Genomic DNA, 121,896 nt, shown 5'->3' with positions numbered 1-121,896 from the left:
ATAACCATTATTACTTGTCATAATTTTGATTTATCTCTTCAGTCTGCATGTTTCTGGCTCCCAAATCTTTCTCTGTAAAGGCTGTCTTTGTTTTGTTTGTACATATTGTCAATAAAGTTCATTTAAAAAAAAAAAACCAAACATCTGACGGGTTTGCTGCTTCACGCTTTTATTTTGAAGTCGTCCATCGGAAGTTACATTTTGCTACTTTGATTATCATGGTGATGGTGGTGATGATGATGATGGCTGTGATTTTCACTCAGGCTCCACAGTCCGCTACAGTTTGCTCGTGAGCGGCTTGGGTCCGAACATCTGGGCCAGCTGTGACCGGATGAGGAGGAAGCAGCTTCATCATCATCCTCCTCCCCGCAGGAGTCATGGAGGATCAATCTGCGGTTCGGAAGCAGAGTTCGGAAAATAACTCTCTCAGCAGCAGCGAGTGGGACATGGCCAACGACGTGTTCGTGTCCAGCTGCGGCGGCAGTCCGCCCGGACCAGGGTTCGGTACCGGGGACCGGGATGATGCGGCGCAGGATGGACACCTGCCGCTCGGAGGCGGGGACCCGCAGCAGTTATCCCAGGACTGCTTGATGCTGGGCCTGGCTGCCTCTGCCTACCTGGACATGGACCAGGACTTCACCGACAGCGACGGCAGCTTCACGACCAAGAAGCGGATTCGATCCAACAGCTCTCGGCACCGCGGAGAGATCGTCACTGAGCTGGGCCCGGAGGAGGTCCGGTGGTTCTACAAAGAGGACAAGAGAACTTGGAAACCGTTTGTTGGACACGACTCTTTACAAATCGAGAGGGCTTACCGAAGATTTTCTGAACAAAACCCCGAGAAGGCCCACAGGCCGGTCCGACCCGCCGAGGAGGCCGTACTTGCTGAGATCCAGGAGGACAGCTGGGACGAACCGGCGGTGCAGCGGGCCAACAGTCAGCAGCGGCCGGCCATAGAGGAGAGGAAAGACCCGGGGAACGTCCAGAGCAGCGTGGAGGCGGTGTGTGTGAGAGGCGGGCTGTATGAAGTGGACATCCGGGAGAAGGAAAGCTACCCTGTTTACTGGAACCGTGAGCACGTTCAACCTACCCATCACACCCAAACCTGGTCCACCTGGGTCACCGGGTCCACAACTTCCACCTGAACCGCGCGTGCGCATGTTTATCATTCCTGATTTTATATCACAGTGGAGACTGATTTTACACAGTGCATCCATTCCCTCTCCAGGCCAGGGGTCAGCAGCTTTTACACTCCTCAGTAAAGCAAACAAACAAACAAAACAAAATAAAAAAATAAATAAATAAATAAAAAGGGTTGAACTGAATTGTAGAAATTCAGCGCAACCTTCACCCCCCCCAACAAAAAAGAAAAAATGCTAAAAGCCTTAAACTTAAAAAGCTTAGTTCTTCAGCATCTTTATTCATGTATTAAAAGCCACTGTGGAAGGTCCAGAGAGCCTGAACCGCTATCTCCACAGGATTTGTTCCAACAAACCACCCTTAGACAGGTCGAAAGTATTTTATCCCAAACCTCATATGTACTACATTCTGAACACCACCTGAACTCAGGTAGAAGGTATGGGGTCCCTGTAAATGTAATCGTTACAAACATTCATTCGTCCCTCTGTTAGTGAAACTCATTAATGAGCGGATATGTTGGGAGGAACAGCTGAACTGTAAGCCCAAATATGAAGCCAGTTCTGTAGTGGTCCTCTTTTAAATTTTTTTAAATTTTATGTATCTAATTGTTTTTAATGGTTAATATTAAGTGATATGAGTGTGTATGCGTTTATGTTATAGGTGCAGCAACATCCTCTGTTCAAAACAAATTTCTCCCAATGGAGTATAATAAAGATACTCTGACTTTGAGCCACAGGCTGCAGACCCCTGGTCCAGACCCATAAGTAGTAGTTAATAACAGCTGAAGTCCTGATGGTTCTGATGGTTGAGATGTTCGGATGGTACAGCTCCTCTTCCAGTCTGGTGAAGAGGAGCTATTCGGAGGCGTTTGGTGTTCCTCCTGAGCTGACGATTTGGGTCCATGTTCAGTAGATTTCACCAGCTGTAAGTCAGCAGGATCTTTGTTCACTTAATCAGTGTATGAAGCAGTCTCAACAAAACTTTACAGATTTTAAAGAATTTTATAGAAATATGAACTTTAAAAAAGAGCGTACTGATTTTACAAAGACAAAAAGTTCTTTATCATACAGAGGAAATAAACATGCTCATATTGTAGAATTAAACACCAGAAAGACCAAAGATTAACCAGTAAAGACAAGTTTAGCTGTTCCTCCAACTGCAGGTTTTATTGGCTGAATATTGGATGTGTTTTTAAGGCAAACAGAGGGTTACCCACCAAACCCTTAAACCCCTGCATCCGCCCAGATTTCACACACTGGTTTATCCATATAACATCAGCCATCCATGTAACATCCTACACACATCTGGGATATTTATTGTCACCTTCTGTCTTTAATTCAGAATACACAGATTTATATTTTATATTTCATTTAAACAGCACTTTATGAAATATGTGAGAACTTCCCAAAGTGTTCTTCAGAACAGAAAACAGAAGGGAAACAACACTTAAAAGAATTAAAACAATGAAGATAAAACACTTATACGTATAAAAGTTGCCCGTTGTTCATGTTACATCCATGTAGAAAACTGAAGGTAGTAAATAAAGATGATGTTTCCCTTAGAACAAGAGCGTATTCCTGTGATGAGGGGCCAGTGGTTCATCGATGGAACATGGCTCCCCCTGGAGGAGGATGAGAGTGACCTCATAGAACAGGAGCATCTTTCCCGTTTCCGAGGGCAACAGATGAGGGACACATATGAGCTGGAGGCAGTGACCACCACAGTGGACAGCAAGGACGGTGAGAAATGAAAAAGGCTGTAAAGCAGACCTGAATAATGTGTGTGTGGAGGGAAAATGAGTGTCTCTCAGAGAAAAGCCAGAGTTCAGGTGATGTTACGTCAGTTGATTGAACCAACAGGACATCCACACACTTTCTGTACACCCTCAGGGGGATTGAAGTATTAATTAAGCTCAGGAAATGTGTCAGCTTGTCTTAATCACAGTGTGATTGTCTCCCAGCCATCTACAGTCTGAAGCTGAGCAGGAATCACGTGGACTGGCACAGTGTGGACGAGGTGTACCTGTACAGCGATGCCACCACCTCCAAGATCGCTCGCACCGTCACTCAGAAACTAGGCTTCTCTAAAGGTAAAACTCATCCAGGAGTTAACAATGTGAGCAGAATCCAGATGGTAGGAATAAATATTTGTGGTGCTCAGAACACTGAAGAAGAGAAACAGAGTCGTGGCATCAGTTTCTCATTCACTGTAAAGTATATGATCAGTCAGGATAAATAGACACACTGTGTAAAATGTAAATAAAAACAGTGATTCCCAAATCTCATATTTTATTCCCAGTATTAGATAAACAAAGCATCAGATGATGAAACTGAGACGTTTCACCATGTGATGAAAATATGAGCTGATAGTGAATCTGATGCAGCAACACGTCTGTAAAAAGTTGGAACAGGAGCAACAAAAGGCTGGAAAGTAAGTGACACGAACAACTGGAGGAACTTTTGAAATCTAATCAGATTAGTTGGTAACAGGTCAGTAACATGACTGGGAAGAAAAGGAGCATTTCAGAGAGGCAGAGTCTCTCAGATGGAAAGATGGACAGAGGTTCACCAATCTGAGACAAACTGGATCTAAAAATTGTGGAACAATTTCAGAAAAATGTTCCTCAACGTAAAATTGTGAAGACTTTGAAGATCTCACCATCTACAGTGTTTAATATCATCTAAAGATTCAGAGAATCAGGAGGAATCTCTGTATGCATGGGACAAGGCCAAAGGCCCATTTATGCTTGATGCAGAAGATGGACACACAGATGGATGGACAGGTTTGTTCGCCTTGTTTGCGTTCTGTTCTGTTTTCAGGGAGCTTAGCCATCCATCGCTTTGACACAGAAGACAGAGCAACACCACCGGAAATCATGGGGGCAGTGCTGAGCAGAGTACCTGACATGCAGCCAACGAAAGAAACGAACCAGAGAACAAGACGATGGAAGGGAAAGACTGTATATGAGTGTTTAAGGGGTTTTTGGGTGGTTGGAAACACCTTGATAGCGACGCATTTCAGCTGCCAAACGGTGTCTGAAACTGATGTCGGCTCGCAGGAGTGAACTAGCACTACCCACTAGTGGAGGAATTGGCTTAATAACCATGGCAATACAAAACACGCATGGAAATATGAAGAAAATGACAACCTTTGAAACGGACGTCCCTATTTATGTACAAAAGTCAGCATAAATGGGCCTTAAAGGTCAAACTGGATGCTGGGGATCTTCAGCATTAAAAGCCGACATGATTCTCGACTAGAAACCACTGCATGCAGCTGGCGGCTGGTTAGCTCAGTTGGTAGGGCATCTGTCTCCAATGTGGGAGACCGGAGTTTAAATCCCACAACCTTCCAGTTGGGTTAGGCAGTTAACGCTACAGTCTAACACTGTAAGTCGCTTTGGATAAAAGCGTCTGATAAATGCCTGTAATGACTCAGGAAGACTTTCAGAAACCACTGTCTGTGAACACAGTTCACCCTGAAACCCACAAATGCAGGTTAAAGCTCCATCATGCAGAGTGTGAACTAGTTTGTGGAAAGCATGGACGGTGTGTCCTGCAGACTAAAGAGGAGAGGGAGCATCCAGCTTGTTATCAGTGGACAGGTGAAAAGCTGCATCTCTGATGGGATGGGGCTGCATTAGTGCCTATGTCGTGGGCAGCTTCCACATCTGTGAAGCTCCATCAATGCTGAAAAGTACATGGAGGTTTTAGAGCAACATCTGCTCCCATCCAGACAACGTCTCTTTCAGGGAAGGCCTTGCAGATTTCAGCAAGACGATGCTGAACCACATCCTGCATCCATCACAGCAGCTTCACAGGAGAAGAGTCCGGCTGCTGAACTGGCCTGCCTGCAGTCCAGACCTTTCACCAGTACACAACATCTGGTTAGATAGATAGATAGATAGATAGATAGATTAATTAATAAGTTCTCATAACTCAGCGTTGGATACTTGGGTATAAACATTTCCTCCAGGCTCTCAGAATTAACGAAGTTAAATCACATTCAACTTTTAATTTAAATGATGAAGTCCCGCCCTGTTTGATTTCTTGCTTGTGTTGTTCTTACTCTCAGATGTAAGTATTGACTGTTTTGTTTGGTTAAAGAATGAAATAAATAAATAAAAGAATGACCCATCAAATGATGAGGAAGCATGATTGGTGTCACAGAAAACTAAAGTGATTATTTTTAACTGATTTTATGGTTTCAGTAGTCATGTGTCCAACATGTCCACAGCCTCAAGCAGTGGGACGCGTCTCCATCGGGGATATGTAGAGGAAGCAGCGCCTGAGGACACGCCACCGGAGACCACTCACATCGTCTTCGTGGTGCATGGGATCGGCCAGAAGATGGACCAGGGGCGCATCATCAGGAACACCAGCATGTTAGAGGGAATCAGTGTGTCTGAATAATCCTGAAGTAATCTGAGTAATCTGAAGTAACTGTTTTTTCCTGGCTGGTTGGCAGGATGAGAGATGCTGCCAGAAAGATGGAGGAAAGACATTTCTCTGATCGCACCGCTGAGCATGTAGAGTTCCTTCCTGTGGAATGGAGATCAAAACTTTGCCTGGATGGAGGTAAGCCACCGCTTGGCTGACATTTCTAACCTAAACTTTCCACCCACGATAATCAGCTTCATCTCTAATGTGTCATGTAGCATGTAGATCAGCTGACATCTGTAACCCAAACTGTCCAGAGAGGAAACTCTCCTGAACATCATCTCTGGACAGTATGGGTAAGAAATGTCACAGACGGGGATCTGATGTTGGTAAACTGAACAAGGAAACTTCTCATGAATCAACATTATAATAAACTGGAGTCATGATTATAATCATCATTTTATTGGGTTATAACTGGATCACAGAGAATGACGGGGAATAGCACCTATGTTTGGTTAGAACTGGACGGAAGTTTTAGATAATTTGAGGTGACCAAACACACTGAACTGAATGTATTTTCACTTGGCAGTGTGATAAAATGACACGTTTCAAGTCAAATTTACAGCTTTGTTGGGGTGGCAGTAGCTGGTGGTAAAGCAATGACAAGAAGGTTGGCGGTTCAAATCCCACTACCCCAGTCAATCTGCCGTATCCTTGAGCAAAACACTTCACCCTCCTTGATGAATGTGGAGTCAGTGAATAATAGATTCAATGTAAAGTGTTAATCTAATCCAGTATCATTAGAGGAAAAACTCATGGATATGTAACAATGTAGTAACTCCAGAAGTTTCCTGAACAGATGTCGGTGTTAACGTGTTGAAGAGAACAGTTAAGATGTAGGAAGGGAAGAAGTTTTTGGATAATCTGTATTTTAAGTCTCATATACAATGACTTCAGACTTGACTTGGATTCACAGTTTAAGAATCCTGAAAAATCTTTATTTATAATATTTTCTTCTTAGGATGATTATTTAAAAAAAAAGGAAAAAGAAGGGGAGTGGTGGCTGGGTGGTTACAGAGGTGGGTTTGGGTCCTGAGAACCTGGGTTCAAGTCCTCAGGCTGGCCACTAAAGTAAAAACCACTGTGGGTCCCTGAGCAAGGCCCTTAATCCCCAACTGTTACCCGGGCGCTGGAATCTGGCAACCCACTGCTCCTAGCAACCAGGACGAGTTAAATGTGGGACGAATAAAGAATAAAGGTCGATTATTACTGATCTTTTCTAAAAATCTAGGATGCTAGATCCACCTTCATCCACCTTAAAATTAACCTGGGGCCTCATTTCTAAAGCTGGCACTTGCACCTGCTCCTGCAGGACTTCCTCTGAGGACATGGCTGTGGTACTGGGTGGAGTTTCTGGCCTCACCCTCTCCAACCACAGCTGGAGCCCCGCCCACCCAGCTGGAACACCCAGGAACTAGAAAGACATATTATTTACCACTAAATAAACTGCTACCAGTCTCTGATGTATCTAATATATTTATTTTATACATTAAAATCAAAAACTACATTACCGGCATCATTACTGTCATTTAGCAGATGCTTTTCTGCAGAATGATTTATTGTGGGCTGCAGCGTCTGGAAGGTGCTACTGTTCACCCCTGTAGGAATCGAACTTCGATCTCCCGCATGGCAGACGGTTGTTCTACCAACTGAGATATCCAGCTGTACGTTCTGAAACCTCTGGCGTGTCTTCTCTTTTGACACTGTGATGACAGCATCTCCACCTGCTGCCACTATGCTGCCTTTCTGACACCAGTAATGCCCACGCCGTGCCACCAATTAAACATTTTTACGTTTGTCAACGTGGTCCATCAGGATCTCTGTCTCACACCCTGAAAAAATCCACTTCTTCCCTCTTTTTCCTTCCCGAGCCATCATGCAAATGATGTGATGAATATTTATTCCAGGCGTTCACCTGAACTTTTATAGCCACCATGTGGGTGAGGGAAGGCGTTCCGCCGCATTTCCTTTTTGCCCCACAGACGCCACCTGTGGTTTGCTTTGCTACACACAGTTTTATAAATGAGGCCCCTGGAGAGATTAGTCACTGTAATATAAAAGCTAATGTTTGCATCTATTTTAATAACAAGCTTAGTGCCACAGTGGCGTAAACGTTAGCTTGTTACTACCTTAGCACTAAAATAATGTAATAATGTTTACTTCATTAGATCCATCCTGGATAACATTAAACTGGGACCAGTAAACCATCAAACCCTCCCCAGTTAAACTGGGACCCCAGACCCACTAGAAACAACTGGTTTTACTGGGTCTGGTTATTAGAAAAACAGGTTCCAGCTGCTGATGTCTTGATCTGAGGGTTTTTGTGCTTGTTCTTCATTCATTCATTCTCTGTACCGCTTGTTCATTACGGGTCGCGGGTAAGCTGGAGCCTATCCCAGCATTAACAGGTGAGAGGCAGGTACACCCTGGACAGGTCACCAGTCCGTCGCAGGGCCACATATGTCCCGATATGTGTAACACATATAGGCACAAACAACCATTCACACACACATTCCCTCCTAGGGAGAATTTAAAGTGACCAATTAACCTAGCATCATGTCTCTGGACGGTGGGAGGAAGCCAGAGAGCCCGGAGAGAACCCACGTATACACGGGGAGAACATGCAAACTCCACATAGAAAGGAGTTCAACGCTCGCCCCCAGCCGAGGCTCGAACCAGCGACCTTGCTGTGAGGCTGTGGTGCTAACCACCACACCACCGTGCAGCCATTGCGCTTGTTCTGTTTCCTGATTTATTCAGTAGAGTTCTGCTTTACCTCCTGTTCCCTGTTTCCAGCTGTTAGTTGTCACATCTACTTCATGACAGCTGCTGCTTTAGTAATATTGTACTTATTGAGCCTGGAAGTATTGGATGTAAATACATTAAAGTATTACATTTTTGAATAAAATTTTAGTTCAATATTCATATTTTTTGTACTTGTCTCAGACAGTCATTTCAGGCTTTTTAAATTTTTTAAATGTTTTTTAACATTGTGAACATCTTTCTATGTTCTATGTTCCTCATACAGACACGGTGGACTCCATCACACCTGACAAAGTCCGAGGTCTCAGAGACATGCTGAACAGCAGCGCCATGGACATCATGTACTACACCAGTCCTCTGTACAGAGACGAGGTGAGTCTGGTTCAGCTCTCCGCTTCCTCCGAAGAACATCATGAAACATGACCAGACCTGAACCTTCATCTCTTCTTTAGTTAAAGCAGAATATCTTGTGTAAACAGATCACCAGGGGTTTGACTCGGGAACTGAACCACCTATATTCACTCTTCTGCTCGCGGAATCCAAACTTTGAGAAAAATGGGAAGGTGTCCATCGTGTCCCACTCGCTGGGCTGCGTCATCACCTTCGATATCATGACAGGCTGGGACCCCGTGCGCTTTCACCACCAGGAAATGTTAGACCCAGAGGAGATAAAGGTCCGCTGGCCCAGTGAGGAAGAGCGTCACCTTCAGGAGCAGCTGAGACTGATGCGTCTCAGGTAAGATCCACGAATTACAGGGGGCTAAATGTAGCGAGACGTCCGTAAGAGATCATTTTTTACTCGAATCCTTCTCTCTTCATTAATTTATGTTTTTATTGACAGAGAGACATTAGGGCCATTGGAGAGTTATTTATTGATTGAGTTATTGACCAGTTTAAAGTAAGTGATTTTAAAGAAGGTACATGTTAGACAGACATGTCACATGTCTGTCATTCTGTCGTTAGTCTCTCTGTTGTTATGTCTTTGGTCTATCCGTCTCTGTTTCTCTGATTTTCCACTCTTGGTAGTAAAATTGTCTGGAAAAGATTCAGCTTGTACTAGGATCATTAATGGAATGATCTCCTGTCCAGTTTGAGGGACCTGGAAGACCAGTTCCAGGGTCTGCAGACCTCATCTTGTGTTGCAGTGCCAGCTTTAAAGTTCAAGGTAAGCTTCAGCTGTCACGTTATTTGGTCATGTGACTATAAAGGTCACATGATCTGTGAGCGGAACTGAACGTCACAGATTTAACGGTTTCGTGCGTGGTTAAAACATTCCTCAGCTACAGTTTTTCTCACTGATATAAAAATCTTCTGCTCCAACGACCTTCCAGAGAAACACCTGGTCATGGTCTTACCTCATGTCTGTGCTGCAGGTAGAAAATTTCTTCTGCATGGGTTCACCTCTGGCCGTGTTCTTGGCGCTGCGAGGGATCCGACCTGGAACCAACAGCGTGCAGGACCACATCCTCCCAACATCCATCTGCAAGCGTCTCTTTAACATCTTCCATCCTACAGATCCTGTGGTGAATGTCACAGTGAAACATGCAGGACCAGTTCTCTTACAAATCCTCTTAGACTCAAACATCTCTTTGGTTTTTAATCCAGGCCTACAGGCTGGAGCCTCTCATCCTGAAGCACTACAGTAATGTTGCTCCAGTTCAGATCGACTGGTAAGACTAGTCAGGTTGTATCACACAATTACTGAACTTATCAAAACGATAGACGTTCTGATCAATATATCACATAAAGGTTGTATTTTCTACCAGATACACCTGCCTACATGCTGGTAAACAGAAGGAACTGTGAATGAATAGTGTTTTCATCTGTTCTGACTTCTTGAATTTAATTTTCATCTTAGAAATTAAAGAAATGAATGAAACTCCCAGCTGAATGTGGGATGAGCTGGTTCTCACCTTATCTGGAAAGCTGACTGGGAGTCCAAAAGTTTTACTGGTACTGCTTGTAAAAGTTATAGTTTAGTTAGATCCCAGGTAAGTTAGATGGCAGTTTTATAGATCCCAGATCTGTAGATCTCAGATCTGTTAGGTCCAAGATCTGTTTGATTCCAGATCTGTTTGATTCCAGATCTGTAGATCCCAGATCTGTTTGATTCCAGATCTGTTTGATTCCAGATCTGTTTGATTCCAGATCTGTTAGGTCCAAGATCTGTTTGATTCCAGATCTGTAGATCCCAGATCAGTGGAATCACAGTTCAGTTAGATCCCACGTTAGTTGATCCCAGATTAGTTTGATCTCAGTTCAGTTAGATCCTGATTCAGTTATATTCCAGACCCCATATTTGTTAGATCCCAGATTAGTTAGATCTGGGATGAGGGAAGAAGGAGGACTTCATGTTTCAAGTGCAGAAAGGTGATGTTGGCGTGATTTGCAGGTACAACACCACCAGCCCAACTCCATACGACCAGATCCGGCCCCTGCTGCTGAACCCCCTGAAGGAGGCCAGTTTTGTCTCCGATTCAGAGAACATCCCAAGCCCCTGCATCTCCCCGCCCCAAACCAGACGGCACTATGGAGAATCCATCACCAGCCTGGGCAAGGCCAGCATCATGGGTGAGCTCTCGGGAAGGAAGGCTATGGCTGCTTTCACGGTGAAGATAATATATGAGCTTGTTTGTGGTTAGATTATTTTAGTGTAAGAAAAAAGAACCCGAAAGTGAGGAGAAACCAACTGATCATCAGCCCATTCAGTCAGAGGTTTCTTCAGTTTCTGTAGCTGATGTGTTCAGAGAGCAGCTCCCACTGCTGATGATGAAATCAGATCAACAGACATGAGATCCTAATTTCTACCAGGAAACTAATGACCGACATCATCTTCCTGACACAGCTGGCTCCAACCAGTCTTTCTCTGTCTTGAGAGAATGAAGGGTTTGAAATAAAGGACAAGGAAACCTGTTTTCAGAAGAGTCAGAATGGACTGTAAGAACACATGTTTATGATTTCATCTCACTTCCTGTTAGGCGCCGCCAGTATCGGAAAAGGAATCGGAGGAATCCTGTTTTCCCGCTTTTCCCGTTCCAGTGGTCAGGTGGGTGGAGTTGATGAAGAGCCCTCTGACTCTGAGGGGGTTCCTTGTGAAGTGGAAAACTTGGCATCTGGAGATGAAGGAATGATGATGACAGAGAGCGAGGAAAAGGACAAAGAAAGAGAGGATGACAGAGAGGAAGAGGAGTCAACCCCAGCTCTGATGGACAGCACTTCCTGTAAGTAAGAAGAAGCTGTCTGATCTCTGTACTGCAACTTTATTTATACAGCACATTTAAAGCAACACAAGTGTCAAAGTCAATCAAAATGATGAGCTGACATAAAGGTTATGAAATAAACAAATAAAAAAACAAATGGGAAAGCGAGATGAAGGTCATCTCAGAAGTCTAACGGAGGTATAGATGTTCAGAGGTATGTAAGTCATAGAGGAGGAAGAACAAATAGGCCTCGTGATGAAGCGGTTAATGAATGTCTCAGTTTGTCAGATTAAACTTGATGATGTTTTCTGCTGCAGTGGAGCTGGAGCGACGCATTGACTTCGAGCTGAGAGAGGGTTTGGTGGAGAACCGTTACTGGTCAGCAGTCACCTCCCATACCGCCTACTGGTGCTCTTACGATGTGGCTCTGTTTCTTCTCACCTTCATGTATGGACCCCAGGAACCGGCCGAACCTGCAGATGAGAACCAGGATGCCTCATAGCGTCCAGTCAGCCTGAGCTCTTCAGTTTCCATCCTCATGGACATCCATCAACATCTACATTATCAACCAACAGACAATATTTTTAGTGATTTAAACTAATTTCCAAAATGAAAGAAAAAAAAAACCACCCTAGAAGTATGTTTAATGTGTAGATAAAAATAAAATCAATGAAAACTATTTAAAGCTTAAATTAAAAAAAGACATGAAATGTTTCCATGGAGAAGTGTTTTCCACCACAATGACTCAGAGATAAAACTGTGAAAATCAACCGACCTCAATAAACTTAGGTTTGTTCCTCCATCAGGTGTTCACATCAAACCTGTCTCCTCTTCCTGTCCTCCACAGTGTCCAGCTGGATCAGTGGTGTCCTCTCTGGCCCCAATAATGTCTCAGTCATGGTGAAGATTCAAGAGGATTTTCTCTGATTTTATGAACTGGACAGAGAATCAGAATCTTTTAGTCAGATTTCTGACTAAAAGAGGCATCTTCAGAATTTAATAACACATCTCTGAATGGCTCACTTTCATCATCTCCCTCTACCTCTGCTTTAAGATTCTGATTCTCTCAGTGATGAACTTGCATGTGACACAAAGTCCACCCAATGTGATGCTGAAGTCTGGCCATCATTTCTAATGATACACTTACCACCCGGATGCAGCCTGAAGGATCCTGAAGAAGTGTAAAGGACCCATGCCACCCTGGATTTATGTATTAGTTTTCTAAAGTTGACCTCTGTTTTTCTCTACACATATTCTCCTTTTCTCTACCTATTCTCTTTTTTTCTACATATTCTGTTTTTCTCTACATATTCCCCGTTTTTCTCTACATTTTCCTGTTTTCTCTACATATTCTCTGTTTTCTCTACATATTCTGTTTTTCTCTACATATTCTCTGTTTTCTCTACATATTCTGTTTTTCTCTACATATTCTCTGTTTTCTCTACATATTTTCTGTTTTCTCTACATATTCTGCGTTTTTCTCTGCATATTCTCTGTTTTCCTCTACATATTCTGTTTTTCACTACATATTCTCTTTTTTCTACATATTCTGTTTTTCTCTACATATTCTCTTTTTTTCTACATATTCTGTTTTCTCTACATATTCTCTGTTTTCTCTACATATTCTGTTTTTCACTACATATTCTCTTTTTTCTACATATTCTGTTTTTCTCTACATATTCTCTTTTTTTCTACATATTCTGTTTTTCTCTACATATTCCGCGTTTTTCTCTACATATTCTCTGTTTTCCTCTACATATTCTGTTTTCTCTACATATTCTCTTTTTTCTCTACATATTCTGTTTTTCTCTACATATTCTGTTTTTTCTACATATTCTGTTTTCTCTACATATTTTCTGTTTTCTCTACATATTCTCTGTTTTCTCTACATATTTTCTGTTTTCTCTACATATTCTCTTTTTTCTCTACATATTTTCTGTTTTCTCTACATATTCCGCGTTTTTCTCTGCATATTCTCTCTTTTTCTCTACATATTCTGTTTTTCTCTACATATTCTCTTTTTTTCTACATATTCTGTTTTTCTCTACATATTCTGTTTTCTCTACATATTCTGTTTTTCTCTACATATTCTCTTTTTTTCTACATATTCTGTTTTTCTCTACATATTCTCTTTTTTTCTACATATTCTGTTTTTCTCTACATATTCTGTTTTTTTCTACATATTCTGTTTTCTCTACATATTTTCTGTTTTCTCTACATATTCTCTTTTTTTCTACATATTCTGTTTTTCTCTACATATTCTCTGTTTTCTCTACATATTCCCAGTTTTTCTGTACATATTCTCTGTTTTTCTCTACATATTCTGTTTTTCTCTACATATTCTGTTTTTTTCTACATATTCTGTTTTCTCTACATATTTTCTGTTTTCTCTACATATTGTCTGTTTTCTCTACATATTCTGTTTTCTCTACATATTCCCCGTTTTTCTGTACATATTCTCTGTTTTTCTCTGCATATTCTGTTTTTCTCTACATATTCTGTTTTTTTCTACATATTCTGTTTTCTCTACATATTCTGTTTTTCTCTACATATTCTCTTTTTTTCTACATATTCTCTTTTTTTCTACATATTCTGTTTTCTCTACATATTGTCTGTTTTCTCTACATATTCTCTGTTTTCTCTACATATTCCCCGTTTTTCTGTACATATTCTCTGTTTTTCTCTGCATATTCTGTTTTTCTCTACATATTCTGTTTTTTTCTACATATTCTGTTTTCTCTACATATTTTCTGTTTTTTCTACATATTCTGTTTTTCTCTACATATTCTGCTTTTCTCTACATATTCTCTTTTTTTCTACATATTCTGTTTTCTCTACATATTGTCTGTTTTCTCTACATATTCTCTGTTTTCTCTACATATTCCCCGTTTTTCTCTACATATTCTCTGTTTTTCTCTACATATTCTGTTTTTCTCTACATATTCTGTTTTTTTCTACATATTCTGTTTTTCTCTATATATTCTCTGTTTTTCTCTACATATTCTCTTTTTTTCTCTACATATTCTCTGTTTTCTCTACATATTTTCTGTTTTCTCTACATATTCCCCGTTTGTCTCTGCATATTCTCTGTTTTTCTCTACATATTCTGTTTTTCTCTACATATTCTCTGTTTTTCTCTACATATTCTGTTTTTCTCTACATATTCTGTTTTTCTCTACATATTCTGTTTTTCTCTACATATTCTCTGTTTTCTCTACATATTCCCAGTTTTTCTCTACATATTCTCTGTTTTTCTCTACATATTCTGTTTTTCTCTACATATTCTGTTTTTTTCTACATATTCTGTTTTCTCTACATATTTTCTGTTTTCTCTACATATTCTCTGTTTTCTCTACATATTCTGTTTTTCTCTACATATTCTCTTTTTTTCTACATATTGTGTTTTCTCTACATATTCCCCGTTTTTCTCTACATATTTTCTGTTTTCTCTACATATTCTGTTTTTTCTCTACATATTCTGTTTTTTCTACATATTTTCTGTTTTTTTCTACATATTCTGTTTTTCTCTATATATTCTCTTTTTTTCTCTACATATTCTCTGTTTTCCCTACATATTTTCTGTTTTCTCTACATATTCCCTGTTTTTCTCTGCATATTCTCTGTTTTTCTCTACATATTCTGTTTTTCTCTACATATTCTGTTTTTCTCTACATATTCTGTTTTCTCTACATATTCTCTGTTTTCTCTACATATTCCCAGTTTTTCTCTACATATTCTCTGTTTTTCTCTACATATTCTGTTTTTCTCTACATATTCTGTTTTTTTCTACATATTCTGTTTTCTCTACATATTTTCTGTTTTCTCTACATATTCTGTTTTTCTCTACATATTCTCTTTTTTTCTACATATTGTGTTTTCTCTACATATTCCCCGTTTTTCTCTACATATTTTCTGTTTTCTCTACATATTCTGTTTTTCTCTACATATTCTGTTTTTTTCTACATATTTTCTGTTTTTTTCTACATATTCTGTTTTTCTCTATATATTCTCTTTTTTTCTCTACATATTCTCTGTTTTCCCTACATATTTTCTGTTTTCTCTACATATTCCCTGTTTTTCTCTGCATATTCTCTGTTTTTCTCTACATATTCTGTTTTTCTCTACATATTCTCTTTTTTCTACATATTCTGTTTTCCCTACATATTTTCTGTTTTCTCTACATATTACCCGTTTTTCTCTGCATATTCTGTTTTTCTCTACATATTCTGTTTTTCTCTACATATTCTCTTTTTTCTACATATTCTGTTTTCTCTACATATTTTCTGTTTTCTCTACATATTTTCTGTTTTCTCTACATATTCTCTTTTTTTCTCTACATATTCTCTGTTTTCTCTACATATTTTCTGTTTTCTCTACATATTCCCCGTTTGTCTCTGCATATTCTCTGTTTTTCTCTACATATTCTGTTTTTCTCTACATATTCTCTGTTTTTCTCTACATATTCTGTTTTTCTCTACATATTCTGTTTTTCTCTACATATTCTGTTTTTCTCTACATATTCTCTGTTTTCTCTACATATTCCCAGTTTTTCTCTACATATTCTCTGTTTTTCTCTACATATTCTGTTTTTCTCTACATATTCTGTTTTTTTTCTACATATTCTGTTTTCTCTACATATTTTCTGTTTTCTCTACATATTCTCTGTTTTTCTCTACATATTCTCTTTTTTTCTACATATTGTGTTTTCTCTACATATTCCCCGTTTTTCTCTACATATTTTCTGTTTTCTCTACATATTCTGTTTTTCTCTACATATTCTGTTTTTTCTACATATTTTCTGTTTTTTTCTACATATTCTGTTTTTCTCTATATATTCTCTTTTTTTCTCTACATATTCTCTGTTTTCCCTACATATTTTCTGTTTTCTCTACATATTCCCTGTTTTTCTCTGCATATTCTCTGTTTTTCTCTACATATTCTGTTTTTCTCTACATATTCTCTTTTTTTCTACATATTCTGTTTTCCCTACATATTTTCTGTTTTCTCTACATATTACCCGTTTTTCTCTGCATATTCTGTTTTTCTCTACATATTCTGTTTTTCTCTACATATTCTCTTTTTTCTACATATTCTGTTTTCTCTACATATTTTCTGTTTTCTCTACATATTTTCTGTTTTCTCTACATATTCTCTGTTTTTCTCTACATATTCTGTTTTCTCTACATATTCTCTGTTTTCTCTACATATTCCCCGTTTTTCTCTGCATATTCTCTGTTTTCTCTACATATTCTGTTTTTCTCTACATATTCTCTTTTTTCTACATATTCTGTTTTTCTCTACATATTCTCTTTTTTTCTACATATTCTGTTTTTTTCTACATATTCTGTTTTCTCTACATATTTTCTGTTTTTTCTACATATTCTGTTTTTCTCTACATATTCTGTTTTTCTCTACATATTCTCTTTTTTTCTACATATTCTGTTTTCTCTACATATTGTCTGTTTTCTCTACATATTCTCTGTTTTCTCTACATATTCCCCGTTTTTCTCTACATATTCTCTGTTTTTCTCTACATATTCTGTTTTTCTCTACATATTCTGTTTTTCTCTACATATTCTCTTTTTTCTACATATTCTGTTTTTCTCTACATATTCTCTTTTTTTCTACATATTCTGTTTTTCTCTACATATTCTCTGTTTTCCCTACATATTTTCTGTTTTCTCTACATATTCCCCGTTTTTCTCTGCATATTCTCTGTTTTTCTCTACATATTCTGTTTTTCTCTACATATTCTCTTTTTTCTACATATTCTGTTTTCTCTACATATTTTCTGTTTTCTCTACATATTCTCTGTTTTTCTCTACATATTCTGTTTTCTCTGCATATTCTCTGTTTTTCTCTACATATTCTGTTTTCTCTACATATTTGCTGTTTTCTCTACATATTTTCTGTTTTCTCTACATATTCTCTGTTTTTCTCTACATATTCTGTTTTCTCTACATATTCTCTGTTTTCTCTACATATTCCCCGTTTTTCTCTGCATATTCTCTGTTTTTCTCTACATATTCTGTTTTTCTGTACATATTCTCTTTTTTCTACATATTCTGTTTTCTCTACATATTCTCTGTTTTTCTCTACATATTCTCTTTGTTTCTACATATTCTGTTTTCTCTACATATTTTCTGTTTTCTCTACATATTCTCTGTTTTCTCCACATATTCTCTGTTTTTCTCTACATATTCTGTTTTTCTCTACATATTCTGTCACTGTTGTGATTGTTGGTGGTCATTTGTGTCTTTGCTGATGTTTAGATGCTTTCCTCTCTGGAAAACAGCTGTTTTTTTTCTGTTTTATTCTGCATATATGATGTTGGTCTGTTGCTGCTCGCAGTCAGAACGATATTTGTTGTGCCGTCTCTGATTATTGAACAATATGAAAATTGATCTGTTCAGGTTTATGTCAGTGTAGGGATCTGGCAGACTTTGGCCACTTTCACTTCCCTCCAACACAAAGTTTTTACTTGTAGGTTTGTTTCAGTTAGTGTTTTTATTTGTTTGTTTTTGGGCAGCACACAACATCCGTTTCCTTGATGTCACCTTCGGCGTGTTAACAGTGTTTGAGTTAGATCTTCAGTCATGTTCCTGTATCACTTCTCTGTTGTCAACAACAGACCACAGTTGATCTCTCTGTATTAAAAACTTAAAAAAAAAAAACAAAACAACTAAACAAAACAAAAAAAATCACTTCAGAGATGATATTTATTGTTTCAAAGGAAGGTTCTGTTTTTTTATTTTCTGCTCCTCTGTGAACACACCGGAGCCCTGAAATTTTCTACAGAAGTTCTGGTTTTATGTGAGAAAATATATCTGCAACACTGAAAGTACTTTATATAAAACTAATCTGATCTGATATTATTATTATTACTAATTATTACTAACTCCAAACCTCTACAGATTTTATATGCTAAAAAATCCTGATCATCTCTGATGTTCATGATTGAAAACGTTCTGTTCCAGATCATCTGCATGTAGGATTTCGGTTTCAGAAACATTAGGGTTTTAGTTTTTCTGTGTTAGATTATCTATTTATTTAGACCACTGATAACACTCTGGGGACCAGTAGACATCCATACACGAACTTTGGGACAAGATTGTGGTCTCCTCAGTGAGATCCAGACAGAACTATCCATGGACTTCCAGGTTTAATGATGAGGGAGTTTTTAAGGTGATATCAGAAAAGGCCTTTGTGTTAACCTGGAACATCTGGAAACATGTTTATATTTGTTTTCAGTAAAATGTTCTTCTGCGTATGAAAAAATATTACAGGTGAACATTTTCAGTTCTTTACAACCTCTTTAAGGTTTGTTAATGTGGTTTCGACCAATAAAACTCAGATTGTTCTACAACCTCATAACATTTCGATGACTAAAAATCATAACCACTGTCATTCACTTTGATTATTTAGGAGAACTGATGAGAAACAGCAGATGCAGAATCATCTCGAACAGTGTGGATCAGATTTATATCATCACATCAGCTAAAATTCAGGGTTGTAAATATTACCTCTTTCATTTTCTGTACATGTAAACATTTATTTACTTTATTGGTCTTCTGTTTTTTAAAATAAAATCAAAAACTAATTTTCTGTATTTTCATGGTGCTGATCAGAGAAAAAAGAATCCATTGTAGGTGAGCGTGACCCGAGCTGGTTCGGCCTCATCATTTCTCCAGTCTGATGCAGATCTGAAGTGTTCTGGTTTCCACAGAGCGGTGATTCAGAAACAGCTGCTGGCGGTGAAACCACGTGTCTGTCAGCCTCTTGAAATGGGAATGAGTGTGTGGATGTCACAGAGAGGCTTGCTGGTTGGTGTGCTGGGTATAAAATCGGAATCCTAGCATCCTCTGGAACATAACCAACTAAACCCAGTTTGAACTAACATGTCACCAGACTAGAGCCCATCCCAACATCCTGCGTCTGGATGGAGAAAAGAAGAAGAACAGGTAGGTTCTACTTTCTACTGCTGAATGATGAAGAGGAGAAACACCCAAATCTTCCTCAGATGTAAAACAGGTCGCTGACAGACTCGGAAAACTCATCGGAAATCTGTCAGAGTTCCTGTTTTTTTTCTTCACTCTGATTTTACAAACTTACAACCGCTGTTAGTTTAATCCTTTAAAGAAAAACCTTTTTCCTTTTTTTTTTTAAAAAAAAGAAAGTGTTTCTACTGAAGAACTTTAAAAATTCCAATTTAAGTTTTTCTTAAAGGTCAGTAGAACACTTTTACCAGGCTTTCAGGTCATTAGTGAACAAAAAAAGTTCTTCCACAGCAGCTGCTAAAAAACATTAGATTATTATTTCTCCAGTTTTCTTTTGTTAAAATCTTTTAATGAACTTCAGTCTTAAACCAAACCACCAAATATGTAATTATTTTGCTTTACTGCCAGTTTGATGACATGATGTCACTGTTTTAATAGAAGACAAAAAATGTTATTTTCCATAACAGATTTTGGGTGGCTGGGTATTTTATTTAAAGCTCGGGTTTGTTCTACACACTCAGCTCTTATGTTCTAACTTTTTTATGTGAGGTTTTAGTTCAGTTTGATCTGTGAGAAATCTGTAAAATGTAGAAAGATTTCATTTGAACACAAGAACTAAACTGTGAGAACAGTTTATGACATGACTTAAACATATTTACTACTGAATCGAACAATCAGCTGGTTACGTCTGACAGAATAAATGTTTTTATTTGACAGTCGTACCCACAGATCAGAAAATATAATCTGAACTCGGCCGGGGTTTGTGTTCAGCTCTCTGTTAGGACACCAGGTGAGGAAATAACAGACATGTACTTCCATCACCTGTACAGGCGTCACAACTACAATGAACATTCAGTCAGCCATCAACAAAGAGCTCTTTATCCCACATGATGAGCGGATGCTGGTGGTGGTGGAGGTGCAGAGGAGGAAGAGGAAGAGGATGTCCTTCCTGCTGACTCCATCCAAAGGAGATTATTCAACATTCATCTGTGTTTCAGGTGAAAACGAATTGCGTTCTGATTGTCCTTAATAACTCATCATGCTGATAGTTCTGATAAACAGCCTACTTCTCTGAAACCACCAGTGTTTTAGGTTTTAGGATCCAGGTTTAAGGATCTGATGGAGAACAGTCACACAATGGACGTCCATTATGAAGCAGCCATGTGGCACACACACATTTCCTGCTCTGAATATTCAGTTTAAAGCTGCAGGCTGTCACTAAATCAGAGGTCAATAACAAAATGAGTCATTAAAAACTGGGTTTCCATTGGTATCTCATCACTTTACTAAAATAACTGTTATATTTTTATTCTCTTAGAATGAGCCATTTATACCAACTTGTTGGTATAAATGGAAAACACGGCAGCTACCATATCTGTGCCGTCATTTTCAATAGGGTGTCTCTGAATGGAAAAACGACTCTGCAGTACCAGCTTTGTTTGACAGGAGCTGGAACACCGTTTGGAAAATTAACACCTCTAACGGACCATAGAAGAAGACAGTACAGATGTATACAATGGCCACAGTTACATGGTGCTTTTTAAATTTGGAATTAATTATTCAGAATTAAATAATTAGGAATTAAAGTATTCTCCTACGCATTTACATGGAAATAATAATTCTAAATTGAGGTTTACAGGGAAACACGTTTAATTGCCTTTTTTCCAATTCTGCTTAAGATCCAGAGGTTTGGAAGGGTTCTGACTGGACGGGGTGGACGTGGTGTATTTACATCTACCAGAAGAAAGCAAACTCCACTTCCTGCTTCTTTTTGTTTCATTTATAGCATGGAAGACCACATATTAAGAACCATTTTCACTCTGATTGTGATTCTAGTTTGAAGCAGCAGTTGGACACCATCATTCTGCTTCACTTTGGTCACCTGAGGAGGAGACGGGAGGTAGAGAACCATATCGTCATGGCGACAGGACAAGGGAATGAGGATCTGCAGAATGACTGGAATTCATTTAAAGTGGAATGATGATCAAGAAATTATTCAAAGTGGATTTAAAATCAGAATAAACCAGCCACCACTTAGGATTTAATTTTAATTTGAAATGGTCATTTTCATTAGGAATTCTGTGTTTACAATGTCATTTTAAAGCAGATTCACTTTTTATTCTGAATTAAAGAGGAATTAAATCTCTCATGCAAACGTGGCCATTGTTGAAGTAGCTACCTGTTGATCATCGCTGCACCACTAGATCCACTGAGAATAACACACCCACCTGATCGAAATGAAGCTTTGATTCGATCAGGTGGGTGATCGGATCAGAATCTTCTGTTTACATGAAACATTTTTATTCCAACCAGGGTTTTAATACTGGTGTCCATGGAAGCATGACTGAAGTGTCACCTTCCCTTAATGTTCGGTTTTATCACCTGGTAGGAGATTTCCAGGAATGTAGAAGCTGTGATTGGAACACCGAGCCAGAAATAAGCTGTCGGGCATGTGTTGGATTTTACATTAGAGCTCAGTCTGATTGGTTGAGAGGCATAGTTAGAGCTCCGATTGTCTCTCTCTCTCTCTGACAGTCAGCTGACCACAGGAGGGCGATCAGCTGCAGGAAGCTGAGCTGTGTCTTCCTGTGCAGGTGCAGATCCTATCCAGTAAGGGGCCTCTCATCAGGGCTGCTTCTTCACTTTGAGTTGGTTATAGACTCAGATTCGTGGTTGAAAGGCTTACCCTCTGCTTGAACCCAGGTTGTTGCAGCTTTGATCTTTACATATAAGCTGTTCTCAGTAATTAGACTATGCTCTGTAAAGCAAATGGGAGACAGAACGAGGCAGGCTGGAGACGCTTAAACTGTACGTGATTCAATAACCGGTTTGGTAGACAGGGAATCAGTGCAACCAGGCAGAGAGAGCCACATCGCAAGACTAAAGGCAGAAACACAAGAATGAAAACTCTGGGAATCTTCCAGGGAGAAATGAGGAACTGTGGAATGGACACAGGAAGAAGGAAGCATGCAGAATATGCCCACACATTTTCTCTCTTTTCAAAGTGACCAACAGTAGACCTAATCAGCTCCTCATCACCAAGGTGAAGCAGTTTCGTGGCTCCTCCTCCTTCACCAGGAGATCCCAGTGGTCCGTGGAGCAGCTCCGACAGGTCAATGGCATCAACCCTAACAAGGTCCGCAGCATTCAGACATGGTTCTTCTCATCTCTGGTCCAGAAAGTTAAATTGTTTTATAAGCTTTGCTTGTTCTCCTGTTCCTCCAGAACAGCCCAGAGTTTGATCTGATCTTTGATGACACGGTGGACCAGTGGGTGGCCAACTCATCTGCAGAGAAGTGTCTCTTTGTCCAGATCCTGTACCGTGCCTGCCAGAGTTACTGGAAGGGGAAAGCCGGCAGCGTGGGAACTCTGGAGAAGCTGAGCAAGGCAGGCAAGCAGCGGAGAGCAAGTCAGTACACTCCCCCCGTAGCCGGAGGTGGTCCTGGAGAGTCCCCACTAGTCCCCAAAACCCTGAAGACCAGACGGAAGAGCATCATTCCTCCCAGACAGACAGAGTTCCTCAACTGCCAGTCCAAACTCACCAGAGGTAGACTGGCATGGTTACCATGGTAACTGGGTTACTCATAACCAAGTGGATCTAATTCTAAATGTGATGTCCTTTCAGATGCTCGCAGGGTGAATCTGGTCTTCTATCGCTGTAAAGTCTTCCTCAACCGTGTCAAGAACACGATCCTCACAAACCAAAGTCCTCCACTACGTCCAGGTTTGAAGACACACTTGTTATTCTGTCCACTCTCTTTCTGTCCATCTGTCCACAGAACACAACCTTTCTGCCCATCTTCTGTCCAGAAGAGCTGGCGTCCATTCTGTTCTGTAGATGCCGAAAAACTAAAGTTCTTTACAATCTGTCTCTGAGAATTATTTATTGAACTTATTGATTCTCAAATAGAGTTTAAACCAAAGTCATGAGCCATGACCAACCCTGGTTTAGAAAGACTGCTTTTATACCAAATCCTGACACCCTGACCTGTCACCTGGTAATCTGCTGGTTGGAGAATCTTCCAGAACTATCTCACGGAATATTCTAGAAACCTTCTGTCTTTATTTAACTAGAACGTTATTGGATGTGTTGCTGCATCAGACTCTACATTAGTTTCTACTTGATCAATATAACTTTTCTCACAGCAGCATCAAGTCAGGTATTTATTTATTACTTTTAATATTTTATACCTGTTTTCAGCTTGGAGACAGAACTTAAGTGTGTGTGTGTGTGTGTGTGTGACCAAGATCATAATGAGTGTTTTTAATTTTTAGGTAATTCAGTTTTGATGTGTAAAAGCTTGTTTTGTTTTTAACATGCATGAATTAAATTGTGCTTACATTTCTTAATCTTGTAAAGCCCTTTGTATTGCCTGTGGCATAAAAAGGGCTTTATAAATAAAGTTTGATTTGATTTGAACTGGGGCAGCTGTACCTCAGAAGAAAGAGAGGCATTAAACAATTGATTCTTTCCACCAATCAGTGGACTGCAGTGTATCAAGCTCCACCATAAATGCGTCCCGACCTGTCCAGTATCAAGCCTTCTTGTACCCAACCGTCTCATGCCAAATGGTCACGTACTGAGGTGTCCCGTACCGAGTTGTCCTGTATCGAGCCGTTCTGTCCTGAGTCGTCCCGTACCAACCCATCCTGTACCGAGTCGGACCTGTACCGAGTCGGACCTGTACCAAGTCGGACCTGTACCGAGTCGGACCTGTACCGAGTCGGACCTGTACCGAGTCAGACCTGTACCGTGGCCAAGACACTGAACTGCAGTTGAATGTGACTGGTAGAAAATATGCAGTCCAGTCTGTTACACTAATGTTGTTTAATGAAACTTTGAGTCATATCTGTTAAAGGTTCAAACCAGTTAAAGAATTTAATTCCATCCAATTTTCATTGTATTTTAGAAAATGTACAAGTTGTTCTAAAAAGAGGTTTGAACTGGAATGTGCAGAGAAATACAAAAACATGACGGGTTGGCCGTGTTTTAGTCTAATATAATCCAAAATCAGAGATAAATAAGTGAAGAGTTGAAGCAGAGGAATAAGGCTAGTGTTGGTTTACATGCTTGAAGGGTAGAGTTTGGATCAGGATCGTCCCTGTCTTCTTGTCTATTGTCCTCACTGTGCTGCAGCAGAAAGGTTTCTCTGTGATGTGGCCGTCAGATGAGAGCGAACATTGTTCGGCTCTGGGAGGTCCATACAATAGCTCGTCTTTTGGTAGCGGGGAGCTTTGAGAGTGAGCGCAGGACACTATTGAACCTACTGACATGGGCAGTGTAATAGATGGGAGACATGCCAGGCTGTAGCAGGACAGAGTTCAGCAGCACTTTAACCTCAGCTGACCTGTGTTTAAATCTGATTATTCTGCTTCATCAGAGGTCACAAGAGGGTGCTTGTAATGTACTGATGAGGCAGAGATAACATTCATGGTGTTTACTGAGCTGGGCAATAACAAGAGAAACTTCCTGTTTCCGACTGTAGACCAAACATCAGTGACCAGTATTCATTAACGTCTTTATAGTGGTGAATTTGTCACATCTTTTCCCCTTTTAATGATAGAAAATCAATTGAGATACCTCCAATACTGCAACAATAACAGTGATATCTAGTCCTAAGTGCTCAGGTCCATATTTGTATACTTCTTTAAACATTCCTTGAATCTCTGAGCATGCCTCTCCAGATCACTGGTTGCTTGGTGTCCATGTGTTCAGAAAGCCAACAACAGAAACTCCTCAGATGTGGATGTGGTGGCACTGTTTGTCTTCTAAGTCCCGTAAAGGTTGCTGAGTAATTTACGACATGTAACACTTCCAGCATGTTGTACACGAGAGCACAATGACCCAGACCATGTTAAAGAGACCCCACAGTCTCTATGTAACCCCTTCCAGGATTTCCCCGGAAACTGCTGTGGGTAAAGTGCTGTGGCATTTTTGGCCCAGCTGACAGATCTCACAGTCCCAATCTGCTCCACGCCTGAGTCGTGGTTGGGCCGCCATACATACCTGCCAGCTAAGGTTTTAGAAGAGGCTTTGATGCAGGAACTTGTGTGGTGTTGAGCGGCGCTGCATGTAGATGGTCAGTCATCAGTGAGTGAAATGCAGCTGGCGTCGCTGGTCACAGGCAACGTTCACGAGGAAATTCCTTTGATGGGTGAATGAATGCTCATCCAGCACATGTCCTGAATACTCAATCTGAGTTTTACCAAACTCATACTTAGTGTGCTTCACTCAGAGTCCACATTCCTGGAGGTACAGTGGGACATCCTCTAGCTTGTGAAGCTACTCCTCCTCAGAGTGTCCCATAACAAGTTATGAGTTGTGTCCTTTGGCTCGAAAGGGAGCGAAGCTTCAGATTTTCCTCCTCTGTTTCCGTCTTGGAGGAGTGCAGTGATGCATCACTTTCCTCCACTAGATTGTGATGTTTGTTGTTCTTTGATTAATATGAGTTCCAGTGTTATTCTGTCAGATATTCAGTGACAACATTCAGGACTGTTCACTGGTTTTACTGGTGTCAGACTGGAACATTACATCTAGTTTTATATGATTGTTCTAGTAATAAATAAGTCTACTTCCACATATTTTTCTTGCTTTCTTATTTTTACTGCTTTTTTTGCTCCAACAAGATTGAATTAAATGATTTAATCCTGTAAATGTAGACATCTGCCTTTTCCTTTTATAACTCCTAGAATATATTAATTCTTCACAAATGAATTCCCACAGATGGACAGATAGAAAGACTAGAATTTGACTTCAGAATAAATATATTATGAATTACTTATTAGTTTTCATTATGACAGTGTAAATTTTGGTTTTGCTTGAAACAGATTATTTTAATAAACAAAAACCCAGCAGATATTTATAAAAAATGAATGAAGACAACACCAGTGTGGATGAGTGGAGGGTGTTGGACAGCTCCAATCTGCCTTGTCATGTTTGTTTCTTTGCTTCATCTGGTGCTCGATGTATAAAAAATGATGGTTTATTACAAAAAGTGAGATCTTAAACAGATCTGCATCTATGTGAGGTCTCCGGTGTATTTTGAGAATCCCCCTGAAAACATGTGTGAGGCATCCTTATATACCTTTCAGACATTCCTTAGTCCCAAATTGACCAATCCTGTGAAAACACATTTCTTTACACTCGTAAGTCCATTCTCTAAGGCCGCCAAGAGCCTTATATGGTAAAACCTCTGTGTGCCTTACATCAGCTTGTCTGTACATAAAGTCCAAAATACACTACTCTTAGCAAAGTGCAGTCTGCTTAAGCTGCATCCCAGAATAATCCTAATCTATGTCCTTTTAATTCATTTTAATTCATTTTAATTCATTTTAATTATGAAATGCTGGGAATAAGATACTACACCAACAGCTAACCAACAGAGTTCACCAACAGCTTTATACTGGTGAAAATGCCACAGTTCTGGGCTTTATTTAGTTGGAAAACTTTGTGGTTCAAGTGTTTAGATCCATCTGAATAATGAAAAACTCATTGCGGGCAGCACAGCTTCAACACCGTGTTTAACTCTGACAGAAACCGAAGACACCACCATGAGGACATCCACTCTCAGGTGAACCCTAGACTGGCCTCCAGTCCTTTGACAACAATGACTTTCATAGAAACATGGTTGCTTCTGAACAGGTGCAACAGTTCTCTAAAAATATCTACACATATATCCATTGAGAACTTTCTCACTGCTTCTGGAGGAAAGAAGAAAGTAGTTTAATCCTGCAAGAGGAGTGAGCTGCTCTGTTCCTGTCACATCAAACTTCTCTGATATATGTTAATGAAACAGATATTTTTTAATGAAGTTTTTATAATAACCGTGAAAAGAAGTGCTTTTTTTCTTTTTGTTGTTATGATAAAGACAATCTGATAAATCTCTTTTCTGATCTCTCTTAGCAGAAAAAGGTCTGTCTGGGCATCGTGTTGCAGAGGGAACCATAGCTAACATAATTCAGAAGATAAACGTGACTCTGGGGGAGCGTGGAGACAGACTGACTCATGCTGAGGACAAAACTGTGAAGATGATGCACAAAGCACAGCAGTTTGCTGACACAGCTCACAAGGTGACATTCACATCATTTCTATATCTTCAATAATTCCTTTTAGAAATATAAACTCAGGATTAAAACATCAGGACACTGTGTAAATATAAATAAAACTAGAAGTCAATCAACCCATAGTTTAATCTAGTAGAGCATAAACAACAGATCAGATGATGAAACTGAGACGTTTCACCATGTGATGGAAATATGAGCTGATAGTGAATCTGATGCAGCAACACGTCTGGAAAAAGTTGGAACAGTAGCAACAAAAGGCTGGAAAAGTACCTGGTACAAACCAGAAACACCTGGAGAAGCATTGGACAACTAACCAGGTTACCTGGCAACAGGTCAGTAACATGACTGGTATAAAAGGAGCATTTCAAAGAGGCAGAGTCTCTCAGATGGAAAGATGGACAGAGCTTCACCAATCTGAGACAAACTGGATCTAAAACTGTGGAACAATTTCAGAAAAACATTCCTGAACGTAAAATTGTAAAGACTTTGATAATTTAAAAAACAGGAGGAATCTCTGTGTGCCTAGGACAAGGCTGGATGGGGTGATCGTCTGCATTAAAAGCAGACATGGTTCTCTGCTGGAAACCACTGCATGGACTCAGGAAGACTTCCAGAAACCACTGTCTGTGAACACAGTTCACCCTGAAACCCACAAATGCAGGTTAAAGCTCCATCATGCAGAGAAGAAGCCAGATGTGAACAGTATCCAGAACTAGCTTCTTCCGTCTTCTCTGGACCAAAGCTCATTTAAAATGGTCTGAGGCAAAGTGGAAACCTGGATGAAGCTGTGAAGTAGTTTGTGGAAAGCATGGACGGCGTGTCCTGCAGACTAAAGAGGAGAGGGAGCATCCAGCTTGTTATCAGTGGACAGGTGAAAAGCTGCATCTCTGATGGGATGGGGCTGCATTAGTGCCTATGGCGTGGGCAGCTTCCACATCTGTGAAGCTCCATCAATGCTGAAAAGTACATGGAGGTTTTAGAGCAACATCTGCTCCCATCCAGACAACGTCTCTTTCAGGGAAGACCTTGCAGATTTCAGCAAGACGATGCTGAACCACATCCTGCATCCATCACAGCAGCATGGCTTCACAGGAGAAGAGTCCGGCTGCTGAACTGGCCTGCCTGCAGTCCAGACCTTTCACCAGTACACAACATCTGGAGCATCATGGAAGCAGAAATCCAGCAACCAAGGTCCAGGACTGTAGAGCAGCTAGAATCTTGCATCAGAGCAGAATGGGACGACATTTCTCTCCTCCAGGAACTGGTCTCCTCACTTCCCAGACGTTTCCAGACATGTTAGAAGAAGAAGAGATGCTACACCATGCTGAACACCACCCTGGAACTACTTTTTACACCGTGCTGAACATCACCCTGGAACTACTTTTTTCACCATGCTGAACATTACCCAGGAACTACTTTTTACACCGTGCTGAACATCACCCTGGAACTACTTTTTACACCATGCTGAACATCACCCTGGAACTACTTTTTACACCGTGCTGAACATCACCCTGGAACTACTTTTTACACCGTGCTGAACATCACCCTGGAACTACTTTTTACACCGTGCTGAACATCACCCTGGAACTACTTTTTCACCATGCTGAACATCACCCTGGAACTACTTTTTACACCGTGCTGAACATCACCCTGGAACAACTTTTTACACCGTGCTGAACACCACCCTGGAACTACTTTTTACACCATGCTGAACATCACCCTGGAACTACTTTTTACACCGTGCTGAAAATCACCCTGGAACTACTTTTTACACCGTGCTGAACATCACCCTGGAACTACTTTTTACACCATGCCGAACACCACCCTGGAACTACTTTTTACACCGTGCCGAACATCACCCTGGAACTACTTTTTACACCATGCTGAACATCACCCTGGAACTACTTTTTACACCGTGCAGAACATCACCCTGGAACAACTTTTTACACCGTGCAGAACATCACCCTGGAACTACTTTTTACACCGTGCCGAACATCACCCTGGAACTACTTTTTACACCATGATGAACACCACCCTGGAACTACTTTTTACACCGTGCTGAACATCACCCTGGAACTACTTTTTACACCATGCTGAACACCACCCTGGAACTACTTTTTACACCGTGCTAAACATCACCCTGGAACTACTTTTTACACCATGCCGAACACCACCCTGGAACTACTTTTTACACCGTGCCGAACATCACCCTGGAACTACTTTTTACACCATGCCGAACACCACCCTGGAACTACTTTTTACACCGTGCCAAACATCACCCTGGAACTACTTTTTACACCATGATGAACATCACCCTGGAACTACTTTTTACACCGTGCTGAACATCACCCTGGAACTACTTTTTACACCGTGCTGAACACCACCCTGGAACTACTTTTTACACCGTGCTGAACACCACCCTGGAACTACTTTTTACACCGTGCTGAACATCACCCTGGAACTACTTTTTACACCGTGCTGAACATCACCCTGGAACTACTTTTTCCAGACGTGTTGCTGCATCAGATTCACTATCAGCTCATGTTTTCCATCACATGGTGAAACGTCTCAGTTTAATCTTCTGACATGTTGTTTATCTTCTACTGGGGATGAAATATGAGTTGATTGTATTCTGGTTTTATATACATTCTCAACTGTTTTTGGACTTTGTTTTAAAAGCAATAACAAGCTCTCGTGTTTGACATAGCAATATTTATTTCTTATTCACAGCTAGCACTGAGATATTCCAAGTAGATCCTTTTGGAAGATGAGGATCAATCCTTTAGGAATAAGGTGGATACTAACGCCATCTGATGCAGCCTCAGCCCTGTAGATGAAGATGGATCTCAGGACTGTCGCTAAAACCCTTGTTTTGTAACAGAAATGCTATCTGTCTTCTGCATGACGAAGAGAAATTTAGATAAACAAAATTTTGCAACTGATTTTGGTTTGAAGAAACCAACTTATTTTTTCCTGAAATGTTTTTATCATCATCGTTTATCTTTTTAAAGATGTGAGCTGAATTCTGTCTTTATGTTTTTAATTCCTCTAATTCAGTTGAATGTGTCTCTATCTACGTTTCAGTCCTGAATGGTACATTATAATGTCCTGTCTGTCCTGTGGATGTCTGTCCTGTGGATGTCTGTCCTGTCTCTCTTGTTTGTGTGTGAAGTTTTGTGATGAAGGTTGGAGTCTGACAATGAGGAGGATGAAAGCAGAAACTCTTCATTTAACCTCTGCCCACTCAGTTTAACTGAAGGCTGATCATTGGTCGGAAATCCACTAAAGAAATCCTGATTCTAACCAAACTCAAGCTTTTTTAATCACAGTGTCTCTGGAAATAGACATCTGATCAGTTTTAACCCACTGACCGTGTCCTCTGTCGTCTCTTTGGCCAGAGTAAACATGTGAAGGTCTGCTTGTGACCGCTAGATGGAGGTAAATAAAAATAAATATAAAACTGACTCACCACTGTTGGAAGCTGTTTGTTCAGCTGTTTGGTTTTTAACAACAAAAGAGAAAACAGATGTGAGACAAAACTGTTATTTATTAACTGAATTTGTAAAACAATAAAAAAATATTAAAATTAAACTCTTTTCTCTTCCTCTGCCTTTCTTTGGTAAAGAAAAAATGATGGACATTATTAACCAAAACAAAACAAAAAAAGAAAAAGTTTTCCCTGTTTCCTCTGCATTGCAGTATCACCATAAACTGTGGGGGCAGTACCGATCCGATACTTTGTACAGAAACTTAATGTGTTTGGAAAATCACTTTCAAAGCAGCTATGCTGGTGGGGAAAGGAGGTGGAAGTTACATTTTTATAGAATACTTTTTATAGAATACTACTTTCACCAGCAAAATACTTAAATAGATATATAAATGCCACAATAATTCACATGTTTGTCACCACCTATATATTAAATGATTTAGTTAACCATCAGTCTAAACAAATGGGAGGGATTGATGGTATTGTCTTTGTATCCTATTAAATATTTTTCATTTGTATTTTTTATTTTTTAAATCTCTAAAATGGCCGTTTTACTGAATATTTAATGACAGCAGCCTCTGCAGCATCCTGACCCACTAAATCCAGGCCTGTGAGCTGATGTGAGCTGGTCTCAGGGACAAATTTCACTCCAAGCTGAACTCATACAGATATTTATTGCAGCATTTTATTCTTTCATAACCACATTTAAACCTGTCCCGCTAACTTCCTTCTCTTCCTCATCATAATTGAATTAAATTCTGAGTTATGGCTGACTCTCAGATGTTTAAGGAGCTTTGTGGCGTTGCTACAACATCTCTGTTTTCCCACACACATCTGTTGCTGTTCAGCTCCACACGTGATGCTACAGCCTGAGTCAGAGAGATGCTGCTGCCCGGCTACGCTGTGCCATTTAACCTACGACTAAGGCAGGTGGAAAAAAAAGTAGCCCCTTCCAACGGGGTAAAGGATTAATAATAATAATAATAATGATAATAAATTTTATTTCAAGGCGCCTTTCAAGACCCAAGGTCACCTCACAAAGACAATTAAAAAATTAAGAGAAAATCCAGATATTATAGTTACTTTCCACTGTATACAAGTTTGTGATATACTTCATTTTTACCCCAAATCAGTAAAATATTGATATTCTAACGTGAAAATTGATTTAAACGCTGGTATCGGTGGTATCGATATTTTGGCATTGACCTGCACATCACTAGCGAATAATCAACCACCGTCCACTGTGCTGCATCTGATGTCTCTTTCTCAGAATGAACATCATCACAATCTCCTTCAATGCCACAAGTTTGTTTTTGTCTGAAACTAATGCTGCAACTCGGAGGTGAACTCTAGACTCTGCGCTGCCCTCTGGTGGATGGATTGTCTAACAACTGCAGTAACACAAGGGGTGCATCATTCTTCACCTGTCAATCACCTGTCTGCATGCAAACTTGTAACCTGGTTAAATCAAGGCACCGATACTGAAAACAGAGAGCAGAACTAAAGAAGAAGAAAGTAGAGCCGTAAAATTAAGTCAGTTTTATGATGAAATTTTTTTTTTTTGGGGGGGGATTCTCGTCCATGACACGATGTCTTGCTGGAAAAAGTTTTGACCTCCGTTTCCTGGTCCCTTATCGTCATCCACATGAAATGATTAAATACAAGGAACTTCGAACAGTTAACTCTTCTCTGCATGTCTATTAGCTACTGTTAGCAAACTGACGTTTCTGTATCTTTCAGCCATGTTAACACTTGTTATTTTACCTTTAACTTATGCTTTTAAAGGTAAAACAGTTTAAATTATGTACAAATAATTTACACATACATAAAGGTATAATTATTATATGCAATATTGTCTTTCTATTATGAGTTTAAATTGGCAAATTCTATTAAAATTTTAAGTGGTATGTGTGAATATATGCTGTCTACATGTTAATGATTAAATCAAAATACTCTTATTTAGTTTTTATTTTGGAAAAAAAAAATTGTCAAATGTGCAAAAATTTTACTTTCACTTTATTTTATTTGACTTTACTTTGAGTATTTGTTGTGTAATTACATTAAAAATCATTCATTTCCACACTGGAAATAATTTAATAAAGTCTATTAAACCTTCATCTGTTGGTGTTTCAGTACCAGCAGCAGCAGTCGGCTCAGCAAAGGCCGGTAGATGGATCGTACCTCCGTCCATTTCATACACACGGCACATTTTATATTAAAACTTTGAGCCGAGTGATGGTGCCCAGTAGAGTCCCATGTCTAGCAACGTCCCTGACATACAACCTGTGTGGGTTCCCAACTAATATTATTCACACATTTTCAGGGTCACAAATTGTGGTCCTCTGGAATTTTTATTTACTCCGTTGACTTCCTCCAGTGTAGAGCAGCAATGACTGGATGGATGGGTCTTGATTAAAATTTTGCCACCAGAAGGCAGCATTTTCCACTAAATACGTCCTGAACTGAAGATGCATCGATGGAAGAGAAGAACAATCTTTTAACAACCTTTAGAAAATGAACTTTTAAATATAGATAACAACTATAAGGATACAAATTTTAATCTATAATGATGCAATTAATCATTTAAATAACTTGTAGTTTAACTGCTTCAGTTTGTTCCTGTTTCACTGGAGCTGACTAGAAAATATTTATCAACTGGGCTGTTGTCCAGGAGCTCTCCATCCATCTCTGATGATTTCATGTTTCATATCAGCAGCCATAAAAACAAACTTCTTTGTAAGTGGGAGACTGGAACCGCCTCCCCCTTGTCTGCACGCGTCTGTCCATCCAATTAATTCCTAACCACGACCAGACTTATCTCATGTGACACAACAGGACGGGGTCGGCCATGATGGATGTGACATTAACAGGAAATGAAGCTGGGGAGATGCAACGCCCCAGTCCAATAGTGGCATTTGTCACTGCCCGGGTCATGCAGATTGGACCAGCCTCGGCCTCTGACTAAGATTAATGATGACAGTGGTCCTGTCTTTGTCTCCATGTGTGGTTTCCTCCATCACTGCAGTCTGAAAACATTCCTGCCTCATATTATGATGCACATGCATTAACATGCACGCTGCTTCAACACCGACTCCTGTCCGTCAGAAGCTGCAGGAAGATGTTCAGATGTTGGCTTTAATGACAAAGGCTCAGCTTAGGGGAACATGAGGAGCAGATCTGGGTTTACAATTAAGAAGTAAAGAATGATGCTGAACCCACGTTTTCTCTGACAGATGAGGTAGCCATGCCCAGACGGGTAGACGACTGGACCAGCTGGATTAGATATTCAGGGATGCAGCACATCCCCCTGCTCATCCATCTTTCCTGACAAATCCACTTAAATCTGTAGCACACACATCCAGACAGATTGTGGTGTTGGATCAGCATCCCGACACTTCTTCCTTCATCTGCATCTGTGTGCTCATGTTTCTTTGACTTTTGACTTTTTATGACTGGAAATCAACATTTTGATGTGAAAGTGTGTGAAAATTCTCTGTCTTTAACCCTCAGGCTCTCCCTTAAAAAACCCTTCTTCCTCTTAAAGACATTTTTTTGGTTCCTGGGTGATCATATAATTTCTTCTCCTTTACAGGAATACAAATTTATTTACAAATTTTTATTTAAATGCCAGTTTGTTAACATAATGCGTCCGATTCTTACACTTGATGAATGCAAAGTGGGTTTATTTATTGAAGCAGTTTCAGTCTGGGATATGTCAGCGATACACTGTTTCTGATAATTATTACTTTTTCTGCTATTATAATTTTTCCCCTTTCTTTTAAGGATGAAAAATATGAATAATAAACATATTTTGGTCATTAATCCCTGTCCCCATTATACATAGTAAATTTGAATAAATTTTCATAATTCATTCATTCCTTTTTTTGTACCGCTTCATGCATTAAGGGTTGCTGGGAAGCTGGAGTCTATCCCAGCAATTACCAGGTGAGAGGCAGGGTACACCTGGACAGGTCGCCAGTCCATCACCAACATAGAGGGACAAACAACCATTCATGCTCATATTCATTCCTAGACAGAATTTAGAGCGACCAGTTAACCTAACATGCATGTCTTTGGATGGTGGGAGGAAATACCCGGAGAGAACCCACGCATACATAATTTAATTTTAGTTTTTTAATCCTGATTGAGAAATTAGGCTCTCTACCAGTGATGCCACAGATTACTTGAAAAAGTAATCTGACCACTGATTACTGATTACTTCTTTAAAAAGTAATCTAGTTACTTTACTGATTACTAAGGTTTAGAAGTAACTAAGTTAGATTACTAGTTACTTTATTAGTTAAAACCCCCCAAACAAAAAAATGACAATCGATTTTTTTTCGCATATACTTTACTGAAAGTGCATTAGTTACGAATGGTGACTTTACAATGTTTTGCAACTTGTAACTTTTAATTGTTTTTCACCTTCTATGAACATAGTCAGTCTCTTATTAACTTTGTAAATCATTCAGTGCTTCTTCCCTACCATCATAAGTAAATACATGAGTTCATGTCACGTTCTCCGATAACCGGACTTTAACGTCCACCTCAGTTCCAGAGGCAGCTTGCAAGTTTTGAAAATTACGGGGGAAAAAAAAACCAAAAAAAAAAAAAAAAAAAAAGCATAAGACAAATCTGCATTATGTTTTACGTTTACACATGAGAAAATAATGAAATAGTAACGGACTTATTAAAAAAAAAAATCAATTCGGTTTGGAATAGGTTCTGATGAGGGAAGTGGAGAGGCGGACCTCCCATCATGCACCAGGGTAATAAGTTTCTATATCATATTTTTTTCTAAAGTCATGTGCAGTGAATGATTTGTGTTTGTCGATTTAAAAAAGGTCAAGTTTCAGCGAAGAAAGGTAACTGCATGCTTACGAGTACATAAAATTTCTGTACCACCGTTAATGAGAAGGTGTGTTGAGTTAGATAAATACACTTTCGTCCACGGCGCTTGATTTCAAATCATATGTGAAAGGAGTGGGGAGTGCCGAAGTAACGCAGGACGAATATGAAGAGTAACGGTAATTTGATTACATTGTAGGACATCCTAACGCGTTAGATTATATTTTGTTAAAATATGTAGTCAGATTACTGTAACGCGTTACTTTGTAACGCGTTACTGGCATCTCTGCTCTCTACATTTACTAGACAGCAGTAAGCTGCCATATTTCAGTGCCCAGTTCCCGGGGAGCAGATGGGGGAATAAGGGCCTTGCTCAGGGGCCCACAGTGGTTCACTGCCGTTGGCACACCAGGGACTTGACCCATGTCATCCCTGGGCCCACCTCAGTCACCACCACTACGCTTATCAATGCCCCTGCCTGACCCCCTCATCAAAACTTTTCTAGGCATGCCCCTGCATTTCTAAGTATATATTTTTCTTTCACCTGTCAGCCACCTGGTATTTCACCTTTGTATTTGTATTTCAGAACCTGTTCATAATTTCCCCTTCGCCACATCCATGGTTCCTAAAAGGCTATCCAACATCTGCACAGCGCCAATGATTTGGAGAAGACATCCGCTTGTTAGATCTTGACACCCGCTAGGTATCTCAGCCTAATCCATTTGGCTGTATTATGATCAGCAGGTTTTACGGCTGCCTCACTAGCAAAGATCAGCTAATAATGAAAATAATGTAAAATAAAAGCAAACAAAAGCTATCAAACCATTTTTGTCACATCCTGCAGGTTTTCTCCTCCTCAGCACGAAAACAACAATAGAGCCAGCGCAGGGACAGAAAGCTGATCAGCTGATCACCGACAGTCCTGTCATGAGTTAAGGAGCAACAGGAGAGGGAGGAGGCAGCTGTGCAGAAAGGATTTACATGTATGGAAGTATGAGGTGAGGAAGTGCAGTATCAACCAATCAGCGGAAGGGGGCGACGTATTTAAGCAGGCGAGGAGCCAGTCTTGGACAGGGTTCGTCTGGTTGGCAGATCGCCTGACTTCTGGCTGATGTGGAGATTGTTGCTGCGCGTTGAATTGGCTATCACCTTGAGACTGCGGTGGTAGGTTAACCTCACTTTTCCTGCTGTATCTGGTTTTACTATCAGAGTAAGTGTTAACAGACTGTGCTACAGTAGGGAAACCTGTGTGTTGTGCTGCCTCTCGTGCTGGAACGGCTTCTCTGCGTGACGAGCGCTGGTCATCCGGGTAGGTCAATCCACGGTTGGTGGGCGCTTTTCCCAGCTGCATCGGATTTTCATGGCTATCTATTTTTGTTTTAGGGGAATTTATCTGACGGCATTTTTTTTACAACACAGCCACCTTCTAGACAACAGGCAGCGGTCCGCAGTGGCGTGTGGATCAAGACCTTCACAGCCATTCCCCACGCTGACAGACCGCTGCTCGGCGGATTGATGCTGCTTTGCTTATTTTAATTTTTGGATTCTTTTTAAGTTATTGGGGACGCATTTTATTTTCTGCTGCTCCACTGGAAGCCCGGGACGAGGCCCGCAACGAAGGTTGATGCTGGCGGGTGGCTTCCAGTGTGGATATTTTATATTGTAACAGTTTTATGTTTGTTTATTTATTGTCTTTTATTTTGGCGTGCCCAAACTCCACGGTTCTTGTACTAATTGTATTTAATTCTTTCTTTTAGTGGCCGGAAAGCGTAGGAGTTGGTGGTGCCTTAACGGCGTGGGTCCCTTTTCCTGGTTTGATCCTCCCCTCGTTTGCATGCTGAGCACGTCTGCCTGTGCTGTGTGGTCGAAGTGCGGTGTGAAGAGTGTTTATCTTGCATGTGTGTCTGGGGTGGTTTTAGTTTGGCTCCCTTCACTTCGTTTGGCCCACCTTCCTCCCGGTAAGCTTCCGCCATCTTTTAATGTTGGACCGTGAGTTTCTTTTTTTAGTCCTGCTTTGTTTTGTTTATTTGAACAGTAAAGATTGTTTAATTATTTGGACGCTGGTCTCACGCCTCCTTAGTAAAACGAACCTGTGTGCTTTGTTGGAGTTCCTGTTATCATTCCCCGCGGTGAAAGTCCCGGGGTGGCGTTGTCTGCAACTAATTATACGATTTACTGGCTTTTAGCCTGTATAGCATCCCGAGCTAATGTGTGTGTAACCTCTGGCTCCCCCGAGCTCGCCACAAACTTGGTGTTGTCGGCAGGATTTATTTTGTGTAGGCTGAGACTAGCCTTCCTTATTTTGTTTATGGTGTTTTTTTGTTTTTTTCCTTGGTTATGTGTTTTGTTTTTTTTTAAGAATTTGGGTTTTGTAAAAGCAAAGCAGCAGCATCATTTTATCAGGGTTTGTTTTATCGGTGTGTGTTTGGATATATCCCCCCGTGCTGACTTAATTATATTGTGTAGCCATGGAAGAGGAGCTGAGTGAGCTGCGTGATTTGGTCACGCAGCTAAAAGCAGATAATGACCGGTTACGGCAGGAACAGCCTGCCACCGGGTCGGCTTCAGGGGCATCTGCTAGCGCTCCTTCCGTTGATAGACTTGTTTTTGTCCACAGAGACAGGAATTGCCCCCGATTTAAAGGAAAAGGCGGCATGAGTTTTAATGAGTGGTTGGAGGAAGCACAGGCGTGTATTCGGGCCCGACGTTTATCCGTGTCCGGTGCAAGCGTTCTTCCTGTTTGATCATCTCGAGGGGGAGGCCTGAGAAGAAATTAAGTATCGCTCCCGGGCGGAGCGAGAGGATCCAGATAGTATAATTAGCGTTCTGGAAGAATTATATGGCTGCTCGGATTCGTACGTAGCTTTGCAGGAAGCGTTCTTCTCCCAGAAACAGCAGGAGGGGGAAACTCTACAAGAGTTTTCCCTGGCTTTGATGGGGCTGATGGAGAAGGTGAGGCTGAATTTGCCAACTGCAGTGGAGAATGCCGACATGTTGCTGAGAGATCAGTTTGTGGAGCAGGTATCCGGCGGGACTTAAAACGGTGGGTACGGGGGCACCCGAGGTCGACCATGCTCGACGTTAGAGGAGAGGCTATACGGTGGGAGCGTGAAGGTTTGCCAGGTGCAATGAGAGAACGTAGCGTTTTGATCCCCCCAGTGGTGGGATTTCAGTATGGGGTACGATGTGCCCCACAAAAGTCAGATCCCCCACCGATGTCCGAGTTGGGTGAAATGAGGGAGCTGTTGAAGTGTCAACAGCAACAGCTGGCCCAGCTCACCCAGACTCTGGCTCGTCTACAGAGCACGCACCAGCGTGGTGATCTCCCTCGTAAGCGCACGGTGATCTGTAGACATTGTGAGAAGCCCAGTCATTTTGCGCGAGAATGTGATGGGGTACGTGTCTCTCATTCCCAGCCTTCGTCCCACTCTAGTAGTCGGCCACATTCGACGGCAGAAAACTAGCACCCACCAAATTGCAGAGCCACAGTTTGGGTGGGGCCCTTGTAGGCTCACCAAAAGTTCCAGAGAGTTCTGAGGCGGCTGACAGGCTGATTTCTGCATGTCCACATTTGGAGGTAGACATGGGTGGAGTACAAGTACCGTGTCTGGTGGACACGGGGTCTATGGTATCCACCATCACGGAGCGCTTCTTCCAAAGGCATTGTAAACCATGGGGCCCGGAACGCCTCCAGGCTTTTAATTGGTTGCAACTTAAGGCAGCTAACGGGCTGTCCATTCCCTATATAGGGAATTTAGAACTTACTGTCCAGCTGTGTGGTAAGTCCATGCCTCTCTGTGGGGTATTGGTGGTGAATGACCCTCCTAATTCAACGTCTTCCCGGGTCCCGGGTGTCTTGGGGATGAACGTGATCCAGAAGTGCTACCAGGAACTCTTTGGGCAGCATGGAAGGGATTTGTTTGAATCCCGCCCAGTGAGTGAAGCCCCTTCCCCTGTGGTGCAGGCCTTACATGACTACCACCAGGCGGCTGTGCAGCCTTTACCAGAGGTCCCGGGAACGGTGAAGGTTCGAGGTAAGAGAGCCTGCCGTATCCCGGGAGGAACCTGGAAGATAGTGCCAGCTACCTGCTCTGAGCAGTTTGCAAAGGGGACTGCGTTATTTGAACCCCTGCAGTCTGGTCTACCTGCAGGACTGCTGGCTTCACCCTCATTGGTCCAGGTCCGTAGAAGCACGGCATACATCCCGGTTGTAAATGTAGGATCAACGGATGTGTTACTCTATCCCCGCACCCCGGTTGGCACCTTAGATTTGGTACACGTGGTTAGTTTACCTGCAGGAGTTACTGAGGTACCAGTGGAGGTGGCTACTGTAAATTCCCAGACGGTGGCGCCCTCGGTCCAAGATCATATTGAGGGCATGGGGTTGTCACAGTTACCTATTGAGGAACAGGCCCAGGCAAGGTCTCTTTTACAGGACTACGCCTTGGTATTTGCGGCATATGAGGGAGACTTGGGTTGCACTAATTTGATTAGCAACGATATTCCGTTGACGGATGACGTTCCGGTTAAGCAGCGCTACCGGCGCATCCCACCTTCGGAGTATGAGGTGGTCAAAGATCACATCCATCAGCTGCTGCAGGCACAAATAATACGGGAGAGTAGTAGTCCGTATGCTTCCCCTATTGTGCTGGTAAGAAAGAAGGATGGCGGCCTACGGATGTGTGTGGATTATCGCCCCCTTAATAGTAAAACCCGGAAGGACGCGTTTCCTCTGCCGCGAATTGAGGAATCTCTGGACGCGCTGACCGGTGCCTGTTGGTTTTCCACCATAGATTTGGCAAGTGGGTACAATCAGGTACCTATTACCGAGACAGACAAGCACAAAACGGCTTTTTGTACCCCCTTTGGTTTATTTGAGTGGAACCGTATGCCCTTTGGGCTCTGTAATGCCCCCAGCACCTTTCAGTGGTTGATGCAGCGCCTTTTTGGGGACCAGCAGTGTCAGTCGCTGTTACTGTATCTTGATGATATTGTGGTGTTCTCCTCTACAGTGCAACAACATTTGGAGAGACTGAAGGTGGTGCTGGGGCGGCTCAAGCAGGAGGGCCTGAAGGTGAAGCTCAGTAAGTGTTCATTCTTCCAGAAGGAGATGCAGTATTTGGGCCACGTTATCTCGGATCGAGGGATGTCTACGGATCCCAGTAAGGTGGAGGCGGTGGTCGGTTGGAAGCCCCCGGATACCGTCTCAGAGCTGCGGTCCTTCCTGGGGTTCACTAGCTATTACCGCCGTTTTGTGGTGGGGTTTGCCAAGCTTGCGGCCCCCTTGCATAGACTGGTGGCTGAGTACGGGGGTACGAAATCTCGGAGGAACGGGCGTCCGGGAGGGTTGGACAGAGGAGTGCCAGGAGTCCTTTGAGGAGTTGAAACGGAGGCTGGTTACGGCCCCAGTCCTCGCTTATGCTGATTTCTCTTTGCCCTTTATCTTGGAGGTGGACGCCAGCTATGGTGGCTTGGGAGCAGTCCTGTCTCAGGAACAGGGTGGTAAGGTGCGACCAATAGCTTATGCTAGCCGCGGGCTGAGGCCCACTGAATGCAATATGACCAATTACAGTTCCATGAAACTGGAATTTTTGGCGCTTAAGTGGACCATGGCCGAAAAATTTAGGGAATACTTGTTGGGTCATAAGTATACGGTTTACACCGATAATAATCCTCTCAGGCATTTGTCCTCTGCCAAATTGGGCGCGACTGAGCAGCGTTGGGCAGCCCAGCTTGCCTCTTTTGACTTTGACATCAAGTATCGGTCAGGAAAGAGTAACATCAATGCTGATGCTCTCTCTCGCCAGCACTCACCGGGCGCACCAGAGGTCCAGGGTATGAGACCTGGTGTTCTGGTTCCAAGCCAGCTGGAGCAGGCCGTGTATTGCGAGTCCATGGGAGCAGCTCAGAGCACGGTGACCGCGTGGTTCCAGCGCACGCTGGCTGACCTGCGTGCCCTCCAGCAGGCTGATGCAGTCATAGGAGAGGTACTACCGTTTTGGGCACAAGGGCGACGTCCCAATGCTGAGCAGCGGCGGACACTTTCCCCGCTGGCACTGACCCTGCTACAGCAATGGAGTCGTATGGTAGAGAAGGACGGTGTGTTATATCGTAGGGAGCATGGGCATCAAGGAGTGGAGAGGACATTAACCCTCTTGAGGGCACGCTGCTATTGGCCTGGTATGTCCACGGACGTGGCTCGCTGGTGTCGGGTCTGTGAGTAGCCAAGGAGACGCGTCCAGCTGCCCGAAGTCCTATGGGACATCTGCTGGCTGCACGACCGAACGAAATCCTAGCTATTGATTTCACAGTACTTTAACCAGCAGGTAATGGGGTTGAGAATGTTTTGGTATTGACAGATGTCTTTAGTAAGTATACCTTCGTTGTCCCCACTCGGGACCAACGAGCCTCGACGGTAGCACAAGTGTTAGTGCAGGAGTGGTTTTACAAGTTTGGAGTTCCGGCTCGCCTGCACTCTGATCAGGGGCGTAGCTTCGAGAGCTCCCTGATCCAGCAGCTTTGCGGGTTATACGGGGTGGAGAAGTCGCGTACTACCCCATATCACCCGGCCGGTAATGGCCAAGGAACGCTTTAATCGGACCATGCACAACTTGCTACGTACTCTCCCGGCATCCCAGAAGAGGGACTGGAACTCCTGCTTACCGCAGGTGCTCTATTGTTACAACACCACTCCGCATCAGTCGACTGGCGAGTCCCCCTTTCTCTTAATGTTTGGCCAAGAGCCTAGATTGCCGATCGACTTCCTGTTAGGTAGGGTGCAGGAACCAGTTGCGGGGACTGTCAGTGAGTGGATCCTGGAACATCAGGCCCGGTTGGCGCTGGCAGCCGAGGCAGCCAAGGAAAGGCTGAAGGCTGCTGCCGACCGGCGGAAGCGCAGTCATGACCGGTTTGTCCAGGACCCTCCCCTTGCTGAAGGCCAGTTGGTAGTTGTACGGGACTTTGGGGTACGAGGACGCCATAAAATTCAGGATCTGTGGAATCCAGTGGTGCAACGAGTGTTGAAAGCACCGAAAGAAGGTGGTCCTGTGTACACTATTGCTCCGGTAAGTGACTTGACCAAAACCAGGAATGTACATTGTTCCTTGCTAAAGGCCTGGGTGGCGGTGTCTCCGATGATTGACACCCCATTGGCTAGTCCATCACTTACTGAGGAGCAGGCTACCGACGAGAGCACCATAGGTGATTACGATCTGCTTGTAGGGCGGATCTTTCCGGGACAGGGGACGGCTCAGGGGTGCCCGCTCGTTCCTTTAACTGAGGAGCTATCATTGTCCTCAGAACCACCTACAGGTCCTACCGGGGCGCAGGCTTCGGGTCCTCCACAGACCCCTAGGAGCGAACTGCCAACGGTAGTCGTGGCTGACTCCGTTCAGCCAGCCAGTGTAGAGGACGAGGTAGTCCGGAGGTCATTAAGACCAACGGCAGGCCATCATTCAAATGTCCACCACCTTCCTAGGTCAGCAGGTGCTCACCCCTGCAGTTCGGCTTCGGTCGTTGCTTTCTTCAGGCCCTGGAGATGAGAGTATAGGGGAAGAGTACTTTATCGTCGGGGCGCCGAAAGAAAAAACGGGGTAGATTGTGGCAGTATGAGGTGAGGAAGTGCAGTATCAACCAATCAGCGGAAGGGGGCGACGTATTTAAGCAGGCGAGGAGCCAGTCTTGGACAGGGTTCGTCTGGTTGGCAGATCGCCTGACTTCTGGCTGATGTGGAGATTGTTGCTGCGCATAGAATTGGCTATCACCTTGAGACTGCGGTGGTAGGTTAACCTCACTTCTCCTGCTGTATCTGGTTTTACTATCAGAGTAAGTGTTAACAGACTGTGCTACAGTAGGGAAACCTGTGTGTTGTGCTGCCTCTCGTGCTGGAACGGCTTCTCTGCGTGACGAGCGCTGGTCATCCGGGTAGGTCAATCCACGGTTGGTGGGCGCTTTTCCCAGCTGCATCGGATTTTCATGGCTATCTATTTTTGTTTTAGGGGAATTTATCTGACGGCATTTTTTTTACGACACAGCCACCTTCTAGACAACAGGCAGCGGTCCGCGGTGGCGTGTGGATCAAGACCTTCACAGCCATTCCCCACGCTGACAGACCGCTGCTCGGCGGATTGATGCTGCTTTGCTTATTTTAACTTTTGGATTCTTTTTGAGTTATTGGGGACGCATTTTATTTTCTGCTGCTCCACTGGAAGCCCGGGACGAGGCCCTCAACGAAGGTTGATACTGGCGTGTGGCTTCCAGTGTGGATATTTTATATTGTAACAGTTTTATGTTTGTTTATTTATTGTCTTTTATTTTGGCGTGCCCAAACTCCACGGTTCTTGTACTAATTGTATTTAATTCTTTCTTTTAGTGGCCGGAAAGCGTAGGAGTTGGTGGTGCCTTAACGGCGTGGGTCCCTTTTCCTGGTTTGATCCTCCCCTCGTTTGCATGCTGAGCACGTCTGCCTGTGCTGTGTGGTCGAAGTGCGGTGTGAAGAGTGTTTATCTTGCATGTGTGTCTGGGGTGGTTTTAGTTTGGCTCCCTTCACTTCGTTTGGCCCACCTTCCTCCCGGTAAGCTTCCGCCATCTTTTAATGTTGGACCGTGAGTTTCTTTTTTTAGTCCTGCTTTGTTTTGTTTATTTGAACAGTAAAGATTGTTTAATTATTTGGATGCTGGTCTCCTTAGTAAAACGAACCTGTGTGCTTTGTTGGAGTTCCTGTTATCATTCCCCGCGATGAAAGTCCCGGGGTGGCGTTGTCTGCAACTAATTATACGATTTACTGGCTTTTAGCCTGTATAGCATCCCGAGCTAATGTGTGTGTAACCTCTGGCTCCCCCGAGCTCGCCTGTTCATAGATGCAAAGTACAAAACTTTTTTCACTTCAGAGAGCGGACAGCTTCCTGTTCTTCTGCACCACTGCGAGCTCTTAAAGGGAAGTAGATCAATTTTATAGACAGGTGATGACCAAAGTGGTTTATTAAATGAATTGTCCCAAATTGTGGACAATTTCTGTGACAAAATGAATGTGATGAAGTTTGTAACATTATCAGACAAAACTATATGATTCAGTTCAAGTGTGAAGTTGCAAAATGAATGAGATAAACTGTTGGCTCTTTCTTTTTATTTCTCTCTCTCTCTTTTTTATTTTATTTATTTTTTCTTCGGGAGCTCCCTTGACGTCTCTACCGATCGAGACACCCCTCACACAGATGGAGTGAACCTTACGTAATAACTTAAACACACACAGGAGATGTGCTGCCCCCACTCTGCTGCTGCGAAGAGGTGGCGCTGTTCTTTTTATTTAACTCTGACCGGGACGCTCAAACAACACAATGACGCACATAAGTGCAAAGATTGTCTATTAGTGACAGACATCACACTATAACAAAAACCCATGTTCAGTCTGAGACTGCAGCAGCAGTGCTTCGGACTGTCTTTCTCTCTGCAAACCACCTCTTTCTCCTCCACCCGGTCGCTCTTCCAGCTGGCCTCCATGTGCCGCTGTAGCCATTTTAACTGTGCTTGGATTCCAGGGTAGCCGCTGGTGCTTTAGTAACAGACATACTAGGTCCTTGGTCCATGTTGAAACGTTACTCCTCTTTGAGAGCCTGCAGTGATGCGGAAGAACGGGTAGCCGTCTGTTCTCTGATTGGATAGTTTGATTTGTCACCATCCAATCAGATAGAAGTGAAAAGATTTGGACAAAAATCTAACAAGCAGTTTTGTGCTTTGCAGCTGTGAACAAGGTTTTTGCAAAGAACTTCATTTTTTTCCCACAAATATAAATCTTTTTAACAACCATGCAAACCCTTTTCTACACATTTGCAAACTTGAATTTTTCAGGCAGATTGTTTTTCACAGGGTGACTATTTGATTTACAAATGCAACCTCTGAAATTATGTGCAAACATTCATTTACAACTGCAAAAAGTTCATGACTTAATATTGAGCCCATGAATCAGTCTCTGCTGGTGAGATCAGCCCCCCTCCCGGGGCACGGCCAGCTGGTACGGGGATAAACAGTCACAGTGGAAGACTACCACCTGGCCTCTCATTTGAAGCTTCACCTAGCACACCACATCAGAAAGTCCTGGCTGGCGAGCTTCAGGGATAGTCTCTCTTTCCACTCATGGCAGAACACCTGAACCCCTTCCCCAGGAAAGAAATCTCCCCCGTGGCAAAGAGTCACAGACCTACATTTTGCCTGGACCCTGCTTCCCATGCCCATTTGTAAGTGACCTGGAGCCACTCTTTCAGTTCACAAAAATAATCCATCTCTAGCCTGCTCTCTGTCGCTGGCTCCAGAGGGGTTCACTGGGATGTGCAGATCATGGCCAGATAGCAAGGCAGGGGTGTAGCTGCTGGACTCTTTGAGTCCTGTACCATTGTCCAGTATGCCCGGAGAATTACAAGAAGGTGGAGGTCCCAGTCCCAGTGCTGTTGATCTGTCAGGATGGCGAACTGAGTGGCCAAGTTCTGTTCTACCAGCCCATCCCTCTTAGGTGCAAGCGGGGCGGTCCGTGTCTTCCTGATGCCCAACTGCTGGCAAATTTAGCTGAACACCTCCATCTTGAAGTTCCTCTCCGGTGAAGTTCCCGCTGTGAAGCTCCTAACAAACCCAAAACCAGCAGAACATTTCGTTGACCAGTCTTTCAACCATGGTGGCAGCACTCTGGTCAGGAACAGTGTACAGCTCCAGCTACTTTGTGAAGTAGTCCAAGGTAACAAGAATGTAGTGTTTTGTCCTCTCAGTGATGGGGAACAGCCCTGGGACATCCACTTGCTCCATGGGTGACCCCACCTGGTACTGCTGAAGTGGGGCATCTGAGTGCTGGGTAGGGCCTCTGTCTGTGTTATGCAGGCATCACAGCAGTGGATGTGGAGCTCCACGTTTTGGCGGCATCCGGGCCAGTGGAATCAGGACTGGAGCCACTGGAGTGGTTTGGTGACCTCGAAGTGGACCCCCATAGGGCCCTGGACCATCTAGTGCACCTTGGGGCATTGTCAGGTTGCAACTGGAAGATTTTGCTCTGTCCTGCTGGAGCCTGCCACTGACAGTAGAGACCCTGCTGTGGTAGTAGATGTTGGATCACTAGAAATACAGGGCTCTGGTCTCTGGATCCAGGATTACACAGCCTTCCAGTTGGGCCACTGGTCTCCTTACACCCACTGCTAAAATCCAGCAGGACTGGGTCCTGGCTCTGCTCATTCTACAGCTTCTGAACCTCCACCAGCTCGTCTGTGGTGTCAGCTGTGGGAGCTGACAGGAGGATCAGGGTTGCTGTTGGTTATGTGCAGGGCCGCTCTTTGTGGAGCTGCTGCAACCCTCTCAGTGGGTGACACACTAGTTCCTCTCTGGTCGGCTGGAGGTGTGGCTGTAGCAGGCAACAACCCCCTACCCCTTTCTGGGAGAGGACTGCCCCGATGCATTTGTCTCTAGCATCGGTGTCTCCAAGGAAGGGCCGGTCTGGGTTGGGATAGTGCAGAACAGTGGCCTTGACAAGTACTGCTTGGAGTGTGGAGAAGGCGGTAGCACAGTCCTCGTCTCAGTGGAATGCCTCACTTGTCTGGGTCAGCCAGTGCAGTGGACTGGTGATAGTGGCAAAGTTCTTCATGAACATCTAGTAGTAGGAAGCTAGCCCCCAGGAAGCTCCTCAGCTCCCTAACATCTCACGGCTCTTTCACCTCATTGAACTTGGCTGAATCTTTAGCCATCTCTGCCACAGTGACAACATGGCACAGGAAGGCGGTCTCCCGTTTGTGGCACTTTCGTGGGTGGAGTTGCAGACTGGACTAGTGAATGCTGTTAAACAACTCCTAGATGTTGGTCAAGGAAGCCTTGAAGCTAGATGCAAGCACCAGGATGTCATCCAGGTAGACAATGCAACAGTGGAATTCAGTGAAATCAGTGAATTCAGTTCAATTCAATCTTATTTTTAGACACACACACACACACACACAGAGAGAGAGAGAAAGGCCAGAGAGGAAAGTGTATAAATTGCACCTATAAGGCATATGTTCTGTCCATCCTGTGGACACATGGACAGAATGACAGTGGATATGATGAGTCCACATTTAAGCTGCTTTTGGAAAAAATGGCATCTGTTTCTACACTTCAAAGATGAGACAGATCATTCAAGCTGTAATCAGAGAAACCTCTGAAGGTATGGAGGACATCAGTGTTCACGGAGGACTTCATCGGTGTCCATGGAGGACTTTTGATGAAGTGTGTGAATATACAGTAGAGGTGGATGTTGGAGTTCATGAGCCATGAGGGTGATGTCGGTGGTTGCTCCAGCAGGGTGAAGTCCACATTGAGTCCTCATTCAAAAGTCATTCAAACCTCATTTTGTCCTCATTCAGACATTCAGAGCGTCTGCAGCATTATTTATAAACACACATTGTGGAAGTATTAATATATCAGAGTTGAAATGAATAACAACAGGTGTACTGTCCTTGGTAAGCACAATATTAATAGTATGACATTATAACATGATATCAAAGTGATGTCAACTAATTACCAGTCAACCCTACAAGGCTGCGTGTCTGGATGCTGTGTGTCTAAAGATAGTGACAGGCAGACTATATAAGCTTGAAGAAATGGATGAACGTGGTCTTTTGTCCTGAAGGGGTGTCCCCCTGGTCGGCCGAATAAAGGATCATTAAAGACCTCTGTTTGCAGACTCTTAATATCAGCAAGCCCTTTTGATAAAGAATTTATCTACGACATTTGGCGAGCCAGCCAGTTAACCGCTGGGGCCGGACGCGTGGACCGCTTCGACTTACCGCTTAAGGAGGTAAGCCCCATTTTAAATCCTTCTGGGTAAAGTGAGCCGAAGCGGAGGGCCGTCCTGGCTACAAGTTGAACTTAGTTATACAGCTGCTGTGACTCTGCTGACAGATAAATTTGTGTGCACGCAAATAAAGTAGTTTGAGGACCCCACCAATTAGTGGGGGGGGGGGGGGGGGGTCAGTTTTAAGGAGATATTAAGTAGTTTGAGGACCCCACCAATTAGTGGGAGGGGGCTCAGTTTAAGGAGAGAATTACACTGGACTCACAGGATTGCGAGCTTATAGGCTGGTCCGAAGGGGAGTCAGCTTCCGTGGAGGTGTAATATTTTAGGGCCCTATCAAAACCTCGGCGTTACTGGACGCGGTCGCCCGGGAACTTTGAGAGGAGGGTCAGTATAGCGGCGAAAGAAGTAATTGGCAACAAAAATAGTAGTGAAAGTGAAGTAAAAGTGAAAGTGATGAAAATGCACCGATCGATCTGTTTCAAGTTCCAAATTTAGTAAAGAGATAAATACAGGACTCACAATATTGCGAGCTTATAGGCTGGTATTGTAGGGAGCCAGATAAGGAGCTTAAGTAGCTTATGACTAGGTTCATAGGAAAGCAAGGTGCGATGATCGATCGAAAATCTGATCCTAAATTAAACAGAGCCAGTAGTGAAAGGTTTAAGCTCTGTTAACCCGGGAAATCTGCGTAAAAAGGGGCTTAGCGCAGTACAGCTGTGGAAAAAATCTTGTTGCAACATTAAATGACAAAGAAAAAGACTTTAAAAACTGACTTTTGACATATCCCTCCCTTTGACTGTTCTTCTATTCTCAATAAGAGTGATATGACAGCTGATGTCTTGTGTGTGTGTGTGTGTGAAGCGGATAGGAATGGGTGTCTGAGTGAGCTGAAAATTGTCTTGTGACTGCTTTCCCCCTCTAACTGAGAGTAAATTTATGACTTCTATGTGAAAAATAAGGGAAAAGTTTTAAACTGTGTTTTGACTGTTTTATTCTCCTCTGACTAATGGTGATTTGCTCAGCTGTTGAAGTGTGTGTATGAAGCGGATAGTGTGTGATGCACCGGACAGAAATGTGTGACTGACTGAGTGTGTAACTATCCTTTGATTGCCTTACCTCTCTCGCTGAAAGTAAACTTGTGACTTCTGTGTGGAAAAATAAGGGAGAAGTTTTAAACTGGTTGTTGACTGTCACTTCCCTTCTTACTAAGGGTAATATAACAGCTGATGACTCCTTTGTGTGTAAACTGCCAAGTGTGTGAGTAAGGCGCGCCTGAGCGAAACTTGAGACGAGTGTGTGTGTATGTGTAAGTGATCAAAGCAGCTGCTGGGAATACTGAAAAACTTAGGCATGAAACAGAGGCCTCTGTTTGCAGTGATATTGCATGTTGCATGTTGAAAAGAGCTATAATCTGAATTGCAGTGCAAAAGTTGACTCGTTCCCCAACTCACAAGATAGTGGTCTGGTGAAATCTGACACTAAGCTACTTGCTAACGTGCATAGACACAAGCACTGACAAAAAAATAAAATAGTGATCTTCTCTTGTGCAGCTACAAGGATGTAATCTGTACTATTATTATAGCTGTTAAAATAAAACCGCTGAACTCTTCTGGTTTCCTTCCAACAGAACACGACTCCTCCCATTGGATTGACACCAAGGAACAGGACACGGGGTCGTAGCACACCCAAGTGGATTCCATTTGAGTTGCATGATTATCATATTGTATTAAAAAGCAGGGTTGATTGAATAGAATAATGATGAGTACGCCTCAGGCTATTGTTTGTATCAGTTACCCCCACAGGATGAAAGAGGTCCAACACATGTCCCAAAAATGGCATGAAAGGACGAAAAGGCTTAAAGACCAGTGGCCTGTTACAGGGTCGTTTGATCAAAAACTTTGTGAAATAATGCAACATCGCATTGAGGATTATAAAGCTGGAAATAATTCTAAGAAACGACAAAAGAAGCGAGAGCTTGAGTTGGAAATTTTAAACTTATTTAAAAATAGCAAGCCAATTAAAAGAAATGTCAAAACGATTGTGTCTTTCACGGATAGTCCAGGGGAAACTGAAAACTGTACTAACGCCGAACTTTTCCCAGATTTAACAGGAACAATAAAGATAGATGGAAACTTTAATCTTGATGACCAGCAAAGCCTTCTAGGGGGACCAACTGATGCTGGCATACCCGGAAATGTAAGTGATATCCAAAATAGGTCATCTGCTGCTTCAGGGCTCGCTGAGAAGGGACCTCCTACTGATGCATTGCCCCAACCAGACCCACCCAACTCCAAACAGCGGGGTGCGTCCTTACAGAGCACTGGGGAAGCACACGCCCAGGTAGGAAGACATTCAACCTCTATACATTCTCCTCGAGAAAAACAGGAAACTCCTCCCCACATGACAATCCCAAAATACTGTAGTACACAGCGACGTCAGTCTGGAATCATTAACTGTTACCAGGATCGAACCGAATTGGCTCGGAAAGGTAAGACAGATGATAGCTTTTGGATGAACTTAGGACCACGTCAGCAAGATTTGCAACGTGAGTTGGGTCGGAGCCAGATAGTTGAGATGGAGCAGGAAATAGATGACTTAAATGAGGAGGTGGAGGGGGCGACCTCAAGGGGCGGAGTTTCCATGCCTGCATGCTTGCAGAAACCCGGCACGTCCGCAGGGGTCCCTAGAGATGAATATGATTTAAGATACAGGCCTAACATCAGACCTCCTGACAGATTGAGGGGGGGGGGGGTTCCCAATTCTGATAAGGGGAACAAGGGCTGATTATCATCCTTTTTCAGCTCGGGACCTGACAGGTTTGGTCTCAGAGCTCCCTCAAATATCCGCAGGAGGAGGCAAGTGGATTAACACTAGAAGTCCCAGGAATTTTGATGTCTCCCTAAAGTCCCAGAGAAGGGTCGAAAGACCTTTAGTCCAAACTGACGACTCTGCTGGCAAAAATTAGCATCTCTTCATTTGTAAATGCAGCCATTACCTGAGGAATGCACCCATTGCATCCAGCCCCTCCTTGTTACCTTGAAACGTCTGGTAAATTCTGTGGCAGTGGGGGATGGTGGGCTGAGGGGGATAAATAGTAGCTAGCTTCACCTCGAACAAATAGAAGGAAGCAAAATGCAGAGGCGGCTTACAACTCAGCAGGCATTGGACCTGATCCTCAGCGATACAAACCCTTGTGACTCAGATGGAGAAGAGATACAAATTCAGCTGGATTCGGACTCTGACTCTGAGCAGTCTTCAGGTAAGATTTGAAACTATTATTGAACTTTTTGGTATGACAAATTTCTTTCTTTCTGCTTTGTCCTGTACTGTGAGTTGCAACACTGGAATTTCTCCATTTTGGTACAAATAAAGGATTTTTTTAATCTTATTTCCAAAACATCCTATTTTCGTCCTCTGAAATTGTGAAATTGTTTACCTTGCAGATGATGAGACTGCTCCACTGCCAGAAAAGAGGGCTCGGTTGGGAAGTGAGAGGACAGAGATGGCTAAAGATGGCACAGTGTGGCATGAAGAACAGCTGGGGACATGTCTCAATTTCACCCCAATAGAACCATACGGCACAGATGGAGAGCCAACTGCTAAGGCCAGAAGAAGTATCCGGACTCGTCTTCAAAGCTTCTTCTGTTTTATAACACTTGAAATGCTTCGTAGCATTCAAGAATGGACCATTCAGCATGCACGGCAAAAGGAGCAGGCAGATTGGTTCATGAACCTCCCAGAACTAATGGCATTTATTGCAATTATTATCTTGCGGGGGGTGAAGAAAGTTCCATCACTACGTGACAATTGGTCAGCAGAGCTGGGAAACCCACGAATCATTGCTACTATGGCCCGAAAGCGCTTCCAAAACATCATGCAACACCTACGCTTTGATAACATGTTCACACGCAGTGAGCGAGTGGAGACAAATAAGTTTGCTGCAATTTCTAATCTGTGGGAATCTTTTGTCAATAACTGCATCAGATCTTATAACCCTGGTCGACACATCACTATTGATGAACAGACTCGCTGCAGTTTTCTGCAGTACATTGCAACAAAACCGGACAAATTTGGCATTAAGTTTTGGCTGGCTTGTGACTTGAAATCAAAGTACATTTGCAATATCCTGCCATATCTTGGCAAGGACCCCAGTCGTCCCAGTGGAGAGAGACTCTCTGAGAGTGTAGTGATGAGGCTGATGGAGCCGTTCATGGATAAGGGCAGAACTGTAACAACAGACAATTTTTTTACATCGCTGTCCCTTGCGCAACGACTGCTTAGCCGGAAAACCACCATCCTTGGCACAGTCAACAAGATTCGCCGGGAAATTCCTCAGTCAACTAGACTGAAGGACCACACTAAATTCACCACTCGAGTGTTTTCCACCACTGGTGCAACACTCACAGTATATGCGCCGAAACGGAAAAAGACTGTCTATCTTCTCAGCAGCATGCACAATGTGGTTGAGACTGAGAATACCACCAAAAGGAAGCCAAACACTGTCACACAATACAACACCACAAAGTGTGGTGTGGATGTGATGGACCAGATGGTGCGGGAGTACAGCGTGCGTGCAGGAACACGGAGATGGCCAGTCGCCGTGTTCTACAACATGATCGACATGGCGGCACGGAACGCTCATGTTCTTCATAAGGAATGCACCGGAGTGCAGGAGAGAAGAGTGGACTTCCTGGTTGAGCTCGCGAAAGAGTTGGCCAACTCTCATGTGAGTCAGAAGAAGGCACATAAGGAGCAACTGCTTCAGCAGCAACCTCCCACACCTAGCCCTGGGAAAAGGGCAAAATGTCAGGTCAACCATCGATGCAAGAACAATTGCGCAACTGTAAGATGTGTTGACTGCTACAAATACACATGTGGCAAATGCAGGATGGAGATACCATGGAAGTGCCAAGCATGTTTGGACTTAGCACAGACGGACTGCTGAAAGAGCAGAAAAGCCATTCACACAAGGGCATGCCACTGTAGCCTTGTGTAAATATTTGTGAAATTGTTTCATTACTTGCATTATTTTAACTGTTTTGTTGTTTTTTTTATGACAAAAATAAAAAGCATTGGAAAAAATTCACAGTTGTTCTTTTATATCTTTGTCATGTTGACATTTATGCCCTCTTGACTTAGACACTAATGCTTCTGGACATTTTACTCACAGACCCTGCCTGTACCACCACAATCAAAAAATGTTCATTTTAAATATTCAAAATTGTTCATTGCTTGGGCTTTTTGGACATATGAACATTGGGTTAGAAAGTTTGAAAAATTGGTAAAAAATTCTGAAAAATTTGTATTTTTTCATTTGTATGAAAAGAGGAGAGCTGGACCTTTTAAAGTGATTTTTTAAAAAAATATGAATTCATCATTTTGTCATATCATTCTAAATTGTTTGCTTTTTTATTGAAGGCCCACAATGATTATCTTTTTTTTTTTCTTCTAAAAGCACACAAATGTGTCGAGGAGGTATATATCATATATCATATCAAATATATTTTTAATTATTTGAAATATACTAGAATGCAGGAAAACCTTTCTGAATCTGTTTGAGGTCTACTCCAATCTCATACTCAGGGGACCAAGCAGTGTCTCAAGCCAAGCTTTGGGCAAAAGTTGACAGTCCAGTTTCAAGAGTCTACAGTGTCTCCCCTAAGTATGCGCCCTCCTGGGGTGTGCCAGTAATTGACTCGTCTACAAACAAAAGAAGCTGTTCGCAGCTTAAGACAGGATTTTAGCTAAAATCCTACTGGTCAATCGACCCATCTCTGGGTTGTAAAGGTAGAAAGGTCAATTGACCCCTCTCTGGGACTTCTAGTGTTAAGGCTTTGGAATCAAACACGGCTGGAACATTTCTTTCACTGGGTGACATCAAAGCTGTCCTCGCTCAGGTGTTGGGGTTGTCTAAAATGCAGCAGTTTTTCAGAGACAATGAACTGGACTGGATTTTGAGTGAAAGGGCAGATGGAACAGAATTAGCAGCCTATAAGGGGGTGATTTGGCAAGGAATACGCAAACAGTACCATAATAAAATTGATGTTGATGCTTTGAAAGGGGAACCTCTGAAGGACGACCAGAACCCAGCAGTATACATCGATACACAGTTAAAAAGGTGGCGTCAAGAGTCTCAGAAAGATGTGGAAAATGATCCTATTTTGCTCACTCTTTTCAGAAATGCAGTCATCGATTCAATGCCAAAGGATGTCAGCAGACGTTTGGAGGATGTCGTTGGTCTAACATCTATGCCAGCACAACAGTTCCGTGATCATGTGGTTCATGCAGTAACCCGATACAGAAAAGACCTAACCAAGACTTCTGAACAGGACCTCCGGATTTAAAGGAAGCTGGCACAGATGCAACTAAATGATTTGCAAGGCAAGCTGAAAGAAAAGGTTCAAGCTGTTGTGTTTACAGATCCAGGTGTGGGTCAGACTGCTGGAGTTCCTGAGTCAACACAGGCCGCTAGGGGTCCCCAGCCGTTCCGCCCTTCATACTCAAGGCTTGGTACTCCCTCATCTGGGGCGTGGCAGGGATCCAACCGCTGCTGGTATTGTGGCATGTATGGACATTTTGCAAGGGCTTGCCCACGTTTTATGCCCCTCCCAGCAGGTGGTCCTGGAAGAAACGGAGGCGTCCCTAGAAGAGGTGGAGGTGGAGCCCTGGGTGGCCCACGACCAAGACCCTCTCAGTTTTAGGGGGGTCCCGAGGATCCTGCGGGTAAAGGTTCGTACCCATTGATTATGCATACACGCACCGACCCCATGATAAATGTACAAATTGAGGATCGACAGGTCCAAATGATGATCGACACGGGGGCGACCCATTCATGCATACAGGGATCCCTTGCCAAGAACCTTCCCATGTCAAACAACTTTGTGAAGACAGTAGGATTCTCGGGAAAAAGTCAATTGGTTCCTATTACTGCTCCCGTTAAAATAAAAGTAGGAAATGATGAAATAAAAATACCCATTTTGGTTTCGGACCAAACTCCTGTCAATCTGTTAGGAAGAGATGCACTTTGTAAATTGGGCCTCAAAATTTTATGTTCCCCTTTGGGAATATATGTGGAAAGTTGTGGATTAAACCTACAAATGAATGCCCAAGCAGAACCAGCAAATGTTTATTGGCTGGGGAACATAGAGGGGCTTCTGGGTTCGGAGTTGGAGAAATGGAAGACATGCATAAAGGCCTGGGTTCTCCACCAACATTACCTCCTCACTGTACAATGTTCTTTGATCCATCAGCCAGTTCAACATTTAAGGATAAGTGGGAAGAGGAGACGGATGGAGTGATGGTTAAAATACAGGCTCCATATATCCTGATTGGAGGCCAAGGCGCAGCATTAAAGGTAAAACACAATACCTTTATTGATAAATGGTACTGTGTTACTCAATCCTTACCACATATTACACTGTTGGTAAACCCAGGATACCATTCAAGGGACCTCGGTCCGATGGTAAGAACTGCAGAGCATTTAACATGGAAAAGTACAGACAACCCATTAATCTCTCTTTCAGATAATGGATCAATGTTAAGGATTAGGTGTGATCTGTCATTACAAGCAACACCTCAGATGGTGGTGCTACCAGGAAAAAACATAATGATGACATGCAAAACCAACCCCCTTGGATTTAACAGTGATCTGGAAACTGATATTTTAACACAGGTTCCGGACCAACTGTGGTCCAGACATGAGACGGATGTGGGACTGGCAGTTTCAGCCAGCCCAGTTACTGTCAAATTAAAACCAGGTGCAGTTTTACCTTGGCGGCCACAATATAAACTTAATCCCGCAGATGAAGAAGGGATTGGAATCCTAATTGATGGGTTTTTAAAAGTAGGAGTGCTGATTGAGATTTCTAGTCCTTGTAACACCCCAATTCTTGCAGTTCTAAAAGCAGATAAATCAAAGTACCGACTGGTCCATGATCTAAGGGCGATCAATGCCATTCTTGAAGATGTCGCGGCAGACTTCGCTAATCCTCACACACTGTTGAATGCCATCCCTACTAAAGCTAAGTTTTTTACAGTAGTGGATCTTTGTTCAGCATTTTTCAGTATCCCTCTGGCAGAAGAGTCACGATATCTGTTTTCGTTTACCTTTAGAGGTCGACAATACAGCTACGCCAGAATGCCCCAGGGACTGACAAGCAGCCCAGCGTGGTTTGATAGCGTGGTGAGTCAGGATCTACAGGAGCTGGATTTGAGCGGCGTCCTAATCCGGTATGTAGATGATATATTGATTTGTTCAGACACCATTGAAGATTGTCAGCGCGACTCGATCAAAGTACTGCAGAGACTGGCAGAATGTGGACACAAAGCTTCTCGGACAAAACTGCAATTCTGCCAGCCTCAGGTGGAATTCCTTGGCAGAGTAATCTCCCATGGAACAATAGCTCTGTCTCCTGACCACCTCAAAGGCATAAGTCGAGCACCGCGTCCACAGACATGCGCGCAACTAATGACCTTTTTAGGTATCACAGGATTCAGCGCGGAGTGGTTGGAGGATTATGCAGTAAAAACGGCACCACTTAGGGATCTCCTGAAGTCCTCTGAAGCCAAGACTTTAAAGAAGTCTTTGGAGTGGACCACAGAGGCACTGTTGGCTTTTGATGTGCTCAAGCAGGAACTACAAAGTGCCCCAGCGCTGAAAATGCCAGACTATGATAAAACTTTTTATCTTTATGTTTCAAACAGATGCAACATGTACGCAACGGCTGTATTGGCACAAGACTCATGTGCTGGTGGAAGGAAACAACCCATCGCTTACTACAGTGCAAGGTTGGACGACGTAGCACGAGGGTGGCCCCCCTGCTACCAGGGCCTCGCAGCTGTTCACATGGCGTATGAAAAGGCGTCTGCAATAACTAAGTCATATCCTGTGGTTATTTACACCCATCATAAAATCACAGAGTTGATCAATCACAGCAAACTTGTTCTGACAACAGCACGTTGCCTTCAGTATCTACCATTGCTCACCTATCCAGATGTAACAATTAAGAGATGTGAGACCACAAATCCTGCTAATATGTTACCTTTTGAATTTGAAGGTGATACACACGAGTGCGTCGCTGAGACCACGAGGTACACAAAACTGAGACCGGACTTGGAATCTGAGCCGTTGGACGACGCACAGGTCACGTACTATGTAGATGGGTCATGCTTTCGAGACCACATGGGAACTCACGCAGGCTACGCCGTGGTGCAACAAAAGGAAGGGACGTTTGTGACAATAAAAGCTGAAAAGTGTTTACAACCTTGCTCTGCACAATTAGCTGAATTGTATGGACTTACTGCAGCTTGTGAACTTGCTAAAGACTCCTCTGCTAATATCTACACAGATTCAGCATACGCTCACGGAGTCTGTCACCTGTTTGGAGCAGTTTGGAAACTGCGCGGCTTTCAAAAATCAGATGGTAAACCTGTTCGGCATGGGAAACAGATTATGAAGTTGATCTCGGCCATGATGCTTCCACATCGATTGGCCATTATCAAGTGTCCTGCTCATCGAAAAGACAACTCCATCACCACAATGGGAAACAATGCGGCAGACGAAGCTGCAAAGCACGCTTCAGGTTGCAAGGTCGCCGTCTTGGCCCCAGCTGTGGAGTTGGAACCATCTGTCACACCCGACGATATCACACTAATGCAAGCGCGTGCCAGCGCGAGTGAACAAAACATGTGGGAAAAAAGGGGTGCTACAAAAGATGGGCGAGGGTTATGGCGGTCACATACCGGCCTGATTGTCGCTCCAATCTCACTTTTGTCTCTTTTAATTCCAGAGTGTCACAAACCAGACCACTGTGGGCGAGATGAGGTGATACATCGAATACAACAACAGGGTTATTGGGCGCCGTACCTGCAGGCATTGGTGACGGATGCGCTTAATCGGTGCGAGATATGCTCGCAGAATAACATTCGAAAAGGTATTGTCACCCCCACAGCGCGAATTCCTGTCCCGGAAGGTCCGTTTCGTCATCTGATTTTAGATTTTGTGGACATGTTGGTCCCGGTACACGGTAAGCGCTACCTTTTGGTGGTTTTTGATCATTTCAGTCGTTGGGTGGAGGCCACTCCGTCAAAGGACATGGGGGCGGGAACAGTCGTGAAGTTCCTGGTCCGTGAGGTAATCCCTAGGTTTGGCTTGCCGTCCATCCTTTCATCAGACTCGGGACCAGCATTCATCAACAAAGTCTACAAGGGCGTTCTGCGTCAGCTCGGAATCAAAGTCCGCCATGGAAGTATCTACACTCCCTCCAGTCAGGGAGGGGTGGAACGAGTGAATGGCACACTTAAAGCAAAAATTAATAAGATTTGTGCATGTACTGGTTTGCGGTGGCATGACGCATTACCGTTGGCCCTAATGAGTTACCGCATGCAAGCTCATCGGGTCACACATTTGTCTCCTCATGAAATGTTAACAGGTCGTCCCATGCCGGGCCCGCCGTTTCGGGGTCCTTTTAAGGGGCCCCCGCTGGAGCAGTTGGAGAAGGAGCTGCACAGTTATATGAAACAGTTGTCTGCTATCCATAAAGCAATTTATTTTCAGGAAAAAGCGAACGAGCCAAAACCTGTCTCTGTGACATCTGGTCCAGTGGTGCCCGGGGATAAGGTGTACATTAAGGAGTTTCGAAGGAAGTGGAACACTCCTAGACGCCGAGGTCCTTACACGGTGGTCCGTGCCACACCGACTGCGGTCCAGGTCGAAGGAAGCTTCGCTTGGCACCACCTGAACCATTGTTCGTTGGCAACTACGACCAACAACTGCAAAACGGGCCCTGGGGACTGGTCGGATTGTACAGCGTTCTCAAAGGACCAGTCCCCCAAAAGGGGAAGTATCGCTTCGCATGCAGCTGATGAAGATAGTCCTGTCAGGGCAGATTCAGAGTTGCCGCCCGATGATGTTGAGTTTGACATTCCTTTGGTTTCTTCTTCTGGGCGGGACAGGGATCTCGGCAGGGTCAATTCAACCAATCCGGACCCAAAGCAACAGCCACCACGTCGTCCCATCACCAGGGCCTTCTCAAGGAAACAGAAGGGCAACAGCGCAACGAGGGAGCGCCGACCTCGGTGACCAAGGGGGGTACGACTCACATGCCAAATGTCATTATCAGTCAGGTCTCTTGCCGGCATGCACCCGCACACGTCTACACACTACCCGTGACTCAGTATTTCGGACAGATGTTACCCTTTTGGCACAACATAGGCGGAAAGTAAGATCAATTAAGGAACAAGATGTAGAGGGGCATAACATTCCAGTGAATCCTGGGATGGATGATGAACACGGTGCTCAGGGAGGAGAGGCTTTGGGGTCCAGGCTAGACCCTCTGGGCTCAGACTTAAGTGTTTATGTTACCACAGCTGCAGCTGCCAAGAAATGGGGAGTTCACTTTGTAAAGGAGGGGCCCACTCCCCCTCTAGCTGTGGTTCCGGCCCAGGAGCCGGATAAGGTTGGTCTTGTAACAATCACTACTCCACGCCCACAGGCCGGAATAGGACAATGGGGTGGTTGAGTCATTCACCCTTCCCCCTCAAGGGTTAGATACTTTGGTAAATAGTTATGATGATAAAACATTAAAGGGGGGGGAGGTTAAGAATGTAAAGGGGCAACCGGAAGTACGAGGGTTTAGACCTAGTGAAGATTACTTATGGAAGGAAGCGATGGCCAACACTTGGTATCGCTGGGCTTGGCTGTCAGTAAAGGAAATGACATCGGAGGAATGCATATGGTGCTCAAAGGCGCCTGGAGCCCCTCCGGTTGTTGTCCCAGATAAGTACAGCTCTTGGGAGTGTGCCCAGGAACAACGCCGAGTGTGCAAAGAGGAAGCGTTCAAGTCTACAACGACGAATGCTTTCTTCGGGCTCCCGATGTGTGGTATGAAGTGTAGATTACTTTATGGGGCCCAGAGGATGCATGGTTATTTGAATAAATATAGGGGTTACAAAATCCAGGAATTGTGTGAACCTTACCAGGTGGCAAATACCGCCATGGCCCCTCCCACGGTTTACGAGGTGGACTATAACGCCGCATACGAGTGTTTTGCTAGCGGAGGATTTCTCCAGCAAAATGGGATAATGGTGGGGAACACGACGGTAAGATGTAATGTCACATGGGTATTATCATGGTTTCCAGAGTCTGGTATGTCTCCTCTCTTCATAACTAAATCAGTATGGTTTGAAAACCCGGAGTCCCCACATCAGGACTGTCAGAATATGTCTATCACGGTTCCAACCCTATTTTGGTTCGGAGACCAATCACATGCGGTCGCTGATAGTTTCTGGTTATGTGGGAATAATCTGCTACGTAGCACCCTACCCCCCTCTTGGGTGGGGTTGTGTGCTACTGTTCGCTTAAAGGTGCCAGCTATGGTAGTATACAATGGTGTAAATAGTATTCTTAACTTAAAACAAGACAAGGGCGCGCTGCGTAGGAGTAGGCGTCAGGTCTCGGGTTCGCATGGGGTATATCGGGATGCAATTGGAATTGCTAAAGGGATTCCTGTGGAATTTTCGGCCAGAAATGAAGTAGTGGCCGGCATAGAATCTATACTACCATGGATAACTGTGAATAAAAATGTTAACTGGATAAATTATATATATTATAATCAACAGCGGTTGTTCAACCACACCATCGAGGGACTGAGTGCGCTAGGAGAACAGCTGCATGAGACTAGCAGACTCGCACTACAGAACCGGCAAGCACTAGATTGGCTTCTGGCAGATAAGGGTGGAATATGTCAAATGTTCGGGGAAGACTGTTGTACCTTTATTCCAGCTAACACAGCGCCAGATGGTTCCTTTACATCTGCCATGGACGAGATAATACGGGTGGGAAGGGAGGTGCGAGAGCATGCTGGGAAGAGTGACTGGTCCCTTGATTGGTTGGACCAGTTAATGGCTGACTGGAAAAATGTATTGATAAAGGTGGGAGTTGGGTCAGCTTTGGTTCTGATCCTTCTTTTCTTGTTTGGCATGTGCATCGTTCCTGCCCTGAGGAGAGCATGGAGTACGAGTCTCAAGAAACAGACATCCTTCATCATGGCTGCCCAATTGGTCCGTACTGAGTTGGACCTGTGACGTCTCAATAGAACTACAGTCGGTTGGACAAAGGGTCGGCAGCCTGTGACGAAAGGCTGGTGACCCAACACTCCTGTTTGCCTCCGGACTGGAAAAAGACTCTATCTTGTGTTATTCACGTGTGGTTTTTGTAGTCAGAAATCTTCTGTAATAGGTTATCCTTGTGAAAACAGATTGTAATGGAGTTTCTTTGTTGTGTGTGTATGGTTACTTTCTGTCATAGTACTTAGAAGGTCTCATGCAGGGGTCCACTGGCCTACCCGTGCCTGAGTGTCATGTAAGATCAAAAGTTACCGGTGCTCGCCCAGAGGGGGGGCACGGGGGAATTTTTTCTCCCTTCGGGGTTTTTTCGCCCTCGTACGGGAGGTTCAGATTGGCTCCTATGTTATGCTTGAGACCTGCGTGTGTGGACAAGTGTGCTTAAAAAGGTTTCCCTATTGTAAGTTTCAGAGTATCGTCTTAGGGCCGATTACTCTGAAATATTTGAAAGGGGGAAATGTGGAAGTATTAATATATCAGAGTTGAAATGAATAACAACAGGTGTACTGTCCTTGGTAAGCACAATATTAATAGTATGACATTATAACATGATATCAAAGTGATGTCAACTAATTACCAGTCAACCCTACAAGGCTGCGTGTCTGGATGCTGTGTGTCTAAAGATAGTGACAGGCAGACTATATAAGCTTGAAGAAATGGATGAACGTGGTCTTTTGTCCTGAAGGGGTGTCCCCCTGGTCGGCCGAATAAAGGATCATTAAAGACCTCTGTCTGCAGACTCTTAATATCAGCAAGCCCTTTTGATAAAGAATTTATCTACGACAACATCAGTAGTGGCAACAGGAGCAGTTCTTTCTATCATCACTCTGCCCCTCATTCAGCATCTTGTCTCCTTATTCAGCATATTGACTCACCCATCCCGTATAAAAAAAGTAGTTGTGTTCTTCTTGGTCTCCTCACATTCATCGTCTTTTTGCTGTGAGTGCTAAATGTGAACAATATTTCTCTAAATCCAATCTAATGAGCATCATTTCTGTGTAGGGCTGAGGCTCTGGAGACTCCTTTGTGTGGTTGGACAGGTTTCTAACCACATGATGAATGACCCTCCTCACATAATTGGCTCCTCACAATTCAGCCTCAAACCGGCTGCACGTCTGTTGGGCAGCAACCTCCATCTGTCAATCACAGACCTGCTGCAGCTTTGCTCAACTCTGATAACTATGCTAATTCAGAGTCCTCATGCACTATTGGCTGAAAGTGCACTGGTCCAAGCTAATCCATTAAGGCAGTGACAGTAATAATCTCTCTCCAAACACAGGGTTCCCAGTGTGCTAAACGTTATTTGACCGTTGCTGTCAGGTTGGAGCTGCCAGGTGTACTGGTGCTGTGATGAATGAGCCTGACTTTAGCTCCATCATCAATCACCAGCTGACTACTGTTTGTGTGCTGTATAAATAATTTAAAGGTTTCTGTGATATTTGATTGGGTTCAATTAAGACACATTCTTCCACCTTCACATGTTCAAACTCTTGTTTAATTTATTTCCTTCCATAAACAAAAAGATTCATGTTCTGTATTATTATTGTATGCAATGTATGAGTGTGATGTTACATATTTCATGTACTGTATGTGTAGCATGTTTTAGCACCACCCATTAACTGTGTGAAGAAAGCAGACAGCTCATTTCAGTTTTCCTGTTTCTCTATTGCTCAGTTTAGGTCACATGGTTAGTCTCAGGTGAGACCTGCCATTTTGACCCAATGGCTGGTTTATTAAGAGGCTTCAGTTGGGCCTCTGCTAATTTCATCTGCCTGTGTTGAGCTTTGGAGAAGCTTTGTTTTTTTCACAAGAGAGTGGAAAAGCACTGTAAAGAAAAACAATAGATGAAGAAGACAAACAAGTAAAACCTTTGAGCTTTACTTCCACATCCTAGTCATCATTTAATTCTTGAGTGCCCATTACACCTGTTTGGCTGTCTGTCACTTCTTGGAGAGAAGGGAACAGAACACACTGTTCATCACTGGATTTGACATATAATGTGTCTCTAATGCTAGTTCCTTGGAAAACAAAATAGTAGACATGATCTGTTCTAGAATGCGCCGCTAGGTGGCAGCAGCAATTGTAGTAGCTCTGTTTTTAACTTATGATTTTTTTGCAATATAGCCGTCTTTTTTAAGACATCAGCTGTCAATCTGTGTCTGTTCGGGTAGATTTTTTCGCGCTGGTCAGAGGCTGTGCTATACGGGAGATTTTTCTGAATATTTTTTCTTTTTGCAAGACTTGTTATTGTGAGTCTCCATGGCAACGAGACTTGTTTACCATCGGGATCAACTGATAAAACTCTCCAAACTCAAGATTATCAGTGAAACAACACTTCAAATCCCAACGGAGTTGAAAAGAAAGAGAAGAGGATGCAGGGCAGGAGCGAGGCAGAGAGAAAAACGGTGGCGATTCAAACCGTTTCTTCCAACGGTTGTTATGGGAAACGTGAGATCGCTAGTTAACAAAATTGATGAACTTCAGGTGCTAACCAGGTCTCTTAAAGAATACAGAGAGTGCAGTATTATGTGCTTCACCGAGACATGGCTGCATGAACACATCCCAGACTGTAATGCGTCTGTACACGGCTTCAGGACGGTCCGTGCAGACCGCAATAAACAACTCAGCGGGAAGCTGAAGGGAGGTGGAATTGCGGTGCTGGTAAACCAGCGCTGGTGTCATCCTGAACATGTCACTGTTAAAGAGAAGATCTGCAAAAGAGACATTGAACTGCTAGCTGTGAGTCTCCGCCCGTATTATTTACCCAGAGAGTTCACATGCGTTATTCTGGTAGCGGTATATATATTACCTGGTACCGCTCCAGACGCAGCCTGTGATGTCATTAACTCTGTAGTGGCCAGGCTTCAAACACAACATCCAAACGCATTTGTGGCGATCTCTGGAGATTTTAACAACATCTCCCTCTCTGCAACTCTACCAACTTTCCAACAGTTTGTCAGCTGCTCCACCAGAGAAAACAAAACGTTGGACTTATTTTATGCAAATATTAAAAATGCATACAGCTCCTTTGCCCTGCCACCTTTAGGAAGATCAGACCATAACCTAGTTCTTCTCTCCTCCTCCTACAAGCCCATCGTTCAGCAACAACCAGTCATTAGAAAGGCTATTAGAACCTGGTCTAATGAAGCTGAAGATGCTCTGAGAGGATGCTTCGAGGCTACAGACTGGAACGTCCTATGTGAACCTCATGGAGATGACATCAATGCCTTGACTGAGTGTGTGACAGATTATATTAACTTCTGTGTGGACAGCACCGTTCCAACAAGAACAGTGAGGTGCTTCCCCAATAACAAACCCTGGATCACCAGTGACCTGAAAAAGCTGCTGAACATCAAAAAGAAAGCTTTTAGGGATGGAGACAGGGAGTTATTGAAGTCCACACAAAAACAACTTAAAACACAAATGAAGAAGTGCAAGGAGGACTACAGGAAGAAGTTGGAAAGTCAGCTTCAGAAAAACAATGTGAGGGATGTGTGGTCAGGAATGAAGAAGATCACTGGCTTCGGGATAAAGGAGGATCAGACTGATGGAGGTCTGGACAGAGCGAATGAACTGAACATGTTCTTCAATAGGTTTAGCTCACCTCCTGCTTCAACCCCAACTAGCCACACACCCTCCATGAGCCCACAGCTTTCCTGTCACACCTCCACTCTGTCACCCTGCAGCTCAGTCAAGGACCTGGACACAACCTCATCTCCCTCCACATCAGGACTTCCTGAAACCTCCTCTGCCTCCACCTCCACTCTGTCTGTCTCCTGTAACCAAGTCATGCAACAACTGGTGAAACTGAACCAGAACAAGGCTGCAGGTCCAGATGGTGTCAGTCCCAGAGTTCTCAAGACCTGCTCAAAACAGCTATGTCCGATTCTCCAGCACCTGTTCAACACCAGCCTGAGCCAGAAAAGAATCCCGGTGCTGTGGAAAACATCCTGCCTTGTTCCAGTGCCTAAAAAACCACAACCAGCTGAACCAAAAGACTACAGACCAGTCGCCCTGACATCTCACGTCATGAAAGTCCTTGAGAGACTCTTACTGGCTCACCTCAGCAAGCAGGTGAACACCTTTCAGGACCCATTACAGTTTGCATACCGTAATGGGCTTGGGGTTGAAGATGCCATCATATACCTGCTTCAGAGAGCCCACTCTCATCTGGACCAGTCAGGCAGCACTTTGAGGGTCATGTTCTTTGATTTCTCAAGTGCTTTTAATACGATTCAGCCTGCTCTGCTGTGTGAGAAGCTGCAGAAATTCCAGGTGGATCCCTCCACAACCACCTGGATTTACGACTACCTCACAAACAGACCACAGTTTGTGAGACTGAAAGGTTGTGTGTCTGAGATGGTGGTCAGCTGCACTGGAACACCACAAGGGACTGTACTTTCACCATTTCTATTCACGCTGTACACCTCAGACTTCCAGTACAACTCTGAGTTCTGTCATCTGCAGAAATACTCTGATGACTCAGCAGTTGTTGGGTGTATCAGTGATGGACAAGAAGTAGAGTACAGAGAACTGGTCGGTCAGTTTGTGAAATGGTGCGGTGACAATCATCTCATCTTGAATACCAAGAAAACAAAGGAGATGATTGTTGACTTCCGGAGGAACAAGAACACACATAGAAGTGTTTCCATCATGGGAGAGGAGGTGGAGGTGGTGGAGGAATACAAGTACCTTGGAGTTCAGCTGGACAACAGACTTGAGTGGAAAAGCAACACTGAGTACATTTACAAGAAAGGTCAGAGCAGACTCTACTTCTTAAGGAAGCTGAGATCTTTTAACGTCTGCACCAAAATGTTGCAAATGTTCTACAGGTCTGTTGTTGAAAGTGCAATCAGCTTTGCAGCAATCTGCTGGGGCAGCGGCATCAGAACCAGAGACTTGAAAAGAATTAACAAACTGATCAAGAAAGCCGGTTCTGTGCTTGGAGTAACTCTGGAGCCGCTGGAGTTGATCATCAAAAAAAGAATTCTGTACAAGCTGACGAAGATAATGGAAGATCCTTCACACCCTCTACACAACGCCGTGACGAAACAACAGAGTGTGTTCAGTGGGAGGCTTGTTCAAGTCCGATGCAAGACAGAGAGATACAGAAGATCCTTCCTTCCAGCAGCTATCAGGCTGAAGAACAAAGCCCTTAATTAGTTAATGTGATTGTTTTACTAAAAATTACTACTACTACAATATTGAATTTCCCTTTGGGATTAATAAAGTATTTTTCATTCATTCATTCATTTCATTTTCATTCATTCATTCATTTTAATAACTTCAGTAAATGACTTTGCATATGTTTCTACGGTGGTGTACACACATTAAGACTAACACAGATGTACCGTTGAGATGCCGCTTATTTTACTTTCAATGTTTATGTTTAATGTTCAGAGAATTTGCAGCTTTTATTGTAATTGCCATTTGCATTCTTCCATAAACTGCTACTTCAACCACCTGCAGATGTTACAGAGATGGAAAATTCCTGTGGTCTACTGGTTTTTAGCTTTGCCAATGTGAAAACAAACAAACAAACAAACAAAAACAAACAAACAAAAAAAAACCTCTTTACAGCAACCAGGGTAAAAAAAAAAAAAAAAACCTTTACAGGAGACTGTGTCTCACTGTAGTTAGAGTACAGTTGGGTTACTGACAACTGGTCAGTTATCTTTTCTGGAAGAGACCGAAAACTACTCTGAAAACTGCAGGAGGAATTTCAGGTGGTGAAAGAAGGCTGCTAGTTAACATATGGAAAGGTGTTAAAGAAAGCTAAAGACAGCAGACAACTGTGGGCTTTGAATTACAAAGCTAATCATGTTTTTTTGGGTACTGAACCCCATTAAACAAAATTTCTTGGATATTTGAACCAGAAATAGTCCAGAACATTTCATTGTTCATAAACCTGAGCCTTCTGCCCCACCATTTTTAATCAAAGAGGTAGGAAGTCTGCAGCTGTTCCTGATCAAATATCTGCTGCATCTTGAACCGAACCCTGTTCTAACTGATGTCTGGCTTCTTACAGGAGGTTGTCAAGTGTTTTAAGCTGATAAAAATGGTTTGTAGAGCAGCTGTAACAGAGGAGGTGAGGCAGATGAACATGGTGGAAGTCACTGGATGGGAGATGAACAGGCTGCAGAGGAAAGATTTGACCTCCCAGCTCAACCAATATTTTAACTTTCTACTTTTAGCTGAGAACAAACAGATTTCAGAGCAGGTCATAATCCAAAACTTTAAGACTCGGGAACTGATGAGCTAGAAATATTCCTAAAAACAACCAAATCGAAAAAAAAATCCTGAGTTCACAGAAAAATGTCTGATTACTGGAATTTGACGAAGCTTCACTTTGTAAATCAGCAGACCACAAGATGAGACTAACTTTATTATCCACTAGGGAAAATTCTTCTTAGGTTTTCACTCCAGCTGCAGCCATGAAGTGATGGACAACAATCAAATTTACACATTCACCATCAAACATGAAACCGACACATAAAAAAGATAGTGCAGTAAATTCACTGATTATGTACACTGATATTTAATTATAAAAACTATAAAAACAGGTGATAAGAAGAGGAATAAAAACCTGAGAAAGAAACAAACATTGGTAAATAAAATAAAATATAAAAAATAAAAATAAAAAATATAATACTCAGCTTTATATATCCCTATATGCTGATGATATATTATTATTTTTGAAAGATATGACAAGCTCCATCCCTCCTTTACTTAATTTTTTTTGATAAATTTGGTACAATTTCTGGTTTTAGGATTAACTGGCAGAAATCATCTAATAGTGCCAATGTACAACTAATTTGTCCCTCTGGGTAATGGTAGTGCTGCACTTATACCTTGGAATAGAAAGCTATGCTTCTTTGGAGGCTATTGTAAAATCAAATTATCTGGAGATCTTTAAGAAAATGTATGACTTGGACAGATGGCTGAATCTACCAAATTCCTTACAGGCTCATCTAGCCATTATAAAGATGAATGTGCTACCTAGAATTATTTTTTTAAGTTCTATGACACCGCTTGCTCCTCCAGAGGGGAGTTGGGAAAAAATTACATAAAGATATTAACAAATTTATATGGAAGGGCAAGAAGCCTCATGTAAAAATATATACTCCAGCAAAATAAAAAGGACAGAAGATTGTCACTACCAATGTTTAAACTCTATTTCTGGGCTTTTACTCTTCATCCACTTAGTACATGGTTTAGTACTACAACCAATGTCTCATGGCACAGATTAGAAGAAAATTGAGGGCATCTGTGGTCTCTCAGAGAGGTTCTATTGTCTAATTTAACAATCAAAATGTGCAAGTTGAAATTTGGTTAAATGGTATCTTGTCTGATATCAACTTGGCATTGGAAAAGCTAGGTAACATTTCAACTCAGTGGCACTTGAACGCCCCAATCTTTAATAATTTTAGTTTACAAATTGGGGGTAGACCCATCCAGTTCCCACAATGGAGAGAACAGGGATATTTATGATGGAAATGGCCTGCATGACTTTCAAGATATTGAGAATAGTATTATTTTATAGAATACATCATTTTCTACTTGCAGATTAGAGCTGCACTTAAGGTGCAAAGAGTACTAAATGAAAACTTTTCTGAACATCCCTTGTTTGAGCTCTTAGATAAGTTAAAAACAAGGGGTGTGGTGACTACTGTATACCAATACATTTTAAAAGATTTTTATAAACCTTTAGTTCTAGATTATGGAGAAGGGTATATAAGATTGGGACTCAAATTTTAACTGGAATGAGGTATGGAATAATATAATTCTATCTTCTAGAAATCCAGATCATCAGGTCATTCATTATCAGTTTGTGCATAGAACTTATTTAACACCCTGCAGCTTTACCGAATGAAGGTCCTAGATAACTTTTTATGTACATTATGCTTTCAGAATAAACCGGGGACTTACATATGGTCTGGAAATGCAAACCTGTTGCCAGGTTTTGGAAAGAAATTGCAGCTGCACTAACTTTGAAAACAGCACAAATGTTACAGTAAATCCTCAAACACTTATTGTAAACAATTTATCTATGATAAATGCATCACAGTGTGAAAAAGGGAAACTACTTGCTGGTCTAACAGCAGCATAGAAAATTATTGCAGTAAGATGGAAACCACCACAAAAGCTTAACATCTCACATTGGTATTTGGCTTTTCTTGATATATTTTATTTGGAAATATCTACGGCCCGAATCCATAATGCAAAGCAACAAAATATTCTATTTTGGCATGTAGCAGCAGATAAAATTAAAGTCCAAATTGAAAGATGAATTTAAGATTGAGTTACCATTTTGCAGCTGTCGTAGTTCCATTATATCATTATCTCTTGTTTCCTTGATTTATAATTATGATTTGTTGTTATTGACGGCTTAAGGACCGAGTGATTGGTTGAGTAGGGCGTGGCCAGGGGTGAACAATTTATGTTAAAAAAAAGGAATAAAATATTTGATCACAAAAAAAATAAAAATAAGATAAGACGAAGGAGGGTGGCCAGGTACGGGTGGGGATGTTGAGCAGAAGTAGTAAAAACTCCACTCTGCTCTTCCCGGTTTTCACCTCTTTGACCTGTTGCCCTCTGGCAGGCGCTGCAGGTCCACATGATCCAAACAAACATCCTCAGAGACAGCTTCTTTCCCAAAGCTGTTACCATACTGAACTCAAACCTGCACTAATGTCGTGCACTGATGCTCCTGCACTGATCACTTATATACTTATATACTTATGTTACTAAACACATTCAGACTACTGCACTAATCTCAGACTGTTGTTATAATACCAACTAGGTGTAATAACACCTGCTCATACATGTGCAATCCATTCATTTTGAGTCTTGAGTGCTTTTTATAGCTGCTATTTATATGGTGTTCTTATTTTGTGTTCTTTATTTACACTAAAAAAAAAAAGGTTAGTACTATGTGTGCACATTTACGGAGCTGCTTTTAAATCTTACTGTACTCTATAATTACAATAAAGGCTTTCTATTCTATTCTATTCTATTCTACAGTGTGAGGGACTGTCACACAGGATAGAAACGACTGGCAATATAAACATCAGGTGAAAAAACTGCAACATGTGTCACTTTGATTGTAGAGCAGAAGCCTGTGCTGCAGATTTAGTGTCCAAATCCTCCTCTGTCTTACCATAATCTGGAAAAACAAACTTCTATAAAGATCCAGACGGATAGAGCTGCAGGGGAGGAAGGCCTGGCTGACAAAAGATGCAGATTTCTTTGTAAAACTAAGAGAGAGGGACACTGGTGGTCTGGAAAAAGGACAGATGATGTTAAACTGAATTGACATTGCTGTTGGATAACAGCAGATTAGAATGAACACTATTTTCTTTTAGTCTAAGATAGTCTCAGTATTTCTTAATTGCTAAAACACTAAACTCTATTCTTTAAGCTAAATTCTCAGAAGTCTAAACACTGGTCTCCCCTTTGCTCAAAACCTTAATCCTGTTTCACGTTCTTAGACACTACATATCAACACATTTGCATTGTGATGCACTTGTGGTGCAAAATGGTAAACATATGCAGCGCACCTTGATCACGATTAAAACACAAGTATCAGGAGCTGAACACAACAACTCAAAATGTATTTGACCTGTGGCCTTCTTTTCCTGATGGGAGGGTTCCACACCTGCAATTTTCCTGCGTTCTTTCTTAAACTTGCAACAGTGCCGCTGCGTTTTGCACCAGCGTGTCTGCTCTGGTCGTCTCTGTTTTTGTTCGGCTTTTCTCCAGTTGTGTTTCTTTATGGTTCAGCTGAGAAGGAGGAAACTAGCGATTTATGGTTCACACGTCACATATTAACCCTAAAGTGTTGTTTTTTGCAGGACCTTCTCTACAGATCGAACCGGCAGCCCTCTACCCACGGAGTCACCCCGCCCCTTCATGCATCATATATGTATATGATGATAAATTAATTCTGAAATATGATCTAGAATATAATAGAGATGATTTAGAACAACATACAGAAGTACATTACCTGCTGCATTTACTGGAAAGGTCAGGTAGCAGTAAATATTCTTTCTGGTGATACTATACAGCAAAAACTGGAAAACTTCAGTCATAATCGCGAATGGTGATTAATCATGATTCATTTGAAAGCTGATTAAAAAGTTTGATAATTAGACAGCCTATAAATATATATGTGTGTATTTATATATGTGACCTATTAATTTTAAACTGAACAAACTGAACTGTGAACTAGTTCATGAGAAGTATGAACTCTGTTACCCGGAGGATTTCCGTCTCCTACGGCTGCATCATGTTGCAGAGCTGTCAATACTGATATGAGAAGATGTGGAGAGTAAATTATTTTATTTTACAAGGTTTCATCCTGTCAGTAATAATCTGGATGATTATTATAATTCTTGCTATTATTTTCTGATAATAATTCACTTTTTTTTCTTTTCCCCACATGAAGCAGAGGAAGGTGTCTGGCCTGCAGAGCTGGACTGGTTTAGAAAATAATCTGAGCTTTATTTGCTGCAGCTCTGACCCACATTTTCTACCAATCTGCTTTGATTTCTGGCAGCTTTCAGAACCAATTTATGTTCAATGGTTGGCGGAGCTGAAGAAATCACGTCTGGTTGTTACTGGAAAAAAAACACAGAAGTTTAATAAAAATGTCTGGAAAACAAAGCAACAGAACACGTATCTGTTTTTTTTCTTTCTTTTTTTTCCAGATGGAATTATTTCCACATTTTCCCCTGAAATCAGTAAGACATTTTCTTTCTGTTCTTTTCTGTTTTACCGACAACAACAATAACAGCCACTGGCATACACAGATGGAGCCTCAGTGGTGCCTTTGCTGTCGGGGAAGAAAAAGTGCCCTTTTTATCAGAATTATTTTTCATATACTGTATGTGGCCCACTATGTTGACGCAATCACACACCCCTTACACACATGTTTCGTTCCCGTCGTTTCTTTGGCAACTTGATCACGCAAAGCCGGCGTCAGCGAGGCACCTTGTAAGCACGTGCAGCCGAAGTTACCTCCCACCGCTCCACCTTCCACTACTCAGGTAACGCTGAACTATTTCGAGGCACCTGTTGCTCCTAAACTCAGCCTGATACAAACTATTCATCCCTGTTGTAAAGTAGCCTGTCTGTCTCATTACAGCCTGAACGGCTGAGTCTGAATTAGCCGCTCAATGAGCTTCACCAGCCATGATCAGCGGTAGCTTCACCAGCCATGATCAGCGGTAGCTTCACCAGCCATGATCAGCGGTAGCTTCACCAGCCATGAACAGCGGTAGCTTCACCAGCCGTGGTAGCTTCACCAGCCATGATCAGCGGTAGCTTCACCAGCCATGATCAGCGGTAGCTTCACCAGCCATGATCAGCGGTAGCTTCACCAGCCATGAACAGCGGTAGCTTCACCAGCCATGAACAGCGGTAGCTTCACCAGCCGTGGTAGCTTCACCAGCATTACTTCCGGCTCTCAACCGAGGCAGACGCTTTTTCTTCTCCCTCCCTCTCACTCTGCCCTGCTGCTACTGTCCTGTCATCTCTGAGCCTCTCTCTGCATTTCCTTCCAAAACTAAATCTTGGATATGGATTTGATCAGCTGGTCCCTAAATGCAATCGACCAAATTTATTCGAACCGGAAAACAGGCGTGGGGGAGCCTGCTTGCCCTGGCGGAACGTTTTCGGCTGGATATGTGATGGATTCCTGGGGAGTGTGGAAAGTCATGTGTCTGTCGATTCTTTCTGTCGAGGACGTGGAGGACATCTATACATTCGGTTTCATGATAACTGGGTTTCTGCTGTTTGGAGCGGGCGGTTTCCTGGCATATCGCAAAATTCGGACACTGTCGGCAGTCACTGGCAAGCTGCCGGATTTCTGTGCGGGTGTGTGCCGAGCTACGAACAATCAGGCTGTGGCGGTACAGGAGCTGAATCGTAAACTGGAGGCTATTCCAGTTCTGGATGGCAAACTGGTTGCGCTTTCTGGGCTTGTACGTGAGGTGGTCACCAACTTGGAGAAGTTGTCAGCTCGGCTGGATGGAAATTGACCCAAAATTCGGATCATTGGGAGTCGCCAGTGGGACCACTGAGAGACTTAAGGCAGACGAAACAGCTCTGGCCTGAACCAAAACAAATGCTGTTATCAAATTTGGCTCCCTGTGCTGGCCTTGAATGGCTGGCTGAAAGCTCCCTGGAATGTTTTGCTGATGGACGCTCAGTCCCCCACCCTCCCCTCACCCTCTTCACGGGCGATGGACTTCAACCTGGATCAGCCCTCAAGGATGCCTCACTATCATCAGGTGGCAGAGACTGTGAGGGAGAACTGGGGCAAAGTTCATATGCTCACTTCTACGCACACACACGCACCACACTCAAGTACACGACTACAGATACACCACTACAGATACACCTCCCCGTTATTCACTGCCTTGCTGTCCTTCCACCTCCTTCCACTCCCGGGCAGTGGGTTCATTGGACGCGCTCTGAGAATGCAGCTGCGTCTGCACTTGCTGCGATGGGAGTCCCCCCCCCTCCCCCCCCCCGCCACGTGTTTCTCATGTTGTGATTGTCTGAGTTATGTTTTTGTATGTACTGAGGAGTGTTTTTGTATCTCAATAATGGGCCCTTAGGCCCAGTGTGGAGATGCCTATTTTTTATCCTCTCAGCTACATCTTACTCCCTAATGTTCCTTTCATCTATATCTAAGACAAGGAGCGCTGTAGAAATGGCTGCTCCGTCAGTGTATGCCTGTTCTGTTTGTGTCATCATATGTTGTTTTGTCTAGTCTTGGATGGGTTGTACTGAAAACATGAATTTCCCTGCAAAGGGATTAATAAAGTATTTTTCATTCATTTTCATTCATTCATTCATTCATGATCCGTGGTAGCTTCACCAGCCGTGGTAGCTTCACCAGCCATGATCAGCGGTAGCTTCACCAGCCATGATCCGTGGTAGCTTCACCAGCCATGATCAGCGGTAGCTTCACCAGCCATGATCAGCGGTAGCTTCACCAGCCATGAACAGCAGTAGCTTCACCAGCCATGATCAGCGGTAGCTTCACCAGCCATGATCAGCGGTAGCTTCACCAGCCATGAACAGCAGTAGCTTCACCAGCCATGATCAGCGGTAGCTTCACCAGCACCAGCCATGAACAGCGGTAGCTTCACCAGCCATGAACAGCGGTAGCTTCACCAGCCTTGATCAGGGGTAGCTTCACCAGCCATGATCAGCGGTAGCTTCACCAGCCATGATCAGTGGTAGCTTCACCAGCCATGATCAGTGGTAGCTTCACCAGCCATGATCAGCGGTAGCTTCACCAGCCATGAACAGTGGTAGCTTCACCAGCCATGAACAGTGGTAGCTTCACCAGCCATGAACAGTGGTAGCTTGCCAGATGTTTGGCTACGTGGTCACTACAAACATTTGGCTTTTTCTTCTGTGAAGTTTTCACCATGTTTTCATAAACCACATCACAGCGTTCTCCAGTCGTCCATCTCTTGTCACAGATTGTAATAATTTGAAAAATCAGCTTTTATAACCTGTAGCCTAGAAAAGAGAGATGAAGAAAGCAGAAGTTAAAGGAGCTACACCAGCAGCTCAGGGAAGCAGCTCTCTGCTGCAGCAAGGACGATGAGGAGGAAGGTGATGAAGGAGAAAGGTCACAGCCAAGACCAGAGTCATGTTAACTGTTTAAGGCCTTTTAATAATTAATAATATATACCAGCCCAGTACATTATTCTGTAGCCCCACAAATAGAAGTTGTTTCCATGGTAGGCCTTAAAGAATTCACAGTTATCTTGTATTTATTGTAGGCTAATAATGAAATGTTGACCATCATCAATAAACAACTGGAATTTGTCTGCAGAACACAGCTAGTGGTGAGGCCTTGAAGTCAGACTATGGTGGTTGCAGACTGGTGTTAGTCTTCGTGGTGTAATGCACTGAATCTTGTCATTAAGCAGTCTTATTCAAAGATGCATCACTCCATTCGCTCTACTGTCCCACAGTAGACCATCTACCAGCATGGAGGATGAGGAAGATAGGGAGAGCAGTGTCATATCAGTACCAGGTTCATGTACAGTAACATAATTCAATACATCTGCAAGTACATAAAAGCCTGTAATGTTTTATTCACACTATAATTAATAATAGGTGGCGGTTCCACACACTCTGCAAAGTGCCCTTTTTTAACTGAGCACCTGTCACTCAAAATGTCTGTGCACGCCACTGATAATATTAATAATTTTTGGAAATATTTAACGGGGTGAGATGAAGTTTTTAATACGATGGTTTCCTGCTGACATGATGAATGAGCTTCTTGTGCTGCCTTTTTATTTTTTGTTTTTGTCTGTTTTCATGTGGAAATAAAGAGGACATAAAATACAAAATAAAAGCTCTACTGTCTTCAAAGAAACACACTGAGGGTTGTACTTACACTGAGTTCACCTTAGAATGTCAGTTTATTCTTGTTTGTTTGTTTGTTGTTGTTTATCATCCCAGGAAATAATAGGAAGCCACTGAAACCGCGTCTCAAACCAAACCAGACTTACTCCCACAACACTGATGGAGCTTTAAAAAATATCATTGGTCAGATGCGTATCTTCCTCATCTGTGCTTGTAAAGAAGACTTCAGTTTGTTCAGTGAAATCTTTATTTTCTTTGTCATTTGTAGATAGAAACCATAAAAACATCATCAGAATTCCTCAGTTTCCTTCAGTCTGTTCAAGTCCAGTAAGCCCACTGGCAGAAAATGGGAACAGCAGAAGGAAACGTTGCTTTTAAACAAAACCTCTTTTTTTCCTTGTTTTTTTTTTTTTTTTTAAATCAGAACAAAAGTAAAAACAGATTGTGGTCAAAGCTGTATCTAAAATCTACTGACCGCAAGTAATGGCCAAAAACTAAAGAGCACTATCCTCAGATTATCAACAAGTTTCACAGTGATGCCTTTTTATCCTACTAAGGATTTTATACAGTTCCATCTAGAAGGAAAAGCTTATTTTTTAGGGAAAGGCCTTAAGTTTGATGACAAAAGAAAAAGAAGTGTGGCCCTGTGGTCGGCTGATGTATAAAAATAGACACATCATCTAAAGGAGGAGCCGGTTCATTCTGCTTCTGAAGTCCTTCATCGTATTTCACCAGTAGACATGAAAATCAAATCGCTGTTCAGCGTCGGAGGATGGTCCATGAGCTGAGGCTAGCTGGTTTCATCTGTGCTACCTAAAACAAGGTTAGGTGGAGGCGGTCAGGAGGGTGTGGGACAGGTGGGTGAGAGTCGACCTCAGGAGCAGAATCTCTGGTCCTGAGCTGCACAGCCAGAAGGAAGAAGATCCCTGAGCCAACGATGGAGGCACTGCAACCAGAGAAGACAGCCTTATCAGTTATCTGAGGTGCTCGGCACTCAGAGCGCTACATTAGATCCATTACTCATCACTCCACTCCACATTCATCCTTGGTGATGCTAAGCTACATGTGTAGCCACAGCTGCCCTGACACATAGATACATAGATGCAGCATTCGGCTTGTCAGGCACGTCAACACGGCCACCATCTTGGGTTTCAGACCCGGTCAGATCAGTCAGATTGTGTCAGACTGTGTGTGTGAAACCAAAATGCCAGATTTTTGTGCTGCATACGAATGTTCCTGTGAAAGAAACACCAAAACCAAGAAACAAGGGATAATATTTCACAATTAAGAAGTGGTTTTATATTATTTAACTGTTATAAACCTTTTGAATTTGACATATTTCTTAAGCTAACATCATTATATATATATATATATAAATATATATATATATACATATATATATTTATTTATATGTATATATATATATATAAATATATATATATATACATATATATATATTTATTTATATGGTATAAAATGAAACAATCATGTCTGATACGTTGAAATCTTTACATGTGGATAATAATGTGAGGGTAATCTGGACATGGGACTTCACATTTAAACCAGAAAAGGACATGTTTGTAACCACATAGCCTGCGATGGCTTCATCACATGATGCGAGTGTATTTACATTTTTGACTGGTTCCGTGGATGAAAAAGTCGAGTTCAGGACACAGAGACTGTCGTTAACAACCAACATTGTGCTGCAAGGAGGAGAAAAAAGACGAGCACTTCATATTAACTCGGGGTGAAGGTTATTATTTTACTCAGAGAACAAAATTTCCTCCTGTACACAAGATTTATGGCCACATAAAGTCTAAGTGCCAACCACAAATCTAATTAGGGAAAGCAAAAACTTCCCACTTTACTGTAGCTGGTTAATATTAATCAATTAATTAAGAGATAATTAAATAATTACCAAAATACGAAGGAAGCATTCACTGCAGATTCTGATTACTTTTGTGTCATTATCAGATGAAGCATGGCTAGCTGCTCTTTGAGCTAACAAAGCGTAGGGAATGACCTGACAGGAAAGAAGAAAACTGGTCCTGGTGTTCAGAAGGAAGCTAACACAGCTGCTATTTACATATAAAGAGCTCTATTAATCAAGCTAAGTGTCATTACAGCGTGGCTCATTGAGCAGAGCAGATCAGGCATTAAATAAAATTCAGTGTTGGTGCCGTCGGCAGGTGATATGTCTTGATTTAAAAACTGTCAAAGGTGGAAGCTGGAGGCAGGGCGGGGGAAGAACTACCACGATTCCTAATCAGCTTCCAGGCTGAGGGGAGATGGACGAATAAAAAAATGGAAAAAGAGGAGGACAGAGTGAAGAGAAATAAAAATCAGAGCGAACTGATGTGTGCACCACTTTCAATACATTCATTGTAAATGTTGGCTTGTCCTTCTGACAACCTCCTGAAATCTTTAAGATTAATTCTCCATAACTGCACACAACATTTTCCCCATGAAAAGCCTAAATCAGACCCATAATGGCATCCTGTAAGGTCAGAATCAGAGCAGGTGTCTCAAGTGTTTCCTGGAAAAAGCATCTTATGAAGGCAGGAGAGGGTTTGCAGACAAAACCTGCCAGTAGTTGACAGGATGCTGTGAAGCAGAAAATCAGACCTGTAGCTACGTTAAAAGTTCAGATGAAGATTAAACTCTGTCAGACTGAAATTTACAGTTTTTCTTGATTGCTAAGACACATTTCTCAAAAGCTTCTCTCCTTTTCTCCAAACTGTGAACACCAAACCCAATTTTCAAGCTACATTCACAAAATCTCAGACTCTTCTTGCAAAACCAAACTCACCTTTAAAACAGTTTAATCTGCCAGAACTGAACTATGTTGTCAAATCGTGCCCCAAGTCAATCAAAATTAAAAACACAACTGAGCAGTCACTAAACACGACACAGAAAATAGAAAACACAATGCTCAGGACATGAAGCTGTAGAAATAAATGTTTATTGTTCATTCATTCATTCTCTGTACCGCTTAGTCCATTAAGGGTCACGAGGAAGCTGGAGCTTATCCAGCATTTAACAGGTGAGAGGCAGGTACACCTGGACAGGTCACCAGTCCATCGCAGTGCCATCATAGGAGCAAACAACCATTCATGTTCACTCCTAGGGAGAATTTAGAGTGATCAAATAACCTAACAAAAAGGTTATTTGGACAGTTAAAGGATGGCGGAGAACCCACGCATACACGGGAAGAACATACAAACTCCACACAGAAATGGCACGCCCCCCAAGTTTGACTTATATCAAGAGCAAAACAAAAACCTATACATATATATATATATATATATATATATATATATACACACACACACATTGGTTCCCTCATCAAGAGCCAAGGCCAGGATCTATTCTGATCATACTTTCTTGTGTTCAACCAGTGATGCCTGTGCTTTAATTGTGTTTGACTTTTGCCACCTGTGCTCACCATTATGCAACACAGGTGCATCACAATGAGAATACGTTGGTGTGGTGTCTAAACACATGGAAAGTGCTGATGGCTTTGCTAAAAGCTGATTCAGTGGATTAGTGGGTTCAGGCAGCTTATCATTTGGTTAAGACAACAGGGTTTAGCGTCTTAGCAGTTAAACACTGTAGCAGCTGTTTCCTCTGATTCAGTCATATTACACATTGTTTTCTTTTTTCAGTGCAATAACAAACTACTGCCACTTTCTATTGATGTCATAGTTACTTGATTTCATAATCAATAGTGGTACTAACACTTTGATTAATTAACCATAAAGATCATCAATATCCTGACTTTCCATGTGGGATTGTCTGTGAATCAAGTGATCAGATCAGGAAGTAAAACAAAGTTAAACAACATGCATGTGTTAGCGCTTGTGTTGCTTTGTTTTCCGTTCGTGTTTTCCTGGGAACTTACGGCAGAGGAAGAGTTATTCCCTCCAAACTAACGGAATAAATCATCCTGGTGGGATTTCTTAGCTTCTAGAAAACATGAGACAGGTGTGATGGTGGAGGATGTCTCAGCAGCTTGTAAAGCTGGACATAAAACAGGAAATCCATCCACCATGTCTCACCTCCTGCAGGATAAGCAGCAGCTCTGTAGCACAAAGTAAAGGGAAATGTTCAGCTCATTAGCTCTGTCCAGGCCTCCATCAGTCTGGTACCCCTTCAACTTGAAGCCAGTGATTTTATCCATTCCTGACCACACACGTCTCCATGTGGTTCACAGAGGACTTTCCAGTCTGTGGTCTCAGAGCGCCTCTCAGAGCACCTCCAGCTTCATTAGACCAGGTCTTAATAGTTTGTGTGATGACTGGTTGCTGCTGAATGATGGGTTTGTAGGTGGAGGTGAGAAGAACCAGCTTATGGCCTGATCATTCTGAAGGAGGCAGGACAGACGAGCTGGATGCATTTTTAACATTTGCATGAAATAAGTCCAACATCTTATTTTCTATATTAGAGAAACTGAAAAGTTGTTGGAATGTTGGTAATGTTGCAGAGAAAGAGACGTTGTTGAAGTCTCCAGATAAAAGAATGAATGTCCAGCAATGGCAGAGCTAATGACATCATCCATTAAACAGGCAAGAAACTTTACTTCTCAAACCTCATCGCAAATAACAAAAATAACCCAAAATTCCTTTTTAAAACACCTGATGTTTTAATAAACACAGATATTAACAAGTCATCTATGCCTGCAACAGACACTGCAAATAATATCAATGGTATTACATTCAGTCTTTTATCTCAACGACATGTTGATTTTAACAGATCTGAAGCTTTGCTTTTACCCAAGGAAACACTAGAGAGTTTAGTCCTGGTTGATGCAAAGATGATGGTCCAGTTTTCTCAACAACGTGCCTTTTAGACACATCATTTTTAAAAACATTTTATGGTTTCTTTGACCTTGAGCTTTTAAACATAGTAAATTACTCTCTTCAGACAGGCATCTTCCCTGCCGCCTCTAAAACAGCAGAAAAAAAGCAGTTTTTATTTAATTTCTTGAGTTTTTTTAAATAAACACAATATTTTAGAAAAATATCAGTCTGGTTTTAGGACAAATCACAGTACTAAGATGGCCCTTTTAAAGATTGTCATTGACCTTAGATTTAACTCAGACTCGCAGAAACTTTCTGTTCTGGTTCTCCTGGATCTTAGTACCGCCTTTGATACAGTAGATCACCAGATTCTAGTAAACAGACTAAGAAGTCTGTTTATGGATACATGCTCCTAAAGAATCCATGAAATAAAATGTGGGGTTGCCCAAGGATCAATTTTAGGCCCAATACTTTAACTTGTACATGTTGCCTCTTGGGGTTGTCATCAGAAGATTGATTTCCACAGCTATGCTGATGATACGCAGCTATACATCGCCGTGGCTCCTGAAGACCTGGAGCCAGTTAATGTCCTTTTAAACTGTATTTTAGATATAAAGTCATGGATGGCACTTCCTACAGCTCAACCAGGACAAAACTGAAGTTTTAATTATCGGTCCTGAAGACAAGAGAGAGATCATTTTATCAAAATTACAACATTTTTATCCTTCTCACTGTATGAGAAACCTGGGTGTTCTTCTCAACTCTGAGCTGGATTTTACTACACACATTAGAAATATAACAAAAACTGCATTTTATTATCTTAAAAACATCGTCAGAGTCCACCCTTTTCTCTCTCTCTTGCCAGCATGGAGGTGCTGATGCTTTTATTTCTTGTAGATTAGATTACTGTAATGCTCTGCTCTCTGGTCTTCCCCAAAAGTCTGTTTCAAACTTACAGTTACTTCAGAACTAAGTGGCGCGAGTTGTGACGAGGACCAAAGGGCGGGAACACATCACACCAGTTCTGAAATCGCAGCATTTGCACCCCATGCGTTTCAGGATTGATTTTAGTTCTTTTGCTGGTCTATAAATGTCTTAATGGTCTTGGATCATCCAATTTATCTGATTTACTTTTAAATTATGAGTCCTTGCAGACCCTGAAGTCCTCTTGTGCTAGCCTTTTAGTTATTCCAAGAGTAAGCAACTGCTTTGTTGTGTATAAGATAAGATAAGATAAGATAAGATAAGATAAGATAAGATAAGATAAGATAAGAAAAACTGTACAGAACAAAAACTATATGTTGACGTTCAGTCCTATATAAGAAAAAAATATATTAAAAAGTGTAGGGTCTGTTGGGAACGCCTGGCGGAGTCCCCTGTCAGAAAGAGTTTCAACTCCCATCTCCAGCAGAGCTTCAATCGCCCAGATGAGGTGGGGGACATTGAGTCTGACTGGGCTGAGTTCCGTGCCTCTATTGTTAAAGCGGCCAGCTGAAGCTGTGGCCGTAAGGTTGTTGGAGCTCTCCTATCTCTGGGGCTGAGGCCGCTGAGGTGGTTAAAAAACTCCTCGGTGGCAGGCCCCGGGGGGTGGATGAGGTCTGCCCAGAGTTCCTTAAGGCTCTGGATGCTGTAGGGCTGTCTTGGTTGACACGCCTCTGCAGCATCGCGTGGACATCGGGGACAGTTCCCCTGGACTGGCAGACTGGGGTGGTGGTCCCCCTTTCCAAAAAGGGGGACTGGAGGGTGTGCTCCAACTACAGGGGGATCACACTCCTCAGCCGCCTTGGTAAGGTCTATTCAGGTGTGCTGGCGAGGATGGTCCATCGTGTAGTCGAACCTCAGATTGAGGAGGAGCAATGTAGTTTTCGTCCTGGTCGTGGAACAGTGGACCAGCTCTACACCCTTTCGGGGCTTTGGAGAGGGCATGGGAGTTTGCTCAACCAGTCTACATGTTGACTTGGAGAAGGTGTTTGACCGTGTCCCCCGGGGACTCCTGTGGTGGTTGCTCTGGGAGTATGGAGTGCCAGACCCTTGTATGAGCTGTCCGGTCCCTGTACGACTGGTGTCAGAGCTTGGGCCACATTGCTGGCAGTAAATCAGAGCCGTCTCCGGTGAGGGCTGGAATCCACCAAGGCAGCCCTTTGTCACCGATTCTGTTCATAGCTTTTTTGGACAGAATTTCTAGGCACAGCTGAGGTGTTGAGGGGATCCGGTTTGGTGGCCTCAGGATTGGGTCTCTGCTCTTTGCGGATGATGTGGTTCTGTTGGCTTCATCGGGCCGTGATCGTCAGCTCTCACTGGAGCGATTCGCAGCAGAGTGTAAAGCAGCTGGGATGAGAATCAGCACCTCCAAATCCGAGACCATGGTCCTCAGCCAGAGAAGAGTGGAGCGCTTTATGTGGGTCGGGAATGAGGTTCTCCTGCAAATGGAGGAGTTCACATCTCGGGGTCTTGTTCACGAGTGAGGTAAGGATGGAGCGGGATATCGACAGGCGGATCGGTGCGGTGTCTGCAGTGATGCGACTCCGCATCGGTCTGTCGTGGTGAAGAGGGAGGGTCAAAGCTCTGGATTTACCAGTCGATCTACGTTCCAACCCTCACCTATCGTGATGAGCTGTGGGTAGTGACTAAGCCTGTTGCGATAAGCAATAAGTCAATTAATTGCCCGGTAAAAAAAAAAAAAAAAAAATGAGCACGATAAGTTTGCCTGCTGCAATCTTTCTTTCTTTCTTTTTTTTTCTCTCTTACTTTAAATGATAGCAGGTTTCACAATGGAGTATCTCGACTGAACACTCTCGTTTCTTGTGGAGTGATCTCTCCCGTGTCATACTTGACAGCAGCATCTTGCAGCACGGGACCGTAATGAAGCACTTAACCTGTGCGAGCCGGTATGCCGCATTTGCTTATAGGGCTAACAACTCTCATGCATCGGCCGTGAGAGTTGCGCATTTGAGTGGCTTCTTACGCTCTCGTGCTCATCCTCCGATTTCTCACTCTGAAATACACATCAATGGGCTAATCGAGAGGTTCGGAAGGATTCCGAGTGAGCCGCATTACTTTTGGGCCGGGCGTATGTGAAAAATGGCGCAGCAGCGCGTCGCAGCAGCAGCGTCGCAGCAGCAGCGTCGCAGCAGCGCGTCGCAGCAGTTCACTCACTGCTCATAGATCAGTCTGACACGCAGCGATGAGGGAGATATTTCACCTTCACAAACAGCAACGATGCGCAGTTTTTTTTTCCTAGTTTTTTTTTTTATAAAATTTTACTAACTGGCAGTTTTACTGGGTTTCCCTGTCTGAGCTCCATGTTTAATATTTTTTTTATATATTTTTTGAAGGGCAGTTTTTTTTTTTTTTTTACAGAACAGAGACTTTATTTTCTATCATACTTATTGTGTTTGGTTGTGTTTGGTTTTGATTCATTGTTAATGAGACTGAGAGTCTGTTCTATTCATTGTTTTTGTCTTATTTAAAATTTCTTCCAGTTCCAGTGTAAAATATTCTTTAGAAATGAAAGTTTATTGATCTTTGAAAGGGTGTACTTGCATTATTATGGGATTGTCATTATATTAGTTTAAAATGGTCTCAAAATGACAACATTAAAGCTTTCTGCAATATTATCGCGATAATTTCTGAGAAAATTTATCGCACAGCAAAATTTGTTATCGTGACAGGCCTAGTAGTGACTCCAAGAACAAGCTCATGAGTACAAGCGGCCGAAATGAGTTTTCTCCGCAGGGTGGCCGGGCTCTCCCTTAGAGATTGGGTGAGAAGCTCGGTGATCTGGGAGTGGCTTAGAGTAGAGCCGCTGCTCCTCCACATTGAGAGGAGCCAGATGAGGTGGCTCGGGCATCTGGTCAGGATGCCTCCTGGACGCCTCCCTGGTGAGGTGTTCTGGGCACGTCCCACAGGGAGGAGCCCCCGGGGAAGACCCAGGACACGCTGGAGGGACTTCATCTCTTGGCTGGCCTGGGAACGCCTCAGGATGCCCCCGGAGGAGCTGGTGAATGTGACCGGGGAGAGGGAAGTCTGGGTTTCCCTGCTTAGGCAGCTGCCTCCTCAACCCAACCCTGAATAAGTGGAAAAAAATGGATGGATGGTTTCTGGGTTTCAGATTTAGATGAGTCCTGGCATGGAGGCACTGTTTTAACACCTATCACTCCAGTCATCTTCCAGTCGGTGGTAGGGAAACAAAAGAATGCTGAAAACTATAAAGAGGAAGGAGTGAGAATGATGAAACTGATGGAAAAAGATTGTTTCTTACTAAACTCAGCTGAGCCTCTCTGGAATGGATTTACATGTAATGCCACTGGCCGTCCATGCCCATATTCATACCCATTCCACCCAGTGGTCCTGGAAGGAGGATAAAACACTGTTAGCGACATGACAGATGATCACCAGTCTCAGATTTAATGGCAACACAATTGAAAATTTAATAAGAGGTCTGCTTTGATTGTTTGTGTGCAAAACTATAACACCAAAGCACATCACTCAGAGGGAAACTTCCGCAAAATCAACTGCAAAAGTGACTCTACCACCAACACCAACTGTTCCCTCATAAAGGTCATGTTTTGTGGATAAGTGTTACCAGCATTATTTTCATTACCAAATTCTTACCTATAATCGTGGCCACTGCTATCAAAAAATACCTGTAAAGTTTTAGTAAATGAGGACTTGCTCACCACCAGGACGGAGACCCATGTGCTGCTGCCCGTCCAAAACAAAGCCTCCCATTGGCTGGCTGTCTGGACTGTAACCTGTCCCCTGACTCACTGTGAAAGGAAGCAAGGGAACGTTCAGAGCGAGGGAATCTTTATAAATGATCAACTGTGAATTCATATAATTTGTTGTCTTTAACTTCTCTGTCTCTGCAGCTGTTCTGGATTTATGTAAAAATGGTATTAATTAAAGCCATATTTGTTTTGATCAGAAGCGAAGAAAATTTTCAGCTAACTGAACACTGAAAGAAGTGTTTTTACCGGCTCTGTTGGACTGGTCAATCATTGGCTGGACTATTCTTCTTCTTGCATTGATAAACCTGTAAGAGAAAACCAGTATCAACTGGTTGTTGATAGCTGCCCACAACTTTTGTGTCAACAGACACAAAAACACATAAACTGTGTCAGGTTTAAAATCATGATTAAACCATAAATGAAGATAATGTGATTGCAGGAGCACAACGATTATTTCAGATTCAGTCAGAGGAAATTGTTTAACAGCCACAAACAAACTTAAAACTATACACAATGTGGTTTGAACTCATCTTCCTGCCACCAGCTGACAATATTTATATCAGATCTTGCTTGGACAAAGCTCAGGGGAGAGACAGAAGGCAGCTGATCGAGGAAGACATCCGAGCAGAGGTGGAGGCGGAGCGTCGCAGCAGGACAGTGACCTTGCGGCAACAAAGGGGTTTGGACAAACTGGGATCAGGCATCGGCACAGAGGATCACCTGGACAGAGATGTGGAAGACTTCGATTTCTGATCTAGGTAGTGAACAATGTCCTTCCAAGCCCATCCAATCTGCACAGCTAGGTTCTTGTAGAAACACCAGCATGCCCACTATGCCAAGCAAGGGGTTCCCTGGAGCACATTGTGAGCTGGGTCGCCCAGGTGAGGGTGTCCGAAGATCAAAGACCCGAACGACCCTGGGTACTTCACTGATTATGTGTCCAAGCTGCCCATCTATGTAGCTGGTGCTCTTTAAAAGTTGTGGTCCAAATAAAACCAAGAAGAATGAAGACGGACAGCAAACAGCTGGATAACTGATGATAAAGGTATAAGCTGAAATTTCAAAGGTGACTCAGTGGCTCATTTTGTCTGAAGATGGTACTGAATGCTGATAAAGGATTTATTGTTCTCTAACAAAAAGAAAGTGCCTGCAATCCCACCTTCCATTACAACCGCCATATTGAGTTTGCGGCCTCTTATAAATATTTACATGTTATCTATATGTTGTCTATCATTGAGCAATAAGATCTAACAGGATGTAACTTATTAATCTTATTAATCTCTACACTTATCTATGTGTAGACTTCTCCATTGGTACAACTTCATTTATGAATACACCTTCTGACGACTTTATTGTAGATCAGCAGGAATAATTCTCTCACACACACATTAAAGACATTACACAGACTGTGGAGAGTGTTTCTGTAACGTTCATATTGGCGATATGCTGAGGAACAGAAACGCGTCATGAACCCAGTTTGTACTGGATCACCAGTCAGAAGAGGCCCAGCTCGCCACGGCCTCAACCGGGATTTCTGACCTGGATTTGATCAGGAAATTCTCAAATTAGGCAATTTTCATGTAGTCATACTGAAAATGCATTTTAACACAAATCAGTGGAAAATATTAATATTTATTTTATGTACTTTTTTCTTTTAATCATGACACCTCTCCTGACCGCACATCACTGCTGTCAGTTGTTGATTCACCATCCTCATTTATTTTTGTCTCCTCTTATTATAAATCTGTTTACATAAAGCAGCTGAATTGTCTCTGTACGTACTGGCCCTGTTCAGTTTATTAATAATCCAATAATCAATATACATCATCTTTGTGATTATCATGTGTGTGTGCGTGCGCGTGTGTGCGACCTAAATTAACTCTGCACTGTTACATCAACAGCAGCATCTTACCAGCAGAGCGAACCTGCAGCAGGTGGAAATAAAGAACCAGAACATGTCTCAGAGTGGGAGGCATCTTTGAAGAAATGTTTGTTCTAAACGTTTTGAGCTGTAAACATGTTGCTCTGTAGATACCAAGACAACGTCAGAGACCACTGCTGATGGTGGGTCCTCCCCCTGAAAACCTGTGGGGCTGGTGGTCTGAATGAGCTTTGAATGAAAGGCCAAGCCATGGTAACCAAAAAGGAACTCTGTCTCTATCTATCTATATCTTTCTCCATCCATTTCTTTAGATCAGCTTTCTTTCTCCATCTCTCTCTTTAAACACCCTCGGCCTGTATGGACGGGGCTCAGCTGATCCTAGTTTTACTGGTAGCCAACCAGAGGCAGTGGAGGTCGAGGTTCCTGAACCTGGGGAGGGGGTTTAATATGGTATTAATAAGTTTTAATGAATTCCATGTTCTCTTTAATTAAATTCCATGTTCAGTACGTGTGTAGTTGTGTTTCTTTAGTTACATTGGGGCTGGCAGATTTATTGATTATTCCAGACAAAGTAGTGATATGATAAGTGGTTTTTTTTGTTGTTGTTGTTTTTTGTTTTTTTTACTTTTATACCAGAATAAGTGGCAGGAGTGCAACATTCTGCCAGTTGGAACTTTCTTTGGGGAGTCAGCGGACATTAAAATAAGCCACGTTGATGGAACGGAACTCTGGCGTAAATGAGCCACACTTATCAAGATAAGCCAGGCTTTCCCTTAATCCAGCTTTGTGGAATACCCCCTGAAGTTGGAGGTGAACTTTGAACTCTACACTGCCCTCTGGTGGATGTATTGGCTAACAACCATGATAACATAAAGGATGCATGGACGTATGAATGCAGCCATTTGAAACAGACGTGCCTAGTTACGTACATTAAGGGAGCAAAAATGGTCCCTCAGCCTTCATTATGTTCAGTGTTTCCTTGTTGCATACAAAGCTCAGTAAAAAAAGCTTCCTCTTACTCTACCCCTTCAACCTGGAACTAATTACAGCAAATGTCCAGCTGTCTAGTTTGATCCCAACGAGAGTGTCCAACTGTTTAACTTTAAGCATAAGTCTTAAATCACATGTCTGTTTGAATGTGTATTTTTGATGGTTTCTGGAGCTTATGCTGTCCCTCCATCCATTTATGTGTGAATTGATTTGAAGACAGAATAGTATAATGCTGTAAAATCATGTCAGCTATGTCAGGAATTACAGAATGGTGGGAACTATGCAGAATAGACTTACCAGTTGTTCACTTGAAGGATAGTGAGACCTGTGTCTTGTGCCAGCTGTTTTTTCTGTTCCTCTGAAGGGTACGGGTGCTGCGAGGGACAAAAACAATAAAATGGAAAACAGTTCTTAAAGAGCGTCTAACAGCTTTCATTTCCAGGGAGCATGCAGAGCTAGACTGCTGGGTCTGTCTGTGGACCTTCTGTCCCGGCCCTTCCATCTGCAGTGATTCCTGGATGTGAGCTGACTCTGGAGGAAAGGATGCTCACATAGTCTGGCCTCCAAACATCATCTGACTGACTGTCAAGTATAACATAAAGGAACACAGAGGTGGGCTCTGTGTGGGGTCCTGATGAGGGCAGACCACTACAACCTCCACCTCCTCCCCATTTGCTGTGACCCCCACACCTCCAACCACACCGCACTGAGTGTGTGTTATGGGGGTGCGGGGGTTGCTGGTTCAATACTTTGTCATCCATTTTGAAGAGCGTCATAATATGTCGTCCTCATTCCTTAGAACAATTCCTCATAATCTTCATCATTATTTTTGTTGGAAGTACTGGTTTCAATGCACACTGCTTACATCATCATCATCCTCACATCATGAGTGTGATCTATGGCTCCTTAACAAGTCTCCACATGAGGACGTGGAAGTGAGAATGGCTTGTCCTGATATCGCCGAAGGGGTATCCGGACAAGGGTATAGGTCATTGCTTCCTTCCATCAACGCCAAACAATCCATAAATTCGTTCACAAGAATAGGACGGCAGATGGAAAGTGATGTCTCCTCTAATACATGTCAAGCTTCCCCCTATGCTTTTAACTTAACTGAAATCTTGATCTTGTATTTAAACAAAATGACTTAATAAAAAAAAAAATTATATGCACTGCCTCTAGCACTACATGGCAGCACCTGGGTCCAACTGGACTCAAAGCAGTCTGACTATCACTTAATTATGACGTCCCATCTTGTTTGAATTCATGCTTGTGTTGTTGCTCGAAAACCTCCATGTACTTTTCAGCATTGATGGAGCTTCACAGATGTGGAAGCTGCCCACGCCATAGACACTAATGCAGCCCCATCCCATCAGAGATGCAGCTTTTCACCTGTCCACTGATAACAAGCTGGATGCTCCCTCTCCTCTTTAGTCTGCAGGACACGCCGTCCATGTTTCCACAAACTAGTTCACATCTTCATCCAGGTTTCCACTTTGCCTCAGACCATTTTAAATGAGCTTTGGCCCAGAGAAGACAGCAGTGTCCAGAACTGATGTCTTCCCACAGAGATGTCTTCAGATTCTCTAAATCTTTAGATGATGAAGATCCAAAGTTTTCACAGTCTTACATTCAGGAATTTTTTTCTGAAACTGAACCTCTAGTTAGAGAGGCTCTCACTCTAAGGTGCTCTTTTTATACCCGATCATATTTCTGATCAGTTAACCTGCAACATCCCATCAAACTGAAGATGAGCTTATATAAGATAAGATAAGATAAGATAATTTTTATTAATCCCACATGGGGAAAGTTCCCTGTTACAGCAAGAAACAGTAAATGTCTGTGTTTTGGCTTCGCTCTGTCTAAAAGGCCTTCCAGAGTTCCTGATACACACCCTGCTAACGCTGTGATGAACAAATTAGACCTAAAAGTGAATTATTACATTATCATCCTTTTGAATCTGAAAGGGTTTTTGCTGTGGATCTTTGACAAACAAAACAACTGGAGGTTTAATCCACATCTACAGACATCCAGTAATAAAACTGAGGACACTGTGGAAATGGTATGCTTTGAACCTTCAAATTAAAGGTGAAGCCATCTTGACTATCCTTACTGCAGGTCTAAGGCACAGCTGTGCTGACTGTAAATCAAATACGTCTAACGTTAGCTTTATTTTAAAAACTAAAACTTATTTTTTATAAGTCTGGGAATTTAGCCTGGGCTATTTCATTTCAAATATTTCTTGACAACATCTGCGTCTAACAGTAAGAGAAATCAGTATTGGGGTACTTCGTATGTATTATAAGCTGCAAGTGGACTGTTTGCAGCTGGCTCAGACTGGATTTCCTTACCGTAAGGTGCTGGAAGAGCCATGCTCTCATTATGTTTGTGGCCACTTTGGGGAAGATGCCTCGTTTCTTCTGCCTCTTTTTGTCCTGATCATCTTCGTCTCCGGTGCCTGGTGATGCCAGGCTGTTGTCGAGGCCATCTCATGTAATCAGAAAGAAAACCTTGATGTTACACTTCATTCTCTACACAAACATGCCACGAAAGAGGAAGACTACATTTTTTCTTGCACCTCTGCATCACTCTCAGACCGATGGATAATGAAGAGGAGCTTGTAGAGAGAAGGCTAAATAAAACCTAAAACTATTAATTCAATCTGAGCAATGCACTTGACATGAGGTAATGACTGCAGGAACTGTACGCCTGACATAAAAATAATGAGCGCTCAAAGAGCAGTCAGAGTCAGAACAGTGTTTGAAATAATACTAATGATTTCCTGAAGTAAAAACAGGACAAAAACAAACTTTGTTCGTCCTGTATGAACTTCATTACAGGATTCATCTGGATTACTGAGGCAGAATCAGGAGGGGGAGTTAACAGGGTGTGAAACTATCATCCTTGCATCCACATGTGTTTACTGACTCCCACTTCATCTAAGTATGTGTGTTCATCATGGCGAAGGCAGGATCCTGCCCTCTGCAGAATCTGTTTGATTTCAGCAGGAAGTCGCCATCGACTTGAGGCAGGAGGCTTCCTTTAAGCTAAAATTTCCGCCCCTACAAGCTAACTTGCCTCATCTAACAACACAAGGGGGGCTCCTCTCCCTCTCTGCCATTAATTGTGCATTATCTGAGATGATTTGCTTTTAGCTGTGGTGGTTATTTTTCCTGCCCTCAGGGCAGAGAAGCCTTGAAAGCCTTCCTGCAGGGCATGTGAATAATGCATCTGAGAGACTCCTCCCATGAAGCGGGACAGGCATCCTACTCTTCTTAAGATTTGACCCAGCATGTCTTTTTGTTTTTTGAGATGCATCAATCAAACACAACCATATGAGCCATACTTCTGCATAAATATTTCAGATAATGACCTCTGACTGAATTCTTGGATTTTCATAGATGGTGTACAATGCCGAGTCACAGGCTCCAACATCTTCTTTGTTTTATAGCACTCCTGAAGCCTTTTGGGAAAGCTGCTTTTTTTTCTGATCCACAGGTTTGCTTTTATATGAAAACGGTCATTTTAATGCTGTTAAAATAACTTAATTCTACAATGTGTTTGATGTTGACAGTAGATTCAATTACATATTATATATATATGTATATATATATATATATATATATATATATATATATATATATATATATATATATCATATATTGAAACCTTAATCACAACCCAGAGCACACAGATCCAACAAACCACAGAAAGAAATAAATAACATACGGCCAAAGAGAATCAGTGAAGTGTAAATATGACGATAAATCAACCTAAAGGAAAACAAATTTTTAAATTAAGTTGACTGAAGAATGTTTCAAAATCTACCAATGTGTAAAACATAAGAAAGAAAGAAAGAAAGAAAGAAAGAAAGAAAGAAAGAAAGAAAGAAAGAAAGAAAGAAAATTCTGAGGACCACACTTTCTGACCAATGGAATAATGATGAAGATGATGATGATATGATGAAGATAAAGATGAAGATGATTATAATGATGATGATGATAAAAAGATGATGAAAATTATCATTATAATGAAAATAATAAAGATGAAGATGATGATAATTATGAATATGGTGATAAAGATGATGATGAAGATGGCAGCAAACTTCCTCTTCTTTTGTCTCTCCTGTGGTCTCTACTCTTGTTTCTTCTTTTTTCTCTCCTCTGGTCTCTCCTCTTGTCTCTACTCTGGTCTTTCCTGTGGTCTCTACTCTTGTCTCTTCTTTTGTCTCTACTCTGGTCTCTCCTGTGGTCTTTACTCTTGTCTCTCCTCTTGTCTCAACTCTGGTCTTTTCTGTGGTCTCTACTCTTGTCTCTTCTTTTTTTTCTCCTCTGGTCTCTACTGTGGTCTCTCCTCTTGTCTCTACTCTGGTCTTTTCTGTGGTCTCTACTCTTGTCTCTTCTTTGTCTCTCCTCTGGTCTCTACTGTGGTCTCTCCTCTTGTCTCTACTCTGGTCTTTTCTGTGGTCTCTACTCTTGTCTCTTCTTTTTTTTCTCCTCTGGTCTCTACTGTGGTCTCTCCTCTTGTCTCTACTCTGGTCTTTTCTGTGGTCTCTACTCTTGTCTCTTCTTTGTCTCTCCTCTGGTCTCTACTGTGGTCTCTCCTCTTGTCTCTACTCTGGTCTTTTCTGTGGTCTCTACTCTTGTCTCTTCTTTGTCTCTCCTCTGGTCTCTACTGTGGTCTCTCCTCTTGTCTCTACTCTGGTCTTTTCTGTGGTCTCTACTCTTGTCTCTTCTTTTTTCTCTCCTCTGGTCTCTCCTGTGGTCTCTACTCTTGTCTCTTCCTTTGTCTCTCCTGTGGTCTCTACTCTTGTCTCTTCTTTTGTCTCTGCTCTGGTCTCTACTCTGGTCTTTTCTGTGGTCTCTACTCTTGTTTCTTCTTTTGTCTCTCATCTGGTCTCTACTCTTGTCTCTCCTGTCTCTTTTTTTGTCTCTCCTGTGGTCTCTACTCTTGTCTCTTATTTTGTCTCTACTCTGGTCGCTCCTCTGGTCTCTACTCTTGTCTCTTCTTTTGTCTCTACTCTGGTCTCTCCCGTGGTCTCTACTCTGGTGTCTCCTCTCATCTCTCCCCTTGTCCTGTTTCTTCTGCCCCAGTGCAGAATTCCCAGATCTGCTTTGGAACGCCGGAGGGCAGATCCTCAGCTACAGTAATTCCTTGTGACTGCTCCGTGGCAGCTCAGCCAATCTAAGCGCTGTGTGACAGCGAAGTCTCATACAGCCGTGTAACCCCCACCCCCTCATCCTGACCTCTTCCTCTATCATACAGGCAGTTCTGTACAATTATTAGATCAGATTAGAGATCCAGAGTTTCAGTTGTACATAATAATTTTCCAGAACATTCAGAGATTAGTTGATGCTGCAATACTCTCACTTTGTTTAATTTTCCATGTGTGTTTATAACTGGGATGTATCTGGAAAAGACACTGGAAACTGGATCTGTTCTGATCATGTCTGATTCCAGTGATTTTTTTTATTTAACGTAGAGAATGAGTATTGCATTCTTTGCCTTCATTTAGTAAACAGCTGTTTACAGTTTATTTACATGTCCTATCTGTCAGTCCAAGGCTCTAATGCAGGTTTCTGGGTAATGTGTTCTGAGGACAGAGTGCCCCCCCACCACCAAGGCCAAATCCTGCCTCCATTACTGATGCAAAGTAAGTTCAGTCCCCTGAATGAGCTCACAGGGGCCCTGATCTATCATAAGTGACTCAGGACACAAAGCTATGAGCTGGAAGACTGGAAGATGTCTGACATGGAGGGATGAGGGGAAACCTCTGGTTGGCATCTGTGTTGGCAGACAGCCTGACAGCATCTTTTTGTTCTCAGATTTAGATTTTTGTTTTTACCCTTTTTTAAAAACTGTAATGATAATTAATGTGTATTAACAGAGAATCACTGATGCTAAACGTATGCCAGACTTCTTCCGCAATCTCAGACCCTGAATATGGATACCCCTAGGACTTTTGTTGTATTTGCCTCTTTGTGTTAGGTATTTAAAGCCCCCCCCCCCCCCCCCGCCTGAGGTTCCTGGGAAAGCTCATCCCCTTAATTGTGGTCAACATCAGTCACCCTTGAGTATCAGAGACAGCTTCTCTGCTCAACACACAACTTACGAGCCAACAGTTAAAACCTGAGTGATTACAGATGAGTGGGCAGCCATAAGACAAACCACAAGCCACATTTCTGTGGTTTTCCAGGGAACAAAAATCATATCTCCACATCTTTACTGCTCCCAAATGACATTTCAAAGGTTTCACCAGAAAGCATAGTTAACCCTTTAGGTGCTGGTGTTTTATGTCATTATTGACGTGCATGACTACTCAACTAGTCGTCAAAACACTGCACAAAGTTTGTGGCTTTTTTTTTAACTTGTTCTGTCCTCCATCATAGCAAGCAGAATGATGGTTTGGCTGCTATCTGTAATTTTACTGTTACCATGTTTGATGTGGCTTCTGACAATTTATGAAGTGCCCATGACACCTGTGAAAGGAATTGAGAGGCAGATCAACAAGCATGTTCCACCAAGCTTCACGTCAGTGGGGCTTTACATCAGGTCTGGGCAGTTGCAACTACCCCTCAAATCTGTAATGGAGGAGTTCAAGGTGGCAAAATGCAGGGCAGTGTTGATCTTCAGGGACTCAGCTGATGAGAAGGTCAGAGGTGCTGGTGTCACTACAAGATCGGGAAACAAATGGGCAGCTAACACACCGTAGCCCTAGCAGAGAGCCAGCTGAAGTTGAAAGACATCAGAGGAAACCCATGCATAGGAAGGCAGGGACTAGGATCTAGCCACTTTCAGCAATGGAGAAAAGCAGACCAGAGGCAGAGGAGAGACATGGTCTAAGCCAAAGTCTGTCACCTGGAGGAGGAAAGGAGAAGGGCCAGGATGAAGTGGGACCTGCCAAACTGTGAAATCACATAGCCTGAACTATGGAGCCTGGAGCTTTTTCGCATCTCTTTTATGCTCCAGTCTCTGTACGACACCCTTCCAATGCCAACTAACCTGCACCGGTTGGTGCACAGCCTGGCAGGATGTAAAGACTTAGTCATGGAGATACTGTTGTCACCATGACAAGGTGCTCAATGCATTGACAGACATCATGGAGCAGGAGAGACCGAAGAAGCAACATGTAAGACAAACACCAGTCATTCAGAGAGGAGGTGGCCAAGAAGATCATCCTAACTGAACAGATGTTCCAATGGGAAGATGAATGTGAAGAGGCTTTGAAGAGGAAAACCATAAAGTACCAGTTGCTCACTGTATTGGTAGACATCTTGGAGCAGGACAGACAGAAGAAGCAACAACCCAATGTAAGACAAACACAGACCATTCACAAAGTACCAGTTGCTTGTTCGAACAATGTAGAGACAAAGGATGGCAGGTCTGGCTGTTCCCTGTAAAGGTCGGGTGCACAGTCTCTGTGGAGCACACTCACAGTACTGGGAATAACAGGAAGTGAGAGAAAGTCATCAACCGGTAGGTGGAAGTAGACAGCACAGAAAGCCTCTCTAAACACTACTCCCCTACTACTCCCCAAAAGTCAGCTAATGACTATTTACAAATATACACGATTTACACAGATAAAGGCCAGAGACAAATGGACAAAAAGGCTAAATTCCAGGCTGATGTGGATCACATCATTCTGGACCATTTCTGGTTCTGATTCTGATGGAGGTCTTCCTTCCTGGTTCTGGTGGAGGTTTTCCATCCTGGTTTTGATTCTAATGGAGGTCTTCCTTCTTGGTTCTGGTTCTGATGGAGGTTTTCCATCCTGGTTCTGGTTCTGATGAAGGTTTTTACCTCTCCACTGTCTCCTCGTGCATCAAAACTGAATCAAGAGTTTTGATGCATTCCATTGGTTTCCTCAAGATGTGCGTCTTGATCGGTAAATAGTGTGCTATGACTTTTGCTGTACAAAAAGTCTTACTGTGTTTATGTAATTGGCAAAAAAAAATTCCCGATAGGAATTGTTATGGATGCCGCTCATTGCTGCCACCTGAGGCTCATCATGCATGCAAATGCCAGGCCCTGATGTCTGTTAGGAGTGGTCATACCAGACGCACCCTCGCCTCCTCCGCTCTGGTTGGCTCATCACCCAGCCAATCCCATCGCAGCCTGCCAGCAACCAGGAAATAAAGGACTGCTGCTGAGAAGCTGGTTAGCACAGACGGTTTCCCCCTCAGCTTGGCAGAATTGTGGTGGCGTGTTAAACTGTGTATTTTGCTGTGCTTAGTGGTGGCATTTTGGTAAGTAGACTACTTAGAGGTTTCAGCAGGGTTAAACCTGACTGTGATTTCCCTTTTAGTAGTATTTGTGGTGTGGTTTTGGTTGGGCTTTCCTTTGTGTAGCATACAGCTCTTTTGGCTGCTCTTTAAGTTTGTTTGTGTTCTGCCTTAGATTTAGCATTTGTGTTTAAACATTAGAGGTTAATGGTAATGGTAATTACTTAAAATCACTAATGACCTCCTCCTGGCAGCTGACTCCGGTCTCTTATCTATTCTCATCCTCCTTGATCTGAGTGTGGCCTTTGACACCATTTCCCACTCCATCCTTCTGGATAGACTCTCCTCCATCGGCATCACTCACACCCCCCTCAGCTGGTTCAAATCATACCTCTCTGGCCGCACTCAGTTCATCCAGTTGAAAACATTTACCTCCCAGTCATTCCCAGTCACCACTGGTGTGCCCCAGGGCTCTGTCCTTGGGCCCCTGCTGTTCCTCATCTACCTCCTCCCCCTCGATTATATTTTTAGAAAACACCACATACATTTTCATTGCTATGTGGATGACACCCAGCTCTACCTCTCCACCAAGCCTAACTCTGCCCTCCCACCATCTTCCCTCACAGATTGTCTTCAAGAGATTAAGTACTGGTTCACCTCAAATTTTCTTAAAATAAACAACAGCAAAACAGAAATTTTACTAGTAGGCACCAAATCCACTCTCTCTAAATCTGACAGTTTCTCCATTCCCATTGATGATTCTTCCATTTCCCCCTCCCCTCAGGTAAAGAGTCTGGGTGTCATCCTTGACAGCACTCTGTCTTTTACATCACATATCAATAACATAACCCGGTCAGCATATTTTCACCTTCGCAATATCAACCGCCTCCGCCCCTCCCTCACCCCTCACACCGCCGCCATACTCGTTCACAGTCTTGTCACCTCCCGTCTCGACTACTGTAACTCCCTTCCGTTCGGTCTTCCCCAAAAAACTCTTTATAGACTTCACCTGGTTCAGAATGCAGCAGCCCGGGTCATCACAAGAACAGCCTCCACCCATCACATCACCCCTGTTCTGCAGTAGCTCCACTGGCTCCCCGTCACCTACCGCATCCACTACAAAATCCTGCTGTTCACTTACAAGGCCATCCATCACCTCGCTCCTCCCTACCTTTCTGATCTCCTCCATGTCTCCATACCAGTCCGTTCCCTCAGATCCTCCTCCTCCATCCACCTCATCGTCCCCCCAACCCGCCTTGTTACCATGGGGAGCAGAGCTTTCAGCTGCTCTGCTCCTCATCTCTGGAACTCCCTCCCCCCAGACCTCCGTAACTCTGATTCAATACAACTGTTCAAATCCAAACTCAAAACACATCTGTTTAAACTGGCATCCTCACTGTAATATTTCACACTGCTTTTATTATTGTTTTATGTATCCGTTAATTTATGAATGTATTTATTGATTTGTTTTACTCTTGTGTTTTATCCTGTAAGGTGACCTTGAGTGTCAAGAAAGGCGCCAACAAATAAAATGTGTTATTATTATTATTATTAGTTTGTGTTGGACTAGCTTAAGGTATTCGGTTGTGAATTTATGTTACTTAGATTATTGGAACTGCTGCACGTTGGTTATCTAGATAAGTATGCCGGTTGATGTTCACTCTTTTGTTTGTGTAATCTTGGTTTTGTTTATCCGGCGGGTTTTGAGTTTAGGCTTTAGTGACCACATTTTGTGTTTCTTTCAGCAGTTTCACAAACCCCAACACTGGTTTGTGTTTGCTACCTATTAGATTCATCTTCATTTTCGCTGGTTTATTTAACTTCACTTTAACCGCTTGCTTTTTTGTTACGCCCTCCCATACCTCTAATGTGGGTCGTAACAGGAATGAATGAGATTTGACCAAAATGAGCCAAAAACCTAGTCTGCTCTGTTTTAGGAAAAATCTGAAATTGGCCCAAAATCCTCTCCACTCAAGCATTAACTCTAAATCTGACCCCAAAATGAATCTCAAACAAGCTTGTCTTACACCCAAACTTTCCCTGTACATACACAAATTATATATCAAAACAGAAGAATCCAAGTTGATGCACACCTGCCCAAATACAGTCATATATAGTGATTCAGAGGAACAGGATGCATTCAATGAACAGTTTTTTTAGTTAGGGTTAGGGATTAGGGTTATAATGGATGTCACTGCTGTCATTGAGCATCAGCATGCCTCATCTCTCGTTCTCATTTATACACACTGTATACATCAGACTGCACGTGTCTGTCTGCCGCCCCTCCCTCACACTCATTAGGACTTTTGCTGCCACCACAGGCACACAGGTGAGCCGTCTTTGTTAAATGGCTGCCACACTGGGGTGTGAACACTAGCAGCATTGGCACCCATCAAAATTTCTTCAGAAATTTTCTGGTTATTATGAATTGGTTTATATGAACAAGGTTATTATAAATTGGAGTATCATTCATCATCTTCTGTGCTGCTTAGTCCATTATAGGTCATGGGTAAGCTTGAGCCTATCCCAGCATTTTAGCTCCCCGTGTATGCGGAGAGAACCCACGCATACACGGGGACAACATGCAAACTCCACACAGAAAGGCAACCGGCCCCAGGTTGTTCTAGCCCCAGCACCATTTTTCTTCACACTGTACACTTCATTACTCACTTCCAATAGAACTCTGTCATCTTTCCGTCATCTACAGAAATATTCTGATTACTGTTGAGTACAGTGAAATTAAGGGAATTGTGAATTTTGGAGGATCATTAAATGTCATAAATAATGCAGGAGGATGTGGAGGTGGCTGACAGACACCATCAGAAAATATTTTACTTTTACTTCAGATAATGACTCTATTCTTCTTTTTCGGCTCTTTTCCTTGTTCTGAACACATAAATATTATATATTATATGTATTATAACACCATACCTTCCATTTGGTGATTGGGAAACAATTTCAGTTAAATTATAATGACATGCACTATTGGTTACATATTGATGAATAAATTCTCTAATCTTGATTTATTTATTTATTTTTTAGTTCTTCCGGTCTTCTCCAGGACTTCCAGTATATCAAGCCTTGTTTAAAAGATTCACACCTACTTCCTGATTTTCCAGGTATAACTGACTCTTCCCTCCTGTCAGGATGTGTTGGACTTTTCCTGACAGAACAAATGGAGAAGCTTTAGGAAGCAGCAGGTAGCATCCAGCTGCAGCAGATCTTTCTGCCATCTTTTCCTGTGTTCCTCATACATGTCCTTACATCCCTGTGTGTGTGTGTGTGTGAGTGTGTGTGTGTGTGTCTCTCTATCCATCTTATCTTATCCATCTCCAGGGTCAAAAGGGCATGGACCTCTGGTTTCCACCTACTGTTTTTAAACAGTCTAGAAGGAAAGACGCAAATGAAAGACCAGTTCCCATCGTGGCCTCTAATGATAAAACTGACGGAAACATTACGGTCACTTTTCAGATGCTTTAGATGGAGTTCAGATGATTTTTCAGAAGTGTTCAATCTAAATGAGTTTTTCTGTCTTTCTCTCTAATCCTGTTTCTATTGTCATGCTAAGCATCCTTACATTGTTTGACCCACAGCAGCCTAATGGGCAGAGCTGAAACTGGTCTTAAAGTCTGATCTATTTTTACTGCAGCCAAAGAGCAGAAAAACAAAAACAAGCCATAAAACCCTCCATCATGACGGGCAGGAACACCTGACAGTCACCAGAAACCGAAGACAGAAGAAAGACAATCAGACAAAACTCCGGAAATCTCTCAATCAGCAGCTGACTGACAGGAATGTTTTTTTTAATTTGTTTTCTGTGTATAACCACAATGATCCTGGTGGGATTAAAGTTCTTCCTTATCATGAATGAAACTATAGACATATTCATGTTTTTTTCCATTTACAGACGGTTAATCAGGTCACTGCAAACTGATAGGCGGGCAAGCTTACCAAGTTCACTGGTGTTGTCTCCTCCCTGCGAAATGTGTCCCCCACTGGATGGTCCCGGGGTCCCCACAGAGGGCGTAGAGTGAGCATCGTCCATGTCTCTCCAGGACGTGGAGTTCTGAGAGGTCGGGGGTTCACACAGCGGGGATGGTAGATGAGATAATAACCGAAGAAGAAAAGAAGAAAGCATATTAGGAAGATCCGTAATAATTCCATGTTTTCCCAGAGATGCTCACAGGATTGTGAAATAATAAAATATAAGCTGGTGAAGTATAGAAGGGAGTTACCATTCTGTCCAGAGAGACCATTAGGTTCGGTTTAATCAGGTTTAGCAACTGCCTACAGACCTGACTGTGTCCTAACTGTCACTGAGACCAGCTCTGTAGACAAACCTGTATTTAAGGAGCTAAGTCCAAACAGAAGGTCTCTCTTCAGCTTCTTCTCTGCGTCAGCTGTTTGCCGGATGGCCATCAGCTGAAGAGCTCAACAGATGACACAACAATGGTGGCGAGTGAATGAAGCCTCAAAGAGACCGGAGCTCTTTTCTCATCCTGACACATCATAATTGCAGCACGTGGAGCCATATGTTATCATGTTTTATCTTTCCATGTTTTTATGTTTCTTTTTTTATGTTTCTATATTTCCACAGTTCTATGTTTTGCTTCCATGTTCCCATGTTCTCATGTTTCCAAGACAATGGAAGACAAATCCTGTGATAGAGCCTGTGCTCGAAGTTGCTAAACCCTCTGACGTCTTCACCTGCGTTGTCGGCTCCAAAGCACCGGCTATGAAGTAACTATCACAACCCCGTGTTGGTTAAGACAAACCTATGAAAGGCATCACCCAATGAGCCCCGAACTCACGATAAAAATGACAACAAAAGGAAATCAGCTGCATCCACCACCCCCTGCTGTGTCGCTTGATGAGGATTTCCAGCCAAGTCAACACCTAAGTATGTTAGATGCCTGGTGGCCTACAGTGGGCATGTGTTATCTAATTACTAAATTTAATAAGTTTACTATACAGAATATCTTTATTGTCATTGTAACAAGTACAAGATTTATATATGAGGTATCTGATTGGATGGCACATCTTGTTGTACTTGTTACCTCTACAATAAAGATATTCTATATTTATATTATATTATATTATATTATATTATATTATATTATATTATGTTATATTATATTATATTATATTATATTATATTATATTATATTATATTATATTATATTATATTATATTATACAGTATTATACAGTATTATATTATGAGCAGATGTAACCTCTCCGTCCTCAAGCGTACCTGGGTCCAAGTGAAAGCAAATATAAAAACATCCTTCAGACTGGTTCGAATTTCCCATCTGCACCTCAGAAAAAAGATTCTCTGGGAGCCAATAATTTCCATATTGCTATATGCTCATTGCAAAGGGGTCTACCTATTTCACTGCCAATAAGAAGACATCGGAGGGATGGAAGACAGGTTCAGGGCGACCGCAACAACCCCCTCGCCCCTGGTTCACGCTAACGGTGAGCATCCCTGTCCGATGATGAGGGGCATCTCAGGGGATTACATCATCAAAGTCGGGTCCAGATGACTGCAAAGTAATTATAAAGTACACCTACAGCACCAGATCGCATAGGTGGACCTGGAAATGGAAAACTTAAAACTGAAGATAAGAAATCCATGGAGACAAGGACCAGACTGTCAATGAAAGATGATTTTGCATAATGAAGTGTTTCTCTTTTCAGGCTATGTTCACAGCATATCTTTCCATATTAACTTCCCAGATTAGCCCTTTTGGAACTGAAAACCCAAGATTACTGTTTAGATTAACGTAGTCAGCTAAACCCCGAATGTTTCTGTGTCCATGTTTTCATTTTCATGCTTCAGGATCTCTAATAACAGACTGTTTTCAGTCTTTGTGTTTGAGACAAACAGAACTGATATGAAAACTCAAGCTTCTGTTTGATGCATCTGTTCCTTTAAATTCATTCAGCAAGCTAGGTGGAGACAGAAAACCGAGTCCTCAACATCAGCACCACCAGAAACGATCACATCCATACCCACGTTTTTCTACATTTATTCCCTTTCAGCTTCTCTGTTTAAGTTCAGCTTAACAAAGAGAGAAAGAAAAGTTCTAAGGTTTAAGACAAGCAACCTTTTTTTTTTCACTTTTTCATTTTTTTCTGTTGGGAGAATAAAATCTGTGACAAAATATGTAAAACAAATATAAATCTGTGATTATATATTTACTCCAGTTCTCAGTGAGAGCATATCACACCCCTGCAATCCCCAAAAGACTTCCACAAAGAGAAACACTTCATGGAGCCAGACTCAGGACATTTGGTTCTGACAGGAGAGATGAAGATGAGGCAGGAAAACAGAAACTGGTTCTGGAGTCCAGTAATAAAAACGTTTCACTGAGAGTCCAGTGGTTTTTATAACATAAACAACATAAACCTAACTCTAAAAAATGACAGCATTTTCTGTTCTGTCCATTAGTTTCATTACACTCATGTTTTCCTTTTGAATTTCATATATTTACAAAAAAAATATTTATTTCTATTCTGTTTATTTTCAGTTAATCATAATCTAAAAATGTTTTCGTCAGTTTGACTAATTTTTATAATCTCATTTCCTTCAAAAGGAACCACAGAAAAAGGTGAATCATCGCCATAATTACTAATGTTGCTCTGTAGAACTTCAACATCTTCATTTGCATATATGTAAATGAGACCAGGTGGCTGCGGATTGAGGAGAAAAACACAGGAGATGGAGAAGGGGACGGAACCGGAACGTCATCTCACCAAATACAGAAATAATATAAAAACTAGGATTTTAATTAAGTAGCCGTGCAAGGAAACTAAAACGGTGAGATTAAAATACGCAGAGCGGTTAGTTTTCTGCAAACATCAGACTCACCAGAACTGCGAGGTTTGTGGAAGATCCTGAGAGGTCATCAAAGTCAGATTTACAGATGTCCCGCTCCTCTATCACCAGGTCGATGGGCATCTTCCCCTTCAGACAGCTGATGTAACGGTGGCAGAAATTATCACAAAGCTCGTGCACCTGAAAAACACCCACCATTTTTACATTCACGCATCTGTAATTAATAGAAAATATTCTGAAATATATTTCTGAAAAAAATTACCTTCTCTAACTCCAGTAGATGAAATCTGAGAACTTGAATCGCTTGAATCATCTAAAAATGTTTTTGTATTAGCTATAATAATAATAATAATAATAATAATAATAATAATAATAATAATAATAATAATAATAATAATAAATGGTAGTTGTTTTTCGGATCTGCAGGACTTTTCTCACCAGGTTGTCTAGTTCTGGGTTGGAGGAAAATAAAGGTTTCTCCGCGCGGATCTGAGGAAGAAAAAAAAAATGTTTATTATTTTTTACTTTTTTATTCAGTTTTATACGGAAAAAAGAGGTGATAAATTTCAGCGTCAGGTTGGAAGTGAAACAGCAGATTGATGGTCGCACCTGTTTTGCAAACACAGCTATGTCTTCGTTGAAAGAGTCGGAGGAACAGACGTCTCCTCCCGCTACCCCCGGCTCTCTGGGCGTGCAGGTCGCGAGCTCGCACTTTTCAAAAACGAGAGCCAGCAGAGGGAATAAAGGATGCCTACAACACAGGTAGGAAGGAGAGGAGACCCGTGACTGGTCAGATAGAAGTCTGGATTTACCGGATCAGACGGAAATATTTATTCTTTTCCTTCTGGGAGCTTCCTGACAGCGTCATTCCCAGATCTCCTGAGGAAATTTAGTTTCAGGAAGGAATCTGATCAGACCTGGAGATGCACCAACATCCTGTAACGACACCTTCACTAGCTGTAAGATATGAGATTGTTGTTGTTGTTCGCACCCGTAGATGTGGTCCTTGTCTCGTTTCAGAGCGTCATTGACGGCGCCGCTGGGCAGGATACCGTGCGGCGCGTGGGCCCCGTAGTGCTGCGAAGGGTGCGCGGGAGGCCCATGGTTCATGTGGTGAAGCTGAGGCAGGGGCCGGGGCGCGTGAGGGTCTCCGTACATGGCGGTGGGGATTCCGTCCAGCGCGCCTCCATACTGGGCCAGTTCATCATACTGGGAAGGAAGGAAGGAAGGAAGGATGTAAGAAAGAAAGAAAGAAAGAAAGAAAGAAAGAAAGAAAGAAAGAAAGAAAGAAAGTTGTTTGGCCATCTAACAGGCTGGGATTTATATGGCAGAAACATAATTTATTTCTTGCAAGACTTTTTTGTAGAGAAAATTAACATGAACACACTGATCTAAGTGTAGCTGATTACTCACCCTTTGCGCCATTTCTCTGCGCCGTTTCTGAACAAACAGGTAAATAATAAAAATTTAAATCCAGGTGGGAATTGTGATCCTGTGGCATGAAGCCAGTGAAATGATAAAAAAATTATTTTACAAAGATGAAAATCATCTGTTCTATATCAGACAAACCTCGTCCGTCCTCACATCACCAACTGCACCAAAAACGCGCGCGCTCACAACCGAAAAAATTAAACTCCTCAGCGGGAGATCAGCTGATAACCAGGTTTGGGGGATTTCGGTGGTCCAGCATCAGTGGTCTTCTCTCGGGCAGTCCTCCATCCTCTGACCGCGCGAAGCTGCTGCGGAGCCACTTAAAGACACTCTGAGCGCGCGGAGGAGGGAGGGGAGGCAGTGGACCCCCGATCAGCTGACCGAACCCAGTTTTCCATCTGTGGATGGGTTTTAAGGACCACTGATGGGACCAGATGATCAGGAGGCTTCTCGAACCGGACTTCTTTATTCCTACACAAGAACAATTCAGTCTGATTTATAGGAGAAAAACAGAGAAATACACACTGCTGGAATAAATAGAAACATCCAGATATAATTATAGGTGTGTGTGTGTGTGGGGGTGTGTGTGTGTGTGTGTGGGGGTGTGTGTGTGTGTGTGTGTGTGTGTGTGTGTGTGTGTGTGTGTGTGTGTGTGTGTGTGTGTGTGTGTGTGTGAGACACATGAGAAAATATATATAGGCTAATCATATAACTTTATAAAAACGATAAAGGAACAACAAAGAATAATTCCCAAAGAGAATGCAGCAGCCATGACGGAAAACTAGAAAAATACCACTGAGTCCATCATCAGACTCTTCATCACAACATGATGCAGATTTATTCTCTGACAGTAAAAAAAAATCAGAAAAACAGATTTTCAAGACAAGAAAGGAAATAATTAAATGAAAGGATGAAAGGTTTTTACACTTTTAATTATATTACTATTATTTATTATTTTCTCTTTATCATGATACAGACAAAAGCTGAAAAAGATGGAAAACATTCATGTTTAGACAAAGTCAGCCTGCAGGTGTATGAGGAAAATATTTTATACTCCAGGGATTTTTTTTATTGTTATTATTAAAAAACAAAGAAAACAGATTGTTCCATCATGAATAAACAACAACAAACTTTAGAATAATTGAGTTGCTTCACAGTCCTCGGTCCTCCATCACTGGACTGGTCCCAGGCCACTGCATGGTGTAGGGAAAACACACTCCAGCCCTCATGTCACATCACGGTGCCTCAACTTTTCTTTCCTCAGTTTAGGCTCACTGTGTCTGGATTACAGCACAAATATAAAGTCTAGAAAAACCACATGAAGTCTGCTGGAGAACAAACATTTATCGTTTTTCATGTTAACACTTTGATGCTTTTTCCACCTCCAGAGATAGATTAAATGAGCTTTTATTTAGCCCTGATTGGGAAAATTGAGTGTTGCCAACAGCTGTATTTACAAAAGATAATAGTGCAAAGAGGAGAAAAAATATAAATACTGTGGGGAAAAGCCATGTAGGAAAGCAGTGAAAAGTGACAGTTATTAACCAAATGTATAAATGCAAATATGTCCAGTTATTGTGACCAGATATTGCACAGCAATAACTTTGTTGTCGGGTGTGGGGGAGGGGATATGCTCTGCTGGGAGCAGGCTTGATGATGGGATCTGACAGCAGAGGGAAGGAAAGATCTACGGTGCCTCTCCGTCGTGCACCGTGGGTCTTTAAGCCTGCAGCTGATGGTCCTTTCCAGGGCTTTAACAGTCTCATGTAGGCATTGTCCGTGATTGATGGCTGCTTTGCTATCATCCTGCTGTCGCCCACCACTTCACGTGTTCGAGACTGTGGCCTATAACAGAGCCGGTGTTCTGTCAGTTTAGCATACGCATAAGAGTAGCATACATTACGTTAATGCTCATGTTAGGGTTAGGGTTAGGCGCAGTCGTCAGTTTGCACTATGTATGCTGATCTGACAATGTGTGATAAACTAACAGAACAGCGACCTTCTTCACCAGTTCAGCTTCTTTCTCTCTGCCACCGACTCCAAGTGGATACCTGCACATCCCCCTGGATTTAAGGCTAACAAACAGATCAGAGTTTGTGAGACTGAAAGGTTGTGTGTAACAAGAGACTAACGACGTAGGTTTGATTTTGGTAGGACATAAAGACGGCCTCTGAAATTTGTGTTTATTATTTTTCTTTCTTTCTTTTTTCACTTATGATAGATTTTTATTCGCAATATCATGTAATTTGGAATGCAAAAAAAAATCTAAACAAGCTAAAATTAAATGATCCAAAACATTCTATACTGGGACTGGCATCAAGGCTTTTTATTTTTTTATTTCTACTAAACACATCCATCCATTTTCTTCTGCTTATCTGGAGTCGGGTCACGGGGGCAGCTGCCTAAGCAGGGAAACCCAGACTTCCCTTCCCCAGCCACATTCACCAGCTCATCTGGAGGGATCCCGAGGCGTTCCCAGGCCAGCCGAGAGATGTAGTCCGTCCCCGGGGCGTCTCTCCGGTGGGACGTGCCCAGAACACCTCACCAGGGAGGCATCCAGGAGGCATCCTGACCAGATGCCCGAGCCACCTCATCTGGCTCCTCTCAATGCGGAGGAGCAGCAACTAAACACATAATTATCTTAATTAATGATTTTGTAATGTGATTTAAAGACATAAATTAATATATGGTCCAGTTTTCGAAAGAATCTGTATCAAATAAAAATGTCTTTTAGAGTCCATTATTATGTGAAAGCAAGGTAAACACTGTTTTATATTACAATGACAGGTTAAATTGAATTTGTGATAGTACTAAAGCTTACCTGCTGCCTGGGGCCCTGAAAAGCGGATAAAGATGAAGGATTCTAGGCGCCCATGACTAACAAGGGCCCAGAGGGCCCTTAATGCAATTGTAATACTAACAAAATTATCTAATACTAAATGATAAACTTACAATCACGCAAACATTTTAGTTACAATGCATTGGTATCACTAAGTTTCTTTGTTTTGGAAACATTTCTGAACACCCCCCTCCCCCTCTATATTTCACTTAAATGGTTCAGTCCACCTCCTCCTTCAGCTGCTCCTTCAGCTTCTCCATCAGCTGCTCCTTCAGCTGCTCCTTCAGCTGCGGAGCAGCACAACAGACAGACAGCGAGTGGATGCGAAGACGGCAGGATGACCCGAAAATAGGGAAGTTTAAAAAGAAAAAAAGTTGAGACTGGAGAGAGAACAGAGGGGTGGACAGTACGTCACCCAGTTCTTCCAGAGGCGAGGTGGTCGGTTAGTTCATCTGATGGAAAGTTGTGGAACATCAGCTTGTTGTCTCTTCTAAACTTTGTCCATATAATCTAGCTCACTTTGTTCCATATTAGCTCATATTTCTGAAGAAAATCCTGGATTTTATTCATTTCACTGTTGTTTTAATCAAATAATCAATGCAAGCTAATGATTAGCAAACTGCTCTACTAAAACATCACGCATGTCCGAACAGACACGAGAGCAGCCGAAGCAGATGCTGCCAGACCCCCCCCTCACCTAAACATCCTCCCCTCCCTACCTGAACATGTCCAGGTGGGCCCTGAGGAAAGAGGTGAGCAGCTGAGGGTTGAATTAATTGATTATTGTGAAGAAAAAATATTATATAATAGAAGAAAAAATTGTTCTGAATTATTGATAGTAAATACAAACTAGTTTGTATTTATTTTAGACTGATTTGAATGGTTCTCAGCTATCTCTGTAATGTAGGTGAGGTCAGTAGTTTGGGACTCATCCTCCTGCTTTGCAGCAGGAACAGAGACATTTCTAGTGCAGCAGACTGGGTGACTGCTTTCAATCCAATCAGAGAAATATTTACATTTTCTAGATATCAGAAGATTAACTAGCAACAACCATATAGCATCATATATGTTTCCCCACTAATCTAAAGCTTCACCTGTGAGTCTACAGATGTGGAGATAAGTTAGACTTCATGTGTTGCTACATGAGGGAGACGATGACGTGGAGGATCGGTAGTCAGATCACTTCCCTTCACACTGTTGGTGAAATCACTGAAAACACCTTTAAGTAAAACAAATAGTGGGAGGCCACCAGAAATAAGGATTGTGATGCTATTACACATGACATTACATGATTGGAGATACTATATAATAGAATATCTGAATGGAATAGAAAGCTGGACTTCAGGACTTGATAAGTGGTTTTCCAGGGAGAAAGCTCCACGTTGGGCTCTTGGTGAAAAAGGCTGAGTAAGGACAGTGATTGTGAATGAGATTGCAAGAGCATGACTCAGCAATAGTGAACCTTTACCTATTTTACTTACCTATTTTAACCTTTTTACTCAAAGCTCTACCTTTTAAAATATGATTATTTAATTTTAAAGACGCTCCCAGCTGTTGTTTGGCTGTAAATCTCCACAGTGGTTTGCTTGTGACCGTTTTACATTCAGTTCATATAATACAATAAATCATATGAGGTCCTGCTAGTTTCTGTTTCTAAACCTACCTAATTTATTTTACCATTAGCTTCTGATTTAATGATGATAACGCTCACAATACAATAAATCATAAAAAACGAGCGGCCATTTTGTTTTTGATGGTGTTTTAGCTGAGATTTGATTTGTTTCTCCACAGATTATAAATGCATTTCATTTTCATGGAAGAGGTTATTTTGTATTTAAGTTTTGTATTTGTAATTTGTAATTTGTAATTTGTTTTGTCATGAGATAATTAATGCTTTAAGTATTTTAAAAAAGAGAGATGGGTTTTTAATATAAAGTATCCATCTTGCAGCAAATAACTGAATCTAAATTAACTTCATTGTATTTTTAGTGCTTCCTCTGCCAACTAGCCTGTGAAGTTTTTCTTTTGATTTCTTTTAATTTAATTTCTTTTAATGCTATTTTGATGATCAAAATAGCATTAAAATTGCCAATTGGATGTATTACACTATCAAAATTTTCAGTTTCTTTTCATGGGGCCCAAGTTTCAGTTCTGACAGAAGACACAAGCATCGTTAGCACCGCTAAATGCTACTAGCTAGCGGCGCATCTAGCGCCTTGAACAGAGTGAGTGACAACCAGAACAGCCAATCACGTTAGAACCGTCAAAGGGAGCGAGCCAATCATATCAGTTAAAATTGGTTATGAGGTGAGACTTATAGCAGAGAAATTACAGAAAGCGGGGCTCTTTGGGGTGTTTGAGAGACGGAAAGTGCAAGGCACAAGTTAGGATTTCCTTGATATTGGTCAGGGCATGTCCATACCTCCCTGCCCAGTTTCACACCCATGGTTCTCACTATTTCTCTTCTCAATGTAAACCTATGACTTCCAATATAACTCTGAGTCCTGTCATCTGCATAAATACTCTGGTTACTCTGCAGTTGTGAAGAGCAGAGGTGGTCCTGGCTTGTTTTTACGCATTTCTAGCAACAGGCAAAGACTAACCAGTTACTAACTGGCCTAGTTTACACCGTCTGACCACCACCACATTTTGCTTTTTCCTTTTTAAGTGTTTCATTTTAATCCCTCCCCCCATTCAGTTGCACTTTGCTCATGGAAAAATGTTATTAGGAAATAATTTTCTTCATTCATAACAGTGATTAACCAAATGGTTCATTTGGAATCACTGAGCTTCTGGTCAAACATAATTTAGCAATTATAAATGTTTTGTGTTCGCAAGAAAGATTTATTCTGTTTATATGAATGCCTTATTTTGATGCTTTTTTGATTGTTTAACATTTTAATCAGATCTTTAAATGCACAACTGAACACAGAACCACAACAAACACACCTGAAAAGTAAAGTCTGAACATTATAACATTTTGGTGACATGTTTTCATTGAACAAATTCTGGACTCAGCTTTTCAGTCTCCAGCACCATTTAAATGCAGCCATGCTGCTTATTTTTCAGTTTTAGTTCAATTATTTACTTTTTTCCTGACATCCTTGCATTGAAATCCAGCTCCAGCTCTCTGTTGCTCCGTGAACCTGGTCTGTACCACTACAGTCTTCCGAGCGTCTCACCGCTTTTAGTGCATATGGCATGATCCTCCATGATTGGTCACACTGCATGTCCACCAAACTAAAGTTCCACCCCATTTTTGGTGTGCAGCCGATGCTGAAGTTTCACCTCTCCCGACCAGAGTCAGCTCGTCTCGTTCTCATGAAAGACGCATCACTTATTCATCACCTGCCAAAGTGGCTGTAAGTTTTCATTTAAACCCACCAAACTGAATTTTAACCCGCAATGCCAGGTGCTCATTAAGAGCCCTGGTATATATTACCAAAACCCTATTGAAATGCATTTTATTTGAAAGCAGTTTGTGACTAGAAATATATTGCACAGTGGCCTGCTGCTTGAGATCCCCTCCACCTTGCCCTTCTTTTCAGCAGCAACAGCAAGGTGATGTGCTGCCGCCACAGAAAATGGAAGTGCACATCCCCATAACTTGATGTGGAAATGAAAACTTGTTTTTTACTTTTGTTTTTTTTCTTTCTTCTGTTGTGCATGTGTGCCCCTTCACAGATTGCCCACATCACCCATAGCAAAGCAACAGCCCCGGACTGGAGGTAGTTGAGGAATACAAGTACCTTGGAGTTTGTCCAGACAACAGACTGGACTGGAAATGCAACACAGAAGCATCTAGAAAGAAGACAGAGCAAACTCTACTTCTGGAGGAAGCTCCAACGTCTGCACCAAGATGTTTCATATCAGTCTGTGGTGGAGTTTAATCTTGCTGGAGCAGCAGAACCAGAACCAGAGACCTCAAGTAGCTGAACAAACTATTCCAGAAGTTCTGGTTCTGTTCTGGGGACTGATCTGGTGCTCCTGGAACTGACTGTCCAGAGTAGAATGCTGCACACGCTGGACATGACGGGGAATTCTATACAACACAGGGAGGAGATTACATGTGTTCAGTCAGAGGCTTCTTCAGGTCTGCTGGAACACAGGAAGATTCAGGATATCATTCATTCCACTGACACCAGAACAAAACCCTGAATTATTTTAACAAATTTTAACAAATTCTGACATCAACCAAGGTTTTCCAACAACAAACTGATTTCATCAGTCCAGCTATCAGCTGATTTTTTATTATTTGAATTAGACAATGCATTGTGTATTAGTTTGATTATTCCCAGCACATATTTAATAATCAGAAATATCTCACACACTTTCCTTTGATTTGGCCTTTCCCTGAATTATTAAACACACATGGTTGAATTATAAACACACTAAGGATAAGGAAACAGGCTAAATATGCCCCAGGCGACATCTCTACTTATTACATATCATTTCCATACAGCCTCTGATTTTGAGCCTACTTTCCCAACCTTTTTGTTTACCTCCTGCCTCCTCCTCCTCCTCCTCTACACCTCCCACCACTGCGGCCAGCCAGTGTGATCTGAATGGAGGCTGATTCAGGCTGTCAGCTCCTGTCTTAAATGAGATAAATTACCATCATGGAGGGAATACGTCACCAGAGAGGGAGCCTGCGCACCACCATTCTCAACCCCCTTCTCACCCATCTACACCCCCCCTTTTCCATTGTCAGCAAGCGCCAGTCTAGCCGGCTGTGTCACCCATCATCCTCCGCCCTGTGAGGATCATTAGCATTGTCAGGACGGGCTGAGAAAGGAGGCCAGTAGAGATCTGGAGGAGGGGGGAGAATATGTGTTTACCTGTTTTCTTATATGATGGTCTGCACGGTTAGACGCCCATTCATATGAAATACACATGTGTAGGGGCAACTTAAAACTCACTAAGAAAAAAGGGTAACACGGCAAATCTATGACTGTGCTTCCCTTAAAACAACAACAACAACAACAACAACAATAATAATAATAATAATGATAACATCATAGTGTCCAGCCCTGGTAGTTGTAAGAAATTATTTCAAAGAACAAAAGTGTTGGTGAAAACCAACAACAAAAGTGAAACGAGATCTCGAATACAAGCAGCCGAAATGAGTTTCCTCCGCAGGGTGGCCGGGCTCTCCCTTAGAGATAGGGTGAGAAGCTCGGTGATCCGGGAGGGGCTCAGAGTAGAGACGCTGCTCCTCCACATCGAGAGGAGCCAGATGAGGTGGCTCGGGCATCTGGTTAGGATGCCTCCTGGACGCCTCCCTGGTGAGGTGTTCCGGGCACGTCCCACCGGAAGGAGGCCCCGGGGCAGACCCAGGACCTGCTGGACAGACTACATCTCTCGGCTGGCCTGGGAAAGCCTCGGGATCCCTTCGGATGAGCTGGTGAATGTGGCCGGGGAGAGGGAAGTCTGGGTTTCCCTGCTTAGGCAGCTGCCCCCGCGACCCGACTCTGGATAAGCGGAAGAAAATGGATGGATGGATGGATGGAAAAGTGAAACTCAGCTAAAAGACTCTACCGAGCATTAACGTCCAAAACAAACACAGTTCAAACCCCAAGCAGATATATGGGAATGTCAGAAAACCATGACCACGTTAGAACTTCAAGGAATTGTCTGTCTGGAGGAGAATGGACAGCCTGGTGAGGAGGGCCAGCTCCGTCCTCTGATGCCCCATGGACTCAATGGAGGTGGTGGGAAATGGGGGGATGATGGCTAAGCTGCCACCCCTGTTAAACAACATGTGGGACACTTTGGCAGCACTGGGCAGCTCCTCCAGGTACTGGCTGCTCCATCCAGAGTGTTTGAAGGAGAGGTACCACAGGTGCTTCCTGCCTGCTGCTGTCAGACTGTACAATAAAGAAAATGCCCACTAGTCTGCAGACAAATAAACAAATAAATAACTGACTAACAACTGAACTCTTGCACAATACACTCCACCTCACCTCAATATTCATTTCACTGTTTCTCTGTTTTCACTGTTTATTTCTTTTTTTTCTACTTGGGTTATTATATATTCTTGTATGTATTCTCAGGCATGTCCTCTCACAAATACTGTGCACAGGAATAATAATAATTATAGTTATATTTATTTAACTGATCCTTTTTTTTTTTAGAATTTTACACCAAATATCTTGTTTTCTTTTTTTTCTCTTATCTTATTCTGTCTTTCATTTCCTGCTATTTATTTTTCACCGTGTGTCTTGCTGCTGTTATACTGTGAATTTCCCCACTGTGGGGCCTTTAGAGGAATCTGAATCTGAATCTGTCTCATCACGGTGGGACAGAAACTCTGGAGCTAGCAGCCAGAACCAGAAACCAGGTCTTACTGTTGCCGTTTATGGTGAAAAGTTTGATTCCAGCTCTTAAAACTCTGCTAATGTGTTTCTCCGATGACTCTGCCTTTGATTGACATGAACCATGAAGGTCCTGCTGGTTTCCATGGAGATGAAGGAGGTTTTACACTCTTCCTATCATAGACTATCTTAGGCTTCAATTCTTTCTGGATCGTCATGGTGGTTCTAAGGTGAATGTGGGGGCAATCCCTGGATCCTCCTGATTGATAGAGGTGTCCATCATCATCATCATCATCATCATCATCATCATCATCATCAACATCGGCTGATGGCTTCCTGAGATATTTACCTGTGTAACACCTCTATTTAACACCTGGAAACCTGCTCAGGTTCCTTTTTCACCTTCTGCTGTAGCACAGTTCCTCATCAGACATTACTTTACTCATTCCTAGGATTATTAATTTGTAGGACTACTTTACTCATTCCCAGTACTACTGATGAATTAAACTGCACAGTTGTGTGGTGGTTAGCACTACCACCTCAAAGCAAGAAGGTTACAGCTTCAAACATTGGCCTATCTGTGTCTTCTCCCTGTGTATGCATGGGTTCTCTGTAGGTACTCACAGTCCAAAGACATCCGCATTAGGTTAATTGGTCTGTTGAAATTGTCTCTAGGAGTGAGTGTGAATGGTTGTTTCTCTGTGACTGTCTTGGGCCTGCAATGGACTGGTGACCTGTCCACAGTGTACCCTCCCTCTCACCTGCCAAAGGTTAGAGTAGACTCCAGCTTCCTCATGACACAGAATTAGAATAAATGGTAGAGAAACTGAATGGATGAATGAATTGGGCTGTTAGCCTCTGTTTTTTTTTTAATTAAAAGTAATGTAGTTTTCTTTTAGGATGAGATAACCATTTACATTTTCTACTGTAATCCAGGTGAATTTACTCTAACACAGTAGCACATATCTTAATTCTGACCCTTCTGAAGCAATCTATTGTCTCAGCTTTCTTTTGAGACTGAGATTATACATACAGCCCTTGTAGTTGTGAAGATGTGTCATTTCATGCATGGGCAGAATAAATAGATCATATGATGAAGAGGTTCATGGGTCCAGTTGGTTTAGAATGGCGTAAATGGACTGATTTTAACTTAGAGAGAAAAATACCAAGCACTGTAGTTGTGAAATAAAAATGTCACACAATCGTACAAGTTAAGATAGTTATGTTGCAGTAGGGGTTAAATCTGGACTGCAGGTCGTAACTTTACTCATGAGGAGGCAGCAGAGTGGGGAAATCTTACTGCTTCAGATCTGTTAAAATCAGCATTTCGTTAAGATAAAAGATCTGATCTTATTTCTGAAGTGGAATATTATGGATGCTATGCTCCTATTAAGGTGAAGGTTGTCTCTGGAAGGAAAAAGTCTCCATGGAGAAATTCCATCCATCCATTTTCTGCTGCTTATCCGGAGTCGGGTCGCAGGGGCAGCTGCCTAAGCAGGGAAACCCAGACTTCCCTCTCCCCGGCCACATTTACCAGCTCATCCGAAGAGATCCTGATGAGTTCCCAGGCCAAAAATTCCACACTAGAGAAAAATGAAAAACAGAGAGTCTTGGAAAGCCAAGCGCAGATGGAGAAAAACACATCTACAGGTTCATTATGTATGACGAGAAGCTTGGCTCTTATCATTTACATCTGAGGGATGCAAGGAAGTCCAATTTCTCTGACATTATTAGCAGAAACTGTTGCAATGCTCTGGCCCTATTCCCTGCTATGGACAGGTTAAGAAACCCTCCTGTGTCAGGAGCAACTAAAATTTATTCAACCAAGGCTGCAATGAGTTTGCGATATTCTTCACAGAAAAAATCCATATCAGTCAAGCAGTTGGTTCATCAACAGCAGGTTCAAGAGACATACTGTGTCCATTAAAACCAGTTTAAACACCTATTAACAGCAAAGATCTGGGGGATATCTTGCGTCAGCTGAACTCCTCTTCTTACTGTTTGGACATCCTGCCAACAGGATTTTTCGAAAAGGTCTCAAAGACTCTAGAGCCAGATCTGTTACAGATTGTGAACTTGTCTTTAATTTCAGGCATCTTCCCAGAACTTCTCAAAACAGCTGTAATCAAACCTCTGCTAAAAAGGGACAATCTGGATACAGTCGACCACAACATATTACTCCAACAACTGGAGAACTAGGAGGCCTCTCTGGTGCTGCATTACACTGGTTTAAATATTATTTGGAGAACAGGAAGTATTTCGTGACAATAGGTAACTTTACATCTGAGCAGACAAGAATTACATGTGGAGTTCCCCAAGGTTCCATCCTGGGGCCTCTTTTGTTTAACATCTACATGCTCCCACTGGCACAGGTCATGAGGAAAAGCAAAATTAGTTACCATAGCTATGCAGATGACACACAGACATATATTACAATGTCACCAGGAGATCGAGGCCCCGTACAGGCTCTTGGTAAATGCATTGAGGAAATTAATGACTGGATGTGTCTAAACTTTCTTCAGTTAAACAAAAACTAAACTGAGGTGATGGTCTTTGGAGCCAAAGGGAAACGATTAAAGGTCACCACAGAGCTTCAGTCTATACACCTAAAAACCACCAACCAGGCCAGAAATCTGGGTCTAGTGATGGACTCAGACCTAAAAACCACCAACCAGGCCAGAAATCTGGATGTAGTGATGGACTTGTGGCGAGGTGCCTAAGGTAACAAAGGATTTCTGTATTATTAAAACAATAAATGTGATCTGGGGGTGGCAAACCCCCAGAGAAAAACCTAATATCAAAAGGCAAGGTCCGAATAAAAATGCACCAGGGCAGATGGGTTCCCATACAACAAGTACATCTTTATTTTTACAGTTTCTTTTATAACACAATTAAAACATCTAAAACCTGACAATCTCTTGTGTAACCCCATATGATGAGGTTAGATCACATGGGGTGCATTTAGCCCTGTAACAAAAAAAAGGGGTTAACCATGCAACAGAACATGCATTACTTAAAAACAGGCAACCAAGGAAAACTCAAACAAACAATGTTACATCCTGGGCGGCACCCACAACAATGATCGGTCTGTGCTTTACCCCTTACTGGGGCGCAAGAGCAAATTTGTCAGTTGCAGAAGTGTGGCACCGCCTGCCGATGCACCGGAGAAGCGAACAGGAAATCACACGGAGACCAAACAGCAGGGTATCCACATACACATAGCTTGTGACGCGCTAATCCCCTTATCCGAAGCTGCACCCTCTCCCATGGGGAGGGAGAAAGAAAAGGCCAGGAGTACTGCGGCAGGTCTGGATGGACTGCTTTGGCACCAACTCATTTGTCACGCAGTACCCCACTGAAGTAACACTGCATGGCATGCGGTATTCAACACGGCTTGGACAGCCAATGGACTGCAGCGGATTGCAGGGGAGATGATGTTAACACTGGCACCCGTCCTGCCAGCATTCAGCACCTACTGCAGGGACAAATACCTGCCCAGATATAAAGGCGCACTACTCTGCCCAGCAATCAGTGCCACCTGCGCTACACCTTGCAATGGCAATGTGAGTGAGGAAATTGGGGTGAGAGAACTTCACTCCACTACAGACTCAGACCTAAAAGCTTAACTTTGAAAAACACATGAAGGGAACCACAAAATCAGCCTACTATCAGCTTAAGAATATGTCAAGGGTAAAAGATCTGATGTCTTAGTAAGACCTGGAAAAACTAGTCCAGCTTTCATCTTTAGTGGGCTTGATTATTTTAACAGTGTTTTTACAGGTTCTACCTAAACCATCAGTCAGACACCTGCAGCTGATCCAGAACTCTGCTGCTCCAGTCCTCACTAAGACCAAGAAAGTGGACCACATCAGTCCAGCTCTGAGGTCTTTACACTGGCTGCAGGTCCGTCAGAGGATAGACTTTAAAGTTCTGCTGCTGGTCTAGAAAGATCTGAATGGTTTAGGAGCAACATACATCAGTGACCTCTTGACCCAGTATGAACCTACCAGAACCCCCAGGTCATCTGGATCCAGTTTCTTATCAGTCCCCAGAGTCAGAACCAGACATGGAGAAGCTGCATTCAGCTTCTATGCTCCACATGTCTGGAACAAACTCCCAGAAAGCCTCAGATCAGCTGAAACACTCATTTTATTTAGATCCAGGTTAAAGACCCACCTGTTCTCTGCTGCATGGGACTAGGTTTTGTTTTTAGTTTTGTTTTTAATGTTAAAATATGCTTCTCGTATTCTGTAAAATCCTTTTGTTGAATTGTGCTGTACAAATAAACTTGCCTTGCCTATTATTCATAGATACTGATAACAAAGTTGGCATCAATATTATCAATATTTGGATGGATCTGCCCACCAGTACTGGCTCATCTCTTCTATCAGCGTTGTTTTTATCATCTTATTGTCTATTTTTGGAAGGTGGTGTCTGTTGGGCTAGTGATGGAGACAGAGGAAGAGTGTGATAAAGAGATGGCTGAACTGGACTCAGCACACAGTACTGAGCTTTATGGGGAGTATTTTTTCAGATTCTCATCAAACTGTATTTCCAGCTATAGATGACGGAAGATTTCCGTGAGGAGTTGGAATGATGAGAGGAGGTTTTATTTTCTGTGATGCGTTTACAGGTCACTGCTCACTGTAGGAAACCAAGACGATGAACTTGTGTGTGTATTCTCCTCTAAAGATGATCCTGTCTTTGTAGAGTGGTGTACCGAGCCAGCAGACCAGACCAGATCCCTCCTCATGTCCTCGTTCATGCACCTTCCTGGTTGCAGGACCTGTATTAATGAACCCAGATTTAATTTCCGATGACTGATTATTGGACTGTTCATTTGACTGAGATTGATGAGGAGAGTGGTATCTGCAGCCTGCAGTGCTGCTCTGATCTTTAATAACTGGAAATGAACACATTAATCACAGCGCAGCAGCAGAACGGAGGAAGAATATCTCCTCATCTTCAGCTCAGTTCATACTTTCACCACAACTCATCCAGATTTCTTTTCATCTCTCACTGCTCAGATTTCACAAATTCCTCATGTTTCATCCAACATGGTCACCAGGAAAATATCTTCCCAGTTATGTCTTCAAGAAAATACAGTTAGTCATATAAACAAAGGATATTTTAAAACATTTATTTACGGATTTATTCTTTATTTATTTCAGCCAAGTATAGCAGGTACTTTGTCCAAAAATGAAAATAATGTCGGGTCATGCTCCATGTGACCAGAACCACCAGTGGGCATTAAACTGTAGTTTAAAACATTATAATCATGTATTTTTAACCAGAATTGTTAGGTAGGAGTAAAGTGAACAGAGTAAGGAAATGTTGTGCAGGATAGGATTTAAACCAGCAACCTCAGTTTGGAAAGCCACGAGGGAAAGAATAAATGTTAGAAAAAGCATGAGGAAAAATGAAGTTGAATTATTAAGAGAATAAATGCTACAATAAAAAACAGAAATATATATATAAAAAAATAATAAAAGTGCAAATATTTCAAAATAAAAGGTAATTAATTTATTTATATAGTATTTTATATATTGTTTAATTTTTTTGCACATTGTTTTATTTTGAATGTTTCTGCATCTTTTGTTTCTCAGGTATTTTGTTTTCTCCTTTCAGTGAAAAAGTCATGGACCTGAAACTTTGAGTTCATAAACCTATTTATTTATTTATTTATTTATTTATATGAACACATTAATTATTTTCTTTTTCATTTATCGGACCCCTTTCTGTGGAACCAGCTCCCGGTTTGGCTTCAGAAAGCAGACTCCCTCTCTATCTTTCATAATCAACCTTTTTCTTTCTGATAAATCTTATAGGTCTCGTTTAGCAAATTTTATCCAGGTTGGCAACTGGCAGCCCGCGAGCTAAAACTGTCCTGCCACCAATAATATCTGGTCCACCAGGTTACACTGAGTTAATCAGTGTGTCTGTGGACAGAGACATGGTGCTGTTTAAAGAGTGTATTTAAAGAACAACGTGGACCCTTTAAGAAGAGAGAGGAGAGGGGGGCCGTCAGAGCAGAGGAAATTGCTGTGAGAAATGTCCTTTGTTTTAGCAATAAACACCACACAGCTCTGCAGGTTCCAGCTTCACCACTGCTGGTAAAGTGAAGGGAACTAATTCTAAAGCTCTACTGCTTCACCCAGGAAGAATCACCTCTCCTCCTGACGTTTCTGTCGGGAGTTTTCACCTATAGTGGAGGCAATAGAAACAAGCATTATGGTTAATAAACCGTCAAAGGAATGTTGTACTTGGAGCAAAAAGAGCAGATGGAAAGAAAAGGAAAATAACTTTTGTTGAGGTGTTTAGTTCACCTGGCAAAGAAGCCGCCTCATAAACGCAGACAGACTAGATTTAATCCCGAGGTATCCCTGACCTAATTTTTTACCTACTTGCTGAAAAATAAAGGACAATAGAGCCCACACAAAGCTAAAAATATAAAGTAAAAAAAACACTCATGTATGGAACACACACATATGGCCAGCCACTCAGTTGGTCTGAAAAACTGTGACCCTGTAGAGTTAGGCCATGATGACCCTGAATGCAGCACACTTTGTTAACGGGATTCGCTGAAACATCCTGTTGTAATTCCCATTATCCTGATGGGAACATCTACTCAGTGACAGGAGATGTTATGGAAAACAAACCAGCCCAGAACTTCTGGTCCTGTTCACCTGAGCAGACGGGGGAGGAAGGTCATGGCAGCACCTGGACATTTCCTCTTCCTCATTTAGATCGACCAACTTCTTCTCTCTCTTCCCTTTGTCTTTATACACCTTCTTCTCTTTTTCTTCACTCTTTGCCTTTTTCTTTATCCTTCTTCCTTTTTCTTCTGTATTCTATTTCCTCTACTTTTTCAATTCTCCATCTTTCCTTTTTCCTCCTCCATCATTCCCTACTTCTCTTTCATCTTTCTGTTCTTCTACTCCATCTTTCTGTCACTCTCCTCCATCTTTCCTTCTTTCTTCTAAATATTTCCTTCCTTCTAAATTTTCTTTTCTTCTCCTGCATCTTTGCCTCCATCTTTCCTTCCATCTCTTCTTCCTGCTCTGTGGACTGATCTCGAGCTCCCGAAGAAAAACTGGAACAGTTGCTTCAGGATTTCCAGAGATGAAATCAAAGATCTCAGACATGAGAAAGACCAAACAGTCCAAAGAAATGCTGGCATTCTGCAGAACAGCAGACAGGAGCTCCGCTTGAAGAAGGCTGACCATCCCCACCACGAGGAGTCTTGTATTGATTGTAATGTACTAGTCAGAACTACTAGGTACCTTACCAATAATCCTGTGGTACCTCAATTATAATTAGATGAAGTTGTGTGTTTGGAGTCAGTGTAATTCTTGTTTTCCCAACAGAAACAAAACACTGTAATAAGATAACATTTATTTAATTTTAGCAGTAATAACTGAGGGAAATAGACATCAGGTTTGAAAACTATGTTTTTACTGACTGTTGATGACCCGATGACACAATCAGGTCAAATGAAAGATAAATACAACAGATGGTTACATGGAATAAAAACTGATTGGATCATTCAATGTCTTAAAAAAAACAGCTGACACAATAAATCAGAGTAATTTTCCA

The 121,896-nt window shown here is 42.5% G+C and overlaps 3 protein-coding genes and 3 long non-coding RNA genes across 7 annotated transcripts; 4 read left to right on the top strand and 2 right to left on the bottom strand.

Annotated features, from left to right (window-relative positions):
• The first annotated feature begins 446 nt into the window (after positions 1-446).
• On the top strand, positions 447-12,870 carry ddhd1b (DDHD domain containing 1b). Its single transcript, XM_041975896.1, has 14 exons — positions 447-1,071; positions 2,703-2,879; positions 3,101-3,229; positions 5,377-5,524; positions 5,608-5,717; positions 8,608-8,714; positions 8,822-9,078; positions 9,432-9,507; positions 9,716-9,865; positions 9,948-10,012; positions 10,735-10,913; positions 11,321-11,563; positions 11,860-12,050; positions 12,390-12,870. Exons 1-13 carry the CDS (start codon positions 447-449, stop codon positions 12,042-12,044), a joined length of 2,451 nt encoding a protein of 816 aa, XP_041831830.1. The 3' UTR covers positions 12,045-12,050; positions 12,390-12,870.
• Positions 12,871-19,358: 6,488 nt separating this feature from the next.
• On the top strand, positions 19,359-31,194 carry stxbp6l (syntaxin binding protein 6 (amisyn), like). Of its 2 annotated transcripts, none has more exons than XM_041975898.1 (7): positions 19,359-19,503; positions 20,370-20,537; positions 22,545-22,675; positions 22,765-23,086; positions 23,165-23,263; positions 27,446-27,609; positions 30,334-31,194. In XM_041975898.1, the coding sequence occupies exons 1-7, from the start codon at positions 19,482-19,484 to the stop codon at positions 30,355-30,357; spliced, it is 930 nt and encodes a 309-aa protein (XP_041831832.1). In that variant the 5' UTR covers positions 19,359-19,481; the 3' UTR covers positions 30,358-31,194. The 2 variants fall into 2 exon arrangements, with proteins under 2 accessions (XP_041831832.1, XP_041831831.1); XM_041975897.1 differs by having other exon boundaries at positions 19,361-19,503; positions 27,443-27,609.
• Positions 31,195-36,975: 5,781 nt separating this feature from the next.
• On the top strand, positions 36,976-37,344 carry LOC121633710. The gene is made up of 3 exons (XR_006009113.1): positions 36,976-37,102; positions 37,178-37,247; positions 37,322-37,344. It is a non-coding gene; the product is annotated as an uncharacterized LOC121633710 (long non-coding RNA).
• Positions 37,345-38,852: 1,508 nt separating this feature from the next.
• On the bottom strand, positions 38,853-56,100 carry LOC121633712. The gene is made up of 3 exons (XR_006009114.1): positions 55,950-56,100; positions 54,304-54,309; positions 38,853-38,863 (listed from the first exon to the last, which is right to left on the bottom strand). It is a non-coding gene; the product is annotated as an uncharacterized LOC121633712 (long non-coding RNA).
• Positions 43,353-43,981, top strand: LOC121633709. The gene is made up of 3 exons (XR_006009112.1): positions 43,353-43,716; positions 43,792-43,861; positions 43,936-43,981. It is a non-coding gene; the product is annotated as an uncharacterized LOC121633709 (long non-coding RNA).
• Positions 56,101-76,515: 20,415 nt separating the features above from the next.
• On the bottom strand, positions 76,516-105,141 carry meis2b (Meis homeobox 2b). Its single transcript, XM_041976662.1, has 13 exons — positions 105,130-105,141; positions 104,708-104,925; positions 104,326-104,467; positions 104,155-104,205; positions 103,979-104,029; positions 103,750-103,896; positions 100,828-100,942; positions 91,006-91,142; positions 88,955-89,031; positions 86,032-86,090; positions 85,735-85,824; positions 85,317-85,405; positions 76,516-77,202 (listed from the first exon to the last, which is right to left on the bottom strand). Exons 1-12 carry the CDS (start codon positions 105,139-105,141, stop codon positions 85,347-85,349), a joined length of 1,158 nt encoding a protein of 385 aa, XP_041832596.1. The 3' UTR covers positions 76,516-77,202; positions 85,317-85,346.
• Between the last annotated feature and the right edge of the window lie 16,755 nt (positions 105,142-121,896).

This window comes from Melanotaenia boesemani, chromosome 22, assembly GCF_017639745.1.
Source record: "Melanotaenia boesemani isolate fMelBoe1 chromosome 22, fMelBoe1.pri, whole genome shotgun sequence".
In the NCBI taxonomy this organism is placed as follows: Eukaryota; Metazoa; Chordata; class Actinopteri; order Atheriniformes; family Melanotaeniidae; genus Melanotaenia; species Melanotaenia boesemani.
The sequence above is the reverse complement of the archived record's forward strand: the minus strand, read 5'-3'. Positions and strand labels throughout refer to the sequence as shown.

What these genes read in the sequence shown, in the direction of transcription:
- stxbp6l (XM_041975897.1), top strand. Translation starts at nt 19,482, where the DNA reads ATGGAGAAAAGAAGAAGAACAG. An exon ending in AACATTCATCTGTGTTTCAG is followed by an intron (nt 20,538 to 22,544) that starts GTGAAAACGAAT and finishes CTCTTTTCAAAG; the next exon opens with TGACCAACAGTAGACCTAAT. An exon ending in ATGGCATCAACCCTAACAAG is followed by an intron (nt 22,676 to 22,764) that starts GTCCGCAGCATT and finishes CTGTTCCTCCAG; the next exon opens with AACAGCCCAGAGTTTGATCT.
- ddhd1b (XM_041975896.1), top strand. Translation starts at nt 447, where the DNA reads ATGGCCAACGACGTGTTCGTGTCCAGCTGCGGCGGCAGTCCGCCCGGA. An exon ending in ATCATCAGGAACACCAGCAT is followed by an intron (nt 5,525 to 5,607) that starts GTTAGAGGGAAT and finishes GCTGGTTGGCAG; the next exon opens with GATGAGAGATGCTGCCAGAA. An exon ending in TCTGATGGACAGCACTTCCT is followed by an intron (nt 11,564 to 11,859) that starts GTAAGTAAGAAG and finishes TTTCTGCTGCAG; the next exon opens with TGGAGCTGGAGCGACGCATT.
- meis2b (XM_041976662.1), bottom strand. An exon ending in CCACAAACCTCGCAGTTCTG is followed by an intron (nt 100,943 to 103,749) that starts GTGAGTCTGATG and finishes CCGACCTCTCAG; the next exon opens with AACTCCACGTCCTGGAGAGA. An exon ending in ATCCTTCAAGTGAACAACTG is followed by an intron (nt 86,091 to 88,954) that starts GTAAGTCTATTC and finishes TTTCTCTTACAG; the next exon opens with GTTTATCAATGCAAGAAGAA.